Below are 144,179 nucleotides of genomic sequence, written 5' to 3'. Positions count from 1 at the left end.
TTATATTTGTCTATGTGTATGTTTAAGATTTAATGTTTAATTAAAAAATTCAAAACATTAAAAAAAAAAAGAAGTAACTGGTGTTGAGATTCATAACTGGACCATGGTGGTAAATCAGATTCCCCTCATCCACCTGTATGTCTAATAATAGCTTTGTGGGGATGGGTGTGATTTAAGAGTGCAGAGGAAAATGGGTTAACTTAGGACCCGAACAGACAGGCCAAAATAAAGTTGCTTCGAGTCACTTTGGAGGTATGCTGTTTAAATGCTGCATGCATCCTAAGAGGCCAAAAGTCACACCAAAGCCATGCTCCAGTCCTAAGGACTAGAGTGCAGCTTTGGCGCGGATTCTGGCTTCTTAAGATGTGTTTGTCATTTAAACAGCATACATCCAAAGTGACCTGAAACAGCTTTATTTTGGCCTGTCTGTTCAGGCCCACTGTGACCTTCACATCTTTCCTTGTTCTTATATTTGCACTGCACTCATATGTGTGATACTGGCACTGTGTTCCATGGTATACACTGAAATTGCTTAGATATGACTAGGATTACACTACAAGTCTTTGATTTCCATCCAGGATTCTGACATCATTCCATTTTTATACGGAAGCTTCACAATGTCACTCATCTTTATTGGCTGTTCTCTGCGCTCCCTATTATTCTTTACATCCAATGAATTCTTGATTCCTATTTTTTAAATGTACAAATGTTCCAGCTATCTTTGATTTTCCCAATCTTTGATCCCTCATGACATCCCAGTTCTGTTTTATTCCATTTGCAATCCTGTATGTCCTGATGCACCACATTTCATTTTCTTGTTTATCTTCAAGATTCACTTGAAGTACTGTTCCCTCCCACTGATATACCTAATGCTTTTTATGTACCTATTTTAAAACTTCTTCTCCTTCTTTGCCTTTCAGTTTTCAGTGCCAAAACATGTATGGTAACAAACTGGGATGTATAGTAACAACCTGGAATTACTACTAAATCCCCCCAACAAAGAGGGAGCCTGAACCAATTCTGTTTCTCTGACAAATTAGCTTGCACATCAGATTTTTTCCCTCTAGGCTACTATTTTTCTCAGATATATTTTACACTTTTAAGCATATGTATTACAAAATCAAAAACACTATGGTCCAAATCCAATTGTTAGTCTCAACTAGAATATACCCTTTAAAACAACGGGGATGTTGTAAATGAGCATTTATGTTTATTCCATTGATTCAGTCACTGGATTTAAGCCTTTTCAAAGAAGTAGCCTAGTTAGTTCTGTTGCTGCTGCTGCTGTTGGTCTGTGCCTTCAAGTAGTTTCTGACTTATGGCAACCCTAAGGCAAAACTATCATGGGGTTTTCTTGGCAAGTTTCTTCTGAGGTGGTTTGCCTTTGCCTTCGTCTGAGGCTGAGAGCACATGACTTGTCCATGTTCATTCAATGGGTTTACATAGTTGAGCCAGGATTCAAGCCCTGGCCTCCAGAGTCATAGTCCAACACTCAAACCACTACTGCATCATGCTGGCTCCTTTGTTAGTTTCTTGCAGCATAAAAAGGGGGTGGGGGGAAAGAAGGAATTTGGCAGCACCTTTTAGCATCAGCTTTCCAAAGAAGTGAGTTCACAAAAGCTCTTGCTAAAATAATTTTAAAATTTAGTCTTAAATGTGCTGGTACATTTGTTCTTTCCCCCTCCCTGTCCCCCTCCCTTTGTGCTTTGTGACTGAGGGATTTAGGCCTGTGTCTAAAGAGATCCTGAACTGTTTGTTTCCCTTTTATTATTTGCTTTTAATAAAAGTTTTAAGATTTCAACATTATTCTTTCTCTCTCTCTCACTCTGTCACCCACACAAACACATGGGTCTTATTTCCATTCCCTTCTCATCACATCTGAAAATAACGAAACAGTAGTGACCAAATTTACCAAGTCAAGATTTTCAAGAAAAATAGTGAAATTTCCAAATGCTTTACACATGATGCACAGTGGCCTCAAAGGCACTGCTGTTCTTGTTCTTGCTCTTGCTGTTTGCCTTCAAGTCATTTCTGACTTATGGAGACTCTAAAGCAAATCAGAGTTTTCTTGAACATATTTATTTAGAGGGGGTTTTGCCTTTGCCTTCCTCTGACACTGAGAGAATGTGAGTGGCTCAAGGTCACCCAGTAAGTTTCCATGGGTGAGTGGAGATTCAAACCTTGGTCTCCAGAGTCATGGTGGAACAATCAAAGCACTATACCACACTGGCTCTGAAAGACATATGGACATGTAATTAAAATGCAAAAGTCAAAACAGAAAATTAGAAGTGGAGGCATTTTATTTCTATTTGAGACTCTTTCAGCACAAACTTGCCATTTGATCAAAAGTATCTGGATTGCAGACTCTTTCTATAGCTGCAGCTTCTCCGTAACATAGAATAACAGACACTCTGCAAGAAACAATTTAAATTCCCTTTAAAATCTGGTGATTTAGTGAGCATGTAGCAAATAAAAAGAAATAGCCCATGTGAAGATGCATTTTTACTCAAAAACAATTTCTTAGCTGCTAGAACACAAGAAACAGGAGCAGCAAACAATCGGTGGTACATTTGAGAGCCAACAAAGTAAGCATATTGCTTAAGTAAGCACATTATTTTCTCAGTGTGTAAAGCTGCCATTGGAATTTCATCACAGGGGGAATGTTAGGATAACTTGTCTTGCCCATAACAAGCAGGCAGTGCTGGACAAAGGTGATGGGGGTGGTAGTCCACACACCTGGAGAGTAGTAAGTTGGGGATGACAACATGACCCATACATAGTCTTCTCTTACCTCATTTATAGAACTGTTTAATTATTTTATCTAATCAGTTATATCTGGGTAGTGGTTTGAGTCTTGGACTATGACTCTGGAGAGCAGGGTTTGAATCCTGGCTTGGCCATGTTAACCCACTGGGTGAATCTGGGCAAGTGATACCCTCTCAGCCTCAGAGGATGGGAAGACAAACCTGTTCTGAAGAAACTTGCCAAGAAAACTCTATGTGAAGTTTGCCTTCAGGTCACCATAAGTCAGAAACAAGGGACAGATATCACCATCATGTTGTCCAGATGCTTCTAAATGGAGTAGATGAAACTACAATCTGATCCATCCAGCAGAGATCTTACGTTATTATATAAGAACATAATCTGCCCCATGCATTTGTCTTGTGCCTACGGGCAGCAGGTGCCAGGAAAAGCACTCACAGGTGAGTCAAATCAGTCTGAGTCATACATTGGTAGTCAAGGGAGTTTACCAAGGTTGAAAGCAGCTGCAGTAGGGAGGTCTCAACTGTTCCACAATCCATCACTCACAATAACCAATGTCACAAGAGAAAGACAAAGAAATGTACACCATAAGCCAGTCCAGAGGCCAAGAATGCAAATAAATCTACACATAGGAAGTGCACAAAATAATGAACAATTTTGAACAAAAAAAACTTCCAACAGCAGCTGTGGGTTTTATAGCAATCTAGATGTTGATATCCAAGGTGCTTAATTGCTCAGCGTTTCTTATTGAAGAGATATTGGCTGTTCCTCTGCTGTTCCTTGTCAGGATGATGTTCAACAAATGGTTGGTGTGTCATTCTGACAAGAAACAGTGTCCCACAGCTTTAGCTGAAGTGGGGTTCCTCATCAGCTGCATAGAATGGCATTCACCAGTATACTCACTTGGAGAACTCAGTTTTATGGGAACTGGGGCATGATCTTTCCCAAATGACAGCTCAGTAAGGCCTTCAGTGTCATCTTGAAGGAGAAGCATACAGACATCATCTGAAACCAGAGGTTAGAAAAGTTAGGGGTTTTTTTTGGCCTGTGACTCCCAGAACCTACAGCCAAACTTCAACTTTCTGCAGCCTTCAGAAGGATAAGACAGCTGTTCCTCTCTCACTAGGCCTCAGGACAAACGTCTGAGCTTTGTCCTTCAGGCTCGCCAGTTGCCATTTTCCACTTTGCTGTGGTATTTCTTGTTTGATGTCGTTTTGTGCTCAAATGGGAAGACATTCACTCTTTGCAGCGACAGCAAGTTGAGAGCACTGCATAAAAAGCTGTAACATTTCTGATCATTACAGCTATGTTTCAAACATCATTTCATAGGCATTACTGATGGCTTGGTGCTGATTGCACTGTGCCCAGAAACTCTTGAAGAGAGTGGTTTTCTCTTGAACTGAAGGTGGTGTTTGAACGGAAAGATACTTTCACTCTGCCTCCCCTGAATACAAACCGGGAACATCCAAAGGAAGAAAGTTGTAGGTAGTGAAATGGATTACTACCTACTCCTTGCTGGACTGCACATTTTAGCTTTAAAGTTAGGTGAGATTTTTTAAATACACAAATTTACACAAGCATCTTATGGACAATGCATAATGCTGAATGTGTAAATTAAGATGCAGGGGAAGATGGTGACAGGTTTTGGGAAAGACAGCTCTGGAAGTGTGAAAAAAATAGATGGGAGCATTCAAATCAGAAACAATTGTTGTTCGGTGTGAGCCTCAGTGAATAGCTAGTCACATTAAAAATCCTCATTTGACACTGTAACATTTCCATAGAAAGTGGGTTCTAATAAAATTTGCAAAGCCCAAGAACAAAACAGTATACAGTACACCATTATTTTTCATTCTCTCTCACACACTAACAAAATTAACATGTTCATGAGCATAAACATGAAGACAAAATTCATCCACCCCTAACTAAACTATTTATAGATACTAACTACAGGACTAGAGTGTACACTGACCATAAGACTGGTCAAACTCTTCAGAAGAGCCTAGTTCAGCTCAGGCTCACTTGCACTATGCTTCACTTGGATGGGGACTTTGGTTCCATACCCAAGAGAAGACTCAGAAATCTGAAGTATAATGCCTTCCATTGACTATTGCTGGAAATAAAAGAACCATTAAGTAATTTATCTCTTTGGGCTGGAGCAAATAGGCAGCTCGATCCTGCTTTTTCCCAAAGCAGGTCACACAGCCCACTCCCAAGGTGGGTCAAATGCACCTCGGGGTGTTTATATACAGGAGCAAAGATCTTCCATGTTAAGTTTTGCCTTCCAAGTGGATGGAAACTGCTTTATTTGGCCCATCTGTTCCACTCCTTTATCTGAGAGCAGGATGAAGTTTGGAGGCATGGGAGTTATTGGGAGATGATTATGCCTGATAAATCGCAGGTAAATAGATGCAGGGAGGTTGTACTGCATATCTCAAAATTTTGTTTTTTGGTTGTTTTTGTTAAAGAATATTGCTGCTAGTAATGACTATTAGAGCATAGCAACCTAAGCAAAGTTTATATCAGCATCAACATAAGTGTTCTATGTGGCAGATTTTGTGATAAGAAACATTTATTACTGTAACAGTTATCCTTTCCTTTATTACAAAATAGTACTACTACAGCAGATGATTGGATGGAATTTTGGGTGCTGTTAACCAAACAGTGTGTTCAATTCATGAAACATAAGCTAGGTACAGGAATCTTCAGTTTTATCAGACCTTGAATTGGTCTCTTCGATATGGATCCAAGAATTATGGAACTTGACCATGTATTTATATGATAGTATTGCCACTTGTCTAATAGACCTTGCACTAGGCTGCAAACCAGTCCTTGCACATCAGTTAAAGACTAGTATGCTAAGACCTTGGGAGAAGCACAATAGCAGTGAGGAAATTCCTCCCTAATCCTTAAAATCCTTATTTGAACCATATTGGACCTCATACACCTTAGCATAAACAAACACTGAAGCAAAAAGCCTCAATGAGAGTCCCTCTTGCCATATGCACACATACACACACTGAAGGAGCCTCCAGGTTTTACCTTGACCTATCCATGGGTCATGGCAAAATCCATAATTTTGACCCCAAAACCTGCCCTCGACTTATACATGAGGTCAACTTATAGTCAAGTATATACAGTATGTTCTGTGTATATTTCTTGCTGTATTTTAATCTATTGTTCCTGCCTCAATCCAGAGCAAGAGGACAGAAAGATTATTATTATTATTATTATTATTATTATTATTACTATTATTTTCATAAATGGCACAAAATACCAAGATAACACACTGTTTTAGACACAGTAGGAAAATTAGCTCAAGAACACAGACAGAATTTAAAACATGATGAAGATAAGTTTCAGTTTATAAAAATAAAATTATAGAATCAGAATCACAGAGTTTAAAAAGACTACAAGGGCCATCAAGCCCAACCCACCCACTGCCATGAAGAAATACACACTCAAAGCATACCCAACACATGGCCATCCATCCTCTGTTTAAAATCCTCAAAAGAAATGAAAACTTGTCTGGATAAATACCTTTAGCCCTAGATCACAGTTTATTCTGTTACAGTCCCTAACAGCAGCATCACAGCAAGAGAAGACAGAGGTAGCTGGGTTAATGACAGGGTAGACACATTGGAAAATTCAAGTTGTAATGGCACAGGGGTGGCTGTGCGAGGGACAGAATAGATAGTTTCAGCATTATATCAGGGAAAAGATAAAACAAGGCAGAATAGGTATATTTATCTGTTTCAGAGGAGGGGGAAGCACATATAGGTTGCAAACATATTCCAGACAGCCCCTTTGCTTCTTAGCTTGATGATGTGGAAGATAAACCATTGAGCTCAATGCCGACATAACCCATAAGAGACTACTTGCTACTTACTTCCACATACTCCCTATATCTCCAAGAAGATTAGCTCACAAAGGCTTGCAGCTCCAGTGCTGGGACAGTGTACAAACAGAAGCAGTTTTCAAAAAGCCCAGCAATTTAGCTGAGCCTCCAATGTGGATAGGCAGCATCACTGAAGTCGATTCATGGATATAGAGTACAGGCAAAGAGCATAAAACTCTTGGGATGAGATCAAAGAAAAGCTTGGCTCTTGACAGTAAGCCTTCTTGAGAGTCCTGGTTACAAGACTAAATATGGGCTGGCTAATTTGATTTTACAAAGCCATGCTTACAGGCAAGAATGAGACATCAGCCTCCCAGAACAATGCAGTTGGGTTACACAAGGAAGACAGCATGGCTGAGCTCCTTCACAATTCCATATTCTATCATTCAAAATGTGACAGCAGTCATGTCTGTAAATATTCCTTCAGGGGGGATTCACTATACGTTATGAAAGAACTTTTTAAGCACATGGACACTGTTGATAAACTGTCCTGGGTGTAGAAACCATCTGCTGAATGTTAATCTTATTGCTAAACTTCCCCATCTGGAAATCAGATAACATTTATTCACAAGGAATTACTCAGGAACAGAATGACACTGTCATTCCATTTGTCAGGAGTAAGGCCTTGCTCTGTGTAAGATGAAACGCTTGGGAAATTGTCAGTCCCACAAGCTGGCTTTCTCTTGTGTCTGTCCTTGATAGCAATATTGTCACACCAAGACAGAGGACAGAAATGAGCAATCAAATGGACCACAGGAGTTGGACACAATAGTGCCTTGAAAATGTGAATAAGAGATTACTTTACTTTGCAATTGGCCCTGAAGAAAACAGCTTAAGACATGCAACTGACATGCAGAGAGGATTTTGTGACATAACTAAACGAGAAACCTTATCCAAATCCAGCTGAGGCTCATTGGCAATAATAAAAGTCTATTCTTGTAATAAAAGAGGGGAAAAGAGTTTTGCAAAACTGGGAGTGGATGGAGTTTGCAAAACTGTGAAGTTCATGACAGCATGTAAGTCAGAACTGTATCACTGCAGAGTAAACGGTTTCCATGATAGGAAATTCTATGCATTACAAGCAAGGTAACCAAGTTTTGAAAGACAAGCCTAGAGGAAATTGCTTCATCCCTCAAAACCTCAATTATATCCAGACATTCAACAGGGAGAGTTTTTTATGTGCTGGCTAGAGTTTGCTGCTTGTCAGTTTTATGTCTTATAGGCAAGAAGGTTGTTTATTTGTTTTGCAGTAGCCTTGTCAGGTTTTGTAATCGGTGGGTGGTGATGGTGGTAGGATGTGTATGTGAGAGATGCAGCTAGCAGCCATGTTGATATCCCCACAGTATACCTTTAAAAGTTTGAAAGGTTTTAGTAGAGAGTGTCTGTTCTTGAATCTACAGAATATCTATTCTGGGAGTGAATTTAGAGCTCATTAAAGTGGTCTGCATCTCTCTATCTGCCTGTTTATTCATGTACTTAACAGTCATCTTTCCACCAAAAAGGACAATTAAGGTCTGGTTTCCTAAAACATTTCCAGATATTTCCCATGCACTGATTCAAATGTTTGTTTGTTTTTTGTTTTCTTTTAAAATTTGAAAGGTATAGGAGGTAAAACACTTTTACTGATAGTAGTGTCAGAGGTGTACTTGGGAAGTGGTCTTATGTCAGGTTAGACTATTTGTGCATGTAACCTGTTACCAAGGCAGGCCCCAAATATTGTTGTTAGAAGTAAAAATTGCACTCTCCCCACATTCTACCTGCAAAAGACTGACAGGACATTCTACCTAACTAGACTGGCAGCTGAATTGTACCTTAACACTAGCAATTGTTCCTCACATCCTTTAATAAACCAGATAGAAAGAAACTAACTTAGATGAAGACAGGACAAACATCTAGGACATCAACAGTCTACTGCCATTTCCTAGTGTTTCTGTTGCTTCAGGTAGGTAACTCTTTCTACTAATATGGAGCCTCAGCCAATATCATTTAGTCAGCAGCAGCAGCAGCAGCAGCTATCAAAAGAGCCCTTTCCTACCAGCTGCTATCTTTTCTATTTTCAGTTGAGTACCAGGAAGCAAATCAGTAACATCTAAAAACCACAAAACAGCAAACTCTTTATTGGGCCAAGCAGAAAAGCACAAAATACATCATGCAAGTTTTCAAAGCTCCATTGGCTTCTTCATTCAGCAAAGGTGATAAAAAATTATATAGGAGAAGAAGAAGAAATCATGATGTTAGTCACAGGCCTACATTTTGTCAAGATGTTGTTTTGGTTGTTTTGAGTTAAGACTCAGAAGTCACACCTCTCTTTGGTCATCTGGGCTCTGGGAGACAAAAAGTTGTAAAATCCAGGCAATAACATTTATACTCTGTTTAAATATGTTTTCAAGAACTAAATTGGGGACCATCTGCATGCTAGGCATGTGTTTGTCTTCCAAAAATAGCCAGCAAGTTAGGCCTAGGCATCATCTGCTGGTTTCTTTGAGTGATCTGTTTAGATTGGTGCCATCCTGGATAAGGTAGTGGTAACCTAGACATTCTAGGAAACCTATATTTAGTACCTAGGCACTAGATGGTTTTTAGCTGCCACATTTAAGAAGACATCGAACACAGAAAAAACCTTGCAAGATGACATCAGTACTCACCATCATAACATTCTAGAAAACGGACTCACTCTGAACAATGTCATCTTGGGCACGTTCTCCCACTATCCTAGAAATGATAAGGGTAGGCTGTATGTTCTCAAATTTGGGACTAAATTAATTCTGAAAAGCACTATTCCTAACCTGCATTTCCAAAACAAAGACCTTCTGTTCACTTTATAATCAGGTTACACCCTAGCTGTTTTGTTTTTGTTTTCTGTTTTGTTTTTCTAGTTCTGGGCAATATTGTGGAGACTTTAGGGAGCTGTCAGCCTCACACAGCTGCTGCAGTCCAAGTGCCTTGCCTACCCAATCTTTCCTACTTATTCCTTCAGATGAGTTCTGATCTCAGCAGTAGGTGCTGCGCCTGGAGACCAGCCATCAGCCATTATCCCTATTTCCCCGAATCACCTAATGTAGCATTTTGCAAAAGCAATGTGGGGGAAATGAAATGGTGATCAGTTTACCAGATCCAGGCACAGTGTTAGTAAACTGCTGATGGAGATTCATGAGTCAGGTGGGGGGCTCAGACCTACACCTGGTCCTAACACATAGAGGCTGCTGAGGTGTCTGGAGATGTCTGGAGAGGAGAAACCAAGGCAACTTCACTTACAGTGGAATGAGTTCTATAACAATCAAGGAGAGGAAAGAGAAATAATAGCGTCTTCTCACTGCCAGCTCTGCAATTCAGGCCATGGCTACAACACCCGTGACAAAGGATCATCTAGCCTCTGCTTCAGTACCTCCAATGATGATGAGTCCATGACCTTCCAAAGCTGTCTGTTCTACTGCTTAACATATTTATTAGGAAATTTCTCCAATGGTTTACCCCAAATCTGTTCCCATGAAATCTCCACCCATTGGTTCTAGTGCTGCCCTCTGGAACAACAGATAAATTCTGGCGGTGTACAGACCACCCCTTTGGGGCAGCCTGCACCCGCCCCTTTCCCCAACAGATCGGGGCCTGAGCTGCCACAGCGGCAGCCCCGGAGGCCCCAATCCGCCGTTTTTACTGGCCTCGGGGAAGCGGCAAAAGGCCGCTTCCCCACGGCCTTGAAAGGGGTGTCCTTGGGGCTTCATGCCCCAGGGACACCCCAACAGCAGCGGGGGGAGAGAGAAAGGGGCCGCTCGGCCCCCTTCTCTCTGTATTGCTGGTGCGGCCGTTTAAAGGCTGCACCAGCGATACGCATGGCACAAGGAGCTCCAAAATGGAGCTCCTTCTGACGCCACTGAAAGGGCACCACAAGTGCCCTTCAGCAGCGCCAAGACGTAACGGCCTTGCCACGCCATTTGGACGCAATGCAGCCGTTATGTCAAAATGGCGGCACCCGTGTGAACAGGGTGCCGCCATTTTTTACGTACTCCGTACATATTAGGGTTGCGGACGTCTAAAAGAGATGCCCCCAGGCAACCCTAGTACGTACAGAGTACGTACAAAATGGCCTATCTGGACAGGTTCTCTGCTTCATCTTCTGCATGACATCTGTGTATCTATTAAAGCCTTGGATCACAGTCTATGTGCAAACTTTGACAACAAGATGTGATACATGTTTTCCAGGAATCGCCACCATGTTCTGTACCTTGTATGCTAAAACTATATTCTCATTTTCCCCTTGAAACATTAAGGTTTTGTGGTTATATAGGAACAGAAGTTCTTAGCTTCACAGAATCAGTGTTCTCTGTCCACCTATCCATCCACTCAACTAGAGCTTGCAAAGTGATTTTTTGAAATGAAAAAAAAAAAAAAATCAGTACCAATGTCCATAAGATGTTTGTCTCCATAATAGTTTCAATTTTAAAGAAATAATTCATTATTCAAAAGAAACTAAAAGGGATGCTTTTTAGTTATGTTTTTAAAAAGTAACAAATATGATGAGCCATTGGCCTGTAGCGAAACTACACATCCAATATCTACCCATTCAATTACAGACCAAAGAAAGTACTTAACCCTTTGTGCATTACAGCTGTGATGTAACTTGGTCATGTCTTTTGTTGTTGTTGTTATCCACCCTCAGGTTGATCGCGACCCATGGCAACCCTATAGATAAGACTCCCTATGCTCCACTGTTCTGCTCAGGTCTTGCAAGTTCATACCAATGACCTCCTTAATAGAGTCCACCCATCTTGCATGTGGCCTTCCTCTCTTTCTGCTTCCCTCTACCTTTCTTAGCATTATTGTTTTTTCCAATGAGTCATGCCTTCTCATGATGTGGCCAAAGTGCAACAGCCTCAGCCTAGTCATATTGGCTTCCATAGAGATTTCTGGTTTGATCTGGTCTAGGACCCATTTGTTTGACTTCTTGGCTGTCCATGGTAACCTCAGCACTCTTCTCCAGCACCACATCTCAAATGCATTAATTCTCTTCCTATCCACTTTCTTAACTGCCCAGCATTCCCATCCATACATGGTAATAGGGAATACAATGGCTTGTATCATTCTGACTTTTGTGCTCAGTTGTATGTCTTTACATTTTAGGGTATTTTCTAGTTCTCTCATAGCTGCCCTCCCCATTCTTAGTCTTCTAATGATTTCTTGACTGTAGTCCTCACTCTGATCAATATTTGATCCCAGGTATGAAGATTCCGTTCCTATTTGTATTTCCTCATTGTCTAGGTTGAATCTGTGTAAATTTGCTGTGGTCACTATTTTTGTTTTCTTTATGTTCAACAAAAAGCCTGCCTTTGCACTTTCCTCCTTGATCTTCCTTAGCAGTTGGTCCAAGTCTGGGATTTTTTAGGCTAGTAGTATGGTGTCGTCGGCATATCTTATTGTTGATATTCTTTCCTCCTATTTTCACTCCTTCTTCTTCTGTGTCCAAGGTGATACTTTGATTATTGCAAAAAGAAAAAAGGAAGGAAGGGAAATAAATACAAATAACTTGTTGTTCACAACTTTTTGCAGCACATTCCTTCCTGATGGCCTGTGTGATCTGCCTGCTTGCCTGCCTAAATAAGATGTGTCTGTTGCTATGACTGGCCATTGATTCTAGAATCAAGTCCTGCCATCATGACTGTTGTGTCCCTTGTGTGTAAGCCCTAAGAGAAAATGTGTGTTTTGTATTCTTCTGCACTACTCAGACAAAATTCTGCAGGATATAGTGATATGATTATTGGGGTAGCCAGATCACTGCTTGCATGACATGCTCTACATTTGAGCTTTAGGAGGTAGTGGCTGGAAAAGGGTTGGGCAACTGTGGCTCCCTATATGTTTTTGACCTGTAGCTAACATGATCCCTCACCATTATCTTTCATCTATATGGTAAGTTGAATTGTTACAGCCATCAAGAAATTATACATTTAGTTTGTTGTTGTGTGCCTTCAAGTTGTTTGTGACTTACGGCGACCCTAAGGTGAACCTATCATGGGCTTCTTTGTCAAGATTTGTTCAGAGACAGTTTGCTGTTGTTTTCCCCAAGGCTGGGAGCATTTTACTAGCCCAAGATCACCCAGTGGGTTTGATGGCTGGGTGGGGAACTGAATCCTGGTCTCTAGAGTTGTAGTCCAATAGTCAAACGACTACACCACGCTGGCTCTCATGTTTAGTTTACCAGTGATTTTTAAAAGTCTTATTAATTTCCAAAGGCTGTCAATACTATTTAATGTGTGATCTTTTGTAACAGCTCCAAATAAGTTCAAAGGTAGGCTGCATTTCATTTTATTTTATCTTCAAAATAGCTTGGGAAAGTTACTTTTTGAATCAGAACTCTAATTCATTGGATAGCCAATAGATAAGCATTATAAATCAAATTGTGACAGCACAGCTGCAGAAACAGTTTAGAATCCTGAGATATTTGACTGGAATATATTTTCCTAGACCACAGTGTGAAATTCCATGACCTATGCAATTTTAAAACTAATTAAAGACTGGGACGAGGTACTGTTTGTTTATGCATGCTGTTCACACAGTTTGAAAGCAACAGAATGATTAAGAAGCTTCCTGGGGTCCTCAGGTGGAACACCACCCAAAGGTCAGTGCTTAGTTGAATTCAACTGATAGGGCAAGTGCTCAGGAAGTATACCATTAGTCATCAGCACCAGCCGCATGCAGTCTTTTAATCCCGTATTAAATCAGTAAACCTTGAGAGCAATGCACATTTTTATGAGTTCATCACACAAAACTTCAAGGTCATTTGGTGAGGTGTCATGCTTACTTTTTAAATCGTGGCTCTCCAGCTATCACAGTAATAACCAGAATGAGAACCTGGAAAAAATTGACAGTTGCAGTCCATGTACAAGCTTCTGATGATAATCATAATAACAGCAGCAACAACAATAACAACAGCAACATTTATTTATAACAGCCTTTTCCCCACAGGGCATAACATCAAACATTTATAATCAAGGACAAACAAACATAACACTATGGGCTCATTCCCACTTGCAGCAAAACCCAATTTCTCATTGGCCCTTGCTCCGCGTTGGAAATCGATTCCAAAAGCTCCCCCGTTCCCACTATGATGCCGGATCTTTCCTTACCTCAGTGTAATCGCTTTTTTTTTGGCACGATTGTCGTCCCTACTGGTAGCTCCACTTCAAAATCCCCCGTCAATCATCTGTGATGTAAGCGGCAGCCTAAGCAGCCTGGCTTGGAAATTTTGGGGGGTGGGGAGGCAAGATTTATTTAGGAGAGGTTTGCCCTTCTCTTCCCCTGAGGCTGAGAGAGTTGTGTCCAGGGAGGGGGGCTGCACAATGTCCACCATCCCCTATAGGTTGTATCAGGATGATGGGTGTTGTAGTCCTATTATCACTGGAGGGCGCTCAGTGCACACGGCAGGCAGAGTGAGGCCTCGGTTGGCTTCTCTGGTGTGACATAGCAGTTTGAATTTGAGTCCCTCTGGCCTCCTCCTCTGGATCCTTTTCCTCCTGGCAGCCAAGGCCGAGAAGGAGGAGGAGGAGGCCGGAGATGCAGGGAAAAGCAGGCTGGGGATGGAGAGAGAAGCAGGCCAGGGAACAGAGGAGGAGGCCGGGGATGGAGGCAGAAGCAGCCCAGGGATGGAGGGAGAAGCAACCCACGGAATAGAGGAGGAGGCCGAGGACAGAGGGAGAAGGAGGCTGGGGAATGGAGGAGAAGGAATCTGGGGAACGAGGCAGGAGGATGAAACAGCTTCAACCCAGCAAACCATAAATACCCATATACTTCCTCCCATTTGTCACATTCTCAAATCTAATATCTTCTAAGACTGAGAACCTGTGGCCCTCCGATTCTTTTTGGATTTTGGTTCCATGAGACCCAGTCACAGGAATCCCACCCTTATATATGAGGCAACCTCTTGATGATACTTTGCGAATGAGTTCAGTGCACAAAAACATGAGTAAATAAATTCTTGGTGACTGACTGACTGCCCCACTGTTACAGAATTCTCTTCTCACAGTAATTTGAATGTTAACACCTTCTGGAACCACTGAAGATAGTTTGGGTTGGCATTTGTAGCTCATAGTTACATTAGGAAAGGGAGAGAAAATAAATTCCCTTGGGTTGGATCCAGACTTAATTATAGTTAAGGTGGACCCACTGAAATCAATGGTACCTAGGTTGGTCATGACAAAATTACAAAATATGGATGTGGGGGAAAGAAAAAATAGGCAGCCAGAAAGTGCTTAACTCTTCAGACTCTTGTGGTTTGAATGCCCAAGTACAGTGGGCCCTTGCTTTATGCGGGGGATCTGTTCCGGACCCCCCCCCCCCCACATAAAGCAAAAAACGCATCAGCTTGAGCCCCATTACGTATATCTAATGGGGCTCATGCTTGCTGAGTGGCCGTGTGCATCATTCACAAGCTGCACTCGTGCTCACCACACAGCATTGTGCACGCACGGGGCGCACACCTATTTCCCAGCATATGCTGAAAGCCGCCTATAAGGAGCCCACATATGGTACGGGCTCACTGTATTCAGATATGTTTGTAATGTTGAATTAGGATTCTCACCTTTTTTTGGAGAGGTGTCTCAGGTTTAAACACCTGAATGGTAGGCAGATATATAATTCTTTCCATGCCAGGAATAACTGTACCTATTGAATATTGCAAGTACAGATGGGCTGACAATTCGCTTCAGTTTGTTTCTAATAACAGCTTGCCAAAATTCACAAATTTGTCATAAACAGGGTGGAAAGAACTTGAGTTTTAAAAAAAAACTAATGAAGGAGAAACTGAAACTGACAGATTGAGCCATAAACTGGATCAGATTGAACCATTGATCAATTAAAACAATGTATTGGGCAAATCAAACATGCTTCTCTGGGAGTTTATGTCTCCTGAAAGAGCACAGTCCCAGATCCTTTATTACCAAATCCTAAATTTAAGTTAGGCCAGGTACAGATGGATGGCTCTGTGCCGCCCGTCTTTCCCCCTCACCAGTGCTGCAGCAGCCGCACTGCATAACACCAACGCACTGCCAAAAAGAAGCCACTCTAAGCGGCTTTTTTTTTTTTTTTGCGGTGCCATAAAGGGGAAAGGGTGCTGCCATGACATCACTTCCTGGAAGTGATATTTGGATGCTGCGCGGCAGCGGCATCATCATGGTGGCCACCATGTGGACAGGAGGCCACCATGATGATGGAGTCCGTACTGACTAGAGTTCCGGAGTGTGCAGTTGGTGCATGTTCCGGAACATTAGAATCGCCATGGGCACGCCGCTCCCTTTTAAAAGACAATTTTTAAAAAACCCTTCTTTTTGATGAATTTCAAGATAAATACATTTAAAATTGTGCCATTTATTATGTTAATAAATCCAGCACTCCTAACATCTTAAAAGAGTTACATGCATTATACAAAACCTAGGATCACCCTCTTTTATACTTGATTAAACTGCTGCTGCATATAATTAAGTTTTCTTTATCTGAAAAGAATTAATGAAAGATTTCATATTCCCTACTGGACAGAGTTATAAAATAGGGGAAATTATGAATCATATGGCCCCGAGCTATCAAGAAATCTATGATTTCTTTCATATTATGCATGCTTTTTTTTCCTCTTGTATATATTAAAAAAGGATGGCATCTCACTAGACCAGATGAAGTCTCCAAACCTAAAACAGCTTTTAGCAGGTTTTAGGCAATTATTGATTTTGCTATTGAAGTAGAAAGGGTAGTTACCATAGCAACTAACACAGGTCCTGGTATCTACAGTGTTGCTTGATCTAAAAGGCTTAGTAGTAGCCCACTTTTTTGAAGAAAAATGCAGTCACTCTCAAAGCATAACTATGAAGGAATCAAGCAATTCTCAGGTACTTGGTTCTTTCACTGGCCACTGACTGAGGCCCAGTTCATGTATACATACAATATAAAATCCTGCCTTGATCAAGAAACACTTTTATCTCACTCTTTGTATGAAAACGTTATAAATAAACAAACAAGGATCACATTCCAACTTCAGATCTGCTTTAAAAGGCACATTCTCCATTTTGGGATTGTCACGTAACAAATGCTGTACAGAACAGAAGGTTTCAGTCACTAGCAAGCTGTCAAAGACAGGACTGGGAAAGAATCCGAGAACTCATTTTGCCATCCAAGGAAGCGCCCAGCTCCCTACAGAGGTCTTCTGTTCTGATTCAATTCTTATATAATAGTGCCACGCAGAGATTTATTTCGAGTGGTGCTGGCAGTACAGTAAAACATTTCTGTAAACCAAATTCCAGCCCCCACCTATCCTATAGAAATGAACCACTTTTAAACTTGTCATAGCTAACCTTGAAAATTACAGTTGCTGTTTTGTCCTGAGGAGGAGCCTGCAAGTAAAGCTCCTAGGGTACAACTTGTTCAGACAAAAGAAAAGAACCACCCTTTATGCCTCAACCAGGAGTGGACCAAGACATGTTGCTTCTCGAAATAAAAAATGGCACCTCTTCCATTCTTTGTACAGAACAACCACTGGATTTTATTCCCACACTAGGAAAGGAATAGTTTCCTTCAGCATATCTGAGGGTAGCAGATTAACCAAAGGAGTGCAAGAAAAACATTGTGGCACACACAATTCTGCCCTGTAAAACAAGAGAGTGGTCAGGAAACCAAGGCTCCATATAGACAGGGCAAAATAAAGCTGCTTCGGGTCACTTTGGAGGTATGCTGTTTAAATGATACATGCGTCCTAAGATTCTGGAAGATGCACCAAAGCCACATCCCAGCCCTTAGGACTGGAACGTGGCTTTGGCATGGCTTCCAGACTCTTAGGACACATGCATCATTTAAACAGCATACCTCCAAAGTGACCCGAAGCAGCTTCAGTTTGGCCTGTCTGTATAGGGCCCTGGTTAGAACTACTGAAAGGTTGTTGCTGCATTAACATCTGTTGTCTGAGGCAGTTGCCTCCCTACGTCTCATGGTAGAGCCAGCCCTAATGTGGTGTTGATATCCAGAGCTCTCCCCAAAACTCCTTTGCAAGGTGGTATGTCTCTAGCCTGGAGTCTACCTCTCCTTTGTTTTTCAAAGAGATTGTGCTGGGTGCACTGGCACACTGCCTCCATGGGTTGTGGAATTCTTGGAGGTAGGTGACAGACTCAGCCCCATTGTTTGATCTAGGCTTAGGAGCTGTAGCTGTAGTCCATGCGCAAAGGGTTTTTGGTTTAGGGCTTGGTAATCTAAACTTCTGCAGTGATGCTTGCACCAGGAGCCTCCTCTGTTGGTGCTACTAGTTCCTCAGCCTGTCTCCAGGATCCATGCTAAATTTCAGAATCATAAGGTATCACTGGAAAAATGACTGCTCCTGGGATTCCATTTTATTCCAATGCTAGATTTTTAAAAGCATTCCAAAGGCTAGGATTAGTACAAAGGAACATGGAAAGTATAGCATGTGTGTAGGCTGTAAACAGCTGGCTCTCTCTCAGTCAGATCAAAGGTGTGGCACATTCGTTTGTCTTATTTGCATTGCAATGTCATAATCCACATCATAGCTGACAAACCATATTTGAAATACAGCTTAATCTTCACCAAGAAGCCTATGACACCCCCCTCCCACAAAAAAAAAAAAAGATATGCAAGAGGCCAGACTGAAAATGCTGTGATATGAACATGCTGATAAGCAGTATCAGACAGGCTCCTTCTCATACTGCTGTGGGAAGTATCAAGGTTCCAAGAGAACAGATGACAGGGAAACACATCAAATGAGAACCATAAAAAGTAATGTGACTGAGTCTTGACATGTCATTTCATTTTCACCAGAACAAATAGACATTTCTGATATGAGAAATATTTTGGAAGGAATTTAATATAGCAAAAATTCTTGGCAGATTGACATGGCAAGGAGGATCAAAGAATCTGAATCAATGAGTCTATTCAGTCTTTTTATTGTTGTTGTCACTGAAGGGATTAGACCTTCAAAACGGTTGATTCTACTTAAGATTTTGTTATTTCAACAACAACAAAATAATCCATGATAGTGAGCAGAAAGAAGGTGATGAAAACTGGCAAATGTTAATATTTGTTTTTCTTCTTCTTAAATATGCTTTTGAAAAACTATACGAAATGGCAGGTAAAAAGATGCTACAAGCAGAGCTATTATAATATGTGCTAGATTAGATTAGATTAGAGATGTGCTCCTAGATTAGAGATGAGCAATTGGCTCATGAAGCAGTTTTTTCTGGTCCCCCCCAATGAACTTTTAATAAAAACCTGGGTTGTAAAAATATCACCCAGACATTTTACTGAGGAACTGTTCCTTACAAAAGTTGAAAGTTTGAAAGACAAACCAAACAATAATGCTTATTCTCCCTTTGAGTTTTAGATGCAATGCTCTGGCCAGAACTGAGACTGTGTACTTTATAACTCTCAGCCAGACCATAGGAAGGTGGTGGTAATGGCTGCTGCTGCTGCTATTACTCTTCTTGTCCTGCTCTTTCTGGCTTAGCACTCTCAGAGTAGACATGCTTTTCTAAATTCTGTTCTCAGTTCTTACTGCAATGCCACTGTTCATTTATATCTTGATCACAAGTGAAAGAAGTTGTGTTTTGTAGTAAAATAGATCTCACCCCCACCCACCGGAGCACTGTCTGTAGAATAAAGTGCCCTCTCCCTGTTACTGAACTGGTTTATCACTTGTCTAATACATATACATATATATATATATATATATATATATATATATATAGTGCCTAGAGAGAGAGAGAGACAGACAGACAGACAGACAGACAGAGAGCTTCTGTTGAAATATATAGAAAGTGGGACATTTAATGCTAATCCACAGACTTGTGGAAAGCTGCTGGTAGTAACTGATTTATATAAGAATTTGAAAAGGAAGCTGAGTGGTGCAAGCCAAAGACAAGCATTTTAACAGATGAAACTACTACTAACAGGAAACTCATGCTATTTGGTTAGGAGACAAAATAGGAAGGCAAGGCATCAGTTGGATATCAAGATATATGGAAGAGCAGAAAATAGATAATGATTCAAAGAATTAATAAAATATCCATAGGCACTGCTGAGAGAGCTCTTGTACTCTGTGGGACTTTTTCTAACAGTTAATCAAGAATCTGAAAAAATAGATGAAGCTCTTAGGGCTCATTCCCACTATGATTTAAAGTGAATTGCAGGTCAGGTTATATGTGCCTCGTTCCCACTTGAAACCAGTTTTGATCCTACTGAGATTGGCTTCAATCATGATGAAGCGAGGCAAACGCAAAAACCTCGCTCTTTCCTGACACTAGTTCTTTGTCGGTACTTTTTAAAAGAATTGATCCCGAAGCATGTTTAGCAACTGGGAATGAGGGATCTGAATTGCATCATTCTGAAGGGGAGGGACTATGGCAGAGGGGTTGGCGGAGGGGTATTTACTTTCGAGTAGAGCCCAGGCTCCAGAGGTGAAAAAGAAGGAGCAATTCTTCCTTCCACTTCCTCCTCCTCCTTGGCTTCCAGCCTTTATTTTTGAGTAGAGCCTGGGCTGCTGGGTTGAAAAAGAGGGAGTGATCCTTCCAAGGCAGTGTGGCGCAGCGGTTTGAATGTTGGACTGGGTCTCTGGAGACTAGTGTCTGAATCCCAGATCAGCGATATAAACTAGTGGGTCATCTTGGGATAGTCACACTTTCTCAGCCTCAGATGATGGTGAGGGAAGAGTCCTCCATGACACCCATGGATCCATGGAACCCAGGGGAGAATTCCAGCCACAGCACCCATGACTCCCTCCCGTGTTTTCTTGTGTTATGAATGGGTTGCTGGTTGCATCACCGATGACACGTAGATGATTGACAGGCATTTTGAAGTGGCACAAACTAGTGGGAACAACAATAGTGCCAAAAAAGAAGCTAATAAAGAAAAGACCCACTTCCATAGTGGGAACAACGCATCGACTGGAATCAATTCACTGACCTGGAGCAAGAGTGAATTGCAAACCAGTTTAAATGTAAGTCAGAATGAGCCCCTTGCTTTCCCTTTTCAGCACCATAAACAGCTCCTTGACTGCAAAGCATTTGACTTTACTCCATAGCAAAAGCTTTGATAGGCCTGTACTAGCAACAAGTTTAGGAGTGAGACTCACTTTTTCTATTCCACTTTGCTTACAACTTTTCATATGAGCCACATCCCATGCATGTGTATGCCTCACTCAGTTGCTATGTCCAAACTTCTCTTTCTTTGTTTCTTTGTTTTTAGAAGTGCATAGATTGGAAGCAGGGAGCCTTACCACAGCTGCTGTGATGGGATTGCATGCTCAAGAAAGGCAAGAGGCTATAGTGATGGCAACAGTGCTACTAATAGGATCTCCCATGTCAGACAGGCTTCCACTGAGAAGACAGACTAAATGGGCAGTAGCAGAAGCAAGGGAGGGGGTGACACTGGTGGAAAATCTCTCAGAGACAATGGCAATGGCTCCATGGCTATCTCTTGTTACTGCTGAGCAGAAGGAGGCAATAGTAAACCAATCCTGAAGTCTTCTACTTTGGAAAACTCTATGCCGAGACAATCCAAAATGAAACAAGGGGCAATGCCAAAAGAGGAGACTCATGTTGGATGGCACTCAATGAGCTATCAGGGAAGAGTAGAGGAAAAGTATGATTAGCACTGTGGCTAATGATGCAATGGAACTCAAACCAAAATGAGGTTTAGCTGTTGAGATGCTCAGAAATGAAAAGAAAGTGCAAAGTTGTACAACACATATTATAGTAACATGGAACATGAGAAGCATGAATCGGGGAAGCTAGACATAATAAAACAAGAAATGAAATATATTAAAATTACATAAATGCAAAACAGGATTAGACTCAGAAGAAGGAGGAGTGACAACTGGAGGAAAGAACATCAACCATTTAAGAAACATAGATGTCACCAAACTACTAGCAGAAAATAGCAAAGCCATAGAATGATTGCTGAAAAAAGTCAAGTAAGAAAGTGAAAAGGCAAGTTTACAACTGAAATTAACAAAACAAAATTACTACAGTTGTTTCACTCAACTTTAAAACAGACATTGAAGCAGTTCAAGATTTTCCATACCTTGGCACAGTTATTAATCTGAATGGAGACTGCAGTCAAGAAATCAGAGGAAGGCTAGTACTCAGAAAGGTAGCTATGAAGGAACTAGTCAAGATCCTGAAGTGTAAAGATATATCACTGAACACTAAAGTTAGGATGGTCCATGCCATCGAATTTCCAATTTCTATGTATGCTTGCGAAGACTGGTCAGTGAAGACTGCTTTACAGATAGATAAACTTGATCAAGGAAACCACAGACCTGAGTCTACAAGATCTGAGCAGCACTGTTGATGACAGGGTGATTTGAAGGTCTCATTTATAGGGTAGCCACAAATTGAAACTGATGTGATGGCGATTAAAAACAGCAAATATTTAGCCCTCCAGACATTTGGAACTTCAGCTGCCACCAGTCCCATCCAGCATGGCCAAAGTTAAAGGATTAGGGAGTTAAAGCACAAAACATCTGGTATGACAAAGACTGTCTACTCTTGAGACAGATGTGGCTTACTCATGCTCCATGCCAGAGCTGTATGCATAAATGGCTTTGCATAATTTTAAAAATCCATGTGAAAGTAGTCTACATGCTATAATATACATATTTTGAACCACAGATATTAGTCTAGTTTCAAAGAATCATATATGGTGCTCATACATGCACTCATGTATTACTGAAGTAGAAAAGTCAGATAAAGATCATAAGACCTAAATGAATAGAACTATGTTGAATAAAACAGTTTGCTTAGAGATACAAAATGTTGTAAGTTCCTAGTGATTTCAAGTTAAGTTAAACATGTAAAAAACATTCTGAGCTCTTTTCCAGAATATTCCACTGATAGAGAATAGCTGGAACTCCAGAATAAGATACTAAGTACAGTATAAGTGTGATGCACACAGTTTGGAAAAAAGGGCTTGTTTCTTATTGGTGAGCTTGTCTGTATGTCATAGCTCAACTGTTATGGCTCAACAGTGCATTTTTAAAATAAGAATTCCACACAATGTTGGTTTAATTGCTCATTTGGGATGGAGCCCTAGGCTACCAAGCCAGACTGCCTGTGTCACTAAATAAACTGATAAATTCAATGTATTATCAGACCCACACATGAAGGGCTAAAAAAAATCCCCTTCACGACTTCTCTTCTCAGTTCCCACTACAATCTTCACTTCCAAGGACATTCCTAAAGGATAGGAAACCATTCTTTTACACATAGCATGATGGTGGTAATTCCTTTCTGCATGCAAGGACAGTAGAAGTACTTTCTGCTTTCACTTGAGGCTCATTGTATCCTATCTTCTGAACAAGTTTTTGCATTGCCTTAAGAACTGAGGCAAGGAAACTTTGGTTCTTCAGCTGAACCTCAATCCCAGAAGCCTCAGTCAACATGACCTAGATGGCAAAAACTCTAATTTAAAGCATCTGGAGGATTAAGGAGCCCCATCATGGCGTAAAACAGTGCTTCTCAATTATTTTCTGTCATGCCCCCCCTAGGAAGAAGAAAACATTTCATGCCCCCCGCGCGACTGTAAATAGTATCATTTGTCTATAAAATTGTTATAAGTACACCTCTGCATAACAGAGCCTCGCGCCCCCCCTGGGGGGCCCTCCCCACTATTTGAGAAAGGCTGGCCTAAAAGAATATTTGAAAAAGGATGCTGATCAAAAAGTCTACTTTATTGTTACAAGCTACTTGCTGATTTGGTTGTGAACTTTGAGTCCTAAAAATATAAATAAGGTATTTATAAGGCATATGGGACTTAACTTATAAAACTGTGTACTATAGAGTGTGTGTTACTGACAGCATAGACGCAGCTTAGTTCCAGGCTGAACACCAACATAAGATATGATAGTATAAAGAATGAACTGACCAATAGTAAACTCAAAACAGGTACTGTGTTATAGAGTAACGACTGATGCAATCAGATGGCTGATGTAATCTGATGAAAGGCAGCCAAGAGCCCAATGTACTTGATGCTATGTCACTTCTAAGGACTTGATCGGAATAGGGGGGAAAGGTTAATATAATCAAGATATAGTAAACATCTATTAGCTTATTGGATAACATCTGCCAGATAAGATGTGAAAGATAAAAGATTAGACAGATATAACACAAGCTGAGAGGAGACAGAAGTCAGATGGACTGACTGGTCAGTCTCCACTGGAGAGAAGTTGAAATCTAGCTCCAAGTTACTCTGTTCCTAACAGTGTCCAGACATGCTGATGGAGATAGATTATGCTGGTGGAAGAGAATCTCTGTCTTCAATTAGGCTATGCTAAATAGATATATTTACTATTCCTGCTAGATGTAGTAATGGATGCTGCTAGATATAACAATGTTCAGGGACATGGTGACAATGATGCTTGTTTGTTCATATAAGCCTGTTTAGAGATGCATAGTTGCTCAACAGAAGAGAGTGCATTCCTTAATGGAGAAATAGCTAAGTTATACTGTTTAAGATGGTAAAGTTCCTCTATATGTAGGGAAGCCTGCAGATAATATCAAGATTCCGTCCTTCTGAAAGTGTAATATCTTACCTCCATATACTGTAATGTAATGAATGTGTGATGCCTTACATATAATGTAGTATAATGAAAGCAATGCCTAGACACTTAAATGTCTATGCTTTTCCTACAGAGAATGTGTATGCTTTAATAACTATGACTGCTTATAATAAATAGCCTAAACGACTAACAGAGAGCTTGCTCATTCTCCCATACAATATCTTGAGATTTCAAAACTCAAGAGTGCTTAGGTGGAGTGTTGATGTCAATTTTGCCTGTCTGGATTTTACTACTGGTCACAAGTTGAATGCCCAGGTCGCCAGGAGGTTATAAAAGGGATCCCAAACAAATACAGATCACCTGGCAAATGGCAAAGGACCCTCAGTCCATCCCTTCATTTAAAGGCATGGGGTGGGAAACCATGCCTGTTTCACTACATAAAATTGGAAGCCATTCACAGCTTCTCTTCTTTTAAAAAAATCCATCTCTCTACTACTTTTCAAACACCACTTATTCCACTGTAATTGGAACGGATGTATTATTAATATCTGAAGTAAGGGGCTCAGTGTGAAAAGAAAAAAGGGGGGAGGAGAAAAGAAAATGGTTGGCTTATTACCTTAATCAGAAGAGCTGCAGCCTTCTGTTGGTTACTGTCATGGAAACAAAGCTGTAAAAGACAGACATCCCTTCAATTGAACACTGTCATAAATTTCATACAGGAGCTTTAGTGTGGCTAATACAAATGTTCTGCCTGAGAATATGATAGCTGTATTGTTTACAGCAAGATAGCTGCACAGGACAGCTTTATTTTTAACTTCATTGAAGACTAAAAGCCAAATGCAATAAAAACAATGCCCTTGGCAAGGTATAGAAGGCTATATCAACAATGGAAAAATATTTTCCTTGGAGTGCCTACAGGTTTTCTCATCCTTCTTTAGAAGAAGAGCCAGACACATTTTTAATGTATTAATCCATCTCCTCTATTGGAAGCCCCACAAAGATGGGAGGAAGAAATTAGCCTGAGGTTGCTTTAGACTGTGGCAAAACTGCAAAGAGAGACAAATGCTTACGTGGACATCATGTTTTACTGCCATTTCTTTGTTTGTTTCAGACATCTCTATACTAGTGGTTCCCAGAATCATACATAAATAACATTTGCACAATAAAGCTGGAAAAAGTAGTTTTAGACTTAGGCATGCTTAAAGTGAAATCAACTGGACTTACAGTAGTCACAACATATTTATCCAGTGGTTTCAATGGGTCTTCTTAAACATGACTAAATCTAGATCCAACGCAAATATTGTTTTCATCTTTTCCCCAACTAAAAAGTATATCAAGCATGGGAAGAAAACTGTTACAGTTATATCTCTATCCAAGGCTTTTCTGGCCCCAATCAACAGTATTTATTCTGAAGCTGTAACAGAACTGGCAAGATTAATACTTTAAAATGACCACATAAAATGAATTGCACCACCAGAGACTGCTGTCATTCTAATATAATCATTTGCAGTTTTTAAGGGTCAGCACTTTTAAACCACCTCTCCTCATTTTGTTTATGGAGAGATATGGGAAGTGATAACCTATGCGCTTTTAATACCCCAGAGGTCTTCTTTTCTCCATAGTACCTCCTTCCTCTACCATTTCCACCATTCTTCTTATGCAAGCATCACTACGCATCTCTGACTAATACATCTTTTTCCTTTCCAACTTTCTCCTAGCTATCTTTTTAATAGAAGCAAAATTTATTCTGTTTGGAAGCCAGGTAGTCTCTCTGCTGAAAACACTTCAGCTATTCCTCTAGAGTTCACTTGCCTGTGATAAATATCAATTCAATCTCTCTATCTCACTGATTACTTGCATTTTTCCTTTAACATAACTTCAATGCTTCTTGGTTTTAATTTGGTTTAATTTTATCCCCCGGGCCCTGCAGAAAATAACCTTTATGTCATACATTTTAGGAAGAGTGAATAATTGTTATTGACTACATAAATGAACATTCACATCAACTCTGATCTCCGGCTTCACAAGTCAGCTTCTGGAAAGACACTTTACAGTTCAATATGATACATCTACTGACTCCTAAGGAAAATCACCCATCCAGTCTTGCTATAAAATAATCACCGGCCTACATTTTTTGCTAACGTTTCATGTTCTTTTTCTCCCTTCTTTTTTCTCTTTTTCATTTTGTTACCTATAGTGTGTTGCACAGGTTTTATGAACTTCGTCTTGATAAAGTTCAATAATAAAAAACCCTTTATGTCCACTTGAATGCTTTCTGAATGTTGGAATCTTTTACTTCAAACTGCTTACATTTTCATTTGATCGTAGAAGACTAGATCCATTTACAGTTAGTTGAACATTTTCCCATTGATTTCAGTAGGACTTGAGTCATGGCTCACTTGCCACACTAATTTTAGTGGGAACTATGCTCAAATAATTTACTGTGGGCACATTCCTTTAAGTTCAGGGCTGGAGTGGACAAATGCATGGGAGGCAGGGACCAATTTTCCCCACCCAAACCCACATGGGCCATCCCCACCCACAGCAAAAAGTCTACAGGCTACTTGCTGATTTGGTTGTATCCCCATTTTTCGCTATAGTTCTTCTCAAAAGCACAACTAGATGTTACTGCCTATTGCCATTTTGAGAGGAACTACAGGGGAAAACAAGCCCTCCCTGCTTGAGATATGATTTTTTTTAAAAAAACAAGTCATTGATAGTGCTGAACACAAGCAAAACAAAAAACCAGAAGAGATGTTAAAAACTGAAGTGGTAAATAATAATCTTCATTTGTGACCTAGATACCCTAAAGGCACAAGATCCTGTCTGATCTTGGAATTGCTAAGCAGGGTTAGCCCTGATTAGTACTTGGATGGGAGATCACTAATTAATATCAGGTGATGTAGGCTATATTTCAGAGCTGCAAAACAACCTCATGCCTAAAAAAAAAACCTATGAAATTCATGGACTCGCCATAAGTGAACAGGCGATTTGAAGGCCCATACACATACAAACAACATTCATTTCTATTGGAATTAGTTGGACCTGCTGCCACCTAATGGCCAGCAGTTGATAGAGGTAGCAGGGCAATGCTCTGAAGTTGCAGCAAAGAACTTCTTTTGTGACTTCCAAGCATTCTCTTTTCTAAAGAGCTAAGGAAGCTTGTACCTGTTTGGGACTTTAACAACTGTGCAGCATCCAAGCTCCAAAGAGATGTGTGCCATCCATGGTTCTCTGCATTTCATCTCCCAATGGCAACTCCTCAAAGTGCACTAAAGGCCATAAAAGTGCTCTCACTCTCAGGGGGATGGGAGATACAAGTGACTGAGGAATGGCAAAAGTTTCACCTTTGCGTGGAAGGTCATGAAGGTTCTGTGAAAGTTGTGTGTGCCTCTGAAGCTCTCCAGATTCCCCCAGTTTATTTCAAAAAATAGAACAAGGTGTCAACCACATATCAGTCAAGATGAAGGACGTGTACTTCCTCTGAACTGAATGAAAATACTGAATGAAAATACTTTGGATAACCTGAATTATCTTTGATTCCAATTCCCAATCTCTTTTCATTTCCTGCCCCCCCCCCAAAAAAAAAAAATCTTTAGGGACTGCTAGATTGGGACAAGAAGCAGAACTGAAAGGACAAGCAGACGTTACTAATAACTGGTTTCCAAAGCAAGTGCAAGCCATATTTTATGAATCCCAGCAAAATAGGAAACAGCAGGTGACAAAGGGAATAGGCACTGTGGCACATGAGATGAGGTGTCATATTCTGCACGGACGTGGGAGTTTATCACACAGGAGGAATTTCTCTTAATTTCGAATGAAAAGGAAGTGGGGCCAGAATGCATTCACATGAATTCACTAGTTCAGCGAACTTATGTGAATCCAAATTGCGTTCGAACTGGCTTCCCATTGCCTGAAAATAGCTTGCCATTGCCCAAAATTGCGTGTGGTAGTCTATCACACAAGAACGTGAAACCCCATGATTGCGTTCAGATTACCATTGGATTATACTTCCAATTTCCCTTGTCTGATAAACTCCTTGGACTTACAAGGGAAGTAGAAGAAATCAAGGAGAGACTCTCTAAGGTTGAACAAATCAAGCAAACACAGCAGCCAGGCCAAGGCAGACAGGCAGGCTCTGATTAATGAATTTGGGAGACATCCTTGCAGCCCAATGCGTTCATAAAACCTGTGCAACACACTAAAGGCAATAAAATGAAAAAGAGAAAAACTAAGAGGAAAAAAAGAACATGAAATGTTAGCAAAAGATGTAGGCCGGTGATTATTTTATAGCAAGACTGGATGGGTGATTTAGAAGATCTATGTGCTTGGCCTGGCCTCCTTATTGGAGTTAGTTATGCTAGCCTAAAAGCTTTGTCTGTTTCTGCAATTGGAGAGATGATAGTGAGAATATTATGGTGTGGAGATATGAATATTATTGCAGACTCATCTGCTGAGTCTGAAGAAGATGGATAGGTCATATTCCTTAAGCCAGGAAAGTCCTAGAAGAAAATGCTGAGTATCCCATCTTGCTCCACATTGTGACAATCATATTTCCTCAGCATCCATACAGTACATTATTTATTTAAAATATTTAAAATATTTATAGGTTGATGTATAGGTATAGAATTCTTCCTAAAGCTGCTGTCAACAGTTAGCATAGCCCATTACTAACAGTGAATTTTAAAAAACCTATAAAATGTAATATTAAAATTAAAATACAAACACTAGCTACAACACTAAAACCACATCCAGCCAAACAAAACGGAGAAAGAGAAAGGAATGAGGGGGTCCAAGGGAAACTTCTTCATGTTTGCCTGTACATATTAACCATCCCACAGACTCACTCATTTATCAAAAATGGCAAGGGTAGAAAGAAAAAGAAAGCCAATGCTCTGGTGAGCAAGAGAGAAAGGTGATAGACAAACAGACAGTAAAATGATTACCTCTTTCCTTTAAAAAAATATTGCTGATTATTGGCTTTCTGAAAGGACAATGGTTAAATTCACTTGTATGATGCACCTGACATTCTATGCCTGGTGCCACATTCAATGCAGAGTATTAATCCCTACCCATTAAAATCAATGAAAGATTTTATTTACCATTTGACTTCAATATGATGCATATCACTCATCAAAATGACTGAATGGGAAATGATTATACATAATGATTTGAAGTATTCTCTCTGCTTCCCTTGGCACAACAGCTGTTTCTTCTCCTGGAATGATTACAGGAACTCTAAAATTGTATCTTTCCCATGGTTTGTAATGAGGCTGTTGCCCAAATGCCTGATAAATACAGAGCAGAAACTTTAAACATCAGTAGATGACAGTTGTCATATTAATCCAAAGGACAGAAGAAACAAAACAGGGGAAATGATACATCATATTGAGTCAATGGCAGGTGTAGTAGCTTGTATTCTACCAGAATCTTCATCAAGCAATATCTCCCTATTTTGGGATTCATTTCAATTATTAAGCAAGCCAGAAGGTAACACAGATTATTCATAAATTATGAACTGCTTCTTATAAACTCTGTTCATCATTATTTACTATGGTGAACAGGACTAGTGTAATCCAACAATGTCTGGAGAACCACATATTCTCTGCCCTGGATCCATCTTTGTAGTGATCTCCAAATGCTGAGCTCAATTGCAATCATGTTTTTTTTATTTTATTTTCATTGTCCAGAAATCAATGGCTGGCACAGCCAGGATTTCCTGAAAGCAGACAATAAAATACATATAATTTTACAAGGAACAGGGATTCCTTTCTAAACTGTACGGTTTCCAGAAATTTAATTTGTGTTACAAAGAAAATAGCTGGGAAAGGTAGATGCATCAAAGTCCAATTGATATTAAAACTCATTCACATTGTTTCTGTTTTGCTAGATCCCTCTGACTTCCAATGGTACCATTTTCTTTTTCAAAAGACTGATTGCTCGCCTTTGTTCAAAAGCTAATCATCTTTTACCGTGGCACCATTAATCCTTGGGTATTAGCACAGAAGCCTTCTTTCATCTTTTAAAATGTACATCACGGCAAAAATTGCAGGGATTGAACCTTGTGAGAAATGCTAAGAATTAAAGTTGCCACTATTTTCTTCATAGAAAAACTATCTAACTGCTACCAGTGTTGAGACCACTTTGACTATCATGGCTCAATGTTTTGGAATGTTGGGGGCTAAACAGACTGGCATTTAACACTGGCCTCAGGGCAGAGAGGGGGTGTGGCGTCCACATGCTGCACGCCTCGATGTTGCCCAGACAGTGGGCAACGTCACACACTTTCGGCACAGTATTTACAATTGCTATACCAAAGAATCGGTTAAAAGACGATGATGCAGCAAGGGCAGCTTTTCGCTGCTTTCAGAAAGAGTGGCATTTTGCCAGCCCTTTTTAAGCTGGCAAAGTACCGGATCGGGCTCATGGCGTGCAGTTGCCACGAGCCCAATCTGGCACTGCCAGTGGCATTGCAGAGCCACTCCATCGGGACAGTCTGTTTTGCCCCTTGGAAACTTGAGTTTGTTGTGGCACCAGAGCGCACTGACAGAGCACACTAAATGTCTCATAAAACTACAAATCCCAAAATTCCATAGCACTGTCAAGGCAAGAGCAGGCTAAATCTAGGGACTACAAAGAGACAAATGAGAACTGTTAGCGAGAAACCAATAGCTAACTTTTTGGATTTTTGCAGTTCACTATGTGCAGACACTGAAATGCCTGTTCTTGTAACTGAAATACTAAATGGCAGGAGCTTGTACAGCTTGGCAGAGTATCAAATTTGATTTCTTTGTGTAGTGATTGACTAGAATCTGATTGCTAACATGTCATTTTTGTTGTCTGCAACAAAAAGGCTTTTCCTCTTCTTTCTTCTCTTCTCCCTCCCCCTTCACATCTTTTAATTCAGTGTAACCCAATTTCCAGAGGTTCTGAATGGGTAGAAGGAAGGCTGTGATTAGATTAGAAATAGGAGGATTAGTTTTTATTAATGTACTGTAGTCTGAAAGAAGACAGTGTTGGTGTTGCGTGTGCTCCTCCAAATGCAACATGCAGAAGAAATATTCTCATAAATATGATCTTGAGTTCAGAAATGTTTCTCCAAGCCCATTTCTACCAGGTTTTGCAATGATGTAGTAGCAAGATTTGAAGTACATATGGTCATCATAACTGTCCCCACAGACACAACCTCTAACAAGGATCTCAAAATACAGGCAACAATAAAGCTAATGGGTTTCCAGTGCCCATTGAAGATTAACCATCTCCAAATACTGGAATTACAAATAGGATCGCTCCTAAATCATAGATGGTTTCTGGGACAATTTATTGTCCTCTCAGCTACTGTGAGGATTGCAGGTAAGCTCAGGAGACACATGGAAAGCTTGAGGGGTGATGTTAATATTTTTGCTAATCAATACTTTGACCCTGGCTCCACTTCACTGACTGTCTTTGATCTAATGATGGACACTGTCATTCTTATAAAAGGGCCCTGATGGCTAGTCCACATTATTGAACCTCATGTCAAATCCCACCTGGCACAGAAAAGGAAAAGTTGTTTTGCATTCCTGAACATGAATAAAAAGAAGAAGGAGCTCCAGGTTTCAAGGTGACTAGAACAGGGCCCAGGAAATTCACAATACGAGATACAATTGAAAACTGCCAGGCCAGATCCAGGCCCAATTCAAAGTGCAGGTTTTAAACTTGAAAGACCAAAATTATTTACTTGACAGGTTGCTTATCTGACCATTTCCCTCACATCTGTCTATTCACACTCCAAAATCAGCACCTGCTACCTGACGCAGAATAGCAAATGACCCCATTTCTTTCAAGTCCAGGTGCATAATAGAGCAAAGCCAGCCAAATTATTTTGGCACACAAAGCAGATAATCCTTCAAGTGCCTCTGACCATTCCTGACAATAAAAAAACATAACAACAACAATTTTCTGCTTGTACACGAAACCCCAAATTTGCTATCTGACGCAACTACCTTACCTTGCCCAGTGTGTTTTAGAGAGTTCCTGCTGAGTGTGAAGATGGAAGCAATGGCTCTTTGTAGCCACCACCAATACTTACCAGTTAAGTGAGCAAGTGGGTGATATCTGTGATCACTTCCTCAGTGTCGAGGGTAGACTAGCAAGCCATCTTAGGGAGGTCTTTGCATGAGAAGTTTCCAAGCACACTGAGCAGGCCATAGCTGAAAGCAGAATAGCAGACTAGAAAGCTCTCAGTCTGCTTCAGAAAGGCAATTCTTAGCCAAGGTAGTGTAGCAGTCAAGAGTGTTGCATTAGGATTTAGGAAATCTGGTCCCCATTGAGCCATGAAACTCACCTTGTGTCAGTCACACTCTCAGTTTCATAGGGTTGTTCCTGTGAGGAGAGTGAGTGGAGGAAAAGGGGCAGTGCATAGCCCCTTGAAATCAATGGAAAGATGGAGGAATATAAATGTAACCAGATATCTATCATAATAAAATAAAATGTCTGTATCTTCCTGTCTGCCTCCTTGATACGTTATGTAAAGCACTGCTGCTAAGATGTATTTATTGTTATTTTTTATTATTTTACTTTATTTTTTTGTTTAGAAAGTACAGAGAAATGGGAGCGATCTCTCTCAGATAGCAATGATTAAATTCCCGAAGTAATGAGGGAGCTACAGAATTCTGAGCATAATTTTGCTTGCGTGGGAAATTAATGCTATGGTCCTGTAGTTGTAATCTTTTGTTTCTCCGTTTTTTGTGGAAGAGGATGAATATTGAAATTCCCCAAACTGCTGGCCATATTTGTTTTCCATATTTGTTGACATATTTTAGTTAACACAAGAGTTTATTTTGTTTGTGTGGATTATAGTAGTTCAATACATTAGTTCTTCATTATAAGTGTCATTCTGTTTTTCTTCTTTGTTTTATAGCTCTTCTGTGTATTGCTTCTATTTTGTGCTGAACATGTAGTATGTTCCTCTTCTGATCATAGAGCATTCCCACCCTTAGTTTGAAGTTCCCTTTGAGTTCACAGATCTTGTGAAAGAGGTCTCTCATTCTTCCCTTTTTGTTGTCTTTTGTTTCTCTGCACTGATTATTATAATAATTCAATTTATCCTTGCGCACTACTCATTGAATAGTTGCATTCCTGTTTCTGGTTCTGTTCCTAGCTCCCCCCCTTTTTTTTTTGCTTGTCACCTTTCCTTTATTGCTTGAAGCATTTCTTCTGTTATCCATTGTTTCTTCTCTTTCTTTTTAGTCACTAATAGTGTCTTTCTACATTCATCCTCAATTATGTCCCTGGCTTCTATCCATAGTTCTTCTGGTTCCCAGTCGATTAGGCTTAATAAAACAAGTCTGTTTCACACATGGGCTATAAATTCTGTTGAGATTTTCCTCAGATCATATTTCAGTATGATGACTGATTTTGTGTTCAGCTTTACTCTAATCTTTGATATACAGTGGGTCATTGGTATCCACTTAGGTTTGGTTCCAAGAGCCCCCATATACCAAATCCATGGATGCTCATTAGATACAGTGGTGTATATATATATTGAGTATTTTCAAGTTGTGGATGATTGAATTTGTGGATAAAAAAATCTGTGGGTATGGAGGGCTGAAGGCAAGTGGCTCATGTTCTGTGCCGCAGTCAGCACCTGGTCTAGTTTTGGATGCAAAAATAAGGTTCTCCATCTTCTACTTCTAACTATGTAGTCTATCTGATTCTAGTATAGATCATCTAATGATGACCATGTGCATAGTCTCCTCTCTGGTTATATTACTACTACTAATAATAATAATAATAATAAATTTATTTATATTTCCCGCCTCTCCTGGGTGGATCGAGGCAGGATTACAACTTAATATAAAAATACAACTACAACTACAACAATAAAATGCAAAAAGAGTATGAAGAAGGTATTTGTGATGAACAAATGGTTGGCCTCACAGAGTTCTGTCACTCTCTCACTTCATTTCTTGTTCCTAATCTACATATCCTTACAGATTTTTAATCCCCTTTGCTTTCTACTTTAGCGTTCCAGTCGCCTATCATTAGCAAGCAGCCCTGTTTTGGTGTGTTGACAAATTCTTCCTGGCTTCCACCACAGAATCTTTCCATTTCTTCTTCCTCTGCACTTGGCACATATTCTGCAGCATAGACTCCAACTATATATGGAGAGAGAAATCCCAGAGTGCTAGAGGGATTCAGGAAAGAAAAAGGCACTAGGGACCACATTGCAAACATACGACAGATAATGGAGAACACCAAGGAATTCCAGGAAAAAATCAGAATGATTTTAATAAAGCATTTGACTGCATAGAGCACAATGGAATGTTCTTAAAGATATAGAATGCTTTTAAAGACACGAGAGTTCCTGATGAGAGTGCCTGATGAGAAATCTGTACTTAGGCCAAGAGGCTACTATAAGAACAGAATACAGAGAAACAGAACAGTTCCCAATTGGGAAAGGGGTCAGGCCAGGATGCTTATTATCACCCTACTTGTTCAACTTGTATGCATAAAATACCATGCAAAAAGTAATTAGACTTAGAAGGAGGAGGAACAAAGATAGAAGGAAGGAACATCAACAATCTAAGATATGCAGATGACACCATGCTACTAGCAGAAAACACGAATTTGAAAGGGTAAGGAAGAAAGTACAAAGGCAGGCTTGCTGCTGAACATAAAGAAAACATGTAGATGTCTCATTCATAGGGTCGTTATGAGTCAAAGTCAACTTGAAGGCAACTAACAACAACAACAACAAAAGAGGGGGCATGAAAACAAGAGGACCCATATTGTCCCTTGGGGGTATCAAGCCTAAACAGCACCAGGTATATTCATCTATAAAACAAGAAGCCCCATGGACACCTGTAGGGGATTTAAGTATGGACCCAACCAGTGCTGAGGTTGCTTCATCTTATAATAAATAATTCCTAACTTCTGCATGTGCATAGGGAGTGCTCCCCCACTCTTATATTTTGCAAAGTGTCATAAAAAAAACTTGAATCAAATATCTAATACAATTATAAATATGCATGCCAGTCTAATTGTTCATAATGACATACAGAATTCAGCACATGGAGATGCCAGCTGCTAAAATATAAGTACCAGTCCTTTCTTGTTTAAAACGTCAACATTTTGCATTCTGCTGTTTCCCTCTAAAGTAGATCCAGAATTAGCCATTTTACTTCTTATTATGTGAAATGTAGAGTCGCTGGACTTTTCAACAAACAACTTAGGCTGATTTCAATCTTTAAAATGTAAGATTGGAGGAAAGGGTTACATTATTCCTTACTGCTAATGTTGTAGGTTAAAATTTTAAAAGAACAGCGATCTGCTCAAAAGCATTCTCCCAGAAGGCACTTCCCTTCCCTCACTATAGAAGAGCCAACGGAGTACTTTTGTTTCTGTCTAAATTGGAGAGTTCATATTTAGAATTGCACAGAACAATTTCCTAAGGCACAGGGAGATGAAAAGAACATGTGATCGGCTTAGCAATGGATAAGGGAGCTGCTCTCTGCAGCTTTGGTGGGGAAAACAGAACGTTAGCATAGCTGTAATAATGCTGATAATGCTGGGAAAGGTAAAAAGAAGGAAGCAGGAGAAAAAATACATTACAAATGGATAGATTTGATCAAGGAAGTTTGAGTTTGTAAGACCTAAGCAGTGCTGTTGATGATGGGGCTCTTGGAGGCCTCCCATTCTCAGGAATATCCTAAGTCAAAGCAGACTTGAAGGCAAGTAGTAAGAGCAGCAATAGCTGGGATCAGGGTAAGGTGCTTCCAAATTGGTTGAGATCAAAGCAGTGTGCCTCCTATATGTCCTCCCCCCAGCTCTTCTCCCATTGAGGGAGAGGAGGAGAACAGTAACAGCTATACCTATGGATTATCTCCCATCCAGAAAAGAAAATGAGTGGGGGGGGGGGGGTGTTAGTGGGAGCAATAGGAACAGCAGAGCCTGCAACTGTGAGGGCAAAAGTGATGACACTAAAACTGCCCACATGCTGCTGCTGAGAAATTTCCTTTAAAAGCTGGTTGTGGATCTTAGGAGCAAGGTTCTGTGAGAGGCCTAAAGGTATCTAGCAAATCAGTTTTCCTAGGCATATTTTCAGGTAATTGCTAGAAGGTTCAAAATACAGTATAATAAAAAGTTTATCTCACCCTTTTGTTTCATTCCATATATCCATACTATGCATTTTGGATTAAAAAATATTTTCAAGCTGTGGGTGGTGAGCTCCATGAATACAGAATTCATGGATATGGAGGGCTGACTGTGTATATGTACACCTGGAAGGCACCAGTTTGGAGAAGGGCTGCTTTAGAACTAGTACTTTCTGTACAGTAGGCCTGTCCAGGAAAGCTGCCAGCAGCCAATAGCCACAGAGCTTACAGAGCCTTTGGTATCAAGATAATGGTCAGGCAAAAGAGCAACAAAGACAGTCCAAAGCAATCCAAGTCCACAGTATCAGAAGTCCAAGAAATCAGAGCATATCAAGAGTTCAGCATAGCAGGGTCATCAAGAGAGGTCAGGGTCGGAATAATCAGAATTGTCAGTCAAAGGTTCAGTCCAGAGAGTCAGGCAACATGAAAGTTCAAGGCAAGGGTGATTTTGTCACAGACGTCAGTTAACCTCTGATAAAGTCCTGGCATTCTTCCCAGGCTTTTATCTCCATCTCTTATTGGTGCAGCTTTTCCCGATTGCTTGGCGTTTTGTATAAATTCTTTGAGAGTGATGTACGCCTTCTCTTTCTGACCTATGCTGACTGAACGAAGGCACAGGTACATTTGCTTACCCATTCTCCTCAGTGCATAAGCTGGCAGGAACCTCTGCTGCACTGGCGCCAAGTTCCTGCTCATTGGCAACAGTCTCTGCTGGCATAGGCACTGAGGAACTGGCTCAAGGCTGGGTTCCTCTGCTTCCTCCTCTGAGTCTCCAGCTTCTACATAGGGCATGATAGGGCCCATCATAGCAGCAGGCTAGCTATCCACAGACTCAAGCATCCACGGATTGTCCCACTCCATTATTGTTACTAGCAATGTATGCACATGGCTGCAACAACATGGCTATATGCGCATCGCTACCCATTGACTATAATGGGGCTTGAGCATGCACATTTTTTCTCATCCATGGAGTGGCACAGAACCAAATCCCCATAGATGAGAAGGGTATGCTGTACAATGAATGTATATTTGCTTCCCCTCTGATCAACCTTGGCTTTGGAAAATACTTTTTATAAGAAACACTTAACACTCCAAACTCTCTCACATGGAAACTGACTGGGTAAACTTCTATCTTCTTAAAACAACTTTGCTGAAAATCCAATTGCTGCTTCTCTTTAACTTCTATTAGGTGCATTCCTCTTGGGTAACAACTGAGACTTTTCAAAAGGCTAGGGAGAGACTTCCAATCATGAAGGGAAATGTGTGTTTTTCGAAGGCAATAAATAGAGGAGTTTTTCTCACTTGGTGATTGACAGTCAAACAATCAAGCAATCTCTCTTGGCACATTTACACTATAGAATTATCATGCTTTGACTCCACTTTAACTGCCATGGTCCTGTGCTATGAAATCCTGGGACTGACAGTTTAGAGGACATTTAGAGTGCTCTAGTGCCTCATCAAACTATCAGTCCCTGGATTCTATAGGATATTGTCCTGGCAGTTGAAGTGGAATAATACTGCTACAATTGTGCAGTGTAGATGCCCCTCATCCATCCTTTTTATATGTACAATTATTTCTTTAGCTACTGGAACTCTTCAAAAGAGCTTTGAAATGTTAGAATCTGTAAATCTGTTATCAATCCTCCTGCCAATTTCTTCAGTACCCTATGGGTAATTTGTATAGCAATGTCTTGCCTATTGTGAGTACTGTAAGTCTGCATGTCTTTTGAATGTTCTGAACAGAAGATGTTAATCCCAGAGTATATTGACAACAACAGTATTATTTAGCTTTTAAAAATGAAGAAGTGAGGGATATCTGGCATTTTGAGATAACTTAGCTTTTATATGTGTGGAGCAGAGGGTTTTTATAATCCAGTCACATCAACAACACTCCACAGGCTATGTGAAAACTCATACTGCTCATATCACTTCATCTCCAGATGCATTTTTGGTTCATATATTCACACGATAAAATACCTTCTCAAAAATCTGGATTCTACTTCATACTTCACTAGGAATGCTTTCTCATCCTGCACCTAGTATGTGTTTGATCTGATGTTAAAAAGAAAACAACATGTACCACAGTGAATTGGATTAAGGAAAGAGAGAGCTTCTGATGCTTTTGCCAACGAGATTAGCAATAATAGTATACCTCCATACTGGTCAATCACTCTAGGATATGAGAGCTACATAACTCAATAAGGAAAACCGCTTTGAACAGAGACATGACAAACACAATTGGTAATGGAAGAAAAGATCCCTCCTGACTTGCAGGTGCTTGGGAGGAAACAAATTCTGGGTGCGACATAGTGACAAACAGTTGGCTACTGTCATCATATTTCATGATATCAGAATTACTTTGTTTACTGGAAGAAACTAAATTGCTTATTTAGGATTTAAATTATATTTACTTACTAATTCTTCTATTGAAGAATTAACCTCTGTATCTTAGAGAAGGAATTACCCAGTTCTAGATCTTGAGGGCCCTAGTTCTTCACACATGATCACTCACTTTCTTATCAGCAGACACCATTAAGGGTGAGATGAGAGAACTTATACAACTAGGATCTTCCAAAGTAATCAACTCGGATCAGTCCAGAAGGGTTAGCCGAATCAGTGGCAGGGCTATTGACATTAAAACGGTCACCCTGTACAATCGTAGAGTTGGAAGAGACCACAAGGACCATCCAGTCCAGTCCATCTGTTACTAATGTACTTGTATATTAGTAACAGAACTTTTCATGTTGGTAAATAATGGGCAAATTGGGGCTCTTTGAAAAGCATTAATGGGAAGAAACATGTCTTTATTCTTCATTATTAGATTTGGCAACTCAGATTTAGAAAAGTTTAACTGGAATCTTTTAAAGCCGCCAGAGAAAGAGAGCAGTTCCACAGATAGTAAATGGGTTGAGCCAAGTTCATATTAGCATTACAAATTGATCCCCAAAATGGGACGTACCTTTTAAAAGGTTAGATATTAATCACCACCAATACTGGTTGAAGGATGAGACTCCCCCACCCCTGCTCAGAGGTTAAAGTTGCAGGGTTAGCTAAATTCTCAAAGTTTAACCTTGAAGCCAAATATTCCTCAGCAGTTCCCAGTTTATCAGTTTGAGCTGGATGGAGTTGTGGGAGGTTTTTTTGGGTCGAAATTTATCTAATATATTTATCACCAACTCAAGTTTAGGACTGATCAACTGCAGAGTTCTCACTGTTAGTAAACTTTGTTCTTCTGAGGTACATCAAAAGAACTGTATGTATATCAATATTCCTAGGCTGTTGGGTGGGATAGTTGTCGCGTGGGATATCAGAATCATCCCAATCTGGCTCATTAATTTCACTCATCTTAACCGATGTCTCAGCAGAGAGGCATATCTGTTGGATAATGGAATGACAGTAAAAGAAGGAATTTCAACAGGCTTCCATTTCTCTATAAAATTATCAAATTTACTTTGCTGGGAGCATGGTATGTTGTTTGAGTTCTACGGAGATACTGGTCTTTTCCATCCTCTTGCCATAGCAATAGCAAGAAACCACAGTCAAAATTATCCACTCCCTCTAGATGTATAAAAACTTTCAGAAACTGAAGCAATCCTGCCAGCATAATGAGGTAAGAAGTAAAGTCTTGGTGTCTGTATCAGCATCAGCAGCTTCAGCCCGATGCTAATTATGAGGTTGAATAAAGAGTGCAATAAAACAATAAATTTCATCCACAGCCGACAAAGAATACCTTTAAAACCCTATCTCACTAAAATATAATGCAAAGTGAGTGATAAAACTGTAATACTACAGCTAATTTGCTGGTTTACTAAAACAACCAATAAAACCAATAAAATAGAGCCACAGCAGCTCAAAAAGAAGCTACCGCCGTGATCCAACATCTTCAAAGGAGAATGATCAGGATGGACTTTTAGAGATGCTAAATTCTAGAGGATAATGCAGGTGGGTCCAGTCAAGAAAGAACATGACATTTTAAACATTCAAATACAGGAAAAAACAAAGTGAATAAATTCTTCCATCTCAATAGATAATGCAAGAACCCTTCGCCTAAAGCTTGGAAAAGAAACTTAAGCAACATCCAGCCACTTCAGGGGCATGTGTCATCTAAACACCATGCTGCAAGGATGCCTAAGGTGGCCCAAAGCCACTAACCAAAGGAGCGGATTTAATCTGCTCCTGCTGGCAGCCTGTTTTGGACTGCATCAGTGGCCTGCTTTAAGAGTGGGTCATACAGTCACTGGAGTCCTGGCCCAATAGGGGTTGGAGTGGCCTCTGGCTGCTCCTTCGTGCCTGTCTGCTTCACCTCTTTGAATGTTGATGTTCCTTCCATCTATCTTCACTCCTCCTTCTTCTGGGTTCAGACCTGCTATTCGTATGGTATTTTCTGTGTACAAATTGAACAGGTAGGGTGATAGGGGGCAGCTTTGCCAATTGGAAAACATTCTGTTTCACCATATTCTGTTCTAACTGTAGCTTCTTGTTCTAAGTACAGATTTCTCATCAGGACTATAAAATGTAGCCACATTTTATGTGTTTAAGAATGTTTCATAGCTTTTCATGATTTATGCAGTCAAAGACTTTGTTGTAGTCTATGAACCACATGCTGATTTTCTACTGCAATTCCTTGATTTGCCCCATTGACCACTGTATGTTCGAAATATAGCCCCTACTGCTTCTTCCTTTTCTGAACTTTGCTTGCACCTCTGGGATTTCTCTCTTCATGTCGTGGTTGGAGTTTATGTTTCATGTCATGGTTGGAGTCGACGCTGCAGAATTTTGAGCATAATTTTGCTTGCATGAGAAATTTAATGCTATGGTCCTACAATTGTTGTAGTCTTTTGTGTCTCCTTTTTGTGGATTGGGATGTATTTTGATCATTTCAAGTCTGTTGGCCACTGTTTAGTTTGCAATATTTGTAGGGAAAATTAACTAGAGAGGGCTACAGCTGCCAAATGTAATCCATACTCTATCTCTTGTTAATGTGTAGGATATTTCTGCGCAAAAAAGCAAAAGACTTTGAGCTTTGGTCTAAAATCACCATGATCCATACAGGAAATTAAGAATACGCCTAGTAATCTTTAGATGTGTTGAACTACAGACACCATCACTCCCAGCTAGCATGGCTGTCTGGATGACACTGTGTTGAGGAAGAGAGAACAATCCAGCTTATTAGTATACTGTGGTCATGAGCAACACATTATTGATTCTATTTGCAGAATTTATTGCAGTGTGTGTGTGAGAGAGAGAGAGAGAGAAAGAGAGAGAGAGAGAGCCCTGTTCATGAGTGTCTCTTAAATATTAATCATATATTAATTATATTATATTTTCTTTAAAACCAAATGACACTTTAAACAATTAGACCAGACAACATTATAGATCCATACTTGAGCTTCAGCTGCTCAAGAAACAGAAGAACTTCTAAATATCCGGTTCCACATATGTAAGAAGATATTTTTCTGCCCTTGAGATAGGGAAATAATCTTTGAAGATACATGCTGAATATATGTACTGAGCTGTCAATGCAGCTGCAGTTTCAAGATCTCTTTCTCTATGTGAAACCTAAGATTCCCTTCTATTTGTATTGCGAGATAACTGATTGCCCAACATGTCCTTTCCATCACATAGTATTGGAGCAAATTGATTATTTCTCTGGGTGATCTGAAGTAGATCCACTCAGTTTTCCTGGTTCCCAATTGCTTAATAACACCACCAACAAAAACAGAGGCATCCTAAATTTGGCTGTTAACAAGGGGGAGCCAGAAATTGATCTATGTGAAGAAGACTATGGTCCAAAACACATTGAAGAATCACTCAGTTTGAGACTGCTTTAACTGCCTTGGCTCATTGCTAGGGAGTCCTGGGAATTGTAGTTTATTATGGCACTAGACCTCTCTGACAGAGAAGGCTAAAGAGCTTATCACTCACTTTTTAAAACTGGCTCTAGCCTCCCAGGATGGAGCTGGGACGTGGGATGGATATGGGGATTATCGCTCACTAAATCACCACCGAACCGCTGGCCCCCATCAGCCCAGGTCCAAGCCAGGTCCTAGCTGTGCTCCGCCAGCACATTTTAGAAGTCAGAAAGCTTCCGACTTCTAAAAATTGCTGGTGGAATGCAGCTGGGACCCGGCTTGGGCCTGGGCTGACGGCAGCTGGTGGTTCGGTGGCAATTCAGGCCCAGTCCACATGGGCCTATAGGGCACCCTCATCACGTGCTAGGGGTTGGCTGAGGGTGCTGTGCCCACATGTGCCTCAACCCTAGCATGTGACGAGGGTGTAAAAATGGCAGTGCCCTGAACAGATGGGCACCGCCATTTTGACGCGACGGACGCCTAGCATCCACATGTCACGGCACCATAATGATGTTGCGAGTGTGCCATTGGTGCACTGCAGTGTCCTTATGGCACCACAAAAAGAACCCACTTTTCATGGGTTCTTTTTGCTCTGCGAGGGAGCCGCACGGTTTGTCCGCTGCAGCTTTCTCGCAGAGCAAACCAGGGCACCAGCAGACCGCCCTTTTTGGGTGCTCTGTACCAGTCCTTAGTGAGCAATAATACCTGCCTCCATCCTGTGTCCTGGCTCCAGCCCAGCAGGCTGGAGCCGGTTTAAAAGGATGAGTGAAAAGCTCCTATATGTTTCACAAACTACACTTTCCAAAATTCCCTAACATTGAGCCAGAGCAGTTAAAGTGGTCTCAAACTAGATTATTTCTGCAGTGAGCTCAATTCTGATATTAAAAACATGTACTAAGAGAGAACTTGTTCCTTTGTTCTAAGTGCATTTCTTCTTCCAGAGCCTTATTTAGGTTAGTTATTGGGGTTCCAGTAAAATACAAAGTAGACCCTACAAGCCTGAGTTCTGTATACCCCCTGATGTAGAAAAAATGCCTGCCATTCCTGTAATATTATTGCAACATACATGATCTGAATTCTGCGTTTTCCAAAACAAAAGATGGTATTACGATACCAGAGGAACATAAGAAGCTGCCTTATATCAACTGGAAGCACAAGTATCCAAGTATTGCCTGTAGCTGCTCTCCAGATGTTCTGACAGGGACTTTTCTAGCACTAGCCAAAGACGCCAGGAACTGAATACAAAAAGTGTATGCTCATCCACTCCATTACACTGCTTTCACAGGGTCTGTCAACCTTTTGGAGATTGAATTCAAAGCCACAGGCCAAATGGGCTGTCTGTTTGGCTAAAAAGCCATTTTTACTTCGTTCTTTGCTGTTCCCTCCTCACAGCCTAATCCAAGAATGTAAGAAGTGATGATGTCTGGAAGTCTTGTGGACTAGAAGCTATAGATATTCATTTGTTACAATTGGCAGGATAGATTTATCACATGTAATTTCACCTAGGAGAGTCAATATGGTATAGTGGTTTGAGCACTGAACTACAACTCTGGAGAGCAACTCTGGAGAGCTGAGCCATGGAAACCCACTGGGTGACACATGGGCAAGCCACACTCTCTCATCCTCAGAGTAAGGGCAAACCCCCTCAGAATAAATCTTGCCGAGAAAACCCTGTGATAGGGTCACCTTAGATTTGCCATAAATCGGAAGCAACTTGAAGGAATGCAGCAAGAGGTTCCCCTAGACTGGTTTTTCTCCAAAAGTAAAATATCAGCAAGTAGGTGTGACCAGGCAATTTTCTTTTAATTTATAATAGCTGAAGCATATATGGCTTATTGCAATAGTTTATGCATCTCCTTTCTTCCTGCTTCTCCCCCCTTTTTTTATCCTGAGGAATTTTATAAACAGTATTTCAAGACAGCCATCTCATATTTGCCCACCTTTTTATTTAACCTTAGAAATATTAGAAGTAATTTTTAGAGAGCCTTCTTCTCTTTTCTACCCCTTTTAAAATAAAATTTCTCAGTGAGTTATGGCAGCCCCCATCTGTTTCTAGGAAGACCCTAATCTGGATTCTCTGCTTGAACCTTGTCACTGCAGTTTGGAAGACAACCAAAAACATTACCAAATTTTGATGCACCTGCTTTTCCCTTTCCCCTGCAGTGCTACACAGACAAGAACTAAAAACACTCTGTCAGATGTTATGGGTGAACCAACATTTTTTATTCTAGGGAGCTATATCTTTGGCATTTTGACTTGAAAATCAGCAATGCAACTTAATGACCACCAAAACCACTAATCTTGTTTAATGTCCCAATGAGTTGTGACTGACACAGACATGAACATATTCTTATTTGGTATAATAGTTAAGATAGCATAGATAAGGTGCTATTTGTTGTTGTTGTTGTTGTTGTTGTTGTTGTCATAGATGTTATTCCTCCTTTGAGAGCATGAATTTCCCTGTGTTTTTTCAAGGAAATTGTAGTCTTCTACAATAACACATTCTATGTGAAGCTAACACTGAAAATTACTTGGAGACACCAGATACTGAAAAATGCAAATATTGTGCAAAGTGGCCTAGCTCCTAATGGTAGATTGGATATTGACTTAACCATGAAATCAATGGAACAGTTCATCATGAATAATTTAGTTTCTTTAATTTCAATGGGTCTTCTATACATATGACTGCATCATACATTGAATGACATAGAATTGTGGGTCAACCAAAATGCTTGGGGATATATTTTTGAATACTTTGTCATTAAAAAAAAACCTTCCTCTGTAAAATAAACTAGCACACTAGTGATAAGGGCTGCACTAGATCACTGCAGGTAAAGAGAACATCTGCCATCTGAAATGCATGCAGGAAGAATGAATGTGAATTCCACAACCACATTTTGGATCACTTGTCTCCTGGTTTCCCCGCACTTGGTAGATTCAGTAAAAAAGAATAACACTGTAGTGAAAATTTTGTGGTGTTTTTGCTCAGTGTTTAGTTCACTCACTTACCATCTGATAATGAAGTCCAACCTAATGTTCTTCAAGGTTGAATTCATTATGTTCACACACATCTCTACCTCTAGAATCCTACTGAAATCCTTTGCACACAAACCGAGTCGGCCTTTACTCTGACAAACAAAGAGATTCCCAAGTGATCCTTCTGTAGTGATTCCAGAAGAATGGTAATGAATGCAGCAATTTTTGGACTCTTATAAAACTGATAGAAGGCACAGATACGCTATAACAAAGAGAAGCAGCAAGGTTAAAATATTTTTGCAGATGGTACTTTGTTGTACCACTCTTCCTTTAGATAATGGGTACTGCCTCATGAGAATTAACATCCTCTTCTTTTTCATGCTGCCTGGGCTCAGGAATTTCCAACCTGGAAATTGCATCATAGGAATTTATCACACATGAGGGCTCCCGTCATGCTCCTGTTGCCCAAACATCACCAATCTGCGACAGGAGCCTCCTGGTGGGATCACGCCTGGTGCTATTAAAGGGGAACGCTTCTGTTTTAGTCATGGAAGCATTCTTGTAATTGTAAGGAAAAGGGGCCTTTTTAATAACATTTTGCCCGTTATTTAAAAAGGGCCCTTTTTCTAACAATTACACTGATGCTTCCATGACAAAAACGGAAGCATAGCGCCATGAGTGATCCCACCAGGAGGCTCCTGTCGCAGTTTGGTGAAGTTTGGGCGACAGGAGCATGACAGGAGCCCTCGCATATGATAAACTCCATAGATTTTAGAAAGCAAATTTTGTGTATAAAATTCCACATCTATGGTAAGTTTCTTTACCATATCCTGGAGGATCTTGTGGCCCAAAAAGAGTCTTGCATGTCCATGGGGAACAAGATATACACTCACTTCAGCCAAAAGTATGTGTGAGAACTTTCTTTGCATTTCATTTCTTTGAAATTGCACCCGTTTATTATATATATAAACATATTGTGTGTTGCATCAGTGCTCTTGGTTTATTTCAACAAATCTGAGAATCTGGCTTAGCTTGATTTGGTCGGATCAGAATCTTGGACTTAAAATATGCTCTTAAGATTCCCTACATGGAGAAAGCCTAAAATCACATCCCACACCCTGATTAAATTTTGAAAGCTCTTTCTGTGAAGCTCTGAAAACAAAGCACTTAACTGTTGGAAGGTGCTTCCCAATCAAGCCTCTTCTTTAGCCATTTGGTATTAGAGCAATGGGGCTTTAAACAGTAGGGGTTTCCTACATGTTTTTATCTTATACAGTACATGCTGTCTCTAGACCTTTTCCCATTTGCTCATTCACTCATTATGGGGATGCATCTAAGCAACCACACCATTTGAATCAAGGACCTTCCTGGTGTGTTTGCAAAGCCTCCTCTCTCTAGTCTTCCTCCTCCTTCAAGATGGTGAGTGCAGGCTCTGCTGAGCTGCTTCTCTTGAAACTTTCCTGTAATCCAGGGCCTAGGCACTGTATACAAGCATGTTTCAGTGTAATTAGTAAAGTTTTTAATGATGAAACTTGCATACTGCCTATTTGCCTTACTTTTGTGAAACTTTGCTAATCTCAGAGAGACCCAAGAGAGTCAGCACTTTCACTTGTGAACTCTACTAAAGGAGGCCGAGCATTAATTGAACCAGTCTTCATCTTTCCCAGAAAAGGGCTGACATCCTGGGAATCTATTTCTAATCCACCATTACCCTTACTAGCAAATGAAACAAAACAAAAAATCAGTGTGGGGGAAAGGATCATTTGCAATAAAAGATCCCCTGCCACTGCAAACTGGATTTTCTCACATTATCAAGCAACATTCTATACTTCACAATAGTTGAAATTACAGACAAACAGATAACAATGCAGTGCTCTGGAAGGAACTACCATTAAGCATAGTGACCAGCAGATTCTACAGGGGCAGAGAACAGTAGCAAGATGTTGGAGGACAGGCCCATGCCAGCCACATGTGTCCTGAAGCATATGGCCTTCAGGTGTAATGGGAGATAGTTGTGTGTACCAAAGTAAGATTCAGGTGTCCATCTGGTCAGAATCTCTACACAGAATGGAAAGGTGCACCATTTTGTCCTTCGTTTCAGAGGGGAAGATGCCTCGGGCCACCTCTGCCTCTTCCTAAAAAACTCAGTACTGACTAATAAAGCAAATTTGGCAGATTCAGGTTGGTTTGTGTGAGCATTGCATTGACCCAGCAAAATTTCTGATCAGAATGGCACTGTCCAAAGCTTGCTATTTTCACCATTGATAGCAATTGAATCAAAATAAATAATATTAAACTACCATGCCCTCCAACATTCCTGATTTAGTGGGAACACTACTAGTTAATCATATGTCATCCCAATGTGGAATTGCTTCTCCCAGCCACATCTAGAAAGATTAATAGGCCATGCTGGTGAAACAAGTACCCTACTTTATTTGGAGAAAAAAAATGCCTTTCTGCCCCTTACCCTGACAGACCAGAATCTAACCAAAATGGGAGCCCTGAGCCACAAGCTCATACTCTCTAATATAGTTTGTCAAGGTTCCCAAATCACTACTGTAAAAGGCATGTGCTGGGAAAATTCCATTAAGCTAGGAAATTCAATATATGTTTTGATTATAGCTTAGGCATCAATTGCCCATGTACAACTGCCTTTATGGTAAACTACCATTCCCCAGTTCTTGCTAAATAACTCATTCACAATACACAATATAATCTTCACAGTGTCAGCTTGTTTTTCTGAAGGAAATTTCCTGAGACCACACACAATTCAAAAGGGATGCAAGCATTTTTTTTTTCCTGGTTAGCTCATGGTAAGGAAGCCATGATATTTTCTCTTTCAATCTCACTTTTACTCCTGCTTTTAAAATTTCCCAGTTTCTTTCTCTTCCTCCCACTTTCTCCTTTTGTCCTGATTATAGTTTGTTTGCTAAAAACTGATATTAAAATGCAAAAGTAGTTTGCACTCAGTTAACTCAGCAACAGGGAGAGGACAGGAAGGGATGTGATCTTCCTTTTGCCAGTTGACATCCCAAATGGGAACATATCTGCATTGAGTAGTTATAGCCATCTAATACCACTTTTATTGTCACTGCTCCATCCCACAGAACCATGGGGTTTGTAGTTTGGTGAAGTACCTAGATTTCTCTGGTAGAAACCAGTTCCTTAGTCCTCTCCTCTACATTTCAGTACAGTCTGCCCTTGCCTTACATGGGGGATCTGTTCCGCCACCCCCGTGTAAGGCAAAAAAATGCGTATGCTCAAGCCTCATTGGATATAATTGGGCTCATGCTTGTCGCACGGCTGTGTGACTGAAGGTAAGGATGAGAGCAAAGTGAATTTCTCCCATCCTCATCCCATTCTTTTAATACAATTAATAGCAAATGATGGGTCCATTACACTTCACCAAAGGAGAAGAACAGGAGAATTGTGCAGTGTGTGATAATCTTTGTCCCAGTCGCGCAAATGGGACGGGATAAGGATTGGAGCCATCCACTGTGCTCTTATCCTTACGCTCAGTGTGATAATCTCCTTAGTTAACACTTGGGACAGAAAGGTTGATAAGAAAGGTTGGTTCTGGCCTCACTTTTTAGAAGTGGGAGTCTTTGTTTTTGCTATGTAAATTTGCTATCACAAGAGGGAGCTCTTAATTGCTTTATTTCCGGGTTCGCTAAATTCACTGCCCTTATCCCTGCATGCCTCTTTTTATAAACTACACTGAAACTCTGATTTATATCTCATGGGAATCCTCTTCCAGGTGAGCTTCAGGATGGGGACATAGGACATTATGTAGGAGAACACTGCACACTGTGAATAGGAATATTATTCCACTTTTATTGTTATAGTGCCTCCTGTGGCATTCTGTGGTTTGTAGTATAATGAGGCTTATGAGCTCTCTAACTGAGAATCCTAAATGCCCCTCCCTAAACCACAAATCCCAGTATTCCACAAGAGGCAACCATAGCAGTAAAAGTGGAATAGTTGTCTGTAACAGTGTAATGCAGTATTGCCTACCACATAAGCCCTATTCTCATCCCAATTGTGTCAGTTAATAAAAATGGAAACATACTGGTTTCAGAGCAGCCATTATTGCACATCTTGTCCATTGTGCAATTGGGCCTCTTCATACTTCCCCTTAACCCTGCCTCCCTTCCCTATGCCCTACCCAGCATGCTTTTCAGGGGTTTTATTTTTATTTTCACACAATTCCAGAATTCTACTAATGAGATGTTAAGTTTTAAAAGAAAAGAAATAGAAAAAAATGAAATTACCGTATATACTCAACTATAAGTCGACTACATGTATAAGTCGAAAGAAGATTTGGGGCAAAATTATGGATTTTTATATAACCCATGTATAAGTCGAGGATGAAACTTAGAGGCATGTAACAAAGGATGTAAAGGACGAAGGAAAGAAAAAGGATGCCAAAGCACACAGTATATAGTTAAAACAGTGAAATTCACTACCACACCAAGTACTGATACCTCTCAAACTGGAAACTTTTACAGTTTATACAAATTCATGTGGGGTATGATAATCCATGGCTAGTAACCAGGATGTGTAGATATTATCGCCAATATCACAGGCAGTATGCCTTTATTCATTTCATTTATATGCCACTTTTCTCCAAGAGTGGGACCAAGGTGGCTTCCAGATATAACCACTTGAGCCACCGCATCCCAAATATTTTATTATGTACTTTACCATATTTTTCTCATGAACTTATCTTTCTTAAAATACCCTGTTGGCTTTCAATATACTTATAGAACTCTCAGCAAAACAAATCATTAAAATTGTATTTTACTAGCGACAAACCTTTGACTGAATCTATATTTCAATTATTACTTTCATTTATAGTTTTCCCATTTGCTCTCTCATCCCTTCTGTTTCTTCCTCAACCCAAATCACACACTTTCACACACACTGCTTCCGCTTGGTGTTGCTGATCTGCTTCAACAATCCAAATCCTGTTTTCCTTTCCACATCTCCATTGCTAAAAGACAAAAACAAAATCACCACATAGTCAATGATAGTCTTCTCTGCACCTGCAACTAACAAGTAACTGGGGCAGTAATAACTCTGTTGAGATACCTCTTGCTTGCCTGCTGGGATGACATAAGGGCAGGTTTTCTGCCTCAAAACAGAGGACATTTTGCAATTCCTCCCAGATCCTTGGACATAAGGTTGAAATGCGGAATGTCTGTGGAAAGGAGGACTTCTGGTCACCCTGCCCCACTCCCACATACCCCAGCAGCCACAGTGGATGGATGGCAGAGGTCGGCTGATGGAGGAGGTGACTGGGGGGTCTTAAGGTGGATGTTGAGCAAGCGCCCCGCCAAATGAAATGCACAGATATAGGATGGGGGACACCTGGCTGAATCAGACTATGTGTGAGAGGGATCTGGGAGTCCAAGTAGACCACTAGTTGAATATGAGTCAACAGTGTGATGTGGCAGCTAAAAAGGCCAATGCAATTTTAGGCTGCATCAATAAAAAGTATAGTGACTAGATCAAGGGAAGTAATCGTGCCACTCTATTCTGCTTTACTCAGACCCCACCTGAAATACTGTGTCCAGTTCTGAGCACCACAATTCAAAAAGGACATTGAGAAACTAGAGCATGTCCAAAGGACGGCGACTAAAATGGTGAAGCATCTGAAAATCATGCCCTAATGCCCTATGAGGAACGACTTAGTGAACTGGGGATTTTTTAGCCTTGAGAAGAGAAGGTTAAGAGGTGATATGACAGCCCTGTTTAAATGTTTGAAGGGATGTCATATTGAGGAGGGAGCAAGCTTGTTTTCTGCTGCTCCAGAGAACAGGACCCAGAACAATGGATGCAAGCTCCAGGAAAAGAGATTCCACCTCAACATTAAGAGGAACTTCCTGACAGTAAGGGCTGTTCGACAGTGGAACACATGCCCTCGGAGAGTGGTGGAATCTACCTCCTTGGAGGTCTTTAAGCAGAGGCTAGATGGTCATCTGTCGGGGATGCTTTGATTGTGATTTCCTGCAGGGGTTTGGACTGGATGGCCCTTGTGGTCTCTTCCAACTCTATGATTCTATGATTCTAAGTGTTCGCCCCCCTCTCATGGTGTCACTTTGTGTGGGTCACACCCCCTTGTGATGATGCCACCAATACCATGGATCCCTAGAAAAACAAATCAGTAGGTGTGAGAGTAAACCAGGCTTGAACTCTCACTAGAAGCCAAGACAACTAAACCAGTGCTGTTGCCCTTTGGACATATAACAAAGTTGTGTGAGTGATGGAAAAGGCGACAGTGCTCCATAAAGTGGAAGATAGGAAAAGACGAAGACAGCAGGAAAAAGGATGCAGAAAAAGAGAAACTGCACTACACGTGAATTGATTCAATCAGGGAAACCATTACCTTCTGTTTGCAAGATCTGAACAGGGCAGCTGATGACTGGGAATCTTGGATGTCTTTCATTCATAGGGTCAACATAAGTCAAAGTTTACATGATAGGAAATAATAACAACAAAACCTTTAATGGCCCACAGTTACCTTGCATTGGCTTAAGCAGCACATGCTAGTAAAACATCATGCAAGGCTGTGTCAGTGATTCTTTTTTCCTTGTGTCCCCAAGGTACCCAAGTGCCAAGGTGGGCAACAGCAGTGGCTATAAGGGTCTATTTCCTTCTTTTGCAATACTCCATTGACGACAAAGTATGTGAAAACTGCAAAAACAAAACAAGAGGAAGAGGCTGGAATCATATTGCCACAGCTCCTGCAATCTATTTAAAGGTGAACTGTAGCTCCTGAAGGTTGCCAAGAGAAGCAGTTCATGGTCTTTAAGCAGAGGCTGGGTGGCCATCTGTTGGAGATGCTTTGATTGTGAGTTCCTGCATGGCAGGGGGTTGGACTAGATGGCCCTTGTCTCTTCCAACTCTATGATTCTATGACCCTTTTATTAGCCAGAAAAAGGGTGGCCCCAAGATCAGGCACTGAATGAAGTTTCCCACTTCCAGTCCATGTATGTGAAATGTGGGAAAAGGGACCCTGTGCTTTGCCTCAAGTAGCCAAATGGCTTGGGCCAACCTAGCTTCTTAGGCAACCTAAGCAAGTTACTTATAGATGAGCTGAATGTTGGATAAATGTAACCCAAGGATTAATCAGCTAAAACCCTATGTTAACCAAAAACGAAGAAAGGAAGGCAATGTGATCTGGTTAAATATTAAGGAGTCTGGTGGGTGTACTTCAAGGATTCGGTTACAGTTTGTCTGATAACATAAAACTAAAAGAGAAGAAAACAAATTTGTTGAGAAATTCTTAGGTCCAAAGTCTATTTAAAGTTATGAGAGGGATTAGAAATTGAGGCTCACTTTTAAAAAGAGAGATTCTTGCTCTCCTTCTTACTAAACCAACCCAGGCATACCAAACACATTGCTACAGCTTGATGAATTGTTCATGCTCTGTGCACTAGTCTGACATTTACATAAGTAATTGTTTAGGTTCACAGTTGCACATTACTAATTTATATCTTGCGTGCAGCAAGCTCTGGAGGAAAAAAAAGCAATCTGTTAAGCTCTCAGCCCATAACTCTTAGGAAAAAATAAAGTCAGCAAGACATTTCACATCCTCCTAGGAAAACTATCCCCATATGCTAAGTAGAAAAACAGATAATTTAAATGCTTGCTATTTAACAAAGAGAGAACAAATTATTTGCCATATCAAATACATAAATCTATATCAACTGTCCATGGAAGACATGGGGTAGACATTCCTCCAGCCAGAGTTATGACTAGTTTCCAAAGCCAAGATTCATCTCTGGAATCTATAACCATTCTGAGATAACTTGAGCACTTGAAGAGCAATTTTTCTTTCCCTTGAAACACAGCAACCTACTCATGCTTTATCTGAAACTTAGGAGACAAGTCTTCTAGATCAGAGAATTCAGTTTCAAGACCAACTTACACTCAGCAATTTTGTTTTTATTTTTTAAAAACAATCACTCTTAAACTACTGCCTATATGACCCTTCCCTAACTGTCCTTAAGGTCAAGGAAGAAAAATGGGAAAGAAATTACTTCCCTTCAATGGCTTATTGAACTGTCATTGAACAACTATAAATCCCACAAACAAATAAACAAACAAACTCTTGGCATATTTATTCTCTCTTGTGGAGGCATTATTGACTACTGTGGTTACTATTTGGCTCAGTGGGCTGATGATAGATTCCACTGTATCTCTTTCCTCCCTCTGATGTTTATCTCTTGCCTACTATTTCCCATCCTGCCCTACTGGGACCAGTGTTATGGAATATTTAACATGTCCCTCTTTCTGAGTCTGAATAAGGCTTATCCTATGGAAACAGGAGTGAGAATCATGTCACACACACACACACACACCTCCATTTTTCCACCAAGTCCACAACCCCAAACGGCATAAAAACAATCTGGCTCCCCAAAAATGGCAAAAAAATTGGTTGAGAGTTTTTCAAGTAGTACAATTGGATCTTTGTATTACAGAAAATCCGTTCCAGATCCCCTGTGGATACGAAAAAACATGGGAAAAAACATTATTCCTAATGGCAGTGTGACATGCATGTAGCCACTAGCACAGCCATGTGCATGCATGTAGTTATCAGTAAGACTCAAGCAAGAGTTACCGTATATAAGAAAACCGAAGAAACTTTATTTAAACAAGTCCACAGGCAACTCCTAACAGTCTCTTCTCCCTCAACTCTGTCTCTTTATTGGTGTGTGCTGAGTGAATAACTTCCAGATAGCTATTCCCTTACCCTAAGTCTTCCCTCTGTATCACAATGAGCCCATACAGACAGGCCAAAATAAAGCTGCTTCGGGTCACTTTGGAGGTATGCTGTTTAAACAATGCATGCGTCCTAAGATGCCGGAAGCCATGCCAAAGCCATGCTCCAGTCCTAAGCATCGACCGGGGAAGTGTGACCTTGTTGCTGCTTTTAGACATCTCAGTGGCTTTTGATACTATTGACCATGGTATCCTTCTGGAACGCCTGAGGGAATTGGGTATCGGGGGCACTGTGCTCCAGTGGTTCCGATCCTACCTCTCGGGCAGATGCCAGATGGTGCAGTTGGGGGACATTTGCTCCTCTAAGAGGGAACTGACATCTGGTGTCCCTGAAGGAGCTATTTTGTCCCCCACTTTGTTTAACATTTACATGAAACCGCTGGGAGAGATCATCCTGAGACATGGGGTGTGGTGTTATCAGTACGCTGATGACACCCAAATATGTTTCTCTATGTCTCCGACTGATTAAGTGACTAAGGATGGCATCTCTCCTCTGAACGCCTGCCTGGAGTCAGTAATGGGCTGGATGAGAGAAAACAAACTCAGACTGAATCCAGAGAAAACGGAAGTACTTGTGATAGGTTCCCCAGGCCCGGGGAAGGAAATTTATCAGCCTGTCCTGGACGGGGTCACACTTCCCCTAAAGGACGAAGTTCGCAGTTAAGGAGTACTTCTGGATTCGTCCCTGCAGTTGGCATCTCAAGTAGATGCGACGGCCAGAAGTGCTTGCTATCAACTTGAGTTGATACGCCAACTGCAACCCTACCTGGGTCAAAGTGGTACATGCTCTGGTAACCTCTCGTCTTGATTTCTGTAATGCGCTCTATATGGGGCTACCCTTGTATCAAGTCCAGAAGCTTCATTTAGTACAAAATATGGCAGCCAGATTGGTCACTGGTGCATCTAGGTTTGACCATATAACATCCATGCTGAAAACTCTTCACTGGCTGCCTATTCGTTTCCGGGCACAATACAAGGTGTTGGTTATCACCTATAAAGCCCTACATGCACTCTCAGAACATCCATTAAAAACTTATTGGAAACACAATCTTCCAAATATGTTTCCTCATCCCAAAGGGCCTTCACAATAATGGCCCCGCGGCTCTGGAATAGCCTTCCTGAGGAGCTCCGTCTCACAACCCCCTTGGAAACATTTAAAAAGATACTTCAAACTGTACTCTTTTGTCAAGCTCCCTCCCCCCCCCCCCCCCGAGGAGTGAAGACCAATAGGCCTGTTGCCCTGGGTGCTGGATGTTTGATGGATTGTTGTATTGTATTGATGTAGTATTGATGTAACATTTTGGTGCTTTTATATAGTGTTATATGTATTGGTTTTTAGTAGTCTGTAACCCCACTTCAATCCTTTGGAAGAGGTGGGGAAACATAAATAATAATAATAATAATAATAATAATAATAAGGCCTGGAGCGCAGCTTTGGCGCAGCTTCTGGCCTCTTAAGATGCATGTGTCATTTAAACAGCATACTTCCAAAGTGACCTAAAGCAGCTTTATTTTGGCTTGTCTCAGGGTCACTGATACAGTTAGGCAGAGTGAGGTGGTTGCCTCGGGCAGCAGATTGTGGATGTCATGAAAGTGCAGCAAATTACTAATTATTTAATTTGTTATTATCTTATTTTTACTTCTAGGTAAGAGGCATAAGCTCAAGTGCCAAAATAAGATTTAAGGCTTTGGGTAACATGTGCCTGGATTTGAGCAGGTGGGTCAGAGCTTGAACATATTTTTTGACTACAGCTTCCAGAATTTCCCAAAAAGCACAGCTCATGGCCATGCTGGCTGGGGGATTCTGGGAATTGTAGTACAAAAGATAACTTTTCCAAGCCTTAGGGTGGGGTGTACAATTTTACTGCTCTGTCTCAGGCAGCAAAATGTCATGGAACAGCCCTGCTATGTAGGAAGGAAAAGGGCAATTTTCCTAAGAAACAGAAACAGTATTTTAAGTGTGTGTGTGTGTGTGTGTGTGTGTGTAGTTTTACAAATGTTTCCATCCATATGCTTCCAGTGACATGTGCAACGGCAGTCACAGCATCTTCTTCTCAGCTGATACTATTGATACTACTGAGTACTCACCAAAGGGCTTTCCTTCATGTTTAAGTAATGTGATGCAATGCAATGCCAACAGGTGCTTTCTGTGTTGAAAAAAGATCAGAGCTGAAAGTGGCTGGATTAGATTGGTACCCTGAATCTTCCTGTACTTGCAGCCTGTAAACTGAAGCGGCTGTGTAATACAAGAACCATGTTGGAGAGAACATGTTACCGTCAGTCAGTTCATTGATGGCTTGCTTTGTGAAACCAGCATGAAGGCAAAGAAGGCAGCATTGGGAAGAGGTGTGATCAGTGAGTTATAACTGGAGTGGACAAAATCCTTGCCTAAGGGTGCTGACTTTTTAAAAAGACAAGAAAAAGAAAATATCCATCATGGTAAAGAAGAAGAAGAAATGTGAATTGGAAATTATTATGGATAATGGTTTGTATGAATTCTTCATTATTTACCCATTATTTAATTCATGGATGATATTCAAGGAAAGTGTTTTTTATACAATGGTATACAGGAAAAAATAATTAATTTATATAGTGGGCCCTTGGTGGGGTTTGGTTCCAGGATTTCCTGTGGGTACCAAAACCCATGGATGGTCAAGACCCATGAAATACAATGACTTAGTAAAATAGTGTCCCTTGTATAAAATGGCGAAATTAAGGTTTGCTTTTTGGAGTGTGTATGTGTGTGTGTGTGTTTTCAAGCTGTGGGTGATTGAATCCATGGATAAAGAATCTGTGGTACAGGGGGCTGACTGTACACTGCCAGAGTAGGATGTCAAAAACAGAGCTATTCACAGTTTCAAATTCAGTTATCATCAGCCAGAAATCCATCCTGAGAAGCCATATCCTTTTCCTCAATCAGAATCATCTGAATTTTTAAGAGCCAACAACACATGTGCTCATTCTGTTTGCTTGTGTTTTACAGTTGGAATAGAGATTGATGGACAAGTGGAAAGTGACTCAGAGAGTGAAGGTAAATGAGAGATTAATAGCTGTTGTCTTTGGAAAGAGGGTGTTAAAGAATTTATTATCCTGAGAGTGACATGCTATGCATAGAAAATGCTATGATGATGCTATGTAAGCAGTTTTAACGTCTTGACTTAAAGTCTGATTTTAATACAGAGCTCTATATTTTCTTGGCCAGTCAGTGGGATACTGTGCTGTAAAATGAGATAAAACCTCTTAGTATATCTCACAACAGGCAATGGGAACTACCTGGCCCATGGGCCGCATACAGCCTTGTGGCCACTTTTGTGATTCTTCGACCACTCAGGAGCCCCTGTTCCCCTTGCTTCATTTTTGCCAGGAGGGGCTGGTGTAGTACTAGTTGTTAAATTATGAGAATGGAGCCATTGGGCAACATGTTCAATTTACACATTATTACAAAGCAGAAGTGTAAAATCTGTGATTTTCCAGATGTTTTGGACTATAAGCTCCATAGTTCCTTACCACTAGCCATTTTTTAAAATAATTCTTATTTGGTTTTTAAAAATACACAAATATAAAATAGCACACATTCCTTCCATAAATTCAATAACAAACAATAACAGTGAATACAATTACATTCGTTACTTCCTTCCTACTGGTTTGGAGATAGTATCTTCAGAGTTTATGGTTATCTTTAATATAACAAAATCAATCTTCTTGCCTTCTAGAGTATTTTCAAATTATCCATTAACCATTTTGGATATGGCTGATAGGAGCCATAGGCCACAACATCTGGAGGGCCAGCACTTCTCCACTTTTGTTATAAAGAGATGGTCCATTGTGTCCTCTACTTCCTTACAGTTAAAATGCTATGCTCTCCTATGTACCTAGAATAATAACATTGGCCTAAATCCTATTGCTAGTTCCAATTGACTCAATTGGATTTACCTATGTGTTGACTCACCATTCAGCAACGGATTCAATTGTCTACTTCAGTTGGGACTAATCAACAGGATTCTGGGTAATATTTGTCTCCATGGCACAATCCCGACAGAGGTCACAGTATTATATTTGTGTACAACACAAATAAGGGGATGGATCCAAACATATTCATTTTTAGAGCAGATCTACTGAAATCAGGCACTAGAGTACTCTGGCTGAAAAGTCTAAATATCCCATGATACCATAGACATTGCCTTGACCGTTAAAATGGAATCATTTTGCTCCTGTTGTGCAGTGTGGAAAGGCATTAAACTCTCAGTGGGTTTACTCTAAGTAAAGGTCTGAATCCAGTCAAATGTATTGCCGTGGTTGGCTGGAGAGACCACTGCAATCCCTGAAGCTGTTCTTATGGATTCCTAGAAAGTGGCTTTAGTTTCTTGCCTATACTTGACTGATGAAAGGCTAATCCTTAATTACAACAATATCAGCTGAGTGGAAATTTATTCAAAATGAGCTTCTTGTTTCCTTTGAGAACAGATGAGGAGGAGAATGAAAAGATAACCAGGAGGCAGAATACAAAGGAAATGGCAACGGCAAAGAAAAAACAACCTGACGAGAGGGATGCTGATGATGAAAGTGAAGAAGAGGAAGAAGACAGTCCCAGGAGGAAAAAAACAAATAGGAAGAAAAATCAGAAAGCAGGTGCTAGCAGGGGAGGAGAAAGTGAAGAAGAGGAAACAGTAACGGGGAAGGAAAAGGCAGCCAAAAAAATCCCCCATAAAGAGCAAAAGGAAGTTGAAAACAAAGACAAACAATCAAACAAGAAAGCAAAGGGAAAGGATAAAAAGAAGAAAAACGTCACTGGGAGGTATGACATTTTCAGCAAGTCCCAGATCAGAAATCCCTAAGGCATGCCCTAAAACAGCATCACCCAATCTGGTGCCCTTCAGACTGGCTGTATTGCAATGCCTATGCTGTCTGAGAATGATGACAGATGTAGCCCAACGCATTTGGAGGGCTCCAGGTTTGGGAAATGTTGCTCTAAGGATATTTTGTATTCAGGTATAGAATTACAATAAAGTAAATCAGTGACATCATCGGGGGGGGTGCGGTGGTGCAGCCCACACCAGGTGACACCCCAGAAGGGGGGGGGGGTGACACCTGGTTCTGCCCCACCCTCTATGCTATCCCTACATGGGTTCCGCCCCACATCATCCCCATGCTCACCTGCATGCACTCTCACCCCCCCATACCATCTCCACCTGTGATCCCACCCCCTAGTGCTCCCCTACATCTGCACCTACCATCACCCATCAGGAAAAGGACAGGGCAGCACAAGAAGGGGGAGCGTGTACAACCCCCTGAAGCTCTGCATCCCAAACTGGGTGACACCTGTGGTAAATGTTTATAAAATAGTAGATGCTTGTTTTCATCTGTGAATGACACAGGGTTTTCAATCACTGCTATGTTTAGCCAAATAATCTTCTTCATGAAGTCTGGTCCTTTTCTGGCCACTACTTCTGTGTATTTCACAGGAGAAACATTGATTTAATTAGTGCTTGTGTCATTCAGGAATGATTCAAAGCGTGCCCTGTTAAGCGAGCTATCAGTGATTAAATGTCACTGGATTCCCAGTGATTGGGTGGCATATAAATAAATCCTATTATTATTATTATTATTATTATTATTATTATTATCTGTTGTTCCATCTTTCTGACATGTGCCATAACAAACTGCATATGCTTAGTTTGTCTAATTTAAAGAACACTCTAGCAGATGCAAACTAGAATAGATCATAAAACATACCAAAATGTTCCAGAGTGTTTTGCTTGCAAGGAATGGATCCTAGGGCTTATTAATTTATTGCACTTGTATTCTGCCTTTCTCCAAAAATGGGATAGAATTTTCTCAATGACTATGTGCCTGGATGTTTTGTTTGCTTGTTTATTTGGACACCATTCTAAATTGCAAGACCTTACATAAAAAATGCAGCATTATAGCAATAACAAGTACATTTCTGTACCACTCCCTAAGTGGTTGTAAGCTAAGTTGTAAGTTGTAAGCTAATTGCCCCCAACAAGCTGGGTACACATTTTAGTAACCAATGGAAGGATGCAAGGCTGAGTGGACCCTGGAGCCCTGCCTGGGTTCAAACTCACAATTTTGTGGCTGTGTATGGCTGCAGTACCACTGCACCACCAGGGCTCCTTTAAGAGAGGAGGTGAAATCACATTAAGAGGGGAGGTGAAATAACCTATCATCAGGAAATGAAAGCACTTCAGCTGATCTTTACAAATGGAAAAGGACAAACATAAATATAGGGATTATTACTTTTTAGACATGTCCCAGAATCTCCTAGACAAGATGGCCACTGGGTCAATATCCAAGATCTATGTAAATGCAAGATTCTGTTGAATTTTAAGCCACATACTTGGTTTTTCTTCATGCCTATCTTCCACCATCAGCAGCCCCCAAAAACTTCTTGAATATCCACATAAGTGTACATAGGAATAAAGTCTTCACCTTATTTACTGTAGAGCCACAGTAGTGCTTAGTTGAAAGACTCCCCAAAGGCCATCCACCCTGTGCACAGAATTCACAGCCATTGCATAGCTCTAGAATCATGTCATCAATTCACATAGCTGGATAAACATCTTGTATATGTCAGCACAGCTATAATGGCCAACTTAACTTCCAACATCTACCACCCAATGCAGGTTGAAATGTTTTGTCATTAAAACACTTTTTAAAATGCTTTCCTATTATTTCATGCAAAAGGCTTGATGCTCTGTGAATGGGCAAAGTACTATATGTGATAAACTGGGTAGAAATGGTAGGCTGCTACACAGAGGAATTGTAATAATCTGTCCCATCAAGAATGACATGAGCAACTGTGCTATAGTGTTTCGAATGCTGGACCAAAACTTGATTGGACCCAGCTGAAAGGAGAAGATAGAATATAAATGGGACCATCTGAATGGATCTTGGTTTGATTTTTCTGTTTTTCCTTCCAGTTCTTTTTCATCTGCTTCCAGCTCTTCAGATGAGGAATCTTTATGTGAAGAAGAACTAGCTAGGCTAAAGGAACAGGTGGAAGAGAAGAAAAAACTCATATCTGTTATGAGAAACAAACCCTGGCGGATGGCAAAGAAATTACACATGCTGAGGTAACCAGCCTACAACATACCCTCAGTGTAGTTTCAGTTTTCACTACTTGCATGCATGCATGTGTGCATGAACACACATGCAAAGCTTGGAAACATTGCTTCTGGACTTCAACTTGCATAGGCCTCGGGACATAGGTGAGATGTAATCCAAAAAGTAACTTTCCCAAACTCTGATTCGACTGTGATTTCATTTCCTGGGAATTATGCTCTCTAGCAGCCATGCCATTGTGAAGTTCCCAGTCCTGGGAATGCCAAGCATGGTATTTTTCCATCTGAACTGGCTCAGATAATTAAATCACTGGGGAAAAAACAATCTTTTAGCAACCTTTGTAACTGGAGGGCAAATAATGAAAATAAAAGCGTCTTCCGCTTATACCTCACCCTGGCTCATGTTATTACTTTAAGTAAAAACACACACCTAAAACTTGGTTGAAGTTCTCTCTGCCTTCTTTGACTGTTGATGATTTTTAATTAAGAGGGGAAATTATGTAGCCTTCCAAATGTTGTTGGACTGCAGCTCCCTGTAATCCTAGCTAGCATAACCAAGAATGGGGAATGTTGGAAGTTACATTCTAACAACAACTGGAGAACCACATGCTTCCCTTCCCTTTTGTATAGGAATCATAAGGATGGTTTTTCCAAAAGCTTTCAAGTGAAATCTTTTGTAAATTTCTGAAGAAAAAAAACACATATTGCACTAATCACTGATCTATAGAGAATAGCTGACAAGCTCATCCAAAAGAATGACACAAAGCAGCTCAGGTTAGAGTCCTTCCTTATCAGCATCCAAAGAAAGCCATAACCCAGTGGAAGAGTAGAGTCCAAGTCTGGAAAAATTCCATTTATGGACTACACCACTCAGATTCCTCCAGCTAGTCCTCTTGGCTAAGGATTCTTGAGTACTTCACATATCCTCCATGCAGGGAACCCTAGGTTCAGCCTCTGACATTTCCTAATCAGTGAAGAGGACCCCCCTCCCAGTCTGTATGTCTAATGCAATCCACTGGTATTTGTGATGTCGTCTGTGGAGAATCTTTAACTTCCTTGCCATGCCCCAAATCCCCAACCTCTTGGGAGAAATAGGGAGGGAGGAAGGATCTCCATGGCTGACTTTGCTCCACCTTCACTTTCTTCATGCAGAGAATGTGAAGGAGAAGTAAACAGTGGTCAGAGAGTGCCCTCAAAGCTGGTTCAGACCAACTGTTGGGACCTTGCTGGTTTTCAAAGAACCATCTGATAGCACCTTAGCTTTGCTCTTCGTTCAACTTCTCCTGGGTGTTAGGATGGGGAGCTGGCTTTATTCTTCCCTTTGTTTTCCCAGGTGGGAAGCAATGGGGGAACACTGGGAAGGCAAGAAAGATAAGTATGCAGTTAGTAGGCACTGTGAGAGCTACCCAAGACATTACGTGAGAAGACTCCTTCAGATGGTTCACAAAGCATTGCCTGATTTTGCCCAGCTTTGCCCTCACTTTGCCTTTCCCACACAGGGAAAATGAGGAAAAGTCAAATCAGCTCTGTAGCTAAAGGATCAGTATGAATAATTCCAGCAAGCACTTTGGCCAGGGAAGCAGTGATGTTAGAGGTAGGGCCATGCTCCAGAACATCCAAGCTACAAGAGAAAAATATGGACAGGTGCTATCTGTTAGATCATATACAGTTCTGGGTTGGAAAAACTAATGGTCTCAGTCAGGATGAAGCAACTTCTGATATGTACCCTAGATAATAATGTTCAACACTTCAACTCAGAAGTAAAGTACCATATGTGGAGATATAAAGAAATATCTGGCAGGCTTGCTGCTGAACATAAAGAAAACAACAATAATGATCATGGAGGATCTACATAAATTCAACCCAGACAATGAGGAAATCAAAATAGAGTTCTGGTACCTAGGATCAAAACTGATCAGAATAGGGACTGCAGTCAACAAATAAGAAGACAACTAGGAATGGGAAAGGCAGCTACAAAAGAACAAGACAAGATCCTAAAGAGAAAAGATATATAACTGAGTACTAAAGTTAGAATCATCCAAACTATTGTATTCCCCATCACTTTGAATGGATTTGAAAGCTCGACAGCGAAGAAGGCAGATAAGAGAAAAGTCCAAACATTTGAGATGTGATGCTGGAGAAGAATGCTGTGGATACCATGGACAGCCAAAAAGACCACACAAAAAAAATGAGTCCTTGAGCAGAGAGAGAAAATTTCCTTGGAAGCCAAGATGATAAAATTGAGGCTGTCATACTTTGTCCACATCATGAGAAGGCATGATTCATGAGAAAAGACAATAGTGCTAGGAAAGGGCAACAGAAAGAGAGAAAGGCCACACACCAGATGAATAGACTCAATCAGAGAGGTCAGGGGCATTAATTTGTAGAAATTAAGCATAATAGTGGGGAATAGGGAGTATTGGAAATGTCTCATCCATAGGATCACCATGAATTGGGGCCGACTCAAGGGCAGTTAACAACAACAACAAGAGGCTACATTTTGTTAACTGCCATCAGGTTGACTTGAACTTATGGTGACCATATGAATGAGAGACCTCCAGGTCATCCTATCATCAAGAGCCCTGCTCCGGTCTCGTAGACTCAGGGCCATAGCTTCCTTGATTGAGGCTATCCATCTATAATGTTGTCTTCCTCTTTGGGCTATTTTTAAAGGAATAAACAGTTGGATCCCACCAGTGTCATCCCCCATGACTGCTGTTGCCCAGTAGCTGTAGCTGTTTGGCATATTTAGTCTGGCTCCTCAACAAAACCCTCTCTGACATGGAAGACCCTTCCAGCAGCATTGCTGCCATCAGCATAGCCGCACAGGAGTACACAATCCCATAATCCCATAATCATGGAAAGGTAGTGCTATTGGTGGGGCAGACCAAGTCCACTGATTTGAGAAACCACATCTGAGCCACAAATGTCACTTTTCCCCACCAGTTAACCCAACAGAGCTTCTCCATGGAACCCAGGGAATTGCAGTTTTATGAAGATCTGTTGCTTTCTGACAAAACTATATTTCATGTGGTGAAAATATGCCATTGTAGCCATTAGTCACAAATGGAAACAATACAGTCACCTGGAGAAGATAAATTAGTATACTCAAATATGGGTTATAGTGTCAATAGTAAAACTGATAAATGTTGTCAAGGACTGAAAAGAAAGAACACTGCAAAATCAGTTCACACAGAAATGGAATCTGTTCATTATGCAATCTATTCATTAAAATGATAAGAGTTTGGGAGGAACAACAACCAAGTAATCTTGGAAATACAGAGAAATTAACCTGGATACAATTCAGGTAACATTTTCATATAAAACCAATGCTATACACAGATAAGGATGTCTGACAGTTAAACTATTTTATATTTCTAGTATAGATATTATCTTGGAGAAAAGAGTCCAGATTATTATAGTGCACTGTGTATTTCACAAGTATCAGATATCTACCTGATGAAACTCATCCCATGAACTAAGAGCATTGTGTCTTTGCCTATGGTACAACACAGGCACTGTGGCTTCCATGAATATGCTTCATTTGTGATCAACCCAGTTCTCCCAGACTTTTTTAACTTTTTATTTTATTTTATTTTATTTTTAACTAGGGAGGCTCAAGATTTTGTGGAAAAGTTTGAAGGAGCCTTGGGAAAGGGCAAAGGAAAAAGGTTATATGCCTATAAAATGATGATGGCTAAGGTAAGTGATATAAGAATTGCACATGGTTTTTCTCTTCTTTGTTCAGGACATTGTTATAATTGGAAATGAAAAGCCTGAAATGCAAATATGGGGGTTCAAAATGTTGTCCTGAGTTTCAGAAACCACATTTTTCAACTGAAACTGAAAAGGTGGATCTCTGTGCTTACTGCACAAATGAAATGTAAACATTTTAAAGTATGCTTGAAAATATCCAGGGCAAACAATATTACTATTACCTAAAATGATTCTGTATTAATGCTACCTAAAGTCTCAGCTGTTTCAATAGGTCTGCTCTAGGAAGGATCAAGCCGGTGTGATGTAGTGGTCTGAGCGCTGGACTATGGACTTTATCACATGGGGAAAATTGGAGGGAAATCAGAGGTTTAAACAGTGATTATCCCGTGAAAATTGCACAATTGTGATTAAGATTTTCACATGAAGTCACGATTAAAGAGCCATTATCTCGGGAATAACCAGGCAATAAACAGCAACAAATCATTCATGGGATTTCCCCATGAATGATTTGTTGCAGTTTATTGCCTGGTTATTCCCAGGATAATGGCTCTTTAATCACAACATTGTGTGAAAATCTTAATTGTGATTGTGTGATTTTCACGGGATAATCACCATTTAAATCCCCGATTTTCCCCCTTTGATAAAGTTCTACGACTCTGGAGACAAGGATCTGAATGCCCATTCAGCTGTGGAAACCCATTGGGTGACCTTGGGCATGCCAAATAGTGCGAGCATTATTGCCTGTCCATAATAAAGTCACAGGCATGATTGAAGAAATACCCACGAAGCTCATCTATCTCCATGCCACTCTATGATGGATATATTAGCTGTTGTAAAAAGGGAACCCCATTCCCTCAGGCATAATAATAAAACTGTACAATTGAAGCTCTGGGAAAAAGCCGTATCACCCCCAAAGAAAGAAATGCAACCTTGAGGGGAAATGACTGGAATTCTCTCACAATAATTGTGTAACTGGTGTGGTTTTAAATAATGTAGAAAGACCTCTAGATAGCAAAGCGTCAGCATTTCAAAGCAAAGCTCTAGTACTAGTCCACTGATTGGATTGTGAAATAGTATATAATGTATGAGCTTGGAATTCAGAACTTACATAGCCATTGATTTGCTTGGTGATCTTAAACCAAGTTCAGAGTGGTCTCAATTTAGGTTGCTTCCCCCATCATAATGGTAACAATAACACTAGCCTTAGCTTCCCTCACAGGGCTATCTTGCATAATAACATATGATATATGAGTTACTCGGAAGATTTGAAATGTGCGCTATATATTTATATTGCTGCAGTAGCTGTAGTTGCATAATGTTCCTGAAAACCAGCAAAGTAACGCATGAATTCCAAATTGGAGTAGTAACTCTGTGGAAGAGTTGAATTCTGGATTTTAAAGCAGGGGTGGGCAACTATAAAGAGACAGGTGGCATTTTCCATGGCTAGAAGTGACCTCCACTTCTGGTTTCATTTTCAGCCAGTTAAGGAGTGGGGTTGTTTTAAGGTATTTGGGCATCTTGGAGAGGTTCTAGGGGCAAAATATCCACATTCTGTGGTAGTCTTGAGCTTTCTATCTGTATGGAGACAAAAAATCACCCATGGGAAAATAATTTGAAGGGACTGGGGACCTTTGCGGGTTGCAAATGGGCCCTATGGGCCACACTTTCCCAACCCATACAGTAAAGCAAAACTTCTGTATACTTTCATATTCTTGTTTGCCTAAAGGGCCTTGAAGCTGAGTGGACAGGGGAACCATCTGAAGTAGAAATATTGCATGCATTATATATAGTATGTGTTAACATAAACAGACCTAACCACTTCTAAGTAGCTAGTGAAAGATGTGTTGGCCAGGTTGCCTTATGGTATTTATACCTCTCCTCACTTTTACTGTGGCCAGCCAAAAACATTTTGCTGCCTGATGTTATTTTGCCAGTGGATGCATATTAGCCCAAAAGGGCTCTTCCACCTCTGTGAAAATAGAATCATAGGAGTTTGTCCCACGGGAAGGAAGCACCCAAATCCGGTGGATAAATGGGTTTAAATCTGTTAATATCCCACAAGAGAGGGATTGTTTTCAGACAACTTTGTGCGACTTTGGCATTAACCAGTGTAAAAAAGCAGGAAAATCATGCCACTTTTTAACTTCTGGAAAATCCCTAAATTAAAAAGCAGCGCGATTTTGCCGCTTTTTGCACGGGTTAATGTTGAGTTAATGCCAAAGTGCCCTGATATGTCTGAAAACATGGGATATTCACAGGATTTAAACTTCGTTTATCCATGGGATTTGGGTGCTTTGCATCCCATGTGATAAACTCCATAGAGTTGTAAAGGACCACAAGGGCCATCTAATCCAGCCCTGTTCCATGTAGTAATACACAACTAAAGTATTACTGAGAGATGGCCACCCAACTTCTGTTTACAGACGTCCAACCAAGGAAAGATTAATAATAGTAATATATTTTTTAAAAAAATCATTAGGATTTTCCATAATAAACGTAAGAAGCAGCACACAGTCTATGGTGAGAATCCCCATTTCATCTCTCCATCCATTTTGTTATACGTTGCTTACTAAATTGGAAGATTCCTTTCAAGTTTCTATCTTAATTGCACAGAAAATGCTTTGTGTTACTAATATTAAATAAGTAGGTAACCCAAATCATGTCCTTGAAGCAGTTGGTTTACTTTACCTAATGACAGGGCCAGCCCCATGGTTGCCACTGTTAGAAAGCACAGTCAGAGCAAAGCCCACTTGTCCTCCCTCTCATCAATCAATGATTTCAGAATGTCAGCTTTATACTAGAAACCCAGCATCTTTACAAAGGGACCATTTTTCATTCTCTAGACTAGTAAATCACAGTCAAAATTCTACAAGTTTTCCTTTGCCTTCTACAGAACAATGTTACCCTCTGTTATGTTTATTTCCAGAAATGGGTCAAGTTTAAGAGAGATTTTGACAATTTTAAGACACAGTGTATACCCTGGGAAATGAAGATAAAAGAAGTGGAAAGTAAGTTAATCTTTCAATTTACCTGATCTACAACTCTAGATACTGTTACAGGAGTACCTGAAAGGAATTTTAATACAACTATTTTGAGCTATTTTAATACAGCTATCTATAACTTAAACATAATGCCCCTTGCCTCTGCCAGATCATTCCATGCTTTCCATTTTGTAGTAAATGTTTATTTCCTAAATGCACGTATTGCTTTTCAATGACTGTTCCTAAATAAATATAAATATAAAGTCATTTCATTACAATAAAATTAAAATTACCAACATTAGAAGAAGCACCCAAGCTTCACTATATTCTTTATCTCGGGAATATTCATCCAGCATCATTAATCCCTTGCAGTGAGGAAGAGAAATACTGATATTTGCCACATAAATCCTGATAACTGAGCTACAAAATGGTGACTTAAGAACCAGTATTACTCTAATAGGACTATCATACACAGATGGGATAGGGACAAGATCGCTCCCCCATCCTTATCCCGTACATGACAGTGATAGTGGAAAAGCCTTTCATAACGTAGCGCTGATCCTGTCATTGAAGGGGCATTACATTAACGCAAACTCCTGTTAATGCAAAATAATGGGCAATGCCACTTCAATGATGGGACAATGACAGGATCAGCATGATGTCATTTGAAAAGCTTTTGCGTTATTGCTGTCAATTGCACTTTCTGGACAAGATAATGTCTCGATAAGTGCAACATCATCTGAAAGTCCTTGCCATGATTGCGTGGGAAGGACGTGACAAGGATGGGACAATGACATCCCATCTCCCATGTGATAATCTCCAATGACAGGGCAAGCAACTGAGGAGGGGGCAAAGACTATTTTTCACCCTGCTTTCCCTGTAAGGGCAGTATTGGCACTCCTAACATGTCCAGAAGTGACTTCCTTATCACTTTCAGGTTTGTTTTTGACCACTCTTTGGCTGATTTGGGAGGAAGAGAGACTAGGGACTCTGGGAAGCTTCAGGGATTGCAAAATGAAGACCCATGCGAAATACCCATGGGTTGCATTTTGACCACCACTGGACTACAATATGATGACTTTGAGCCAGTTCTGCAAATCAATCTGTGTTTGTCTGAAAGAGGACTTTAATATACACCAGAACTACTAGAATGACATCTCCTTTCACTGTTAGGTTGGGGACAATTCTGTGATCATACCACTCTTGACATTTCTTGAGCATCAAAGTGCATAGAGAACACTGTTCCAAAGGAACTATGCCCTTATGAAAGAACTGCAGAATTTTAATATGTCCTATTTCATGATGGGCTGCCTGTGGTGCTTGTTTTAGAGAATGCATTAAATAAGTACAATTCCTGCATAGCAAGTACTTCATGATATACTGGTCTCAAATAATCTGAAACCATCTATAGACTCAGAGGCAAAAAGAAGCACATGAAGTAAGATCTTATTTTTATTCTTGGGTGGTTTTAATTTTTACACAATTTAGTAGTAGTTTTCTATTCATCTACAGTAAAGTTGGGGGGACATTTGGACTCCAGCTCACATAAGCAGTAGTCCAAAACATATAGGGGGCCAAAAGTTCCCCAGCACCATTTTCAGGGGATAGTTACAACCTTCTGAAGTTGTCTCTTTGATATTTTCTCATCCTCAGCTGGTGATCTTCCATTCATTTACTGGCAAAAAGCAGGAGTCAGAAATTGTCAGTTGTCCCTAAATTCCTTTTAAAAACATGTGGCGGGGAGGGGGGGGGCAGCAATGACTGCTTGCCTATGAAGAGAATAATTTTGTAATCAAGGCAATGGGAAATCAAGGCAAAGAGAACCATTGTCTTGGAGGTGGATATTATCAATATGTTGCTGTAGAAACTTTCACCTTTCCTTTAGGTGGACAGCAACTGGAAAAATATCTATATATCTAACTCACACATGCATAAATATCCTTCCCTATATCATGGGATCTCAGGATAGCACTAACTAGCATAAATTTAAACTGTTAAAACAATCCACAATAAATATAATTTTTACAGATTAAAAACATATTAAATAATTATATTTCAGGGGGCAGGGGATCAACAAGGCTCCAGAGGACTTAGTTAAAAGCTATGTTTTAACTTGGCTCAGGAATGAAACCAAGTTAACACCAATCAGATCCTCGTGGCAGAGGAAGGTCAGAAAGCAAAAACATGAAGTTGCAATGGGCAGTCTCCTTCAGTGATGCTTCGAAGTCTCTCTCTCTCTCTTTGAAAGAGGCAGCTTTAGCAAGAGATTGTGACACATTACAATGCGCCCACAATGCAGGAATTTGCAATGGCAAAGTAATCAGCAGTAGTTCTAAATATTCATGATTTTTGCTTTTATTGCTTCTTCTATCAAATCCTCCTTACTCAGGACAGGCACACTGAGAAAATATAATTCCTTTGATTTCTTGTTGGTTGTAGTAGATCTACAGTAACAAAAACAGGACTATTTTTGACCTCTTGTCTTGACTTTAACATTATAACCTCGTGGGTGTGCCTTCAGCCCCCCCCCCCCCCGAATATCTAATGCAATCCATAATCAACATAGTATAGCTACTTGGGTGATCTCTTCATCATACATCTCCAGTGTGCGTGTGAGGCTTTCAGGAGTTTAATGAAAACATATCAAGTTGGCCATGCAGCAAAGTACAATAGCATCCAAAATCTACAGAACCATTAAATCGTTTTTAGGTCTATTGGCCTAATATAGGCATCTTTGACGAGTTACAGACCGCCCAAAATGGGTGGTCTGCCGCCACCGCCGATTGCTTCGTCCGGGAACCGCAGCGGCCATACCATGCAGTTCCCGGGCGCAGCCAGAAAGAAGTGCCGAAATGGCGCTTCTTTCTGGGCCCCAGAAGTGGCACCATGAGGTGCTAGTCACGCACTCACAGCATCACTTCTGCCGTGCGACGTCCAGACGCTTTGCATCCGCAACGTCAAAATGGCGGCCCCCGTGTGGACGGGCGCCGCCATTTTGTACGGACTCGGTCCATACTAGGGTTGAGGGGCATCAGGAAGTGACGCCCCTTCTCAACCTTAACACGCCCCTTCCTAACCCTAGCATGCCCCTTCGGCGCGTCTGTAATGCGCCATTGTTTTGTGGATTTGGGATGTTACTGTATGGATGAGTTTAATGAGTTTCACAAGAGACATTAAAGTCTCAACAAGGAAATTCCCTTGTGCTTGTAATGATATGAAATAGGGCAACACAAGCTCAAAACCTCAAGGGAATTTACACCGAGATTTACCATGATGCATGTACATGTATTTTAACCTTTTTTTAAAAAAAGAAAAGACCCCTGGAATGAAGTGAAGTGAGTCTAGGAAGCTTATCACATGAACAAATAAGCTAGTTTACTTCTTCTGGCTTGAATTCAGGATCCAGGATGCCTCCGGATGTTATCATACCTAAATCGCCGCCCATCTAACTGAGATGCTACCACCCAGATGCATCCCAGGTCAAAGCCTTGCTCAGCCAGCACTTTTTTGAAGTCAGGGAGCTTCCAACTTCAAAAATTGGCTAGCTGAGCGAGGCTTCGACCCAGGATGCATCCGGGTGGTAGCATCTCAGTTAGATGGGCGGCGATTTAGGTATGATAACATCCGGAGGCATCCCGGATTCTGAATTAAAGCTGGAAGAGGTAAGATGGCTTATTTGTTCTTGGGATAAGCTCCTATGTACGTCTGCATGGTACTGCACAGCAGTTCCCAGGAAGCAGGACTATCTTGAATGCGACGGCAAGTTTCTAAACCAGGGATGGGGAAGTTTTGTAGGACTCCACTGCCACTAGTTTCCACAAGCACAGCCAAAGGCCAGAAATTATTAGAGTTGTAGTCCAACTCACCACCCATGCTCTAAGCAATTAACCTAGGAAGCTTAATGTAGTCAGTTACATGTGCTTCTTTTTCATTACTGCTTCTGTTACACCAGAGAAAAATTAGCATGCGTGAGGTACAGAGGATAAGGTTAACAAACATTGTTTACAGCCATGAGAACTATATGGAGAATTATATGAACCTTGAAAAAGTTGTAAACCTTAGCTGAAACCAACTTGGGCCTTCCATATTAATGAACAGCAGAAGGAGGAAGTGTTGAAACTCAAAATTAAATTACATTAGTATGCACAAAAATAAACCACTGTTTTATTAAACATGTACTTGACCCAAGCACCTTTCTAACAGCGTCTCTTCATTATTTAAGGTCATTTTGGATCTTCAGTCGCCTCTTATTTCATATTTCTGCGATGGATGTATGGGGTAAACCTGGTCCTGTTTGGACTAATATTTGGATTAGTTATAATTCCAGAGGTAAGTTCATAAGTATTACTGAACAAATATTGGTGTGAACACAAGAAGCATTAAGTTGCACATCCTTATGTCATATGTGCAGTGTCATTTACATGAGCAATAACACATAGCAAATAGAAAACTAGCATCTAAAGCAGACTACCCTGAAGCATTTTTTAAAATATGTAAATGTATCATCAATATTCAAATCTTCACCTACAGGCTGAATAGTACCTGAATATTTCATTAAAATCTGAATAATATACCACCCGTTCTGTTAACAATGTCCTACAGAAAAGCCAATGGTTGAATCATAGAATCATAGAACTGAAAGAGATCTCAATGGCCATCAAGTCCAACCCCCTTCAGCTATGCAGGAACTCACAATCAAAGCACCCCGGACAGATGGCCATCCAGCTTCTGTTTAAAAACCTCCAAAGAAGAAGACTCCACCATTCTCCAAGGGAGTGTGTTCCACTGTTGAACAGCTTATACTGTCAGGAAGTTGCACCTCATATTTACTGTATATACTCAATTATAAGTCAACCTTATGTATAAGTCGAGGGCAAGTTTTGGGGCCAAAATTATAGATGTTGTTCTGACCCATGGATAAGTCGAGGGTAAAAGGGGCATAAAGCAAAGGACCTAAAGGATGGAGCAAAGCAAAACATTATCAAAGAACTTAGAAAATTCCAGCAGACATAACGTTTTGTGCTCACTCTTAAGGCTGGATGGATGAGAGACTAGAGGGATCAGTGCTTCCAGGACAGATTATACTCTTGCTTTTCACCCTTCTTTTAAATAAGAGTTAAGATACAATGCTTACATCTTTTAGAATTAGGTCTTTTCAGACAGCTTTTTGATCTAAATTTCTAGACTTATTCAAGAGTTTATACAGTAGGCAGAATCTCTTTCCCTGTAGTTTGCATCCATTGCAAACTATAGTTTATTTGTAGGTACAGTCCGTCCTCCTATCCACAGATTTTTTTATACACTTATTCAAGCATCTACAGTTTGCAAATATTTTTAAAATGTATAAATTCCAGAAAACAAACCTTGATTTTGCCATTTTATATAAGAAACACGATTTTACTATGCCATTGTATTTAATGGGCTTTGAGCATCCACGGATTTTGTTATCCATGGAGAGTCCAGGAATCAAACCCCAGAGAAGCCCAGCAGTCAGGAGGAGTGTTTGGCTTGAAAACTGCTTCCACCCAGCTCTCCATCAGCCCAGCAGTCAAGATCCCTCAGGGTTCTGTCTTGGGTCCTTTATTGTTCTCCCTTTATACCCTGTCCCTGGGAAGTCTTATTAGCTCCTACAGTTTTAAATATCACCTGTACGCCAACAACACCCAGCTGTACTTCTCTACCCCTGAGATTTCTCCGATGTTGAGCAGCAATTATCACCATGCCTTGCTGCTGTCTCTGAGTGAATGATTCACTGGTGCCTGAAGCTCAGCATGGCCAAAACTGAGCTACTTATCTTCCCACCCAAACCATCTTTGCAATGTTCTTCATTATTGTTCACTCCACAGATCCAGGCTACAGCCAAGTCATACAGATTCTTTCTTTATAATCTCATTAGAATTTGACCATTTTTTCCTGTTTCAACGGCAAAGACTTTAGTGCATGCATTGGTGATATCACACCTGGATTATTGCAACTCATTGCTAGTAGGTCTTCCTATTTCTCACCTTAGCCCACTAATCTCTGTGCAATGTTCAGCAGCCAGGATCATCTTCTCCGCCCACCACTTTGATCAGGTTACCCCCTTCTTGTTATCTGTCCATTGGTTCCCCATTTCTTTCAGAATCCAATATAAAATTCTTCTCCTGATCTTTAAAGCCCTTCATGGCTTGGCTCCCTCTTATTTGTCAGCGCTCATCTCTCCTTACCACCTTCCACACACATAGAGATCCTATGACACCAGTCTCCTGACCCAGCGAAGAGTCTCCTCCTCCCCTTCTCCTGTGCTGCTCCTCATGACTGAAGTCTCCTCCTCACACAATTAAGAAGTATTACTTCCTTGGCTAATTTTAAGGCCAAATTGAAGACATTCTTGTTTAGGGAGGCTTTCCAAATTACCGGTTGTTAATCTGCTGCTTACTTTGTTTTTATTGCATACCAGTTAGTATTATTTTAAAGATATTTCAATCATGTATTGTTGTTGTTGGTTTAGATTGTATGCTGCTTGATAGGTTTTTATTCTTTTTCCCCCTTATTTTATTTGAAACTTGCTATGTAAAGTGCTATGCAAACTTTACAGAGCTCTATAAATAAATGATAATGATGATGATGATAATAATAATAATAATAATAATAATGGATGCCAACGACCCACTGTAGTCTATCTGAAAGGAGGCCCACACACTTAAAGGCATACGTTAAAGGTTTCTAGTATTTAAATTACTGGGACATGGTGGATTAGTGGTTAAGATGCCAGTTCTGACTATTGTAAGGTAGGAAGGTCACCAGTTCGAGACCCAAGTGCCGCATGACGGAGTGAGCTCCCATCACTAGTCCCAGCTTCTGCCAACCTAACAGCTTGATAGCATGTAAAAGTGCAAGTAGAGAATAGGTACCACTTTAGTGGGAAGGTAACAGCATCCCATGCAGTCATGCTGGCGACATGACTACCGACACGTCTTCAGACAACGCTGGCTTAGTAACACAGATTAGCACTGCCCCCTACAGTTGCATATGACTAGACAATCATGTCAAGGGGAAGCATTTACTTTTACTATTTAAAAGCAAGAAGCAGGAATCAAAAATCAAAAGTACTACCCTATACATGTCTAAACAAGTAAGCATGCTGAAGAAATAATTCAGATAATAAAAGATGTGGAGGACCATTTCACAAAGCTGTCTTCAAAACTGGCTATTGGCCATGCTAACTGCAGGCTTCTGGGAATTACACACCAAGATTTTGATGCACCATGGGTCTGTTGATGCACTATGGGTCACACTTCTTCCAAGGACACATTCGCGGGATACAGACCGCCCAAAAAGGGTGGTCTCTTGCCGCTCTGGTTTGCTCCGTGGGGAAGCCACAACCTCCAGACCGCGGGGCTTCCCCGTGGAGCGAAAAGAACCCTTAAAAACAGGTTCTTAATGCGGCGCGTTTGTGATGCCGCAATGCACCAATGGCGCACTTGTGATGTCACAAACGCGCCGGGATGTGCAGACGCTAAGTGTCCATCATGTCAAAATGGCATGTGTACAGGGCACCGCCATTTTGACGCCCCCATCACATACTAGGGGTGAGGCCAATATAGACAGCGTGCCCTCGGCCAACCCCTAGCACGGATGGGGGCACCCTATTGGGAGGTATGTATAGCACCTAAATAAGATGAAGTTAGAGACAGCAAAGTTATTTTTAAAGATTCCCAAATTTGCCACTTCATAAAGCCACTGAATGATGGGTCTTGCAACTCTTTCTACTTATTGAACCAGGGAGCTAGCTGTGTTGCAAGCAAGAATAAGTTAGTCAAAAACAAGATATAGATATGAACAAACTGTCAGATTGAAGCTAGACTTGTGGTCAGAAGAAACCACAGTAGACCACACTGGAAAAATGGGAGGGGGAGAAACCACAGAGCTGAACTTTAAATTACCTATAGCTTCTTTAGGCTTCATTATAATATTAACACACACACCCTGGGAGGCATAAGTGGAGCTTTTAATGAACATGCGATGCATGTAGAAAGTGGGGGGACATATCAAAGGGAAAAATGGAATAGGTAGACCAGAAACATGTGCAAGGATGGACAGAGCCAAGTAAGATGATTGGTCCACCTGTATATGCTACGAACCTAGCTAAGCTTTAGAAGTGTCTGCAAATTGCTGATCTGGGTCCCAAACCATCGGCACCCACCTAGCTAGGTGTTTTTCTCTCTTTTGTCTTCAAATCAACAAATGGTTGTCTGGACTTCGTTCTGTTCCTGTTTACTGACTGTGGGCTAGGACAGAGCTCCACAACACAACAATGAAAATTAGGCACATAGAGACCAGGATCCAGGACAACTGGCAGACTGTAGCATATAGTCATAGTAGTGTTCTGGTAGCTGAAAGCCATTCATTCCTTCCCAAGTGCACAAGGACAGTTGGAGTCTCCCAGTGTCCACTCTATCCCAGCCACTGACTGGCCACAGGAGTGTGTCCATGCGCACTTCAGCTGCCTTAGCACACCGGCCTCCTTCCCAGGTATCATTAATTAGTAGCCAGAAGAGAAGCAGAATTATACCTAGGTCCCCCTAGCTGCTGTTCCACAGCCAGGCCAGGAAAATTGCACAAGGAACTACTGGGTGCTTCCTTCTGCAACACCTGAAAAAAAAAATTTTATACTGGCATAACAAGGGAATTCTGTCAAAAATCTGCTTACTCCAAGTAGCCTATCTCTCCAGTGTCATCCTTTGTGGACTCTGCACCCGTGGCATCATTGTCAGAGTAAACTGGGGTATGCCTGAATCTGGAACACTTATCTTAGATAAAACATCCCAGATACAGTTGCAAGAGCATGGAAACTAAATATTTTTAGAGTACTGTTTCTAGAGTGCTTTGCTGGCTGGGTGGTTCTGAGAGTTGCAGCTAAAATTACTTTCCAAAGCTCTGCAGATTTTTATAATGCAAAGCATCACCAGCTGCTCAGCTACTGCCTTTATTTAGGGAAATGGGCTCAGTTCAGAGAAGTAAAGGAACAATGAGGTTGCAAATGATGCACCTGCTTGTTTGAATTAGCCCTAAGGGGAATTTCATATTATCCATCCCTCATATAAGAAATCATCAAAAATAAACCAAGGCACTCATACCATTCAGCATAGGAAAAGTACACATTAATGAGTCCTCCCAAATAATATTTCTTAGTACCTATAATAAACTATGGGAGAAGCCTGTTACTCTGCACAAGGCTCTCATTCTAGCCCTAGGAACAAGCTCTACCTTGTGTCCTCTTAAGACTTTTTTACACACACCACTGGTGAATCCCTATGCGTACACACAAACACACCAGAAGGAGCAAAGATTATTTCACCAGCTTTGCAATAATATTCTATAAGATCTGTCTCCATGCATGAACAAATGCCCCTGATTTCATCCCATTTTTGTAGGATAGAATGAGTGCTGCAATAGAGAGAAATGTAATTCCTTTAATAAATTCAGAGGGAGTGGGAATGATCTGTGATGTTTCCTACAAGAGGCTCTCCCATCTACCCAAAATTAGCAGAATTGAAATTGCTGCTGTGTAAAATGTGTTCTTTAAACATTATTTGTGAAGAGTCCTGGTTGGAGCTTTATTGTTAATTTTCTAGCATCAGCATTCTGTTTGAATTATAAGAAGGATGGGGGGAAAGAACAGGCACAAACCCTGTAAGACAACATATCAGTTTTACAGTATAAAATGAGAGCCCACTATAAAAGAAGATGAAACATATTCCAAAATTTTTCAAACATATCATCACTATTGTTATTGTAATTGCTGCTAGTTCTAATATATGGTAAAGGATTCAAATTCCTTTAAAATGTATCCTCTGTTTGCTTACTCACTTTAATTCTGATAGAGTTCAATCATCTGATATTCCACCTATGTACCTCTTACAGTGGGCCTTTGATATCTGCTAGGATTTGGTTCCAGGACCCCCCATGGATACCAAAACCTGTGGATGCTCAAGTCCCATCATATACAGTGGTTTAGTAAAATGGTCCCTTATATAAAATGGCAAAATCAAGATTTGCTTTTTGGATTTTTAAAAAACATTTTCAATACATGGTTGGTTGAATCCAGTGATGCAGAATCTGTGTATGTGGAGGGTTGATTTTATATATAATCATTTTTCTGTAGGTGGAAGAGCAGATTTCTTTCCATTTTTGTCAATATAGCTTTCACCAACATCAAGTTTTTAAATGAGTTCTAGCTTAGAATTGTTATGTATTCAAGTTAAACATATTAATATAGTTTGGGTTATGGTCCAGCTATTTACTAAGATCAATGGATTGCACAGTACAGACTGAGTCTCACTTATCCAAAATTCTTGCGATCAAAAGTGTTTGGATTTTGGAGTTTCTCAGATTTTGGAATACTTGCATATACATAATGCGATATCTTGGAGATGTGACCCAGGTCTAAAAATGAGATTCATTTATGTTTCAGATACACTATATATACATAGCCTGAAGATCATTTTATATACAATATTTTAAATAATTTTGACCATGAAACAAAGTCTGTGTACATTGAACTGTCAGAAACCAAATTTCAGAAATATTGCAGAAATTTCTGTGATACCTGTAAAAGGAACCAGCTTCTTCTCAACTAATGTGATGGAAAGGAACTGGGACACCTAGAAATGCTTAGTACTGATGCCTATCTGCAAAGGATGGAGGAGGGGTATATCTGTCAATCAAAATTAAGTGTAATAATTTAATCTAAGACAATGGAATTAGTGGTAGTAACTTCAACTTCACATGCACTAGAAAACTCAAATCCAGCACTGAAATGAAGTCATGTGTGGTGTTCTGATTCAGCCTTCTCACGCAGATCAGAGAGTTAAAACAAGAGAGTATGCCAAAAGTAAAGGCCAGTTGCTATGTTCTGTTACTGATATATAAGTAAATCAAGTGAATATTTGCAATGCTTCATGAGTCATTTTTTAATGATAATTGTTTCCTAGATATTAATGGGAGCACCATATGGAAGCATACCCAGAAAAATTGTACCCAGGGCTGAACAACCAAAAGCTATGGATTTCTCTGTTCTTTGGGACTTTGAGGTACATGTTTTCCAATTGTATCTAGTTTATCCTTAAGAGTAAGCCAAAACACCTGGCAGATACCCATCATCCTGTACTTTTGCAACTAATTCTGGATAAGGTTGGACCAGTTGAAAAAAGAAGACTTAATCCCTATTGTTAAAAAAGAGTTAGTTTGTAGTACCAATCATGCCATTGAAACCAGTGTAGTTATAGAACAGATCATGACAGAAGGTCAAAAGAGGGTAGAATCAGGAATCAAGGTTACATTTAAAAACAGGATGACATACCAACTGACTTCTTTTTCATGCTTCGTACTATGGGGATTTGTTCTGGAATATTGCCACATACTATCACAATTCTTTGTTTAATATGAAACATGGTTGGTGCTTCTGTGAACATGGTTCATGTTGCCTTGGTAATAGTTGCAATGTGAAGTAAACATGTGAGAGCTCATTGCCACACCATTTGAGAGGAGAGGAAACCAACAAGGTTGAGAAAGGAATAGCCCCATCATCTTCCTAAGATAACTAAGATAACAGAACCGCAAAGGCTCTGATAAGACAATGCTAGAAATATAGTAACAAGTACAAGTATGTGGTTAATATGCAATAATATTACTGTATACAATATGTAACATTAAACATAGAACAACACACTACAAAAGTTACTATAAATGACATCAACACCATGCAATCTAAACTAGTCAATATCTAATATATTTTTTCTCCACAGTGATTCACAAACTGTAACAGAGGACTTCATCCAAAAGCTGAATTATCCTTATGTCATAGTTCATATACTTGAAGGAACCTTACTCTTCAACATAGATCAAAACTGTGAATTCATAAACAGTCATTGAAAAACTACGTTGAGCATGAATCACATGTAGATAAGTGTAGTGGTGCACTGTATAGCAGCAATATTATTGTATATTAGCAATATGCTTGTATCTGTTACTTTATTTCTACCATTATCTTCCTGATACACTGCAAGCATTGTTTTCTAGGAAAAATGAAAATAGTATTGGAACTGTGAAGGCTTATATGTTACTTTGTGTACTTTCAGATTAAAGGTGTGGAAAACATGGGGTCACCACCAATGATGTCAGCATCTCCTTGGTATTTTGGGGAAATTATTAGCTAAACATGAGGCCTGTGAGAGGTTGGGTAACTTAAGGGGATCTTTTCACATATATACCAACTACAGAGAAACTCCAGTTTTAATGAATAAAAGAGTTTTATTTAGAATTGTGCAAAGGTGCAAGCAAACACACAAACAAATGCAACTTTAGGAACCACGTAGAGCTAACAGAAAGAAAGGTGTGAAAGGTTGGATATCAAGAAATCAGAAAGTGGAGGGGGTGATATTGCCAGTCCTAAAACAGGTCCACGGAAGATGGACCCATACAGCATCTGAGGGAGACACAGTGAGCGAGAGAGACCCTCTGTGCACACATGAGGCTAGAACTGGGACTGATATTTAGCAATAGCAGCTTCATTTATATACCGTTTCATACTGCAGTAAGCAGTCTCTAAGCGGTTTACAACTGTAAGCTAATTGCCCACAAAAAGTTGGGTACTCATTTTAGCGACCTCAGAAGGATGCTAGGCTGAGTTGACCCTGAGCCCTTGGCTGGGAATGAACTCACAACCTTGTGGTTTGCGAGTGAGTGGCTGCAATGCTGGCATTTAACCAGATATTTAAATCTGATTACATAGCCTCACAGGGTACTTGGAAGTGTCCTGCAGTGTAAGAAAGACCTGATGGTCTTCCCATGGAATGGACAATAAGATTCCAGAATGACTGAGGCCTTTGATAAAACATTGACTGGATTTGAGATAACCCATGGATGGCTGGTTAGGAAGGGGTGAACAGAGACACAACCTAGGGTGAGGCGAAAATATGGTTTTTACTGCTTTGTGGTGGGATTCATCCTGTCCCTATTGTGAGATGATATTCAGAAAGCCTGGGGGAGGGTAGAGTGATCAGGAAACCCATTTAACCTTTTTTCAGTGCTATATAGCTCTTCCCTATATCTTCTGTCCAGTATGCCTTTCCCTAGAATTCCAAAAGCCATTGTGACCTTAAAAATATGCCTGATTCTAGATATCAAAATATGAAAATATGAAATATTTAGTGAGAGAGGGGTGTAGGGTATGCTAACATAATGGTTCAATGACATTATTGGTTCTAGTGGTAGAACCTGGTGGTCCTACCTTATTTCATCCAGTTACAAAAAAACAATGAGTCAGTTGGCATCCAAGCATAATATTTTCAGTGGAATGAGCTCACACATATGCCGCTTTTGAGTCATCCAGTACTGTAACATGCACAGCATCTGAATTATGTGTGTGACAGTCAAGTGATATAATATCAACAATGAGTCTCATGACAACTTAAAGACTAACAAATATATTATAGAATAAACTTCAGTGGACTACATTTTAAGACACAAATTCAGTGTTATATAGAATTTAGGCTATATATACTGTATATACAGTATCTAGAAACCAGGGATGGAGAAGGTGCCATAAACAATGAGCTAGGAGGGGAACTAAAAGGCACAAATAATTGACAATGCTAATTGCTACATCAATAATATTCACAAAACTGGTGTTGCAAATAGTACAAACCAGAAGGCTCTCTCAAGCCTCTACATTTGATGAGTTGCAACTCAAAGTTTCTCATTCTAATCTGTCTTTGATGTTTGCTTGGTCCACTGTGGGCACTTTATTTATTAATTAATTTTAACATGCCACCTTTCTCCCTAAATAGGATGCAAGGTGACTTAAGAAAACTCCAGGGGTAAAAATATCCTGGGAGCCCACTGTTGTTGTTTTTTAAGCCCATTGTTTTGTTTGGTTTGGTTTTTAATATTGCCATTTCTGATGTCAGATTTGTGACCAGTTATGATTTTGCAAAGTGAACAGCCTCTTTGCCCTATGCAGAATGCAGAAAGTTGGCAGAAGATGTCATATGTCACATTGGAAGTGAATTAAACCACAGTGTGTGGATGACATCATGACTGCTTGAGTGGATATAGAGCATTTGGGTCTCTGTCTTTGCATGTTTGCTGTATAACACTATTTGATAGCTCTTTTAAAGTGAGGTGCTGTCTACACAAATTCAAGCTATGGCCTTTGAGAGAGTATCAAGTAAGGTACATGATATATGTAACTAGTCTTAAGGCATGAGCAATTTTAGTCTTCCAGATGTTGTTGGACTGCAGCCCCCATCACCAGTGATGGTGGGATGATGGGAGCTGCAGACCAGTAATAGTTGGAGGGCCAAAAGTCACTTGCTACTATATATCATGAGTACAGGTGAGCCAATTACCTTCCTTTCATTTAGTAATGGTTTATACTGTATGTCATGCTGTTGCTACAAAGGTGCACAGAGCCAGCCTGTCTGCAAATCAGCTTAGTGTGATATACAGCTTAAGAATAATATCTGGGGAAAGTGTGAATTAGATTTAAGAATGAAAATGAATGAACAGTCAGAAATGCTGATCCAAACAAACACTGCTTTTGAAAGTGCATGCAGGAGAGACTTAAGATAAACAATGCTTTTCCAGTAAATGGGTTAGATAACAGGAAATGGCAGTAGAAAAGAATAGGCTTCATTTAAACTCAAGACGCCCCTTCTGACAGAGCATTCTGCAGGCTATAATTTTGCTTTTATGCTTGCAATGGGAAAAACCAGGGATATAAAATCCAAGTGCATAGCGAGACCCCAAGTTGAAAATAATGTTTCTAATGAATGCCAAAAGTAAGCTCTTTTTTGTGCTTGACTTTTTGTCGTACTTTTTGCCTTCACTTTGCCAGCAATATGCACAAAAGCTTTTGACCCTGCGTTCTGATCTAGAGGGCTGCATTGCTGCCCTTATTGGTCACTGTTCTCATTACTACAGCAGCAGTTCAGCTGTGGCTAAAGATCCTTTTGTATCTGGGTATGATGGAGTAATGCAATAAAGCTAACACTGCCTAATAGGAATCATTCTGGGATGTCTATATATACTAAGCAGTGACCTACATGAAAAGAAATAAGGTTTTGGAGGAACATCATGGGGTAAAATTAGAGTATCTTCTTATGTTATATTAGACAAGAGAGATGGCACACCCATCACATAGATAGGAAGACAATATGTAGGAATGGCAAACATAGTGAGTTTGACCTGTGCCATCAGGCAGATGAGTTTGGGGTCTTATTCCCACTTACCTCTTGATTTGATTCCTGAAATGATTCCAGAAACCAGTTCAACAAACAGAATGGTTCCCACTATATTTGTGCTGTTTTCAAGAATCGGTGCAGGAAGCAACAGCCGCAGCTTCCCCGCCATGCCTCCTGGCCATACCAGAGGCAGAGAAGAGGCTGGGGTGGAAGGAGAGAGGCAGGCTTGGAGGACTGAGGTACGCTGGGGCGGAAGAAGAGAGGCAAGCCGGGAGGACGGAGTAGGCATGGAGGTATGGCCGGGAGGCTGGGGAAGCTGCTGCCAGTGGGAACCAGGGCGGATTCAAATCTGATTCGAATCCGCCTGGTTCCCACATGGGCTGAATCGATTTATTTCCAAATAAATCAATTCAGCCCCCAAAACACCCCATTATACCAGTGTCTTTTTGACATGGGTTGAATGGGTAAAAATGGGTAAAAACCATGCCCCCCCCCATTCCAAATCACTTCAGCGATTTGAATTAAGTGGGAACCATGGTGGTTTAAACTGGATCATTTGAAATCATGATCCGGTTTAAACCATAGTGGGAATTAGGCCTTGGAGTCCTTGTTAACATCATGCCTTGGAGTCCTTGTTAACATCATGACTAAACATTAACAAATATCCAGTGGCATTGGGATTCCCAGATCTCAGGACCTAGAGACCGTTTTTTCTAGTTCTGAATATCAGAAGGAAGAATCTCAGGGTGAGAGTACTGCCTTGAAAACTGTGGTTGGTACTAATTTATCTGGCTTAATGATATCACCAAAGGTTGCCCTTTGGTTCTGAAATCTCAAGGCCTGGGATATTCCTGACCTAACCATCCTAAATGGTGTGAAAATTGTTAATATGTGTTAGTGACTTTGTTAGATCTCTTTTTGCATTGACCTGGAAGCTTGATGCTTGGAAAAGATATGGAGACTGCACATGGACTGGAGGAGTGAATTTCCTTCTGGTACTAACCTGCTTGCCCAGGTTTCATAGCTGTGTGGGGCAAGTTTAATCACACTTATGAACTTTTATTTCTTTGCTTTGGCTCTGTATAACCCTTGGAAGTCAATCTTTCACCAGCCTCACAGGGGAGAGGGCAGAACACTTTGGCTCAAGGGCCCCATAGCCAGCCATGCGTGCCTGGATTGCGGGCCAGAGACAGTCTGGGTAGAGTTTGTTGTGAAGGTGTCCAGTTCTATCACTGGCTGTGAGGGGATGCTGGAAAAAATCAACAAAAGGACTGGAATACTTCTCTACTGTGTAGCATCTGCTGCATCATTTACGACCAATAAGCCTATCTTATAGCAGTAATACGCCTGTGTTCAATACCTAAAAAGTATTGGGGTGGCCTGGAACTACAGATATCCCACCCCTTAGGTTTGATTTCTATCCGTTCTCTCTTTTACTCTGTCTGTGTGTGTGAGTGAGTGTGGGAGGAACAGAGAGAGGAAGGGAGAGGAGAAATCTTCAATCCTTTGTAAACGCTCCAGGGGAAATGCTCCTTAGCACTTTATAGCATGCTCCCAACATTGCTAGGGATGCACATACTGGTAGGGAAAAAAAGGCCTTTCATACTGCCTTTTGAACAGCATGCAACATGAAGACACAGTACAATGCACTTCATGTGTTTATTGTGTTCATCAGACCAAACTTACTGGGAAGTATCTCCTGTTAAACTCAGCAGGACTTGTGAATCAATATGGTTAGATTCCAGCTACAAAAATGACATAGCACTGCACTCAAGTGATCCTGACCAAATCTTCTGGTTATACTATTTCTTGTGCACTACTGAGACCTGCAAAAAGTGTTGGACTCAGGATCCTTCCAAACTACACAATTAATGTGCAACAATTTCACTTTAACTGGCATAGCAACATTATAGGGAATATTGTGATCTACAGTTTAGAGTGAGTGTTTAGAATTCTCAGCCACAGTGCTTCACCAAACTACAAATTCCAGACCTCCACAGAATGTAGCCATGGCAGTTAATATGGAATCAAAGTGCTGTAACTATGTAGTATGAAAGGCCCTTGGTAACACACATTAATGGACACACTAGTGAAGCCATGAATGGGCAGCTTAATTATAGCATATGCTCCACAAGTTTCAGTAACAAGGTGTAGTTTGAATGGAACCCAGACTGACCTCCCAAAAGTTTTTTATCTGCTCCTGATTGTGGAATATGATTGATCTTACTTGCATAGGAGTGGAAATTAAAAAAAAAGATTAGCTCAAACTGATTTAAGCTATTTCCCACCTTTTCAGGGCTATATAAAGTATTCTGCTCTTTTCTATGGCTATTACAATAACCAACGGACAATTGGTTGGCTAAAGTACAGGCTACCAATGGCATATTTCATGGTTGGTATTGTCGGTGTATATGGATACAGCCTGATGGTGGTAATAAGATCGTAAGTTACATTCTTTTTTTTAATAGCTATGAAACAGAGCTTGGAAAAGTTGCCCTTCTGACTATAACCATATAGAAATCCCCATGGCCAATGTCTGACCTGGCTGAGAATTTGGGGGGGGATGGTTGGTCCCAAAACGTAGCTCTTCAAAATTGTGCTCTGAAAATTACTACAACATTGAAGAAGAAGATCTGTAGAAGAGATTGATGAGGGAAATGTTTAGAAAAGTTAAGTATTCCCCAGCACTTTCCCACTCACTGCTTTTCCCCTGCAAATGCCACAATCTCACCTCCCCAATTCTTTTCATGCTAAGCTTGAGACTCAAATATGGAAAAAATTGTCCAGACAACAGCCATCTCAATGCTCCAAAACAGGATATATCTCGGCTAGGGGATTCTGGAAGTTGTAGTCAGTGACTTTTCCAAGCTTTGCATCCAAACGTGTTATGGATTCTTTCACTGTCTGCAGAAAAAAGGAACCTGAGCACAGAAAGACGCAGGTGCCAAATGCATGCCGAGTTCATCTTATCGCTATAATGATGCAGAAATTTTCCCTTTGACCATCACACTGGAACTGTGAACTGAAAACACATAGATCACTTACACATCTTTTTTGGGAGCAGCTGCCCTCAATGCTGACCTAGCTCACTATGCCTACATTCTTTGTCTGACTTGCAAGTAGATGGAGCCTTGCATTATTTTACAAAGAAACATCAAGCATTAAAGCAATCTTCCTGAGCTCAAATATGTTGCACGTATAAAGCCAGGAATGAACTCTTTATATTACAAGTTTTATTCTTTTCTTTGAACGCAAAGAATTTTTTTCAACAAACAAAGATACCATGGGTTCCTTTAGAAATGTAGGTAGGCCAAATGGATTTCTATTTCTGCTGCTAAAGGCTTTTTCCACTATTCATTGCTCATAACAACATCACCAAATTGGACAAAGAAGATGGGCAAACAGGCAGTTCTGCAATACATTGACATTACTCTGAAGCCTCAACATCAGTAACATTATCTTCCTTTTCAAGAAACAAGTGTATTAACTAGAAATTGCTCACATATTGTATTTCAGTTGTCAAATCAAACAAAGCAACTGGAGACTATCTGTTTAATCTGAAAAGTCCAGGTATGTCCATATGGCACTAATTCCAAGGACTACTGCTGTAATCCATACAAAGTCGTGTTTATGCAACTGGTAATTAGTTTGTGATGATGACTTTAAAAAGGATTAACCAAGATGGTGGATTACAATTGTAGCAGCTTAAAAGGGAAAATTCATATGCAAAGGCAAAACCAGAATATAACCAACAGAGGGTTTTGGCAACATGATACAGTGAGCCCTTGGTATCTCTGAGGTTTGGTTCGAGGACCCATCGTGGATACAAAAATTTGTGGATGCTCAAGTCCCATTCAGTATAATGGCATAGTGAAATGGTGTCCCTCATATAAAATAGCAAAATCAAGGTTTGCTTTTTGAAATTTATAACTTTTTGGAATATTACAAAACCCAGGGATGGTTGAATCCGTGGATAAAGAATCCATGGATATGGAGGGCTGACTGTAGTTGACAAATGTGTTGCAGGATAGGTTTTACTGAATCTCAGTCTACTTCATCAGATGGATGACATGATAACGTAAGTGAACAGGTATATATGTTCTGAGTATAGAACTTACCCATACTATCTGGCAACATGAGTTCTGTCCCACAGAGGCCTATTCTGTTATAACAGATCTTGTTTTGTCTTGGAGTTATTATGTGGATAGTTTTGTAAGCCATCATGTATTTTAAAAGCTGGTAATAAATAAATAAATAAATAAAATAATGCATGCAAACATAATCCAATGAGTGAGACAGAAGTGAAAACACAAAGACACAGCTGGTTTGAAAGCAGCTTTGATTCCCTTTGGGCAGCATTACAGTTCCTATGAAGAGCACCTGCTCAGCTCTAGTAATGAGTGCTTGTATACAATTCTAACAACCAGTCAGCTTTTCCAGATTGTAAACTCAGGTGTTTGAAGATATGTGTCTCTGTGATGCCAAAATGCCTATGCAAAACCAATGTTTTTATTAGCAGTCCTAATGCATGGTGCTGCCCTGTTTTCAAGAGCTCTACTCGCAATGTTTGCAAACAGAATAGAGACACCTAGTGGCTGTATAATATACATTAATCAACCATATATGACTCTGTTGGACTGCAGGATGGCCCGCAATGCCCATGAAGACACAGGAGATGGAGATGATGCCAATTTCATTTTTAGCTGGAAAATGTTCACTAGCTGGGATTACCTCATAGGCAACCCAGAAACAGCAGACAACAAGTTTGCATCTATCACAACGAGCTTCAAGGTAACCCACACCAGCAATCCTTACCATATTAATTTTCTTGTTTCCAGCTGCACTTTGCTCCCAGACACTGCTGGGATTGCATCTTTGCTAGAATTTCAACATAGGGAAAACATATACACACTTTTAGGTATCTGAGAAATACTTCTTAGATGCTGTCGTGCTATTGTCAGAAGGATTATCATTTTTTCTTAATTTTCCAGCTACTGCTATCATCTGCCTCTTTTCTTTCCACCTTTCTAAGTATCTTAGAAACTTGAAAATAATACTTTCCAGTAGTACTGAACTACATTGTGGGGGCAAAGAACTTAAATACACATTAAATGCATCACAAATCATCTCTCTCTCTCCCCTTCTCAATGCTATGTGTCTATACAGCTCATGTTCCTCATTTATTCAACAAGCAGTGATACCAATATTAGGCATCTGAGAGTGTAAGTTAACCCATGCAACTGAACTCTTACCCTCTTTGCCATGGACCCTTTACTTGACTGTTGTGTTTAATAACTATATCCTTTTCAGTTAAGTCTTGAATTTGCAGTCATTAACCTGCTCTTCTAGTTGATTCTGTTCTACATGGAAAATGGAGCGGGAGGGGGGGTAGCCATAAAGAATCTGCACTGAGATTGTACATGCAAAGTGTGTGTGCTAAGAACAATAACATGACAAGAATCGAAATAGGAACAACCAGAGCCCAAAAAGATGTCCAAGTCATTCTACCCTTTCTGCAGGTACTAGATTTTATTAGTCAGACCAATAAAATCAATAAAAATGAAGACTATCAGATTTGTGGTCTCATACAAGTTCCTGATTCTCTCCTCTTCAATACAAAATGTATACACTGTATAAGTGAGATTCAGGTACCAGTTCCAACTATCCAGAACTTCATGCTTTTTAATGTTTGCAGATCAAAGCATAAAAAGGGTGTTTTGTTTGGGGAGTGGATGAGGTTGTGTTTTGTTGTTGTTTTCTGCTTTGTTTTTTGCTACCACCAGTCATGTTGGTTTAGGGAATCTGGGAGATGAAGTCCAAAAATATGCCAACAAATACGGAAAACAAAGTGATGGCCAACTGATTGGAAATGATCAATATATGTGCCATTACATAAGAAGGGGCTTATAAAAGAATGTAGCAATTATAAAACCATAGCATTGATCTATGATGCAACACAGAATCCAACCATACATGGAGAGGGAAATTCCAGAGGTGCAAGCAGGATTCAGGAAAGAAAGAGGTACCAGGGACCACATCATAAACATAGAATAGCTAATGGAGTGCACCAAAAAATTCCAGGGGGGGGGGGAATCAGCATGTGTTTTATTGACTATGGCAAAGCATTTGACTATATAGATCAGTGGTCCCCAAACTGTGCCCTTTAAGAGACTTTGGACTTCAGCTCCCAGAAGCCTCAGCTATGTTGGCCAATAGTCTGGGATTCTTGGAGCTGAAGTCCAAAATCCTTAAAGGGCACAGCTTGGGGACCACTGGTATAGATCATGAAAAGCTATGGAACACACTCAAAGACATGGGACCACATTTGATAGTCCTGATGAGAAATCTGTACCAAGAAGAACAGGTCACTCTCAGAACTGAATTTGCAAAAACAAAGTGGTTCCTAATAGGCAAAGAGGGCAGGCAAGGCTGCATTCTATCATTCTACTTGTAAAAACATTGTAAGAAAAGCAGAGCTAGAATCAGAAGAAGGAGGACTGAAGATAGGAGGAAGGAACATCAACAACCTAAAGTATGCAAATAATACCATAATAATGGCGGAAGACATCACAGACCTGGAAGGGCAAAGATTAAAGTGCAAATGCAGGATTAATGCTGAACATAAAGAAAACAAGAATGACCACAAAAGAGATACATAGGCAATAAGAAAATCAAAATAGTTAAAGAATTCCCGTACTTAGGCTCAAATATTGACCAAAATGGTGACTGCAATCAAGAAATAAGAAGAAGATTGGGAATGGAAAGGGCAGCTATGAAAGAATTAGAAAAGCTCCTGAAGAGTAAAGATATACAACTGAGCATAAATGTTGGAATCCTCCAAGCCATCGTATTCCCCATCACCATGTATGGATGCGAGAGCTGGACAGTAAAGGAAGCAGACAGAGGGAAAATCAACTCATTTGAGATATGCTGCTAGGAAACAGCGATTAGGATACCTTCAACAGCAAAAAAGATAAATAGGTGGATCTTGGAACAGATCAAGCCAGAGATCTCCTTAGAAGCCAAGATGATTAAACTGAGGCTGATGTACTTTGGCCATATAATGGCAAGGCATGGAAAAAACAATAATGCTAGGAAAGGTAGAGGTTAGAAGGAGGAGAGGAACACCGCATGCCAGATGGATGGACTCAGTCGGGGAAACACAGGCATGGGCTTGAGGAACTAAGTAGAGAAGTGGAAGATAGAGGTGTCTCATCCACAGGGTTCCCATAAGTTGAAATCAACTTGAAGGCATATACAGTCGGCCCTTCTTATACACGGATTTTTTATACACGGATTTAAGCATACACGGTTTGAAAATGTTCCAAAAAAGTATAAATTTACCTTGATTTTCCATTTTTTATTAGGGACACCATTTTGCTATGTCATTATATTTAATGGGACTTGAGCATACACGGATTTTGTTATACACGGGGGATCTTGGAACCAAACCCCAGCGTATAACAAGGGTCCACTGTAATGACAACAAAGTCCAAAAACAACTTTTATGATATTGGACATTTAGACCGATGCCCAATATAATTTAATTTTAGCTCCTCCTCCCCCCCCAACAAAAAATAGTCTTCTTGTGTTATTAATATTCAAACCAATTAAACTGCAGCTTTTTATCTATACAGCATGAAAACAGTATTGTACATTATAATTTTGGAATAAGAAATGAACAAAAAAAGATGTGTAAAGATTACAGGGATATGATATTGTAAATCACTGTTATTAAAGATGCATATTAAATGGGGCATAGTTTGTTTAGAATCTATAAATGCATTTCTTCTACAAGTGGATTCATAAATTCCTCACACACAGTTAGGCTGTAGTTCTAAACACAATACAATGGAGTAATAGATTCCATCGGTCATAATGGGTCTTCTTTCCAAGTAAACACATATAGGATTATGCTGTTTATAATCTGTTCCTATTACTTCTTACATTTATTTAGGAGTCTATTGTGGATGAGCAAGAAAGCAACAAAGATGAGAATATCCATCTGAGAAGATTTCTGAGGGTTTTGGCCAATGTACTCATTACATGTTGCTTATGTGGCAGTGGCTACCTCATTTATTTTGTTGTTAAGCGATCCCAGGCATTTTCAAAAATGCAAAACATTGGCTGGTATGAAAGAAATGAGGTAAGAAGAATTTGTTTCTTCCTTTTTAAAGCACTAGCATTTAAAAATATTGATTTGCTTTGATCCAGCCAGTCAGCTGAAGCAATTGAAGTTCATCTATGCCTGTATTTTGTCTGTCATTCTTGTAAGATCTCACAAACATGACATTAAGTCAATGGCCTTTCATTCCTGTTTATTGCCAACTTCTAGTATTCAGAGGTAAACTATTTCTGAATCTGGAGGTTCTGTTTAACTGTCATGATTCACAGTTGTGATATAATTCAAAGACCTAAACTGCTTTATCACACTAGGGGGCAAACAGGATTTAAATGAGAGTTAAACTAGAGAAAACCAGGAAATGTTGTGTGATAAACATCAGGCATTTCCTGGTTTTCTCTAGTTTAATTCTTGTTTAAATCCTGTTTGCCTCCTAGTGTGATAAAGCAGATAGCAGTGTTAGCCTGAGTTGGTGTACAAAGGGTTACTGTTGTTACTGTTACTATCTAAAATGAAGCATGAGATACTGCTGGACTACTAGATCAGAAGACACTTAATGAACTAATGGGGCAGAGTGAAGAATGTTCAGTAATGGAGAAAGCAATGGAAAAAGAGGGTTACAGATGGATTGACTCAATAAAGGAAGCCATGGTTCTGAGCTTGAACTGAGCAAGAATATTGAGTCGGGGAACTCTTGGGGTGGCTCCCATTCACAGGGTTGTCTTAACACCCTATCAATACCTTTTGTTGCTTGGAATTGTACACTCTTTTTGTATTGCTGACATGACAAACACAAATGTATCTGAATCTATACCCACTAGCGTAGCCATTCAAGAAGTACACACATATGAATAACTTCATTGCAAACAGGCAGGAATTTAAAACTTACCATTACTTAGCATAAGGTTTTAGATAAGAGCTTTATTAAAACTAGTTACCTAAGTATATCTAATCTAAACTCTACCCTCCCCAGCCAATCAAAGCAATGTCACTCAATCCAGACACACTCTATTAAAGCCACACTCATAAATACCACCCTCTGACAACATACCCCTAACTCCAGCTCCATCAGATTGCCTCAGCCATCACACACCAGCTTTCAAATCTTCCCTTTCTTATTAACCAGTCAGTCATCACCAATATTCCAAACAAACTTTTTCATCTACCAGAATGTTTACCATCTAACATGCATGTGCACATTATTTCACATCGTAAAACAAAATTTGTTGTTGCGTTCCATCAAGTCATTTTCAACTTATGGTGACCCTAAAGTAACTCTATCACAGGGTTTTCTTGGAAAGATTTGTTTAGAGGTGGTTTGCCTTTGCCTTCCTCTGAGGGTGAGAGAATGTGACTTGCCCAAGGTCACCCAGTGGGTTTCTGTGGCTGAGTGGAGATTTGAATCTTGGTCTCCAGAGTCATAGTCCAAAGTTCAAACCACCACACCATGCAGGCTCTCATACCATAATGTACATGCATTTGTTGTTGTTGTTGTTGTTGTGTGCCTTCAAGTCTGACTTATGGTGACCCTAAGGCAAACCTATCCTGGAGCTGTCTTGGCAAATTTCTTCTGAGGGAGTTTGCCATTGCCATCCTCTGAGGCTGAGAGATTGTGACTTGCTCAAGGTCACCCAACGTGTTTACATGCCTGAGCCAGGATTCAAACCCTGTTCTCCAGAGTCCTAGTCCAACATTGAAACCACTACAACACATTGACTCTCACACAAAAGCAATAACATTTATACAAATTTTAGAAGGTCCTATCTCCCCACTCCACGTATCTTCCTTACCCACTGCATGCCCAAGATGTATATGAAGGGTCTATAACAGAATCTTGTTTTCTGCCTTTGGGGAAGAGTCCATATAGCCCCAGTCTAGTGGTCCAGTTTCAGCCTTGGAGAAAATCCTGATAGGCTGTCTGCAATGATATTGTCCTTTCCCTCGATGTGCTGAAAAGCTACCTGAATTTCCACAGCCATCTTTGCAGCATAGTGTTGCTATTATTGTTTCCAGTCAAAGTTTTCCAGTCAAAGCATCCCTAGGTATCCTTTCCGGGTAACCCCCTCCCGCTGCCTGTTATCTTGAGACTTGAAAGGCTACTGGATATCCCATCTCTACCTTCTCCTGCATCAATAGCACAGCACGATCCCTGGAGGCTATCTGAAAAGGTTTGTTAAAATCCAAATAGTTGTCACCTGCACATCTGAAGAATCATCAGTTCTTCTACTGCCTCTCCCTTGGCATCCCCATTCTTTTCTCTAAACAATCACTTTTCATTTCATTTGTAAACAGATGTGCCTCAGGTAGTACCTGCTCTCAAGATGCTGTCAGTTTCCACTCCCTTGTTAGTTACTCACCTCCTCAAAGTCTGGTGCTGACAGGGATAAGAAGTTTAAACTCACCTCTCTCTTTCTCTCTCTCTCAATACCACGCTTATTAGCTTCATAGCAGCCATCGTCTCTGTCACACATTGTTGCCCACATTGCGTGTCTCCATGTCTGCTTCAGCAGTTTTGGCTTTTTGACCACCAGGAACACTGTCAATCCCTTCACCTGAGCCCATTATATCTTGGGGATTATTTTTAGGTTTGGAAAATGTTCTGCCTTAAATTCCTCTTGCTCAGTCTGCTTTTCTCTCCAGATTGCTCAGCCTTCAACTGTTCTGCTCCTAGCCACAGTCTCTCTATTTCCAATTCTATCGTTTCTGCTTCTAACAACCATTGCCACTCCAGTTTTTGTTTCTAATTTAATTATTTCCTCACAAACCAAGACTCCAACCCAGTGGTGGGCCACTGTTGTAGGTTAAAGACTGCATTAATTCCCCAAGGGATCTTGAAGGGCTAAAAGCCCACCTACTGCCAGCAATCCTGAAGAAAACAATTACAGTGGTACCCCGGGATACGAATGCGCCGCCTTACGAAATTCCCGGGTTACGAAAAAAATTATTTAAAAAAACTGTTCCGCGTTACGAAAGTTTTTTCGGGTTACGAAAAAACTTTTGGTGCTTTTCGGCGCGATTTCACACCAAATCGCGGCTTTTCCCCATTAGCGCCTATGGCAATTCGGCTTGCGAAAGTCTTCCGGGTTACGAAAAGGGCAGAGGAACGAATTAATTTCATAACCCGGGGGACCACTGTACTTATTTTAAAAAATGAACTCAGAACATCCCAGGAGGTGTGAGGGGCAACACCACCACATTTTTGGTGGTGTTTTAGGCCCAAGAGAAGCCTTCCCCCCCCCCCCCCACAAAACATGACACAAGTCAGCGTCTGTGTAGCAGTAGAGAGACCTGAGAGCCTATGTAGATATTTCATTTATTGGGCTTATCCATCCTTCGATTTTGTTTTTTATATTTTGAGCATCATACAAAAAGCTTACTGAATTGTTATTTTTGTTTTTTTCCACTCTTTCCCCACCTTTTAAAATAAATTATTGTCAGCAAACATTTTTTTAAAAATAGCATGTTTATTCCATTTCAAAAATTTCATAACAGCATTTTTCATGCTGGGTAAATAAAAATATAAAAACATCATACACAGTCAAATTACAGTGCGCCCTTTTTTTATGTGGGGGAATCCATTCCCCACCCCCCACACACACATAAAAAAACCTCATATGCTCGAGCCCCATTTAAAGTAATGGGGGTCGTGCATGTGGTGGTGGTGCAGCAGTGCGGCAGCACACACACGCCACGGGAGCGCACCCCATTACTTTAAATGGGACGCGCCGCCCCTTGCACCCCGCACATTTCCACAGGCTCCCTCACGGCTTTCAGTGTATGCTGAAAGCCATGTATAGCGCATCCACGTATGATGCAGGCGCACTGTACTTTGAGTTTAGGCAAAACTAGTACGTTTTTCAGAATCTAAGCCCTACTAAATGTGATGGGATTTTTTTCTGTGTGAGGGAACAGCATTACTTTTATGAATAATTAACCATAAGTCAACCTCATGAATAAGCCGAGGACAAGTTTGGAGGCCAAAAATATGGATTTTGATATGACCCATGGATTTGAGGGTAAAACTTTGCAGCATGTAACAAAGGATGTAAAGGATGAAGTAAAGAAAAGCAATGCTGAATATATTTTAAAATTTTTACAGGTATAACTGTTTGTGCTCAGCCTAAAGGCTGGATGGATGAGACAGTAGAGAGGTTGATGCTTCTTTGGGGTGCTTTGAGAAGAGATTAAGCTCTCACCTTTCACCAGGGCATGGTTCTTTTTTTGACAACAGTTAAAGTACTGTACTAATATAGACCCATGGATAAGTCAATCCAAGTTTTTTGTTTCAATTCTTTGACTAAAATTTCTAGACTTATACATGTATATATACAGTCGCCCCTCCAAATCCACAGACTTGAAATGTACGGGCTTGGAAATCCATGGAGGGGGAACTGCTATTAACATTAATGGGGCATGCATCCACAGCATGTACCCCGCATGCACGCACCCCATTCAAGCCTATGGGGATTCCCCACGAGTTCAAAGGAGTGACTGTACAGTACTTAAATTGAAACAAAAATCAGTGTGCAAAAAGACCCAGATTCATGATGTGCTACTCTTCATAGGGAGAGTCTGCATACCAAGAGACACTTCTTGGCTTCAGACTTGTCACTTCTCACATGAGGAAAGCCACAGAAAGAGGTGAAGCCAGGCACTCCCCTCTTTTTGGATTGCTTCAGACCATGAAATTAATGTCTCCATAGAGCTAAGGTGTTGGAGTTATAACTGTATGGGGGGGGGGTACGAGAGAGGGGGGTTAGCTACTGTTTTTTAAGCATACCTGAATATTCCATTCCATCAGCCGGTCACTTGTGACCATTACTGATTACTGCTATGCAAAAGGATCTTACAGCACCTTTGAGATGAATTGTGGAAAAGAAGTTGTACCTTAAGCTTTCGTAGACTTGGTCCGCTTCCACAGATGCATGGAGTTAAGAAGTTGTAGCATAAGCTTATATAAAGTTTCTCACAGAAATGTTTATTGATTAGCCCTTAGGCCATTTCAAAATAACTAAAAATAACGCTAAAACAAGTAAAACACATTATAAAATCCTATAGAAATTCTAAAGCAAATAGAAAAGAACTAAAATGTAATAACATGGACTCTAAAATGTATATAGAGTACTGTATGGCTGTAAAACAATATAAGTACATTAAAAGTACAGTACCTAAAAATGAGACATAATTATAAAACTGATCATAAAAATCTACATCACACATTCAAGATACAAAAATGGGTACAAAAAATGTATTACAGCATTAAGATGATAATACATAAGGTAATAAAATTGAACATGAGCATCACACATCAGAATTCTTCATTACCTCTGCAGTTTATCCCAATTGACCCCACATATCTAACTCTTGACTGTATGGCTTTACATAAAAACCGAGCTGTGATAATAAATATTTTTGAATCTTGGTCGCTCATGAAGTAAGAGATTCTGACATGGGTATCCCAAAACATTGTTCTTTTGATATAGGGACCAAGATACTGATCTCTTTTCTGTTGGTACAAATTACACTTGAACAAAATATGAGCTTATATAAATTTGGTCTACTTGCTCAGATGCATGGAGTTCACTCAGGAAGTAGACGAAGTCTATGAGAGCTTACGCTACAACCTCTTTTGCACAGTTCACCTCAACAATGCTGCAAGCTCCCTTTGCATACTAATACTCCAGACTAACATGGCTCTATCTCTGAATTCTGCCCCATGACAATTGCTATGTACAGTGGATCCTTGGCATCCACTGGGTTTTGATTCCAGGACCACCTCCCCACCTCCCATGGATACCAAAATCTGTAGATGCTCAAGTCCCATTGTATACAGTGGTATAGTTAAATCATGTCCCTTATACAAAATGGCAATGCCAGGAAAGTATACCTCCAACATACTGTCAGGAGGACACACTTCTGCTAATCTCCATCTTTTGAAACAGGACCAGAGCCCATGAATTTTGGTAGCACGCATAGCTGACAGCCAGCTTTTTAAACAGAATTCTGGAAGAGTGCTGATTCACCTACTCATCCATTTCTGCTGCTTTCAAGGGAAGCCTGGTCTTTTGGGCCAGAATTGCACTCACACAGAAAGCTTGCCCCATTTAAGCAGCATTTTTTTTCTGTTTCATTGCTGTTCTGATCTTCTGGCTTTGGTGCTAAGGGACTCTCTCTGCAGAAACTGCAGCTGCTGCAAACTTCAATTTACTTCCATCACTAGAAATCAACTGAGAAGTGTTCTAGGATATTTCCAACTGGCCACACCATATAGCACTCATACACAATAAACCCACCAGCAGTCACCTGAACACAAATATAGGATAAATCCAAAACAGGTCATTCATAGCCAGCCATTATTGGGGAAGGAATATGGAATTAACAGGGAGACAAATAGAAGTATAATGACAGGCAACAAAGATAGATTTCTTTTCTGTTTCTATTGCATCTTCAAAGAGCTGTCCAGCAGAGCTGTTTCAAATGGTCAGAGGCCTTTTACACACAGGCTCGAGAGAAGAGAATTCAAGCCACTCAACAGGCTGCTGTAAACAATTTGCCTAGTATTTTGCCGATAAAATCACTCAGATCCCCTTTGACTTGGATATCATAATTGATACAGATTCAATGGGTGCAATTATTGTCCCTGCTTGTCTAGTGATATTAGATACTTTTCAATTTGTGCAAAGCCAAGGATGTGGACAAGTTTCCTGGAGAGATGAGAGCCGCCACATATGTTTTTGATCCTTGCCTTTTGTGGCTTATTTTTTAAAAGCCAGAGGGGTTGTGTGTGTAGAGGGAGTGGTCATGGCACAGCAAAACAAAGAAGAGTTCCAGCTTGCCTGAAGCAGTCAGTTATAAAACCATTCCTAAAAACAAGTTATCCCTAGATCCCACCATTCTATCCCTGCCAAATTGGGTCAGTTGGAAAGTATGCTTTCTGTTGATTGTATCCCTTGCCATCCAATTAAGCTGCATACTTGCCTTATTCCAAAAGTGATTCAGCTGTGTACCTCCAGAAGGCACATATTTTAAAAAGCACAATAAAGAAGTACCTCCAGCTCCCATGTGAATCCATTCAAACATGCGTTTCTGTAACAGTCATACTAATGTAATGGGTCTCATTAGGAAGCAATAGTGAGCCTGAAACCTAGTCACATGCTATTTTCAGAGCATCATTGCCACTGTCAGTTTCTCTCACACAGAATCAATAGAAGTCCTAAAGCAAGTGTTGAGATCTGTTTTGATTTGCCTAGGATCCATAATCAGGAGTAGGGGGAGACAGATTTTGTCACACTTAGAACAGACCGATTGAAACCAACCATTTGTTTAGCAGTACCCACCGGACTTTGATCTCATTTTATTTTATTAACCACTTTATTGGGAATTGTTTTTAATGGTATTTTAGGGTGGGAGGGAGATTGATAGTCATATTTGATTTTATTGTTTTTGTTTGTTGTTACCCACCTCGATCCAATACAGGGAGAGGCGAGATACAATTAATAATAATAATAATAATAATTATTATTATTATTATTATTATTCACAACTAGCTTAAGCATCACTGATTTCAGTCAGTCTCCACTAAGTGTGGCTTAGGATTTTATCACATGAGGCTAGTAAATCACAGTTACAGCAGAGTAATGGTGTCTTTAGCCTGCTCTTATCACACAACATTGTGTCTCTCCTGTTGCCGCTTTGCAATTTCAATCATTAGTGAAACACCCCTTTTCATGAATGGGAGAAACTCATCAATAGCTGCCAGTATCACTGCTTTTCCACTACTGGATCTGGTGCAATAGGTTCCAATATTCCATCAGTTACATGAGATGAATGGACATGATTCTCCTCCTCACTATTCCCAAGCAGGCTGAAATTGCTTTTACTTACAAAAGGCAAATATATGCTGGGTGGAGCATACATGGGGAGGAAGATGGGGTTAGTGAGGCCGTGTGGAAGAGTAAGCACAGGACCAAGGATCACCAAAGCAGCATAATAGCATGATTGTGGGAAAGTGTGATAGTGATTGTTTTCAAAGTGATATATTTTCTTTTGCTTCAGCAATGCCATTGCTGTGAGCTAACAGACTGGTGTGATAAAGTCCTCAGTCTATATATATACTCCAGAACATTCTGAAGAAATCTGGAGAGTGAACAACTCAGCAGCTTTTCTCTTTTGCTTTCCTGAGGGGAAAAGCTAAGACATAAATCCTGTCAGTACCAGGCAATTTGGAAACATGGGATTTCTTCCCTCCTTGTTTATGTCTTAGAAAATACCAGTCCTGGACAGAGCTGAAGGGATTTATCACAAAAGGAAAAGGGTGCTCAGACTGAGGAAAATGGAGTAGATGATGCAACTGGGGAAATAAGTAAAGAATCAGTATACAAATACCTGGTTAAACTAAATGAATTCAGATCTCCAGGGCCAGATGAACTACATCCAAGGGTATTAAAAGAACTGGCAGAAGTAGCCTCAGTGCCACTGACAATAATCTTTAAGAATTCCCGGAAAACAAGAGAACTTCCAGAAGACTGGAGAAGGGCAAATGCTGTCTTCATCTTCAAAAGTGGAAGAAAAGATGAGCCAAATAATTACCACTCAGTTAGCCTGACATCAATCCCAGGAAAGATTTTAGAGCAGCACATTAAATAGAAAGTCTGTAATCATTTAGAAAAGAATGTCATAATTGAAAAAAGGCAAAATTGGTTTCTTAAAAACAAGTCATGCCAGACTAATCTTATATCTTTTTTAAATAAAATTACCAGCTTGGGGGGTGAAGGCAGTGCAGTGGATATAGCATATCTTGATTTCAGTAAGGCCTTTAACTAGGTCCCCCATGATATTCTTGCAAACAAGCTAGTAAAATGTGAGTTAGGCAATGTTACTGTTAGGTGGATTTGTAACTGGTTGACCAAACCCAAAGGGTGTTCACTAATGGCTCCTCTTCAGCCTGGAAAGAAGTAACCAGCTGAGTGCCATAGGGTTCTTTCCTGGGCCCAGTGCTATTTAACATATTTATCAATAACTTGGATGAAAAGAACAGAGGACATGCTTATCAAATTATCACCAAACTAGGAGGAGTAGCTAATACCCCAGAAGAGAGGATCAAAATTCTAAATGATCTTAATAGATTAGAAAGCTGGGCCAAAACTAACAAAATTAATTTTAACACAGTGAAATGTAAGGTACTACACTTAGGCAAAAAACAAAAAATGAAATGCATAGTTATAGGATGAGGGACATCTGGCTTGACAACAGTATACAGTATGTGAAAGGGATCTTGGAGTTCAAGTAGACCACAAGTTGAACATGAGTCAACAAGTGTGATGTGACAACTAAAAAGGCCAATGTGATTCTAGGCTGCATCTTTAGAAGTATAGTGTCTAGCTCAAGGAAAGTAATAGTGCCATTCTATTGGCTTTGGTCAGGTATCATCTAGAATACTGTATCCAGTTCTGGGCACCACAGTTCAAAAAAGATGTTGACAAGCTGGAGCGTGTCCAGAAGAGGGCAACCAAAATGGTGAAAGGTCTGGAAACCATGCCTTATGAGGGGAGACTTGGGGAGCTGGGTATGTTTTGCCTGGAGAAGAGAAGGTTAAGAGGTGATATATAGCCCTGTTTAAATATTTGAAGGGATGCCATACTGAGGATGAACCCAGCTTGTTTTCTGCTGCTCCAGAAAATAAGATATGGAGCAGTGGATGCAAGCTGCATGTAAAGAGATTCCAGCTCAACATTAGGAATTACTTCCTGACAGTAAGAGCTGTTCAACAGTGGAACACACTTCCTCAGAGTGTGTGGAGTATTCCTCTTTGGAAGTTTTTAAACAGAAGCTGGATGGCCGTCTGTCAGGGGTGCTTTGATTGTGTAGTCTTGCATGTCTGGGGGTTGGACTTGATGGGTCTTGAGTTCTCTTTCAACTCTATAATCCTATGATCAGAGCAGATCAAAGGCAGCCTTCACTGACCTATGTCCCAAAAACAGGATGCAGGATAGTGCCACTGGTGCCAACATAATCTTGGACTCTTTCCTAATTTATTCAGCTTCACCCAGGACAAACCCCAAAAATATTTGGATGCCTAAGACAGAGCAGCAAATAGTAGACCCATACATGCAAGTCTAGATTTACAGGACCTAAAATCAGCATTGTCCTGTGGTTTGGGTGTTGGACTCTTGAGACCAAGTTTCGAATCCTCACTCAGCCATGGAAACTCATTGGATGACACTGGACAAGTCACATTCTTTCAGCCTCAGATGAAGGAAAAGGCAAGTCCCCTATGAACTAAATCTTCCCAAGAAAACTCTGTGATTAGTTAGGTTAGCCTTAGGCTTGCCATGAAAGCACACAATAAAATACAGCCAAGTTACTTTTTACAGTACACAGATGTGGGAGTGATTCCACTTAATTTATAATTTTTAAAACATTTAAAAACATTAAATCTCTTTTTAGTTCATTATATTGTTTAATGTTTTATCTTATTTAAACTATCTTACTGTTTTAGCCTGTTTAACCTGTTTTAAAGCTATTGCGAGCCACCCTGAGATCTCTTGATATAAGACAGGGTATAAATATCTTAAATAAATATAAACAAATTAATGCCCATGACTGCATGCTATGAAATCCTGGTTTGTCATTTGCTGGCTCACTAGAGCTCTCTAAATGTCCCTCCCTAAATTCCAGATTCAATAGGATGTCACTATGGCAATTACAGTGGAATCGTAATACTGTAAGTCTGTAGCATGAAAGGGCTCATCTGTGACAAATATGTTCTTCTATTGACAGGTTGAAATTGTGATGTCCTTGCTTGGAATGTTTTGCCCTCCACTGTTTGAAACCATTGCTGCTTTAGAAGACTACCATCCTCGCATTGGCCTGAAATGGCAACTGGGACGTATTTTTGCTCTCTTCCTTGGAAACCTATATACTTTCTTGTTGGCCTTAATGGATGATGTCAAGGAAAAGGTAGGAAGCCAGAAAGAATACAGATATATATCAGTTGTGATATAAATACGATTCCTAGGCATTACCTCTTTATCAGAAATGTTGGTAATAGTGTGAAAAAAACAGGGATAAGTTCCTGCGCCACAAAACAGAAGAGCAGTTTAACATGTTCTAGCAAACGTTCTATCCTAAACTAACAATATACACATATAAGTCAGGTAAGCCTTGCATAAGTACACAAAAATTCCCATATATCCTCAAAACTTAATGAATAACATTACTCTGGACAATAAGGGATTAAGATCTTCCTGCTTTTAAAATTTCTGCTTTGCTAAAATTTAAAATTTAAATCATTTGTGCTTGTATTATTGTTATGTATAAGTTTACTGTTAACACAACCGTCTGCTCCATTGTAGCTGGCTGAAGAAGGTGTGATTAGAAACATCACACACTTGACTTTCACATTCCACAATGCATCTACAGGAAATGGAAGTGCAGCTACTCCACCTCCCATGGATCCAGCAGACATACCTCGAGGGCCTTGCTGGGAGACAACTGTCGGAATAGTAAGTGCTCAGAAAAAAGTCCTTTCTGTAATGCCCCAGATGTACTTCACTTGACCATAATCAGAAACACTTTCAGTCAAACTGAACTAGGATATGTAACCCTCACTCTTCTATATCATTTCAAGCTTGATCTCATGGAACTCTGTTTGTGGTTTTCCCTCAGCTTCCTAAAAGGATTAAAGGCTTCACATGTGTAACCAAGTGCTACTGGCAGTAATTTCCTTCTTTGTGGCTGACTATGATTCTAGAATACAGATTAAGAAGAAAACTGTACAAATGCAGTGTTATCAGGTTTGCCCTCAGAGCACTTGCCTGAATCCATACATGTTCTTTGTACATGCTTGTAAGTAGGGTTACCATACTTGTCCACTAAAACCGGGGACAAAATCTAGACCAAACTGTAGGACAACTGCAGGAAAAAACTCAGCCCAAAATGTAGGGTTCTTTTGATCTTGGCAGTAGTCCATTTTAGGCAAATTGGAGTCAGTAATCCACATCTAAAAAGAACTATATGGAAGGAGAGTTTTATTAAATTCACAAGAATAAAAATGTGCACAATAATTGTGTTGGGGAACAGCAAATACTACAGTAGAATTTAAATGTTAAGTAGTACATGAAAAATGCATATTATCTAATAGAGCACAGTTGCTTTAGGGAGAGGAAATATTAATTCAAATGAGCAAAACTGCAAGGCTGAGAGCGTTTGGGGTTAAGCAATTTGAAGTTTTAGGGATGATAAAAAGAAGAAGAGATGAGAGGCAGAGTTCAAAAGGTTGACGGCACTCAACACTTTCTCTGATCCATACACACACACACACAAACACTCTCCAGAGGAAACTATGGCATATGACTGGAGAAACGCTTCTCTGTCCTTAGCCAGTCACAAACAGGTCATATAAATATATAAATGCACATGGGTCTTGTCAGGGGTGCTGCACTGTACATTTCAACAAATCACACACACTCATATAGATAGGTTTGCTAGCTGAAAGTGCTCCTTCTTCTCTGTACAGGCGTATCACTTTAAAGGACCTGAGAGTCTCAGTGATTCCATCAGGGTTCTTTATTTACCAGGTCAAGTGTCCAAGGCACAAAGACTAGTGAAAGGTAAGTCTATCCGAATAAATAATTGAAAAAGTATCCAAATAAAAATCAAACTCCATGACTCATTGCATGCTACCAGTGAAATATAATCCATGATCTCCTGTAGGCAGTGGTACAGCTAGTTAATTTTAGACCAACCTGCCAACCCAAATGGCTGCATCTAGTGGGAGAAAGAATTCTGCTGATGCACATTTTTACATATACATGTGTATAAACATACACACAAATAAACACACCTATGCCCCCCTCCCATTCATGGCATGTGCACACACATTTCAGTGAAGATATAAGCAAGCCATTCCTCCATGCACTTTTCAGTGAGTTCCCATTCTCTAACAAGTTCAATTGAGATTGCTGTTTACCTGTCAATTAACAGCAATCTTGGAAGCGAGGATACAGTAGTTTTCATCCAACAACTCAGCTGATCAGCCAGGCTATGGAAAATGTCCTGCCATCTTTGATGGATACATTTGGAACAACTGAGGGCTCATTGACTCAATAGTTGAATGGCAAGCGAACACTTATGTAAATCCTAGTAGTTCAGTGGATTTACTCCAATTGGGAATGGCAGTTTGACTTGTGCCAGTGGTCTAATAAAGGGCCCCTTTTTAAACAGCCATATGCATTTTCATTTCAGTTATGAAGTACTGTACAAAAGTAATATTTATCTGCCCTCTCCATTCCATACTCTATTGTACAATTACTTATACTTCCCTAGCTTGTTCAAGCAAAAAGAAAGAAAACTCAAGAAAATTGTTTCCCAGTCCTGGTAAAAAGAAAGATATATTTTGAAAGCTAAGCAAGGTCACATCTAGTTAGTACTTAGCTGGAGGATTATAAAGAAGTTCTGGGGATATCCAGATAAGGCTAGAAAATAATGTTGCCTGAAAACCTGCAGAGCTACTACTGATCACAGTTGATGGTAGATGGACCACTGGTCTGACTAAGTATACGGCAGCTTCCTATATTGTTTTATTTGCATTTACACTAATTTAAATCATAGCAGCAGCATGATTACAGGAGTGAAATGAAAGCTAAACCTATTGTTTTAGGAATAAGCACCACTTTGTTGGAGAAAAATATGATAATACAAAGATCATCTGTCTATAACCATGTGCATGCCTGACGAGCTGCCCCAATTATAAAACACTTGTAAAAATATAAAGAAATAAAAGGGTCTGAACAGACAGGCCAAAATAAAGCTGCTTTGGGTCACTTTGGAAGTATGCTGTGTAGGACTGGAGCACAGCTTTGGTGCAGCTTCTTGCCTCTTAGCATATGTGTGTGTCATTTAAACAGCATACCTCCAAAGTGACCTGAAGCAGCTTTATTTTGGCCTGTCTGTTTGGGCCCAAAAATACTGAAGCAAACATTGTCAGCCTTATTCAACCATGGAATGCCCATACCAATTATGACAGTTACTATAAGGCAAACTCACACACTCCAGAGACAGCAGGGGTTAGATTTATTGTTTCACAAATACCAGCAAGAACACCTGTGGGCAAGGTCTGACAAACACAGGAACCATTGCCTATTAAATACTATCTCTATGTATATATGTGCCTTCAAGTCACCTGTCAAATTATGGTGATCCCATGAACTTCATAGAGTTTTCTAGGGAATGAATTCTCAGATGTGATTTTGCCAGGTCCTTCCTCTGAAGCACCAGGTATTCATTGGTGGCTCAAAAGGGCTGACCCTGCTTACTTTCTAAGATCAGACAGGAGCTGGTGCTTTTATGGCATTTAGGAGACTGGCTTTAAGGAAGCATTGCACAATACCAGTTAAGTGCCAGATCTTTTTGCCATTGCCTGTCCATCCCCCTTACTATGCTCTGGGTGGTCAGGGAAGGGAGGAGATGGGCTATAGTCCCTTGCATGTGCCACCCTGGGATCCAGCAGCAGCAGCAAAATAAAAGGAAAAAAATTGTGAGCTGATCAGTAATCTCCCTTCATAAACAAAAAGGTATCTAAAATCCAGCTTTGCTTTAGCAGGCACATTTGGTACCTAGAATTTTCTAGACAGTGACTGCTGTAAAGCAAGCATTGTTTTCCCACTTCGCTTCTGCAGAACCAGAGCACTCATTAATCTCTCTCAGTGTTTGCTCTGTGCAGTTGAGAGAACTCACTAGGCAACACTGAGATAGGAAGATATCAGTGGACTTTTCTCAGTGCACCCTAAAGGCTGATCAGTTTTATTAGGAAGATAAAATCAGGCACTGTGTCACCACACTGCCATGTGTCAAGAATTTGAACTATTCTGTATTAGTATTTTGAAAACCTGTCAATCTTACTGGCACCCCACCACCCAGATTTTGCCATCTCAAGTGGTTGCTTCATACTATCTAGGACTGACCATTTACAATTTGGGTAGTTGTATTACTGTGGCCATAACTAACATCACTGTCTAAAGATATTCATTGTCTAAAAGCAGCATTGCTTTAGGTTTTTGTGCCAGATGCTTTTGAGGTTGTTTTTATTACCAATAATATGTTGAGACTTTATACTACATTCATGTTTAGCACTCCATTTGTTAGGAAGTAGAGGTCATATTTTGCTTGATGTCTTGCATTATCTTCCACTTCCACTGCAAATCCCAGATGTGTGTATGGTACTTCAGCCACCAATAGGCAAAGCTTCATGATGGCTGACTAGAGCTGTCCCTTTGAACAAAAGGCAGGTTCTGTGCAAGTTCAGAGCAACTCCTGCTCCTGTTGGGTGCTTCCAGACAAAAGTGCTCCCTGATATCAAATGATATTGTGCAACTATTCCATCTGTTCCACAGATGTTCTGTGGAAATAAGCAAGATGGAATAAGCAATGTGAAAACATGGTGATTACAAATGGAAGATGTTGTTATCTGGATCACCCATAAATGACTGCACAATCAAAATGATGTTCGGAAGCATCCTTGAGCAATGTGGCTGGAAGAGCAGTGTCCTCACTGAGTTGGTTTTCATCCTCCCAGGAGTGAGCAGAGGGATTATAACATTCATTCCCATGATTTAAGTATTTCTGTCAATATAAAGGAATAGGAAAGCTTTCTAAGGTAGTCTCTGAAACTGGACCACAAGAGACCTCTAGTGGTCAAAGCAGAAATGAAAAGCTGGTACTAACTGCAATGTCAACTTTTATCTGAGCAAGAGCAAAGCAGCCCTGAAGGAGAATTGAAGCACCTTAGGTAGGAAAAAAAGTAGTTGGAAAGACTTGTGGAAACATAGATGGAAGAATGCTAAAGAGGAACTGCACATTATGCAGAACATTTGGACTCTCAGCCCTCTAGTTCCCTTATAACACCAGAGCTCAGAAGTAACACGTTACAAATAAAGAAGCACCTGTAACAAGCTACTTTTGGAGGCTGAGACTGTAGGTTTTACACCATTCAGAAGAGACAGTAATAGAAAAGGAACAAGCACAGCAAGAAGTAACAATCAGTCAATCACACTGTAATTTATAAAGTTCCCCCAAGACTGAGACTCAAGGCAGTTTATGAAATTGAAAACTACATATCAAGTCATATGTGGCAACAAACATTTTTAATAACCCTTAAGATAGTGTTAAATTTTCTATAGATTTAAAAGCAATTTTAAAACATAGAATAAAAATATATTAAACAAAAAGCTCTTTTGTAAAACAATGAATTTCCCAAAGCTTGATGGAATAGAAAGGTCTTCACTTGGTAATGAAAGGACAGAAGGGAGAAAGCCAGCATATTTCCCCTGGGAAGGGAGTTCCAGAGTCTGAGCGCAGCTACAGAGAAGGCCCTCTTCCCCATTCGCACTAAATGTGCCTGTGAAGGTGGTGGGATCAACAGAAGCACCTCCTCCAAAAATTTTAAAGCTTGACCAGGCTTATATGGGAAGACACAGTCCTTCAGATGTTGGGTCAGACTAAGATATTACCCCTATCTACCGCATCTTTCAGTACCAGTTGATACACAGAGCTGGATTTGGGCCCTAATCTCGACAGGAAGGAAGGCACACATGTTCATTGGCCAAAGGTTCAAACTCCCAGCCTAGCTGAGAAGCAAGAGCTGGTCAGATTGGCAAACTTTATTTGGAAGCATCAGCAATTTATAGAACTTTTAGAGCTACATGAACAGAGAGAAAACGTGCATGGGCAAAAAATTATTTTGGATAGGTTACAAGGCCTTATTCCTAGAGACCAGTCTTCACAAGGTCAAAATTTCTATAAACAAATTGATGTTCTCAGGTTAATAGAGTCAGTTTCAAACTTGTTCTTCTTACCTTATCTTCTATATTGACCCTGGACACAGTTCTTGCAGTTACAGCAGCTAACAAAAAGCAAGTGAGACAGACAGACTCAAAAATAGATTTCAGAGATTGTATCCCATGTTTATAATGGCTTTGGAACTGAGAACTTCAAAACTAACAGATAGCCTGGACCTAAACCATATTGGGCTTTATATTTTATAACCAGTACTTTGAATAATGCCCAGAAGCAAATTGGCAGTCAAGAAGCTGCTGAATGTTCCCTATAATGGCCACAGCTCTGTTGGCCTCAGCTCTGCTGAGGTTTCTGAACACTCTTCAAAGGCAGGACCACACAGAATGTGATGAGTCGCTTATCAGTGTTTCAACAAGTAAAGGCAACAGGTTTCCTTTCAAACTCTGTAAGGATTAATGGAAACACATGACTTTTAAAACAATACCTTTTCCAAGTTCAATATACTACTGAAGTATCAGTGGCATGAGGGGAATTTTAAGGAGATTGTCTAAGTACAAAATACAGGGCTGGCTCTACCATTGAGACAGTCCCATCAAGTGGGAGATGCTGGAAGCAGGGTGGCAACTTTCACCTGAGAGTTCTTGGATCCTGTAAAGTACATTTTAAGAAATCTGCTTTCCCTAAACTAGGTATGTGGTCTGTAAAGGAGAGAACAGTGTGCATTTGCCATCTCCTGAAATCTTGATTTTATATATATTAATGTATATAAGCACACAGACAGACTAGTCAATAAGCAGTTTAGAGTAATATCATAGATCACTTGTATTGAGAATCTGTGTACCAGACTTGAGTAGGTTTTTTTAACTATTTCATAGAATCTTAGAAACTTAAGAGTTGGAAAGGACCACAAGGGCCATTAGTTCAACTCTCTGTCATAAGCCATAGCAATGGCTGATATTCCTTCTCTATGAAGACTGTCCTGACTCCTTTTAAAGTCACTGCTTTGGTCCTTCCACCTAGAAAGTAACTGATGTCCAGTAAAAAAAGGAATAAACCTGGAAATTGAAGGGTTTGATAGAGATGATATTGGGCTGTAGTGTATCTGTCTATGTGCTCCCTCTCCAACTGGTAGTAGCAAAGACAGGATCTTTCTAACAAATCTTATTTGCTTTCCTGAAACTGCAGATATATAAGAGACTATTCTACCAATTCATGTACATGAAATCCATCCTTCTTATATCCATTCTGTAGCAGGCAGGGTTGCAGCTGAAAAAGTATGGGTTTTGTCAGTCTTGCAAAGTAGCCTAGTGTAGCTACAGTATTGGACACACAATACTATGTGTGCAATTTCTCCCTCCTTTTTTGCTGTGGAGGAATTTGAGTGCTCTATGACAACCCTACAGTGTTGTTGTTCTGTTTTCTGGTAGGTTGGCTCTTTATGGGGGGATGCAGTACGGAGTTATGAAGTTTATTATACTATTAGTGTATTTTGTAAAAGAATAAAGAGTGTTTAAATGATATGCAGGAAACCAGTGGGAAAATGTTAAGTATAAGCTGCAGGTGGAAATATATATATTGCACACAATAGGTTTAGTCACTGGGAATTAACAGAGAAATAAATGTAGTCTAGAAGCAGGATAAGTAAATCTAGCCTACAATACTTGGAATCTAGGGTAAGTAAATCTAGCCTTAAATATGAGTTATGCCCATCATTTTGACTGTGTAGTGGTTTAAATATTATAATATGACTCTGGAGAGTAGAGTTCCAAACCCCGCTCACCAGGAAACCACTTTCTCAGCCTCAGAGGAGGGCAATGGCAAACCGTCTCTGAACAAACATGCCAGGAAAAACCTGTGATAGGTTTGCCTTAGGGTTGCCATAAGCCAATAAATGACCTGAAGGCATACCACAACAACAACCCCAGGCTACCATATTTATCACATCTCCGAAACAATCAGGATTTTTCACTTAAACCAAAAACATGCATTTCCAAAAGAACATTTGTGCAGTCCAACTTTCAAGTAAAGTAAAAGTTATTTTTATATTGGCTGATGGAGATGTGAAAGACGATCATGTGGAAAGTTTTGTTTTGCTTTGTTCTCTTTTTAAGGGTAGTACAGGATCCTGAAACACTCCCACCCCATTTCTCTTCCTTCTGCAAAAGATGTTCCCAGAAGATCTTAATGGTACACTCTACAGTGTTCAGCGCTCTTTACCAGATGAAGGCAATCATACTAGAATTGAGGGGGCCTTCCAGATGTTCTTGAACTGCAACTCCCAGCAGCCCCAGGCAGCATAGATAATGGTGAAAAATGCTGGGAGTTACAAAACATTTTTTAAACCCATTAGAGTTCATGAGGTGCTTCTTCTCTCCTAAGGGAAAGATGTGGAAGAGGGAGAGATTGGAAGGAAGAGGTTGGGTGAGGTCCATAAATCAAGCCTCATTTTGTTGAGATAAGTCTGTGTGCAGACTGTACTGCTTCAGGCTGAAAACTGGAGCTGACATGGTTGAATATCTGCACTACAAAAAAAAAATTACCTTATTTATAAAGAAATATCTTGCAAAAAAAAAGACAATGACTACAGCAAGGTTTGTTGCCTGAGGGCAAGATGTATTTAAAATCTATTTCATTGTAAAACCAAAATACAGATAAGAAGGTCTCAGAATATAAATAGTAAGTGATACAGCTAAACGTCTCTCCTTCTCCTTACTGCTTTGTTTTGTTCTCTTGCAGGAATTCGTAAGGCTCACTGTGTCTGATATACTCGTGACATTTGTAACAATACTAGTGGGAGACTTCCTCCGAGCTTGCTTTGTCAGATTTGTAAACTATTGTTGGTGCTGGGACTTAGAGGCTGGATTCGTAAGTAAATGATCTGTTTGTGAAGCCATTTTTTGTCAGATTTAACAAATATGCAAAGCATGACAAATTTAGATCTTAACAAGTCTAGGCCCATATTACTGGAGGTTCTGTACTTCCTTTTCCTATAAGCCAGAGGTAAAAATCATACAGCCCTCCAAATGCTATTGGAGGAAAACACACAGCATTCCACATTATTGGCAGTGCTGCTGGAACTTGCAGTCCAACAATCTTTGGGTGGCTATGTAATTCCCACCCTCCTCTAAGCAAAGGATAGCTTAATACACTGGTACCCAATTTTTATTTTTATTTAATTTTTTACCCTTGGGACCCTTACATCTACATGAACAAGTCACTCACACCCTACTGGACATAATATATGATAATATAATATATATGAATAAAATATTTTGTTTATTTATAGCACATTTGTTTATTTAGTGTGCATATTTTCTTTCTCACATTCATCTATATTCATATTTTAACATGTTATAAAGAAATAATATTCAAATTAGAACAGTTTTATTTAAGTAAATTCAATATTCAGTTCAAAACATATGTAAATTTGACACATAAAAAATTTGGGAAGAGGAGAAGGAAGGATCAGAGCCTCCCTCTCTCCTCTAAGGTTCCCAATCCAGTGTTTGCAAGTCAGAAAATAGTTTTTTGTGGGTTTTTTGGGCTATGTGGCCATGTTCTAGAAGAGATGCCAGCCCCAGATGCCGCCGAAACGTCAGGAATAAACTCTTCTAGAACATGGCCACATAGTCCGAAAAAATCCACAACAAACTATGGATGCCGGCCATGAAAGCCTTTGACAAGTCAGAAAACTTTTGCATGAACCTGTGCTTGACTAAAATGACTGTATTCTGTAACTTTGGCCCTCAACAGACCAGCAAGATATGCTGGTGTGAGGGCAGAGTGGAGGCGCAGTGGTTGCCCACTGCCTGCCCTCACGCCAGCATCATGCCAGTGTCACGCCATGTCTTTGGTGCAGCGTGTAGACGTGCTGCACCACAAAGTCACAGAAGAGTTGCAGTGGCTATGTCATCCTTTCCATTCCATAGCACAAAAAGAAGCCACTTTTTGCTGCTTCTTTTTACGCTGTGGACCTGCCAGGTTGGGGGCACGGTGTGCAGTTGCCGCATCCCCAACCCAGCACTGCCAGGGGTGGCACAGAGCCACCTCTTAGGGGCGTTTTGTCCAGCTCCTTCCATTCTCTGTGCCTGTAGGACAAGGGGTCCTACATGTAATGATATCCTTTGCTCTCAAATACCTTAGTTAGAATGAACTTTTTTTAAAAAGTACTCTGACTCTGTCACACTTCTTTTCACGTGCCTTTGGCTTGGCAAGTTGTTTCTTAAGTTGGCAAGGGAAAGCATCTGTGGAATTTCTCCTTGCAAAGTCCTCGTCTGTTGCTAATGGGGAGGATCAGATAAATCACCAGGTGGTGGCAGCTGTTGGGAAAAGGTGGTCTCAAGAGGTCCCATCCAGCTCAGCAAGAGTGAAAGGGCAATTGAAAGGACCTTTAGTGGTAGTTTCTGTGTGCAAAGAGCCATAACAGGGCAGCAGCGTTTGGCTCTGAGCCCACGGAACATCATAACACACCCTCAGCACTTTCACAGAAACAAATGATTTATTTCTTGAGATAAGCCTTCCCACAGTAAAAACAAGAGTTCATGAAGAGTCCAGCTTTAGGTCTAATCCTATCGGAGAGAGAACCACTTCACCTTGAGAAATAGAAAAGATCAAAAGGGTCTTAATTTGGCCTGAAATGGGATCAAATCCTGTGCATGTGCCTAATAATCCAAAATCATTATATCTCTGTGATTCACATTCAAATAAAAAGAGTAAACAGAAGCAAAATCCAGTGTGTGATTTCAAGTGAGAATTCTTTATTTCTTTTTCCTTTGAAGTTGTTCACTACTCATTGATAACAACATTTAGCACTCAGTCGTATTTTCTCTTTTCTTACAGCCTTCATATGCAGAATTTGACATTAGTGGCAATGTGTTGGGTTTGGTCTTTAACCAAGGAATGATCTGGTAAGATATTCTGGTCAAATAACGTCTTTAGCTAGAAAAAAATGCTAAATGAAATAATGAGAACTGCACCAAGCTGAGGAGGAGTGGGTTTTTTTGCGTTTGCCTCACTTCATTGCGATTGAAACCGATCACAGTAGGATCGGAACTGGTTTCAATTGGGAACGAGGGTCATTTGCTTTAAATTGTAGTGGGAACACAGCCACAGATTAGTCTCCTCTTATAGTCAAGATCTAATGTGAGATACAGTGCGCCCACATCATACACAGGTGCGCTATACGTGGGTTTGAGCATATGCTCAAACCTGTGGCGAGCCCCGCGGGAGCGCGCAGTGCACAAGGGGCGGCACATCCCATTGGAATTAATGGGGCGCGTGCCCATGGTGCGTGCTGCCCCACCGCTGCTGCATGCACGAGCCCCATTCAAATGAATAGGGCTCAAGCATACGCTCTATTTGGCTTACGTGGGGGGGGGGTCCGGAACGGATCCCCCACGTAAGCCAAGGGAGCACTGTATTTTCTCTTTAAAAAGAGAGAACTTCCCTGAAATCTACCATACTCTACCACCACCTAGGAGTCACACACTAGTCGTTGTTGTTGTGGGCCTTCAAGTTGTCTCCAGTTTATGGCACCTTAAGGCACCCCATATAATGGGGTTTTCTTAGCAAGGTTTGTTTAGAGTGGATTTGCCATTGCCTTCTTCTGAGTCAAAGAGAGTGTGAGGCGGGGTACAGACCTTCCCTTTGGGGCAGCCTGCAGCCGCTCCTTTACACCATGTATTGGGGCCAGGGCAGCCTCACCGGCAGCCCAAAAGCCCCAATCCGGCGCTTTTCAGGACCAGGGAGAAGCGGCAAAATGCCACTTCTCCCTGATTCCAAAAAGGGGTATCCTTGGGGCTTCATGCTCCAGGACATCCCGGGCAGCCGCTGCCAGGAGAGAAAGGGGCTGCTCGGCCCCTTTCCCCTGGCTTCATACCCGCAGCCGTTTGGTGACTGCGGGAACGAGGCGCCCTCCGAGAAAGAGCTTTGTTTTGGAGCTCCTTTTTGGGCTGCAAATAGGGTGCCCTACGCATCCTGCAGTGGCGCGATGACGTCAGGCGTGCGCCAGGCCATTTGGATGTGGCGCACGTGTGATTACATCATCGCACGCTGCGTATGGATGGTGCCATGCCAACATGGCGCCCTCCATATGCAGTAAGGCTGGGGAGCATGTGGTTGCTGTGCGCTCCCCAGCCCTAGTTTTGGCCCCAGCATGGCGCTTTCGCGCCGCCTGTACTGGGCCATACTCACCCAAAGTCACCCAGTAGGTTTTCAAGATAGACACATTAGATGTGACATTAAATGCATCACTTGCTGTTTCATCTCAACAGGTAATAGGAAACATTGGAGAAGGAAATTTGGGGCAGATCTGCAGCATGGGATTATATTCCCTTCCTCATGACATGCTGTGATTCTGGCAAAATTCCCTTGAGCACAATAAATGTCTGGTGTTAGTTTTGTTTAGAGGAATCACAACAAATGCTGCTCTTGGGTAGCATACCTGTGTTGCTCCTTGAACATAAATATAGTACTCAATGTAACGTGAGATCGCTTGGACTACGAATGATGAGTGGATTTTGCACATACCTCTCCTCTTGCATGTTTATTATAAAAATTCTTCCCTGGAATCTGCCCTACTCTACCACCACAGACAGATAAAGCAAGAAAATGTTTCATTCATTTGTTCAACACATTTATATCTGGCTCTTCGACCAGAAGAACTCACAGAACAGCTTATAGCTCAAGATAGAGAGGACAATTGTTCTCCTATGGCTTTGCAATCTAAAACTACATGACACAAAAATAATGGAAAAGGAAAACAAGAAAACTCAGGCACTAATCCTTAGTGTTAGAAAGTCCTTATAACAATCAGCTAAAATGGCTGTGAGGCAGCTGGAAGTTATTGCTTACCAAAGTTTGCTGGAAGAGAAACTGTTCAAGAGGAAAGAAGCCAAAAATTGCTGATAGAACACCTGAACCCATGGAACAGCTCTGCTTCCAGTCTCTTCCTCTTTTAAAATGCAGTGGAGTGGCTTCTGGGTGACTGCTGGGAGAAAGCAAAAGCTTGATGAAGCAAAGCTGCTGATACTCCAACTTTCCTTTTTCTCCCTGCGTGAACTTGATGGAATGGCCAGATGATACAGAAAGTTTCCTTTTGCATCCCAGGGGGGAAAAGCTTTCATCAAATGGTGATTTGCTTGACAATGCACACCAGAGCATTCACAAATAATGGGTTATTTGTAATTAATCACTTTTTTCAATAACTACAGCATAACTAATTTAGATTATGAGATATGAAGGAATAATGTCATTTCTTTTGCAATGTAACTGTTTCAGTTTCTTTTATAGTTACAGGGATATACTATCTAGGTGTGCTTTATATCTTTCTTTTATAGTTACAGGGATATACTATCTAGGTGTGCTTTATATCATATGCCAGCTGCTTGTAGTTACGTATAAATTTGGCGAGAAGTGTCACACTACATTCCCGACACAACTTTTATATGAAGGACCACAGCTGAATCCATCCTGAATTGCTGCTTCCTGTGCTCCTCTGAAGCATTCCTTCCCAGACACTGGCTTAAATCTCAGTTCTCAAAGATCCACTGAGTCAATGAAAACTTACAACCCTTATGTTAGTCCCACTGATTCAGTGAATCTAATCTAGCTGCTAACAATTGGATGTGGATTACTGATAATTAAAGTTTTCATAATAACTCATTTCTGTATTTCTCTCTCTTGTATTTTCCATTAAAGGATGGGATCCTTTTATGCCCCAGGACTTGTGGGCATAAATGTTCTGCGTCTTTTGACCTCCATGTATTATCAGAGTTGGGCTGTTATGAGTAGCAATGTTCCTCATGAGCGAGTATTCAAGGCATCCAAATCTAATAATTTTTATATGGGACTGTTGCTGTTAATCCTGTTCCTCAGTGTGTTGCCAGTCGCCTACACCATAATGTCTCTGCCCCCTTCATTTGACTGTGGACCATTCAGGTACTGGAGCATCCTGATCATGTATACTTTCATAACTTGTGGCTATTTCTATTGTCATAAATACTCTTGATCGCACTAAATGCCCGGCTGTGTGTACTTAGAAATAAACTACATTGAGTTCAGTAGGTACATATTTGACTGTATAGTGGCAATTCCTCCTAATTCTTAAATATTAATTCATTTCCTGAATAAATTATATAGTCTATGAAAGAATGGGAAGCAATGCTATAACAGTTTCATGTTTCAAGAAAATGTCCAGTAGAAATTTAAATACCTTCCTTTTGGCTGGCAAGATTATATTATCAGCATGCAGCTCCTCTGACTGTTGCAGCTAAGTCTTCAGCAGCTGACTGGGGTTACAGGTGTTGTAGTCCAATGCACCTGGAGAGTGCATGTTGTTCAAGAGCCTTAAACATTTCATAGATGTTATAAGCTGATATGTATAATATTCACCATTGAATTAATGTTCTGGGGAAACGTGGAACCAATATTCAGTGTACAAGTTCAGCAGGTGCAAAATTCCATTTTGTTTATCCACAACCAGCACCTACATATCTTGAACTAAACCTCAAAGAGTTTCATTTCTGTACAGGCTTTAAACCCCTCGAATCTTCTATATGAGAGTGGCCATTCCTCACTGGAAAGTTTACTTGTCTAAAGCTATGGTACCATGCAGAGAATATACACAAATTCATCCTAGACACTGAGGAAATAGAAATAGTAAAAGAGTTTGCATACCTAGGATCAAATATTGATTAAAATGGGGACTGCAGCCAAGAAATCAGAAGAAGACTAAGAATGGGGAGGGCAGCTCTGAAAAAATAGAAAGGATCCTAAAGTGCAAAGATGTACAACTGAACACTAAAGTTAGAATCATCCAAACCATTCTATTCCCCATCACCATGTACTAAAGAAAGTACTATAGAAAGTGCAAAGGCAGGCTTGCTGCTGAGCATCAAGAAAACAAAAACAAAAAAATGACCATGGAGGATCCACATAAAGTCAACCTAGACAATAAGGAAATTGAAACACAGTTGACCCTTCATATCTGCGGGGGTTCTCTTCAGGACACACACAATCTCACAGATGACAAATAAACATGGGACCTCAAGTCCTGATGTTCCCAATGGCAGCTGGATACATGTGCAGCCACATGCACATGCCACCACTGGGGAGAATAGGGTGGAGCCATCCACAGATGTGCCAACCTGCAGATAGCAAGCTAGCAGTTCGAGAGGGCTGGCTGTAGTCAAAAATTTCCCATATCTAGGATCAAACATTGATCAGAATGGAGACTGAAGTCAAGAAATCAGAAGAAGACCAGGAATGGGAAGGGCAGCCATGGAAAGAATTAGACAAGTTCCCAAAGAGTAAAGACATACAACTGAGCACTAGAGTTAGAACTGTACAAGCCATTGTTTTCCCCATCACCATGTATGGATGAGAGAGTTGTACAATGAAGCAAACAAATACAAAGAACTTTTATTTGAGATGTGGTGCTGGAGAATAGTGCTAAGGACTCCGTGGACAGCCAAAAAGACAAACAAACGGGTCCTAGAATAGATCAAACTGGAAATCTCCTTGGAAGCCAAGACAACTAAACTGAGATTGTCATACTTTAGCTACATCATGAGAAGGCATGAGTCACTGGAAAAAACAATAATGTTAGGAAAGGTAGAGGGAAGTAGAAAGAGAGGCAGGCCACATGCTAGAGGCATGAACTCTATTAAGAAGGTCATGCATATACATTTACAGGAACAAAGCAGAGCAGTGGAGGATAGGGAGTCTTGGAGATGTCTCACCCACAGAGTCGCCATGAGTCAAGACTGACTTGAGAGCGATTAACAACAACAACAAATGTCCTGTAAGGAATTAGATGGCCAGCTGGTAGGAACAGACAGCCATGCACCAGAGTAAGGAATCAACAGCCTCGGGGAGAAATCCCAGAGTTTGCATATACCAAGGAAAATCATTGGGGAGAAAATATTTCAGAAGTCTCAAAATAACCTGATGTGGACTGATACTATTCAGTGGCCACAGAATACTGAGTATTGTGGTTGAGAAAAATGACTAGGGATAGAGTGGGACATTATAAAGGAGGGCATGGCTGGCTGCATAATGAACTAGAGCAGACCACACTCCATTCTGTTTCTGGTCCCAATTGTATACATAATCTGGAAGACACTTGAATTTAAACTCCTGAAGAATGACAAGCAAACAGTTTGGATTGCTTTCAGGAAATACTTTCCAAAGCAGTAACTGTCTCCTTCATAACCAGTAGCTACCATGCAAGATTATGATTACAGATATTAGAAATATAATAGAAAGTGACTATAGATAGTAGAAATAGAATAGCAACTGGCTTATTCAGAATACGTTCCACCATTACTGCATTAATAAGTATTTCTTACTGTCTTTCTCAATCAGCTCTACACAGATTGTTCTCTGGACCAGATTAACATGTCAATGAGACCTAATTTGATATAGTAACATTCTTGTTGCACTGCTGATTCTGACTCAGCGTGAAGTCAGTTCAGTACAAATTGTTCCTTTTGCTCCATTATATTGGCCCCTTCTTTTGTTAATAAGCAGTGTCAGTAGCACTCTCATTATAGGGTTTTGCAGAAAAGAGGAGTATATCAAGTCCCCCTAAATTCTTTTATGTAAGCATGGGGCGGCATGCAGTTGTTTTCCTCTTTGTAACAAAATTACAGCACATAGATTAGGAAGAAGATGTAATTGTCTTCCCTCTGCTAGCCATAAATTTTTTCAGTGACCATAAAATGTCATACACCTTAAGGTGCATCTCAATTATAGAGATAATGCAGTTTGTCACTACTTTAACTGCAATGGCTCCATCCCACAGAATCCTGGGATGTGTAGTTTTGCTAGGCTCCAGTGCTCTTTGGCAGAGAAGGCTAAAGGCCAACTAAAACTACAAATCCCAGGATTCCATAGGATGGAGCTACAACACTTAAAATGGTGGCAAACTGCAATATTTCTACAGTACAGATGCACTGTCTTCATAGCTATGAAACTGTAAACCAAATGGACTGTTAACCTCCCCCCAACACACAAATATCTATGTGTATGTCCCCCTTTTACTATTTTTAATATCATAAATTCCAAAATTCTCTGTTCAAAAAGGAAGAAAAATAGTGCACTTGCATCTAAAGATTCTGAATTTAAAAAATATACAGCTAGTGAATCCCCGAACACACTGTTTCTGTATGAAAAGGTCCATTGATGTGTGGTTATTATCACTTATCTGTGTCTGCTCATTTATCTTTTCCAGTGGAAAAAAGAAAATGTACGATGTCATTCAAGAGACCATCAAAAATGACTTCCCACCCATTGTAGCCAAAATACTTGGTTATTTAGCAAACCCAGGACTGATTATAACTGCAATTCTACTTATGATGTAAGCTGATGTGCCAATAAAATAAGATTTGTGACTAGAGAACTAAAGAGGGTTTAGCTAGATCATAAGTTAAAATTTTCTGTGACTTAAGTGGTACTGCTGTAGTTAGCTTTAAATCAAACTGATCATTCATGAACAGATTGTAATAGTTTTCCTAAGGCCTCTCTCCTTTATATCTCTTTTTTTAAACAGTGTGACTAACCATTTGACTTAGACAGTAAAAAAAATATAGATTTTAACCAAATGTTCCATGAAAGTATGTTTTGCAAAGATAGCATTTTTGGATCAGGGTGAATGAATCTCTTGAGCTAGGCAATGTATTTAGGATAGTCTCCCTAATAATTTTTGTGTCTCATTATCTACATTTAATCGTCTTAAAGCATCACAGTGATTAAAAATGTGATATTTAATTTTGTAGTCTTGCCATATATTACCTCAGTGCTGTGGCTGAAGCATACCAAGATGCCAACGCAGAGCTGAAAAAGAAAATGCAAATGGTATATTTTGTGCTATATCTAGTTAGCTTACAAATTAAAATATAATATGTTTGTGTGGGGTGTTCTGTTTTGTTTGTCACAGGATTACTTGCAATTAGGTCTGCCTTGTTGAGCCATTTGGTTGATAGTTTCATGAACTGGTTCTTCCACTAATTACAGTACTTTTAATATTTATGAATTCAGGTTAATTGAAAAAATAAATCATCTTACAAATTACAAATATACTAATGCAACATATACCTATTTCTGCTTTAACAAAGAATTCAGATTAAGTTCTTGAATAAATTACAGTGGTGTCTATATATTGCATCTTTTAAAAAGCATATTTCAGCTGTTCTTACTACAAATATTAAAAATGCTAAAACAAAAATGACACTCTGTTCATATGTGAAAGATAATTGAACTGCATTGTCAGTATGTGTTTAAAAGTGAGAACCTAGAAAACTGCCTTTTTTGACAATGCTGATTCAGAGATTCTAGGAGTTGTAGTCCAAATAGTAATGTTTTGACACTCTGACACAAGTCTACCTGGAGCTGAAGCTTTTGAAATGATCTTTTTATGTTTGACAAACCTGAGCAGTGTGAATTCCACATTTGAGACAATAAGAATCATAGGTAAACAATTCCAAAGAGGTAAGAAGTACATCATGGATGGGATTTTCCCAAATTCACTAATGCCAGTTATATTTTCATTTTTCTGAAGGCAAAGGAATAGTGCGAATTAGAGACTTAAAATACAATAAACTGTTCAAATACAGAAAAACCTCTAACATAGGTTTTCTATTATCATAATTCTTGGGTAGTGTCTGCAATTAAAAACTGTCAAACGGTCAGATGTGTCACATAAGTGAAATGAGGAGAGTGACCAAGATACTTTGTAGGATGCTTCTCTGATACTTATCATAATGTCTCTCAAAAAACAGATGCATGTCTGATTGTTTTCTTCTGCCATTTCAATACTAGGGAAGCATAACCTCGAAGTGATAGGGGGTTACAGCGAATCTTTCAAATGTTCAAAAATAAATTGAAATATTAGTAAATTTTACATAATTTTCTGATTTTCAAAACAGTGCCCCAGACTTATCTTCAGTCTACATTCTTGCATGAATTAGCATCTTATTCTTCTCAAATTCAGCTATTTAATAATTTCCAGTATGCTTATTTACATAGCAACGTGAAGATGAGAAAAACAAAAACAACAACAAAGCTTCTACCAGTCCTGCACCGCAAGATCTAGACAACATGCTTGTTCCACATGGGAAGACCATGGAAGAGCCTAAATCAATAGAAGGTAAAAACATCAATTTTAGTAGTCTTCAATAAATTCTGGTCCATACATTGGTTCTGATAATCCATGGCAAAGAAATTATGTAAATTTGGGTAACTGAGATTGACTATTCTTCTCTTCTTCTAGCAGCAAACACAGCACTACTCTCTCAGACTTAAATTTGTCTGATCCCTGTGACTATAGGACCAACATCATGAGACTGAGGCTAACTGAATGATTATAATGAATTAAACTCTCCAAATTATTAACATTTGGATCAATACTTTATTATCCTCTTGCATTGAAATAACTTTAACAAAATGAATTTCATTAGTGCTTCAGATTTTATCACTGAAAAAAAACTTGTTAATTCTGACACTTCTGCTGTGTGTCTCTCAGTCTAGAAGTGGAGCTATAAGATCTCTGAATTTCCACCAGTCGAATTGCATGTTATTTCTTCAGGGCTATGTCACACAGTATTATGATTTATATAGTAGTGTTTCTAGTACAGTGGGCCCTTGTTGTCCTCTGGGGTTTCATTCCAGGACCCCCTGTGGAAATCAACATCCATGGATGTTTAAGTCCCAATATATACAATGGCATATTAAAAAACGGCATTGCTTATATAAAACAGCAAATTGATTTTTTTTCTTTTTTGTGAATATTTTTGAACCTTGGTTGAATCCATCAATGCAGAATCCGTAGATACAGAAGGCAAACTGTATTTCATAGGTTGGTCTTTCTCTGCATCAAGTATTCAACCAGAGCAAGCCTGCCTGGTAAACTGCTATGTCACTCTAGAAAATATTTCAGAATCTTCTGCAGTATCTGGGTCACCAAAGTCACTTTAGTCCAATTGCTAAGCCTCCTAGAGATTAATGTGATCTCTAAAGTAGAAATTCACATGCATTCATATGATGACAAAGGGGCTTTTTTTAATGCTAGAGAGGCTTGAATTATATCAGTTACAGGAGAGGTGGGCAAAGTGCATGTATGAGCCGCATGCCTACTAAGTCCTTTTTCACACACTCTAACATTCCCCAGAATCCCCCCCCCCAAATGCACTATAGTCAATGAGAAAAGAATTATATACCAATGATAATAGGATAGTCAATACAGGTTGAGTCTCCCTTATCAAAATGGTTAAGATAAGATGTATTTTGGATTTTTTAAAAAAGATTTTAAATATTTGCTTAAACATAATGACATATCTTGTAAATGAGACTCAAGTCTAAACATGGAATTAATTGTATATATCTTATACACATAGCCTGAAGGTAATTTTATACACAATATTTTAAATAATTTTGTGCATGAGATGAAGTTTGTCTACATGTGTAACTATCAGTAAGCAAAAGTATCACTATCTCAGCTGCCAGTGAGGACAATTTTGTATTTGGAATATTTTGGAATTTGGAATTCTGAATAAGGGAGACTCAATCTGTAAATTCAACTGAAGTATATATTTTTATTTTCAATTTTTAAAAATCCTTGCATTGCGCACTTGGACATGCAGCCCTGAAGCACTTGGCCAATCTGAAATGTAGCCCACTCTGGGGAAGCTACCCATCTCTACACTACTATCTAATACAAATAATTTGGGAATGGATTTAGTTTTGTCATATGATGGTGAAAGTGTAGGTTTGCAGTGTAGCCCACTGTAGATATTGTAAAATTAGGTCTAGCACTTTGAAGCTTGGTGGGCTGCATTAAAAAAAGAATATAAAGCCCTTTGTTATATAAGATTGTTGTTGTTAACTGCCCTCCAGTCGACAGCAATTTATGGCAACCTTATGGAAGAGACATCTCCAAGCTCCCATGTCCTCCACTGTTCTGCTTAGGTCTTGTAAATTCAGGCCTGTGACCTCCCTGAGTCTATCCATCTGACATTCAGTCTTCCTCTCTTTCCCCTATACTCTACCTTTCCTATCCCTATTATCTTTTCTAGAGTCATATTTTCTCATGATGTGGCCAAAGTATGCAGCCTCAATTTGATCATCTTGACTTCCAGTGAGAGTTCAGGCCTGATATGTTTAAGGACCATTTTGTTTGTCTTTTTGTCTGTATCCGCAGCACTCTTCTCCAGCACGTGCCAAATGAGTTGATTTTCTGTGTGTCTGCTTTCTTTCCTATCCAGCTCTTGCATCCCTGCATAATGGGGAATGCAATGGCTTGGACAATTCCGACTTTAGTACTGAGTTGTATGTCTCTTCACTTTAGGATCTCGTCTAGCTCTTTCACAGCTGTCCTTCCCATTCCTAGTCGTCTTCTGATTTCTTGACTGTAGTTTCTGTTCTGATCAATGTTTGATTCAAGGTATAAGAAATCTAATTATTTTTATTGTTTCATTCTCTACGTTGAATTTATGTAGATCCTCCATGATCATTATTTTTGGTTTCTTTATTCAGCAGCAAGCCTGTCTTTGCAGAAATTTTTCCAAGCTTGTGATGTTTTCCACTAGTTGTATTGTTTCATCTACATATCTTAGATTGCTGATGTTCTTTCCTTCTATCTTCACTTCTCCTTTAAATCTAAACCTGCTCTTTGTATAGACTGCAGCCTTGCTTGAACTCTTTGCCAATTGTGAACCATTCTGTTTCTCCATATTCTGTTCTAACAGTAGCTTCTTATCCCAAGTACAGCTTTCACATCAGATATGGTTTTATTCCCATGTTTTAAGAGCCATCAATAACTTTTCGTGATCTATGTAGTCAAAAGATTTGCTATAGTACATTGGTCTGTAGCATATATAACAAAAGCTGGGTTTTTTCCCCTGAAATGTCTTGGAACATGCACTGGCCACTGTGTTTGGAGTGTGCTCCCTTGTGCCTCTTCCTTTCTAGAATCCTGCTTGCACCTCTGTGATTTCTCATTTCATGTATGATTTGGTGTCTGTTGCAGAATTTTGTATGCATGGAAAATTAATGTTAATGCTGCAGTCTTTTGTCTCCCCTTTTTTATGAATGAAGGTGTATATTGATCTTTTCCAGTCTGTCGGCCACCGTTTTGTTCTCCGTAATGGTTGGTGACAAGATACACATACTGAAATGGACGAAAAGATATCTATTACCCAGAATTTCATGTATGAAATGTACATTCCATATGTGATTACCTGCAAACCAGCAATCTGTACAAAGTGTACCTTGTAATTAATCAATATGGTTCATACATGTATGCAGTAAATGTTGAGCACTGCATATAACTGTACGAGTGTGGCATTGAACAGTGTACCTATACATGAACAGACTACGGCGGGTTACAAACCGCCCTCAAGCGGGCAGTCTGCCGCCGCTGCCATTAGCTGTGGCGGGAAGCCCGTGGCCAGACCACGAGGCTTCCGGCCACAGCGAAAAAGGAGCGCCGGAATGGCGCTCTTTTGGCCCCCGGAAGTGGCGCCGTGAAGCGCGAGGTGCGCACTCGCAGTGTCACTTCTGGCGCACCACGTCTGGACGCACAGCGTCCACAACCTAACAATGGCAGCATCCATGTGGATGGGCGCTGCCATTAAGGATGCACTCCGCGCGTACTACGGAGAAGGGCCGAGGAAGGCAAGACCCTTCCTAACCCTAGTACGGCCCTTCCTAACCCTAGTACGTGCAGAGCGCGTACTTTCTGGCAGTCTGTAACCCGACGTTATGTCTCAAATGTTGTGTGTACACCCTGGTGTTACAATAAATTAAAACTTCCAGGGCTTATACTCTATTACTGTACTATTTCCTGTTAAGAAAAACATACATTTTTGCTTAACTATCATACATGCTCATATTGTAGTTTAACCAATAGACACCCAAGAGCTTTAGAATAAGGCTGCAGAACCTGTGACCCTCCACACAATAGAGTCCAGTTCCTATCAGCTCTAGATTGCCAGGTCAACTGTATCTGGAGGTCTTCTGTTTCCTCAGTCCTCAATACTGTACAATGTAAGTGCTTGATGGTAACTAACTACAGCTAGGCTGTGCAGAGATCTAAGAACCAATACTGAAGAATGCAAGGCTGGTGAACAAATGAAATGTCTTTTTTTTCTTTTCAAGATAACCACCCTGAATCTGCCAGTCCTGCATTGAAGGAGGCAACAATCAGAAACAGTAATTCTAACAACACTGCAAGAGGAGCCATGTCAACCCCTTCACCTCATGTGGTAGTAACTCAGCCGCCAACTTCAAGAACAGTGGGGGCTCCCCACTCTAATCAACCTGGGCTTTATCTAAGAACTGCTCATGTTGGAATGGGAAGGGGCAAGACTCAATAGCGATTGGATAATGATTGCTAGATAGTAGTATTTTATTTTTGAGACTACGCTATCTTGCTGTAATCTGTCCTGCGCTTTGAAATGGTTAGCTATTGGATCCTGATAGAGGCATGTGTAATTCAGTGGGTATAAAGGTTTCTGCCACATCCACTCCATCCTCGTCCCCCACAACGCTAGTTCATTCTTCATTTGGACCTTCTCTAAGATTACCAAACCCATCAGAACTGCTTTTAGAGGTTTATTGGGGTTAAGGTATGTCCAGCAGTGCTCAGAAGTTTGAAAATATAGACTCAAGATTAAATCAGAGTAGTGTTTTTTAAAAAGTAAAAGCCAACTGAACTTGCTTTCAGTCAACTTTCTCATGCCTTTTAAGAAGTATTTAAATATGTTTATGAAAACTCCATTTCTTTTGTTGTTAAGCTGCTAAAAATAATCGTTTATTTGAAGGGGAAAGTTAACTGATTTGATACTTAGAAGAAACATTGTGAAGTGGCTAAAAAGTTCTTGGTCTGAAATCTTACTCCAGTCACTGCTCTCACGGTTTGTATCCAAACTTATGACTGTTCATTCCAATTAGCCCAAGACAGCATAGCCAAAGTTAACCAATGTTGAGAGTTGCAGTCCAACATCGTTAGACACAAGGCCATGAAACTTTTTATGCTCATTATGCAGCTTGGATGAGAAAATATGAAAACTCAAGTTAATTGCAAGGACTGATTGACAAGGAACAAACACCATTATGTAACAAATAAAGGTGAGAACTGGAGTGGTGCAGTGATTTAAGCATTGGACTTTGACTCTGGAAAACAGGATTCAAATCCCCACTTGGCCATGGAAACAACCTGGATGAAAATGGGCAAGTCATAGACTTTCAGTCTCATAGGATGAGTCGTGTCTTCTCCTGATGTGACCAAAGTACGACAGCCTCAGTTTAGTCATATTTGCCTCCAGGGCTATTTCAGGGTTGATCTGCTCTAGGACCCACCTATTAGTTCTTTTTGTTGTCCATGGTATCCTCAGCAGTCTACAGCACATACCAGGTGCTGTAGGCTATATGAGTATTCCTTGCATAAGAAACCCCTATGAAATTCCTGAAGTTACTGTAAGTTGACAGGTGACTTGGAAGGTGTACACAAACACACACACACACAAGTTTGAATGTAAGCCTGCTTCTGCAAAAGAATTCACAGAACACAGAAATAGCAGAGCCCTCTAAAGCTGAAATCTTTCCTAGGATCATCTTACAATGATATATAACATGCACTGTGAATGGCAGTTGAAGCAATAACTTCAATATGGTTCAAAATGGAAAGACCACAGCGTCCTCCCTACTTTTTGCTAATAGGAGGGGGAAAACTACTGGGTCTAAGAACACACCGATACTGTACTGCCAGAGAGAACAAGTGAACTGAGCCCCATTGATAAGAAAGATCTTTATTTTCATTTCTCACTGCCTTCTTGAATTCCTGTTGATACCATTAGGACCACTCTGTGGCAGTCCCTACCCACTCAGTTGCCTGAGCAGTAGGAGCTGCAGACCAGTCTTCAGTGGCAGGCTGTGCACTCCAGTCCTCTGGAAAACCAACATAAAACCATCATCAATAACTGTATATACCAGCAAATATCTACAACTGTAATATTTTAATACTATTATTTACAGCTACTATTAAATGTTTTAGATCACAACTTTTAAACATTGATTTATCACACAAATCTCTAAAAAAACTGGTTGGATCAGCAGTGAGAAAGAAACAATAGTCTAACTCAAGGGTGGGAATCCTCAAATCCTTGGGGCCACCATATCTGACACAATCTAATTTTTTTCAACAATTGGGTTTCTACTGGTGCCAATAATTCAGTGAATTGCCAAGTTATGGAAAATATGGGTTAGCTTCTAGAGAAGAGCTAACCCCTCCCGAATGCTAACCCTACAACCCTTTCACTGATGGCAAAACAGTGTTTAAATTCAGGGCCCATGTTTGAGGAGGGGGTTTTATGAGGTCACAGTTGAGATGGGGAAGGTGGAATGGCAGCTGTGGAAAATGGCTGCATGGGTGTGTGTCTATGATAGGGAAAGGATATGTCAACTATCCACTGCCATCTGATACCAGCTCCTGTCAGTCAATGGCATGCATTCTCCACAAGGTTTCCAACATTGAAACACAGCCCTTAGAGTGACCAAATAAGGTTCTCCACATCTTACTGTGGAGATACAGTTTACTGTATCTTTTTAATTCTCAGTTCCATTTCTCAATATCCTTACCAGCTGGGAATGGCTGTATTGGCACAGAGGGCACTTGGACTCCTTCAGACCAGTCAGCCACCTCAGGCTGTGGTGGTGCTGTAAATTCAGGTGCAGGAGCAGTCCATTCACCCTGGAATTCTTCCTTTGTAACTGCCTTCTCAGCTGCAGCCTGCTCTTCCTTTTCAATCTGAAAGAGAGAAAAAGCCACTTGAAGTTACAGGTAGTGTCTTCAATGCAAAGGCTAAACTTTACTTTTGGGTGAACATGGTACTTCTGCAGGAATGGTACACTGGACATTTTAGTATTTGTGCTTGTTGTATGCAATGTACATTTTTCATTCATTATTTTAGTAATACCTAACTCTCAATTTTCTATTGGATCATTAAATCTGTGCATCACTAATCACAATATGCATTACTTGACAGGCCACTAACTTAAATCCATGGTTTGCAGCACTTAGTACAAATCCATCATTCCTTTCCCCCATATCATATAATAAATCCGTATGAAGCTTAGTTTACCTCTTCAGGATCCCGGTAGAAGTAGAGATCAGGCATGACCTCCCATGGATGCTCACGGGAAATAGTGCCACGCATACGTAGGACCTCACGAGCCAACATCCACCACATAAGACCAACTGAGTGAGCTCCCTGAAGCAGATATAAAGTAGGCATTTACCCAAGAGGACCAAAATTCTTTAAAAGTCACTTGATCGGATACAGAGTACAAAAAAAACCCCCACACACACACTTAAGTGATTACTCTATTTGATTTCTTTCAGCTACAAATTTCTCTGCCCTTACTTATCAAAATGTGGCAAGGATCATTATCAAACTCCACTCATTAAATCAAAGATCCCTATGGCATTAGCAAAAAAAATACTGCCCAAATTGATCTAGTACACTTCCTACACTTAGAAGTTCATCAGCGAGGAACTAATTGCATATCTGAACTCTAACAGTGCACATATGAATCATTTCATAAGCTGCTCTGATAGCCTTTAGGACTGAAGGGTGGGGTATAAAAACCATAAATAAATAAAATTTCACTTTCCAAACCAGTCTTTACCCACGACCTAAACAAGGGAATTGCTGTATATACCGTATATATGCTGCATATGTGTAAGTCCAAAAGGTTTAGTGAAAAAAATTGACACAAAAAGCTGACTCGACTTACCCATGGGTCACTGCAAATACTGTACTTTTCACTCTTATTTAAACCATCCCTGGTGAAAGGCAAGAGTGTAATCTGCCCTGGAAACACTGACCCCCCCTCTCTACTTTCTCATCCATCCAGTCTAGGGCAAGTACAAACAGTTGTGCCTGCTGAAATTTTGTATGTTCTTTGCTACTGTTTTCCTTTGCTTCATCCTTTGCTACATGCCCTTAGGTTTTACCCTCAACTTATCCACAGGTCATATCAAAATCCATAATATTAGCCCCAAAACCTGTCCTTGACTAATACACGAAGTCAAGCTTACAGTCAAGATTATATGGCACTTAGCATAATTTCACTGCAACTCAAATTATACACCAAAAATACCTTTTATCAGAGAACTACCGATCAATGTAGCAGAGCATACACTACCTTGTTGTTGCATGGTATGGCAATATCCACATAGCGCAGAGGAGAATCTGTGTTGCACAAGGCAATGGTGGGGATGTTCACATAAGATGCCTCAGTCAGTGGCTGATGATCAGCTCTTGGATCAGTGACTACCAAAAGGCGAGGTTCACGGAAGGCTGCCTGAATCTGATTGGTGAAGGTGCCAGGAGTGAAACGGCCAGCAATTGGAGTAGCACCAGTAGCAGCAGCAAATTTCAAAACAGCACGCTGGAGTGGGAAAATAAAATGCAATGAGACTCATAACTGTTCCAATAGTATGCACATTTTTACCTGGATTCCAGCATGAGAATATCATTTTGAGACAAGCATGGATATAACTTGGTTCCTTTTTTGTCTGATTTAGGAGTTTACCAAAGCTCATACTATCAGCTTCTTTCAATTGGTTTCAAAGGTACTACAAGATCCCTATGTATATGGTCACCCAATGGGTTTCCGTGGCCGAGTGAGAGAATCAAACCCTAATCTCCAGTCCAGAGTCATAGTCCAGCACTCAAACTACTACACCACACTGGTAAGGCTACCTACCTGAAAAAGTCTCCCAGTCTATGATATTTGTTGTGTGATTTCAAGTTGTTTCCTCTGAGGCTGGAATTTCTGCTTCCAGATTTACAGAGCCAATAGCACTAAAACTCTCACTATGCTCAGTACTGGATGTTCAGTACATTATTATATCCATACCTGTCCAGTATTCCTGGAGGAGATCACACTCACATCAGCTGGGTTCTCAATAGCAACAATGGCACGGGCAGCCAACAGCAGTTTTTCCCACGTTCTTTTCAGATTTATGATGTAAATACCTACACAAAATACAGTGAAATTCAAGTTTAGAATTGGATGCACATATGCTGAACCCCTGAAAAGCTGCTTGCCGTACCTTCAGTCTTCACTTGTTAAAACAGCGCACAGGAAGGGGAAAGACAGGGGAACAAGGAGAAGAACTGCTCCAACCTCGAGCATGGCCAGACTTCACGCTCTTGTGCTCACTAGTATTAATGAATTACCAGGAGTCAGATGTGCAAATGGGACTCCTCTTACTTATTCATATTCTCTTCTGCAATCATCTCACAATGTGCTAAAATAGGTGCAATAAATATAGTAGTGCTTTCTTTTGAGGAGGTGGTTGTTGCTTCCCTTTCAGTGCTATTCTTTAACATGATCCATCAATAAATGCAAGGTCCCATATTTAACAAGCCTCCAGTGTTTAATTACACCCTTCATTTTATTAAACGTGAAATGTGGCAGTGAATACTATCAAACTCCAGTCATCGAGCAGAACTCTCCTGGTGTTAGCGAAAATCCTGCCAACATTTACTATAGCACACTTCCGACACTCAAGAGTTCAACGGCCAGAAACTGGTCTCATCTCTGAGCTTTAACAGTGTGCAGTTAAAACAATATGTAGCATGCCAATCTTCTTACCATCTTACATATATATCAGGTAATCAATACCACTTCACTTTTATAAACAGAAAGTTATGGAAAACTGTGCCTATAGTCTACACAAACTAATGTCTTGCAAATTGTAAAAACACCAAATGAGAGCCCAGCCCATTCTACAAAATGGTCTTAAAACAATCTAGCTAAAGTTAAATATAATTAAGTCCCACTGATCTCATTAGTCTTGTTTGTTTTTGCACCCTCACAAAGAATAAGGTATAAACATTAAAAAGATCAAAATTGAGCTTACAGACTAAAACTATTGTTTGCTATTATTGTGTGACCACTGATTCTGACTTTTACACAATTGTCTACAATTAAGTAAAAAAAAAAAAACAGTTCCATGTACCATGTTTACTAGAAGCTTACCATCACTTTTTCTTTTATAAATATACTGCTCCATCTGAAAATCCAGATTGGTTCCTCCCAAATGTGTTCCTGCAGCAAGAAATTTGAGGACATCTTCCTCCTTCATTTGCAGGACATCAAGACCTCCGGACATTGTGAAAGTTTCCTTTTGAAGCTACGACAGGAAACCTAAAATAGGATCAGATGCATTAGTAGAGGGCCATGGAAGATCACTACTACAGATCTGTTTCTCATCTATTAAATAGGACCAACATTCTATCACTAAGATAAATTTGATTGCAGAACAAGAATGAAGATTTCAGTGCTTTCCAAGCTATTACTCTGTACAAAAAAAGGTCTGGATTATACACATTATGCAAGAACTTGGATGTCTAGGAAGTGGTGCACTCTATTTTGTAAACTGCCTTGCTCCTTAGGAAAGGCGGCATATAAATAAAATGTATTATTATTATTATATCAGCAAAAAAGAGCAAAAATTCAGATGGTTTAATTATGCACTTGATTTTTTCTCTTAATACATGTATGCATATATTTGGACTTACGCTAAAGCTGCTTAGAAGAGGTAGCAGAGTACATAAATAAATCAATACCTGCCTGCTGTTTACTTTGTTGTTGTGTGCCTTCAAGTCATTTCTGACTTATGGCAAACCCAAGGCGAACTTATTATGGCATTTTCTTGCCAAGTTTCTTCCTGGGGAAGGAAGGGGGCTGCCATTGCCATTCTCTAAAGCTGGAAGAATATGACTTGCCCAAAATCATCCAGTGGGTTTATATACATACATACATACATACATATATATAAACATATTTAGGGGTAGTCATTGTGACCATATAGCAAAGTACAATAACATACAAAAATCCACAAAACAGTGATGCCTTTACTTGGCCAACTAAAGTGCACCAACAACATGAAAGCTTGCACCATGTACAGTGGTACCCCGGGATACGAATTGACCGCGTTACGAAATTTCCGGGTTACGAAAAAGTTAGATTTAAAAAAACTGTTCCGGGTTACGAAAGATTTTTCGGGTTACGAAATTAATTTCGGCACGAAATTCAAATCGGAAGCGCGGCTAGCGGCTTTCCAGCGCCTTTTCGGGTTGCGAAATGTATCGGGTTACGAACGGCGCCGCGGAACGAATTAATTTCGTAACCCGAGGTAGCACTGTACAGTATTTTGTGCATTTTGGCTGGCTGATTAAAGGTATCACTGTTTGGGGGGGATTTTGCATGTTACTGTACAATATAAAAATGTGTCAGAGAGCCAACATGGCATAGTGGCTTATAACCCACTGGAGTTACTTTGGGTAAGTCACAATCTCTCAGAAGATGTCCATGGCAAACCCCCTGAGGAAACTTGCCAAGAAAACCCCATGATAGGGTTGCCTTACGTCAGAAGCTATTTGAAGGCACACAACAATGAAAGGCTGGTCACTTTCTGCACTCCATCCAGAGCCACCCCAGCACTGCAGCTGATATCCTCCCCATGTTCATGTACTGCCTTGGCAGCCATGACTTTGAAGTTGTTCAGACAGCCCTGAGGAACCTGCCAGAATACTCTCTCTTGTGCCAAGAACATATGGCCATACTGTTACAGAGTGCCTTCTTAGTCAGCAGGTGGACACGAGATCCAGGACATACTAAAACAAATGACATTACTTGCCCATAGAGAAACATTGGAAAATACTTGCCCATGGCAAGTATTCTCCAATGATTTCCTATGGGCAAGTATGGCTTCTCTATGGGCATTTATTCCCCAATGATTCCGTATGGGCAAATGTTCCCCAATGATTCCCTATGGGCAAGTATTCCCCAATGATTCCCTTTGGGCAAGTATGGTTCCCCTATGGGCAAGTACTGTCATTTGTTTTACTATGTCCCACCAATTCCCATATTTCGGAAGCCTTGAAGATTCTGCATACGGAAGTGACGCTCTGAATAAGGGCAAAGGCCCATGGTGCTTGACAGGACCATAGTGACACCAAGGCAGGAATCTAAGGATGCATATGCCTTCTGAAGAAGAAAAGGCTGTGCCACACATCTTCTCAAAGAAGGAAAAGAAAGACATTGGGGGATGTTGTGATTTTATCTCACACAAAGTTGTCCAATGTAGGTGAAAAGCAAAAGGTGTGACAGTCCTGCTGTTGAGGGGACCGTTCCCCATCTTTAGTCAGACATGGAACATGATGGCTAGCAGAACACACCTCCCATTCAGGTACATGGGGGGGAAGGGGGGGAGAGGAGACATATACAGTCAGCCATCAGCAGAGGTTCAATTCCAGACCCCTAAAAAACACAGCATCAATAAATAAATAATAAAACCTTTATTTTTATCCCGTTTTTCTGTGACAAGACAATCAAAGCGGCTCACAACACATTAAAATATCCACATTCAACAGTATGTCTCATACACACACACACACTTGTCCCTCCATATTCACTAGGGTTGGGGCACAAGACCTCGGTGAATATGGAAAAACCACAAATAACAAAAACACCATGTTTTTACCTCTCTAGGAATCTCTAGGTCCTCCAGGGCAACTCTATGGTCAACGTCCGACAGACACTGACCATAGAACTGCATTGGAGGAGCTACAAAGGCCTAGTGGAGTGTCCTCTCTAGGAATCTCTAGGTCTTTCAGTGAGACTTTCAGTTCAAGTTGACCAAAGAGTTGCGCTGGAGGACCTAGATGTTCCTAGAGAGAACGTTATTAATCAAATCCGTGAATAATCAAATCTAAGCCGCAAATATGGAGGGATGAGCGTTATATGTTTATTGTGAGCTGCCTTGGGTCCCAACAGGGAGAAAGGCGAGCTAAAAATAAAATAATTAAACAATAAATAAAAATAATATATTATGTTTCTGCTTGTTCCTAAAATTTAAAATCTTGTTTTTAAATAATAATAATAATAATAATAATAATAATCTAAGTAAGCCTCCTCGATCTTTTGGGAGAGGCAGGATAAAAATGAATAATAATAATAATTACTATTTACAACAGAACTCCCCAAACTGTGCTCTTAAAGGGATTTTGGACTTCATCTCCCAGAATCCCAGTGTATTGGCCAATACTGCTGAGGCTTCTGGGAGTTGAAGTCCAAAAAATCCTCTTCAAGGCCATCGTTTGGGAGACCACTGCTTTACAAACTGGACCTCAACGAAGAGTCTGAGATGGTGCAGAGGCAAGAGTTTAAAGCAGCCACGCTCCCTTTTCAGGCTTGGGGCCTTCCTCCTCCTCCTCCCCGGGCCGCCTCCCCGCTTCCTTTTCCGGCCCCAGCGCAGGCGACTCACACAATAGCAACGCCGTATGGAGGCCTCCCTTGGTTCGGAGAGAAAGAAGGCCGCAGCCGCCTACGACGCCTATATATACCCCTCCGGGTCCACCAATCAAACGCCGCTCCTTGCGAAACGGCATGACGTCATACGCACCGACACAGAACGTCGCTCAGCCAATCCTGAGCGGGGAGATGAGGGTTAAGCTATGCTGTTTCAACGGCCGCCATGTTTGGGGAGGAGCCTCCTCATACAAAGAGGGCGAGGTGGGCGGGGCTTGTAATTCCAAAGCTAGAGGATCAGGAGGAGGCTATGGCCTTGGTGTGGTTTCTTACTGTGTCCAGCAGTTGGCGCTGTGTGGCATATTCCTCTCACAGCGCCTTTGCCTTGAAGAGTGGGAAAGCGAGCATAGCTTGTGCCTACGGCCATACCGCCCTGAACACGCCCGATCTCGTCTGGTCTCGGAAGCTAAGCAGGGTCGGGCCTGGTTAGTACCTGGATGGGATTCCGCCTGGGAATACCGGGTGCTGTAGGCTTTTCTTATTGGCTCTTTTAAATAAATCTCTTGTGATATGAACTTTATAGAAAGGAAGAAAACATTATTGAAAAGCAAACAACAAAGACCTCCAAACAGAGGAAAGGTGACAGCCTGGCTGCCAAGAGCCCAACGCCACGGAGGGCCCTGCCTGGGCAATACTTGGCTACCCACCTGAGAAACTCTGTTTGCTGTGTGGTTTCATGTTGCTTCCATCCAGGCTGACAGAGTGTGACTTGGATACAGAAGTAGCTAGAGAAGGGTTAGTCCCATGGCTGCAATAGCAAGCACTGTGGACCATGAAATAAGTTCATATCCTAGAGATGCAAAGTAAGAACAAGGGGCCAAAAAATGCCTACAGCACCCGGTATTCCCAGGCGGTCTCCCATCCAGGTACTAACCACGCCCGACCCTGCTTAGCTTCCGAGATCAGACGAGATCGGGCGTGTTCAGGGTGGTATGGCCGTAGGCACACCCTCTGCTCGATTTCCCACTCTTCAATGCAAAGAGGCTCCCACAGAACTACATCACACAGCGCCACCTGCTGGACACCAGCAGGAACAACACTGCAGCCTCCTCCTCCTCCTCCTCCTCCTTTGAGGAAGAAGGCCAGGGCCCTCCTTTGTGCTCAGGGCCTCTGCTTACTTGCCAAAGGCCAATAGGTGCTGTGCCAACATTTGCTTTTCAGGATTCGTTCTTCACAGCATTTTCTGACCAGATTCTCTACAGAAACCTCTCTTATCAGTTATTGATCCATGGCTGCAATAGCAAGCATTATGGCGCATGAAGACTAAGACCCATAGACCACAGGCCCTGTGATACTGGTTTAAGGAGCTGCAGGAATCGGTAGTGTTTGCAAGGCCATTGCCCATGCTGACTTTGAAAAGCTGGGGGTCCTAGTCCAAAAGCAAAAGCACCGTGCCAGGCTGTTAAGGCCACCTACTTGAAAAATTATCCAGCTCTGTGATATTAGTTGTGGGATTTCAAGCTGAACAAAGAGAACGAGAACATCCTGGCTACCATTCGCCAAGCCACACTGAAGACCTGTGACCCCCTGAGACCTCAGGTGCCACGAAGGGCCCTCCTGGTTAATACCTGGCTGGCTGCTTTTGTGGGAATATTGGGTGCTGGAGCCTCTTCCCCTCTTTTGGTGCCTCAGTTGACTTTTACCTAGGATTTGCAGTCCTAGGCTTGTTAACTACCACCCAAATACTCTGGAGTTTATCAGACAAGGGAAATTGGAAGTATAATCCCATGGCAATCCAAAGAGAAATTCCTCCCGTCTGACCAACTCCTCTGATTCTGCAGAAGATCAGAGTTCCTTTGTATTCATGCCAATGGCTCAGATGCCACACCTGCAGCTGCTACATGCCTTCTTCCACTAGGAAAGGTACAGGAATCCTCTCTGCTTTTCTCTTTCGCAGCCATGATTGGGAGTTCCTGTTTTTCCATATTAGACAAATGTCCTTTTCCAAAGTGACCAGTCTGTATGGTCCAGTGAGATGCGAGTGCACATCATGCTCCAAGGCATATTTCCAGGGCTTTGCAATAAAGAGAGATGTAGCATGACCAGGCAGACAAAGTGCATCTCCACTGAGACCTCATAGCATTGCTTGGAATGCAGAATATGGGGAATGCCACATACACCACTTTTGGCCCTTGATAGCTATTGAGGAATAGAAATGTAGCTAATCACTCCTAATCCTGGATTATGCCCCTCCAGAATTAACCAATGAACCTTTGGGAGCGGCTTCGCATTGAAGAGAGTGAAAGCAAAGACAGCCTCTGCCTACAGCCGTACCACCCTCAACACGCCCAACGATCTCCTCTGATCTCGGATCAGGCCTGGTTAGTACCTGGATGGGAGACTGCCTGGGAATACCGGGTGCTGTAGGCTTCTATTATTAGCTCTTTCTTTTACTTTGCATCTCTTGTGATTTGGAGTTCTTACAAAGGAAGATTTTACTTAAAACTACAAAGAAATCCAGCTATTCCCCCTTTCCTTTAACAGAGGCCCTGAAACTCCCTGAATGTGTGTTTCTGGGGAATCAGGAGGTCTGGCATTTGGGGCTGGTCTTGGCCTCCTATTCACTTTGGACCTCTACTCTCCTTTTTTAAAAGCGCAGGTGTCTATCATGAAGGACGGATGGAGCTGAATAAAGGGAAACAGCTGGCTGCCAAGAGCCATACCCCTCTGAAGCGAGGTTGCCCCTGAGACCTTGGGAGCATGCAGAAATTGCCTTCCTTTGTAAGAACTCCAAATCACAAGGGATGCAAAGTAAAAGAAAGAGCCAATAAGAAAAGCCTACAGCACCCGGTATTCCCAGGCGGTCTCCCATCCAGGTACTAACCAGGCCCGACCCTGCTTAGCTTCCGAGACCAGACGAGATCATTGAGCGTGTTCAGGGTAGTATGGCTGTCGGCACACACTCTGCTCCATTTCCCACTCTTCAAGGCAAAGGCGCTGTGAGAGGAATATGCCACACAGCGCCACCTGCTGAGCGCAGGCAGGAACAACGCCAGGGCCACAGCCTCCTCCTGTTCCTCCCAGGAAGAAGACCAGGCCCCCACCCTCACCTTGGGTAGCCCAACAGAGTCCTCACAATGCCCTCACAGGGGCCACCTCAACCCACAGCCCCCCCACCCACTCCCCTCTCCCACTTTGCATGCCCTTGGTTCCTGGTTGACCAAAGCCAAGCCCTGGGCCCTTCTCCTTCCAGAGCCCCCAAAGGACCCTAGGCCTACAATCCCCGGTGCCCCTTGGAAGCTCCAAAAGGGCTCAGACCTGCTTGGCACCCCAGAGCAGAAGGGATCTGTTACAAGGAGCAGAGTGTGAGGCCATTCCCTACCTTCCACTCAAAGGAGCCCTTCCTCTCCTGCTCCAGACCCTTTTGCCCCTGTAGAAAAACAGGAAAGTCAGACCTCCATCTCCCAAAGCCACTGCCATGAGGAGGAACATCCTGCGCATCATGCTTCGAGGCATATTTCTGGTGCTTGGAATGAAGAGAGATGTACCATGACCAGTCAGACACAGTGCATCCCCACTGGCCTCATAGCATTGCTTGAAAGACAATATGGAGAATGCCATATACACCACTTTTGGCTCCTGAGAGCAGTTTAGAATAGAAATGTACCTAATTACTCCTAATCCCTGATTATGTGCCTCCAGAATTTACAAATGTACCTATAAAATTGCTACAAATACATTGCTGTCGAAAGTGTTGACTGATGGAAAGATATGTGAAAACCACTGGTCTACACTAATCCAAAGGATAGCATGGAGGGAGCGGTTTTTCCTAGTAGCTACTGAGAGAAAGATCACTGTCACTTGGCATCTCACAAAATCATACCCAAGGAAAGATTTTACAGGTTTCTCTCTCAATGTGAAGGAAATGTAGATTGAAAACAATCTCTGAATGTGTCCTTAGTTGGAGATGACATACTACATTCTTCTGATATTCTTCTCTTTGTTGTTGTTGTTAATGTTGCATGCCTTGTGGCAACCCTATCATGGGGTTTCCTTGGCAAGACTTGTTCAGAGGTGATTTGCCATTGCCAACTACTGTGGCTGAGAAAGTGTGACTTGCCCAAGGTCACCCAGTGGGTTTACATGGCCAAGCTAGAATTCAAACCCTGGTTTCCAGACTCATAGTCCAATGCTCAAACCTGGGGAAACTTAAAAGCCATTTAATGAAGAAGCAAAACTGTAAGTATCAAAGAGACAAAAGTTAATGTTCTTTTACATCTCAATCTTCTTTCTACTAAGTAATGTTAAGACTACTAACACAAAACTCATTGCTCAGTACTGTGTGTAACAAAGCTACGTATTTGCTACCTTTGCTACACGGCAAACTAGAATTCAAACCCTGGTCTCCAGAGTCATAGTCTGATCTGTGGTGCCTTTTATGGCTTGTATGGGGCACCTGGGCTTGTAGGCCTCTTGCTCCTTTGGGCATCTAGGACCCTTTGGGGGCTCTGGAAGGAAGAGGGACTCCAGGGTTTGGCTTTGCTCAGTGTGCAAAGCCAACTGGGTGGAGTGGCCTTGGGGCAGGAGAGAGTAGGGTTCTTTGAACCCCAGAGGAGTGGCCTTGCCTTCAGGGGTCTTTCTGGGTGCCTCTTTCTCCTTGCTGGGAGCTCCTGAATCTTTAGGTTAGGTCCCAGTCTGAGAGGAGGGGCAGCAGGAGGCTGTGGCCCTGGCGTTGTTCCTGCCTGCGCCCAGCAGGTGGCGCTATGCGGCACAGTGCTATCAAAGAGCATTTGCATTGAAGAGTGTGAAAGCGAGCAGAGCATGTGCCTACGGCCATAAAACCCTGAACATGCCCAATAATCTCGGCTGATCTCGGCTGCTAAGCAGGGTCGGGCCTGCTTAGTACCTGGATGGGAGACCGCCTGGGAATACCGGGTGCTGTAGGCTTTTCTTATCGGCTCTTTCTTTTACTTTGCATCCCTTGTGATTTGGAGTTCTTCCAAAGGAAGAAGATTGTATTTAAAACAAAACAAGCTGTGGAAACCCAAGCTTTCGGGGGGGTCACAGATCTTCAGTGGGGTTTGGTTGCTGGTGGCTAGGCTCTTCCCTTTCTGTTTTTTCAGCTCCATCAGGGCTTCATGATACACTTCTGCCCTTTTTGAAAATGGTAGAAAGGCCAGTGAAAAGAAGGCTAAGACCAGCCCCAAATCCAAATGCCAACCTCCCAATTCCTGAGAGACGTACATTCAGGGAGTTTTAGGGGCCCTGCCAAAGGAAAGGGGGAATTGCCCCCAGTTGTATTTGTTTTCTGTTTGTATTAAATAAAATTTTCTTTGTTCCTAAGAACTTCATATCCAAGAGATGCAACGTAAGAGCAAGAGGCAAAAAAATAAAAAGCCTACAGCACCCGGTATTCCCAGGCGGCCTCCCATCAAAGTACTAACCAGGCTCAACCCTGCTTAGCTTCCGAGATCAGACGAGATCGGGTGTGTTCAGGGTGGTATGGCCATAGGCAGAGACTGTGGCCTGTTACAGACTGCCAAAATAAAGTTGCTTCGGGTCTCTTTGAAGGTATGCTGTTTAAATGATGCATGCACCCTAAGAATCCGGAAGCTGCACCAAAGCCACACTCCAGCGCTTAGGAATGGAGTGTGGCTTTGGCGCGACCTCCAGACTCTTAGGACCCATGCATCATTTAAATAGCATACCTTCAAAGAGACCCAAAGCAGCTTTATTTTGGCAGTCTGTAACAGGCCATAGTTTGCTTTTACTCTTTTCAATGCAAAGGCGCTCCAAAAAAACCCACGTCACACAGCGCCACCTGCTGGACACCAGCTGGAACAACACTGCAGCCACAGACGACTCCTGCTTCTTCTGCTCTCAGGAAGGAAACCAGGGCCCTCCTTTGTGCTCAGGTCCTCTGCTCACTCTGACAAAGGACATTATTGTTGTGCCAACATTTGCTTTTCTGGATTTGGTCTTAGCATCCTTTTCTGACCAGATTCTCTACAAAAACCTCTCCCACAAATTCCTGATCCATGACTTCAATAGCAAGCACTATGGCACATGAAGACTCAGAGGCTATAGGACCTGTCTTAGGTTTTTAAGGAGATGCAGGACCCAGGAATTCTTGCAATGCCAATGGACATGCTGCCTAGGAAACCCTGGGAGGGTTCCTTTTTGCTGCAAGTGACTAACAAGGCTTTGTTTCTGAGGTCCAAAACACACTGCAGAAATAATCCAGTTTGAGACTGCTTTCAGTGGCTTGGTTCAATGCTAGGCAATTCTATGCTGAAAGAATAGCAAAGGTAGCAGAGATTCCCCACATGGGAAAAGGATGGAATTTATGGGATTGGCTGACATCTTGGTTGCCAAACTTTGGATGGCTAAAGGGTTTGGTTGGAACAGGAATAATTATCCTCATGGTTGGGCTACTGCTATGTATGATAATACCGTGTTTACTACAATGTGTAAAAAAGGAGGGTTACAAAGGCTACAGAAGGCCTGATAGCAAGAGAAATGATGATAATGAGGGCATATGAAGAACTTCCATAGTGAAACTTGTTTTCACAACTTTCAAGAAAAAGGGGGGCATGAGAGGTTTGAAGTCTGTAAATATAAAATGGCTATGCTCATGATATTCATAGAATCATAGAGTTGGAAGAGACCACAAGGGCCATCCAGTCCAACCCCCTGCCATGCAGGAAATCCCAATCAAAGCATCCCCGACAGATGGCCATCCAGCCTCCGTTTGAAGACCTCCAAGGAAGGAGACTCCACTACACTCTGAGGGAGTATGTTCCACTGTCGAATAGCCCTTACTGTCAGGAAGTTCCTCCTAATGTTGAGGTGGAATCTCTTTTCCTGTAATGAAGAAACAGGAACAAAGGTTAGAAATGTCACGTAGACAAGCTCTGCTTAAACAGCAGTGTTTCACATGAACACTTCTCTTGAGCAAACTGTTAGCAAGCCAGTACCCACAACACCTGCGCCTTGCTCTCCTCCTCCTCTATCAGTTTCCTGTAGCTTAACCGCAAAGCTATTTTGGCAGTTAGCTTCCGTTTGCAAAGCAACTTCTGCAAAAACATCTTGTTATTTTGCTAGCAGTTTTAAAAACAGCCCATGAACTTTTTGAATCTTGCTTTTAACAATTCAGTGCCTGATCACCCCGTAACTAGGTAGGAAGTATGACCCTTATTAGGTAATTGGCTGTTTCTGCTTCTGTAACTGGCTTACGCTAGGACACACACAGACAGAGAAAGGTATAAGAATGTAAGATAAACAGAGAAGGGCACAGCAGTCTTGGAACTACCGTTTGGGTGTGCTGCCCGCCCCAATCGGTGGCCACATCTCGGACTCTGGCTCTCCTTTGTTGCTGGGCACTCCAAGGACATTCCCGGTTTGGGATGGCGTTCTCTTACAAGACGTTTAGCTTTCTCTGGCGCTCAATAAACTACAGTTCCCAGGGTTCCCTGGCACTGAGACTGGGCAGTTCAAGCTGTCCCAAACCAGATCATTCCTGCAGTGTGTTCTGGACCTGGCTTAGGAGTTTACCAAAACTCATGCTTCTTTCTTTCAACTGGTGTGAAAGGTGCCACAACGCAGATGGTCAGGCAATTTTGTGGGAATATTGGGAGGTGTAGGCTTTTTTTGTGCCTGTTTTGGTACCTCAGCTCATTTTTACACAGGATTTGCAGTCCTAGGCCTGTTCCTGCCTCCCAAATACTCTGATCCTGCAAAGGATTAGAGTTCCTTTGCATACATGCCAATGGCACAGATGCCACACCTGCAGCTGCTAAATGCCCTCTTCTACACATCTAGAAAAGGCTCAGGAACCCTCTCCGCTTTTCACTTTGGCAGCCATGATTGGGAGTTCCCATTGTTTGATATCGAACAAACTCCCAAATGTCATTTTCCAAACGTATCACCAATCTATAGGGTGCAGTGAGATGCAATTGCGCATCATTCTTTGCAATGAAGAGAGACGTAGCATGACCAGACAGACACAGTGCATCCCCACTGGCCTCATAGCATTGCTTGGAAAACAGAATATGGAGAAGACCATGTACACCACTTTTCCTCCTTAGAGCTACAGAGGCATAGAAATGTACCTAATTACAGGGTACATGTTTTCAGGAGGGTAGCCTTACCAGCATAGTATACTGGTTTCACTGCTGGACTGTGACTCTGGGCTGGAGGTCAGGGTTTGATTCTCCCGCTCAGCCATGGAAAACACATTGGGTGACCATCTGCATAGGGATATTGTAGCACCTTTGAGATCAGTTGAAAGAAGCTGGTAGCATGAGTTAAATCAGACTTCTAAGTCAAGTCCAAAACACACTGCAGAAACAATCAAGCGTGAGACCGCTTGAACTGCCCTGGGTCAGTGCCAGGGAATCTTGGGGATTGTAGTTTATTGTGGCACCAGAGCGCTCCGGCAGAGGAGGCTAAATATCTCACAGAACTACACGTCTCAGAAATCCCTAGCATTTAGGGTTGCCATAATTCTCTTTCACAAAACCAGGACAAAGTGTAGGGGGAAATGTAGGACAAAAATGTAGGGCATTTAAGAAAAATGGAGGACACAACCAACTAAAAGCCAAAAACGTTAATAGAAAACAAGGTAAATTCATGCTTCTCAGTCATGCTCAAAATTGAGGACATTTTTAACATCCTTCCTGGGCAGAAGGTTGGGATATAGCTTTGTGTGGTTTGTGTGTTGGACTAGGACTCTACGGACCAGGGCTCAGTTTCCTTGCCTATTAGGTGATATTGGTCAACTCACACTCTCTCAGCCTCATCAGAGCCATGGCAAACCTCCTCTGAACAAACCTTGCCAGGCAAACCCCAGGACAGTTTCACCCTAGAGTCTCCATAAGCTGGAAAACAACATGAAGCAACACAACAAGCCAGGGCCAAAGGAAATGTCGGGGGTGTATCTGAGGATCCAGGGCCCTGATGCCTCATTGTTCCCATCATCTGCCACCCCACCCCCTTTAGTGGGCAGTGTATCAAAGTGGGGAGAAGGAGCTGCAGAAGGAGGCAGAGGTGCTCCGGGGAGCATGGCCCTCCTATGGAAGATGAGGGAGCAGACCCTCCCAAGGCCCAATTGAGGCGGCAGTGGGGGAGAAGACTGCATCGGCCATCCCTTGCCCCATAACTGCCACCTCCTGCTGTTGCTGCTGTTGTTGCTGCTGCCTCCACCACCTCCCCATTACTACCACCGGGCCTCAGCCTTGGTGGGAAGCGCCTGTCCAGCTCCAAGAGCCACCGTCTCCAACTACTGAGCGGCCCAGCCGAGCAGAGGATAGAAAGCCTGGTGGCTCCGGCTCCAGCAATAGCAGTAGCCCCGCCACTGCTCCGAGCTCCCCCCCATCTTCTTCTCACTTCCCAGCCTCCTTCCAACTCTCCACAGCTTTATCACACTGCGGGGGAAACAGGTTTTAAACTAGAGAAAACCTGGAAATGTTGTGCGATAAACATCAGGCATTTCCGGGTTTTCTCTAGTTTAACTTTCGTTTAAATCCTGTTTGCCCCCTAGTGTGATAAAGCAGGGATCCATCCCTCACTTCCTCGGTAGGCCCAGGAATTTTCCTTCCTTCCTTCCTTCCTTCCTTCCTTCCTTCCTTCCTTCCTTCATCCCTCCCTCCCTCCCTCCCTCCCTCCCTCAGAGAGGCCTCCCTCTCCTTCTTTCCCCCTCAGCCTCATAGCCCCATCGGCCCCCTGCTCAGCTCCATCCTGTTGGTGCCTGGCCCTGCCATCGTCTCTAGCTTGGCTCCCTCAGAGGAGGAGTCCAAGGCCAGGGAAGGAAGAGCCGCAGCTGGGGAGAGGTCCTGAGGAGGAGGAGGGAAGGAGCCAATTCTGCCTTGTTCCAGGCAGGCACAGTTTGTCAACCAGCATTCTGACTGCAGATTGACAAAATGTACCTGCCTGGACAAAGCAGGAATCCGGGATTAGAGGGACAGTTTTAGGACCCTCCAATCCATGATTG

The 144,179-nt window shown here is 40.9% G+C and overlaps 2 protein-coding genes, 5 non-coding genes and 1 pseudogene across 7 annotated transcripts; 2 read left to right on the top strand and 6 right to left on the bottom strand.

The window, feature by feature from the left end:
- The first annotated feature begins 55,156 nt into the window (after positions 1 to 55,156).
- On the top strand, positions 55,157 to 126,116 carry LOC149309615 (transmembrane channel-like protein 2). Its single transcript, XM_089532734.1, has 22 exons — positions 55,157 to 55,184; positions 55,587 to 55,657; positions 56,081 to 56,425; positions 56,924 to 56,971; positions 58,405 to 58,735; positions 60,882 to 61,034; positions 64,634 to 64,724; positions 67,666 to 67,747; positions 71,943 to 72,049; positions 78,697 to 78,795; positions 85,244 to 85,389; positions 87,591 to 87,738; positions 90,905 to 91,093; positions 101,849 to 102,028; positions 102,424 to 102,573; positions 110,600 to 110,728; positions 112,703 to 112,770; positions 115,562 to 115,801; positions 119,097 to 119,222; positions 119,641 to 119,719; positions 120,890 to 121,010; positions 125,018 to 126,116. The coding sequence occupies exons 3-22, from the start codon at positions 56,377 to 56,379 to the stop codon at positions 125,233 to 125,235; spliced, it is 2,754 nt and encodes a 917-aa protein (XP_089388860.1). The 5' UTR covers positions 55,157 to 55,184; positions 55,587 to 55,657; positions 56,081 to 56,376; the 3' UTR covers positions 125,236 to 126,116.
- A 537-nt stretch (positions 126,117 to 126,653) lies between these two features.
- Positions 126,654 to 134,301, bottom strand: LOC149309612 (small ribosomal subunit protein uS2). Its single transcript, XM_089532735.1, has 7 exons — positions 134,205 to 134,301; positions 130,913 to 131,080; positions 129,785 to 129,903; positions 129,068 to 129,313; positions 128,002 to 128,130; positions 127,499 to 127,667; positions 126,654 to 126,808 (listed from the first exon to the last, which is right to left on the bottom strand). Exons 2-7 carry the CDS (start codon positions 131,043 to 131,045, stop codon positions 126,714 to 126,716), a joined length of 891 nt encoding a protein of 296 aa, XP_089388861.1. The 5' UTR covers positions 131,046 to 131,080; positions 134,205 to 134,301; the 3' UTR covers positions 126,654 to 126,713.
- LOC149309614 (small nucleolar RNA SNORA62/SNORA6 family) lies at positions 128,290 to 128,449 on the bottom strand. The gene has a single exon (XR_016282037.1). It is a non-coding gene; the product is annotated as a small nucleolar RNA SNORA62/SNORA6 family (small nucleolar RNA).
- On the bottom strand, positions 130,338 to 130,493 carry LOC149309613 (small nucleolar RNA SNORA62/SNORA6 family). The gene has a single exon (XR_016282036.1). It is a non-coding gene; the product is annotated as a small nucleolar RNA SNORA62/SNORA6 family (small nucleolar RNA).
- Positions 134,302 to 134,603: 302 nt separating the features above from the next.
- On the top strand, positions 134,604 to 134,722 carry LOC149309611 (5S ribosomal RNA). Its single transcript, XR_016281999.1, has one exon. It is a non-coding gene; the product is annotated as a 5S ribosomal RNA (ribosomal RNA).
- Positions 134,723 to 135,073: 351 nt separating this feature from the next.
- Positions 135,074 to 135,192, bottom strand: LOC149309610 (5S ribosomal RNA). Its single transcript, XR_016282000.1, has one exon. It is a non-coding gene; the product is annotated as a 5S ribosomal RNA (ribosomal RNA).
- Positions 135,193 to 137,023: 1,831 nt separating this feature from the next.
- Positions 137,024 to 137,145, bottom strand: LOC149309609 (5S ribosomal RNA; annotated as a pseudogene).
- A 2,438-nt stretch (positions 137,146 to 139,583) lies between these two features.
- On the bottom strand, positions 139,584 to 139,702 carry LOC149309608 (5S ribosomal RNA). Its single transcript, XR_016281998.1, has one exon. It is a non-coding gene; the product is annotated as a 5S ribosomal RNA (ribosomal RNA).
- Between the last annotated feature and the right edge of the window lie 4,477 nt (positions 139,703 to 144,179).

The sequence above is a fragment of the Sceloporus occidentalis genome, unplaced genomic scaffold (genome assembly GCF_023333645.1).
Source record: "Sceloporus occidentalis isolate IW3139 unplaced genomic scaffold, rSceOcc1.0.p SCAF_7, whole genome shotgun sequence".
In the NCBI taxonomy this organism is placed as follows: domain Eukaryota; kingdom Metazoa; phylum Chordata; class Lepidosauria; order Squamata; family Phrynosomatidae; genus Sceloporus; species Sceloporus occidentalis.
Note: the sequence above shows the minus strand (reverse complement) of the source record. Positions and strands in the feature narration are given on the sequence as shown.

Excerpts from the sequence above, each read along its gene's own strand:
- LOC149309615 (XM_089532734.1), top strand. The coding sequence starts at position 56,377 with ATGGTAAAGAAGAAGAAGAAATGTGAATTGGAAATTATTATGGATAAT. Across the intron at positions 56,426-56,923 it reads GGAAATTATTATGGATAATG|TTGGAATAGAGATTGATGGA; the intron begins GTTTGTATGAAT and ends TGTGTTTTACAG. Across the intron at positions 121,011-125,017 it reads AGAGCCTAAATCAATAGAAG|ATAACCACCCTGAATCTGCC; the intron begins GTAAAAACATCA and ends TTTCTTTTCAAG.
- LOC149309612 (XM_089532735.1), bottom strand. The coding sequence starts at position 131,045 with ATGTCCGGAGGTCTTGATGTCCTGCAAATGAAGGAGGAAGATGTCCTC. Across the intron at positions 129,314-129,784 it reads CCTCCAGGAATACTGGACAG|CGTGCTGTTTTGAAATTTGC; the intron begins GTATGGATATAA and ends TTCCCACTCCAG. Across the intron at positions 126,809-127,498 it reads AATACAGCCATTCCCAGCTG|AGGACTGGAGTGCACAGCCT; the intron begins GTAAGGATATTG and ends TTGGTTTTCCAG.